The sequence below is a fragment of the Oryctolagus cuniculus genome, chromosome 7, assembly GCF_051225735.1.
Source record: "Oryctolagus cuniculus isolate XC-2025 breed Fujian yellow rabbit chromosome 7, ASM5122573v1, whole genome shotgun sequence".
In the NCBI taxonomy this organism is placed as follows: domain Eukaryota; kingdom Metazoa; phylum Chordata; class Mammalia; order Lagomorpha; family Leporidae; genus Oryctolagus; species Oryctolagus cuniculus.
Window position 1 is genome coordinate 71,064,047 of NC_142873.1, and position 144,179 is coordinate 71,208,225.

Consider the following 144,179-nt stretch of genomic DNA (forward strand, 5'->3'; position numbering starts at 1 on the left):
TTGCCCATTTCTTAACTGTACTGTTTGCTTTGTTGGTGTTGAATTTCTTGAGCTTTTTATAGATTCTGGATATTAACCCTTTATTAGTTGCATAGTTTGCAAATATTTTCTCTCATTCTCTTGGTTGTCTCTTTGCTTTGCTGAGTGTTTCTTTTGCAGTGCAGAAGTTTCTCAGGTTGATATAATCTCATTTGCCAATTTTGGTTTTGATTGCCTGTACTTCCAGTCTGAGTTTCAATGTTCTCAGACTCTAGCTCAGTTCATTGTCTTTGAGCTATCTGCATTCTTTGGAAATTACAGTAATTGATGGATTAGCAAATTCTGGTCTTCTCTAGTAGAGATTTAATTTACTTCCTCTCCCCATACCTTGTACCCTCCTCATGGAAAAACCAGTTTGAGCACCTAACTGGAATTTGGACTGGATCTTGTTACATTGCACAAGTAACACTGGCCAAATATTCAATCCGACCAGCTTCCTTCAATATCTGGCTACAACCATCTGAACTAAAATGTTTCAGATTTTCTCTCTCCTTCTGACTCAGGCCCACTGACTGCTCTTTCAGGCACCCCATTGGCCTTTGTCCTTAGGATCCGAAGAAGCCTGTGAGCTCAAGACCAATGACTTTCTACAAACCTTGCAGTACTCAGGACTGACTCATCACCATTGCGGATGGTTCATGGCTGGATTTCTCCCTGGACAAGCCACTGTCAGGGCCAGTAAGGAAGTTTAGCAAGATGCAAGGCCATGCACGCCTTTATATAAGACTCTGGACAGCATCACCCTCTTATACCAAGAAAGCCAATGAGTTCCATCAACATCTTTCAATCCGCTGAACTGGTTACTCTCCTGTTCAGCTCCTGAGGTTATTTACTTAACACAAACATTCATGTTAATATTTCTTTTTCTTTTCAGGCAACCATCTTTCAAAATATCTGATGTTCAGGACTATAGAACAACTGACCTCCACCCACCTCTCTGGAGATTTAATTGCTTTTGCAGGAGCACCGACAAGAGTCCTCAGGGACCATTTCTTAGACTCCATTGGCCCCAATCAGGAGAAGTGTTACTAGTTTTATGTCACTGGAACAAAGTACCTGAGGCAGCCCAACTTTGTGTAGGAGAGTTTTGGCTCGGGTTTCTGGGGGTTAGCCGAAGATCAGCTAGGCTCCACCAGGTGGGCATTTAGTGATATTGTTCTTGCTACCAGAGCCTTGAAGTGTGGCACAGAACGTCACATGGCAAGAAACAGGGAATGTGCTTGCTGTCTGTCTAAATGGTTTCTTATAAGCCACCAGGGTCTAATCATGGGGACTTTACCCTAACAGCCCAATGTAATCAGTCACCTCCCAAAGATTCCACCTCCTTCTACATACCATAATTTTGTCAGGTTTCCACTTTCTTTGTGCCATTAACAAAAGACTTTAGGCGTCTGTCTTTAATTCATGGGCTTTGGGGGAACTTCAACATCCTAACTAATATACAAACCATATCAAGAGGTTTATTCTCACCTCTCAATTGTTCAGCAAAAAATCATACTCTCTCATCTTGAACAAAAGGATGACAGTGTTGAGCTTCATCTGAGCCCCACACTCTTGGAAAACAGCAAAACTAAGAAATTGTCACAACCTTTGTGTTCCAGGAAAGGGCTTACTACTAAGAACTATCCTTTCCTCTGTGACTAAGATAAGCCTTTCCATTCTTTTCTTATGACTCCCCTAAGACTGTAGATGGGATCCTGAGGCTGTAGATGGGATTCTGGTAAAACTGACAGAGGCAGCAAAAGGTAAGAATTCTTGCTACAGTGTGGACATTTGGTGCAGTGGTTAAGAGGCCACAGAGGACACCCACATCCCATACCAGGGTGCCTAGGTTTGATTCGTGGCTCTGGCCCCCAATTCTAGCTTCTAGTTTCTGTGCACGCTGGGAAGCAGTCATGGTGGCTCAAATAGTTGGATCCCTGCCACCCATGTGGGAGACCTGCAGTGAGCTCCTGGCTCTTGGTTCCTCCTGGCCCAGTCCTGGCCATTTTAGGCATCTGGAGAGTGAACCAGTGGATGGGAGATCTATGTCTCTCCCTCTGTGGGTCTGTCTTCTTTTAAAATAAATAAAATCAGTTTAAAAAGAAAGGAAAGAATTTTAGCACAGTCAGCTCTCCTAGATTTTCATCTGTAGAGCCTAGTTGAGAGAGGAACAACAAAACTTCTCCTTGTCTTTCACTTTCCAAATTTATCAGGAAAATGACACTTAGAAAAGTTCTTTGTTTTGTGGCACTGGTTTTGGGATACCCATTTGATTTAAGTTTTTGGCTCCAAAGACAGCTATTGCCTTCCTGTTTATCTCGTTTGTATTCTCAGAAGTTGGCTTGGCTTTCTGCTGACTGGGGCATATAGACTACAAGGAACCTATAGACAACAGCCAGTCAAAAGTTTGGAGGCCAATAAGAATATGGTTCACAGAAACATGAGCCTCACCCCATTTGTTGGGTAGGATTCTACTGACTTGCCAGATCCCAGGGGTGTTGTCATAGTCTTTTTTTTTTTTTTTTGGATTGTCTTTAGGAGGAGCTCTGAATGTTGGAAGAGCTGTATCTTAGTACTCCTTCTGGAGTCATCTCTGGTAACAATGGTAAAGGCTTATTGGCTTGAAGTCCTTGAAGTCATAAAAATCTTATTGATTTTGGTTTTCAGTCACTTGATAATTATGCCTTTGGTTTAAAGCTTGTTTCTGGTGTTCTGAATCTTAGAGGAGCAACGTGTTCTTTAAGACCTCTCTATTCACTTCATTGGATCCATGGAACTTCTCAGACCGAAACCCCCTCCAGGAACACCTGTTCACTATATGTCCTACCATCTCTGTTAACCTCCTTTTTGTTGGCACAATATGGCTGAGGATAATTTGGAATTTCATGGGCTTGTTTAAGAGACACAAGATCTCAAACTGTCTCCTCTAAGACTTCTTCCTTCCCATTGTCTATGCTCATCCCTCCTGCATTTGCCACCTTTGACCTTCCATCAGTGCCCTTGACTCCTTCATATGTCTCCTTTAAGCCCTGAACTCCTCCATCCTTTTGGCCGTCTCACCAGATCTTTTTATTGTCCTCTCCAGCCACTCTCCTCACTCACCCAGGGACTCCTAGATCCCCAAAAGCAACTCTCTGAAGCTGAATGAGAAAATGGCTAATCGGAAACAAACTGAGTAGTTTACCCACTCAGAAGGGCTGTGGAGAAATTGAGCCAGTCACTAGGTGTTCCCTAGGCTCCTAAACTTTAGTCCAGAGTCTTCTAAGATTGATCTATGACAACAGGCTACTGTGCCACAGAGCTGGCCCCAAAACTCTTATATTCTTTCTCTGTACCTTGGAGATACAAATTTATTACTTTGTCTGCTATACAACCTGAAAGGTATCTTTCTGAAATACAAACATTGGAGAGGCGACCCTCATAAGGGTAGGGGAGAGGGACAGGGAGAGAGATCTCTATTTAGAAGCAAACTGGGGGAGGGCGGCTGGAGCAGCTGTTTGACCAACAGTCAAGCTGCAGCATGGAATGCCGGCTTCCCATGAGAAGGCACTTGGTTTTTTTTTTGTTGTTGTTGTTGACAGGCAGAGTGGACAGTGAGAGAGAGAGACAGAGAGAAAGGTCTTCCTTTGCCGTTGGTTCACCCTCCAATGGCCGCCACGGCCGGCGCATCACGCTGATCCGAGGCCAGGAGCCAGGTGCTTTTCCTGGTCTCCCATGGGGTGCAGGGCCCAAGCACTTGGGCCATCCTCCACTGCACTCCCTGGCCACAGCAGAGAGCTGGCCTGGAAGAGGGGCAACTGGGACAGACTCCGGCGCCTCGACCGGGACTAGAACCCGGTGTGCCGGCGCTGCAAGGCGGAGGATTAGCCTAGTGAGCCGCGGCGCCGGCCGGCACTTGGTTTTAAGTCCTGGTTTTTTTCTCTCAGTTCTGCCTCTTGCTGGTGTGCACCCTCTGAGGTAACACAGTCAAGTGTTCTCTCCTGGTGCCAGGAGTGAAACCTGTGTTGAGTTCTTGGCTCCTAGCCTAGGGCTGGCTTAGCCCTGGGTGTTGCAAGCATTTGAAGCATTTGGGGAATGAACCAGTGGATAGGAGCTCGCTCACTCGTGCGCTCTCTCTCTCTCTCTGTGTGGGTGTGTATTTTTGCCTTTCAAATAACAAAATTTCTACTTTTTTTAAAATTAAAAAAAAAAAAACTCAGCTGAGGCAAGCATTTGGCATTGCAGTTAAGAGGCATTTAGGATACCTATGTCCCTTATCAGAGCACCTGGGTTCAAGTCCTAGCTCTGCTCTCAATTCAGCTTCTTGTTAATGTGCATCCTAGGAGGCAGCAGGTGATGCCTCAAGTAGTTAGAGCTCTGCCACCTACAGGGGAGACCTGGGTTGAGTTTCAGCTCTAAGGTTTGGTCCAGTCCCAGCTGCTACAGGCATTTGGGGAGCGAACCAACAAATGAGACCTCTGTCTGCCTGTTTCACTTTCACTCTTTCTACCACTTGAATAAATAAAATAAACAAATAACAGTTTTTTAAGAAGAAACAAGGGGCCAGTACTGTGGCGTAGTGGGTAAAGCTGCCACCTGCAGTGCCAGCATCCCATATGGGCGCCAGTTCGAGTCCTGGCTGCTCCACTTCCAATCCAGCTCTCTGCTATGGCCTGGGAAAGCAGTAGAAGATGGCTTAAGTCTTTGGTCCCCCTGCACCCACTTGGGAGTCATGGAAGAAGGTCCTGGCTCCTGGCTTCGGATCAGCCCAGCTCTGGCCAGGTCTTCCACATGGGTGTAGGGGGCCAAAGGAATTGGGCCATCTGCCTCTGCTTTCCCAAAAGCATTAACTGGGAGCTGGATCAGAAGCACAGCAGCCAGGATTCCAATGGGTGCTTATATGGGATGCCAGCCTTGCAGGCAGCAGCTTAACTTGCTATGTAACAATGCTGGCCTAACAAATTTCCTTTTAAATCACATTATTATGAAGTCTCATCAGAGCTTTAACCATCATCATTTTAAATCTTTTGTGATCTGTACATAGTTAATTGGTTTTACTCATGCTTTCTTGATAGCTTTTGCAAGCAACTGTAATCTAAAATTGCTTCCTCTTCAAGGGATTCATGGAAAGCACTCTGACATGTTTTGGTTTCTGATAACCTCAAGATCATATCAGAGATGAGCGTTTAGTACAGAGGTTAAGTTGTCACTTGGGACACCTGCCCCCCATGCTGGAGTGCTTGGTTTGTATACCCTATCCACCCACTCACCCTGTCGCTGCCTTGATCTACCTTCCTGCTATTGAACACTTTGGGAGGCAGTGGATGATGGCTTAAGGACTTGGTCTCTGCCACCCACATGGGAGGCTGGGATGTTGTTCCTGGATCCTGGCTTCTGGCTTTGTCCTTACCTACCCCTAACTATTGTAGGCATTTGGAGAGTGAAACAATGAATGGAAGATCCATCTCTCACTCCATTTCAAATAAAATGAAAAAAAAATTATACCACTGGGCTATTTAAGGATTTTTCAAAACTCTAATAAATTGGTTGGTTCATAAAACTGCTAAACTAGGGGCCATCACTGCCAGTAAGTTGCTGCCTGGCATTGCATATGAGTGTTGGCTTGAGTCCAGGCTGATGTTCCCTATTCAGCTCCCTGTTAATGCACCTGGGAAAGCAGCAGAAGATGGCCCAAGTCCTTAGGCACCTGCACCCACGTGGGAGACCCCAAGGGAATTCTGGGCTCCTTGGTTTGGCTTGACACAGCCCTGTCATTGGGGAGTGAACTAGTGGATGGATGATGAGTCTTTGTCCCCCGCCTTTGTCACTCTTACAACTAACTAAATATTTTTTTCAAAAACTGTGAAACTAAAATTTCCCAATTATATTAGTTGGCAACTATCCCCAAATAGCTTGGATAGTTAAGAATTTAAATATATTTTGTCGTATTTCTATTTTGTTGCAGTCACCAAATAAAATATATGGGCAAATCTACAATTGTGTAATGTACTTGAAGGTACACACTTAGCTACCATTGAAACTCTTCTTCTTAAAAGTAAATAAATGCTATCATTGTGGCATAGTGGGCTAAGCCTCTGCCTCTGGCACAAGCATCCCATATGGGAACTGGTTTGTGTCCCAGCTGTTCTTCATCTAATCTAGCTCTCTGCTTATGGCCTGGGAAAGCAGTAGAAGATGGCCCAATTGCTTGGGCCCTTGTATTCACATGTGAGACCCACGGGGGATTCCTGGCTTCTGGCTTCAGATCAGCCCAGATCCTGCTGTTGCAGCCATTTGGGGAGTAAACTCTTAGACGGAAGACCTTTCTCTCTGTCTCTTCCTTTTTCTGTAACTCTGCCTCTCAAATAAATAAATAAAATGTTTTAAGCAAAGAGTAAATATTTTAATCTTATTTAACAACAACAAAAAGAAAAACCCCAAAACTGCTAAACTACGATCAAGCAAAACAAGAATGAATTACCTGGGACTAAAGAAACTGGTGAGGATGATTATAACACTTGTAGGTTTTTTGTTTAACACTGCTGGCTATTTGTTTTATTTTCTAGATTTAATGGGACCTGTTTCTTTTTTCCCTCTTCAGTTATCTATGTTTTAGCTAATTTTCTTCTTCCATAACAGCATAGCATGGATTTGGCTCATGGTTCCAGAGGCTGAGAAGTCCAAGCTCAAGGGCTGCACCCAGTGAGGGCCTGCGATAGTCAGGATTCTCTATAGAGAAACAGAACCTGCAGGAGCTGTGAGAGGGGATTTACTAGGGGAACTAGTACACATGATTACAGAGACTGAGAAGGTCTGCGATAGGCAGTCTGTGAGCTGGAGAACCACTGAAGTTAGTACAGTGGCTCAGTCTGGGTCTGGAAGCTTCAGAACCAGGTAAACTGATGGTACAGCTCCTAGTCTGAGTCAAAGGCTCCAGAGTCCCAGGGGCCACTGGGACAAGTACCAGCATGCCCACAGGCAGAAGAACTATCCCTAGTCTAACATAACAATTTTCTTCTTTAATTGTAATTGGTTTGTTTTTCCGTATGTCGGGCACAAGGTGATTTCCCAATCAAATGGAATTCCAGCATAAATGGGTTACTAGAGTGGGAAGAGTTTTCCTTAGCCCTGGCAACCAGTTTCTGACTAGTTGGCAGCAGTCAGCATATCCTCCTCTCATTACTTCAATATGTTTTTTTCTCCCTGATGTGTGCCACAGTATGTAAAAGTTCGGGAAACACTGGTTTAGGTAACTGTATTTTATAAAAAAAGGACATCTATTTATTTATTTATTTATTTATTTATTTATTTATTTATTGTTTGATAGGCAGAGTCGACAGTGAGAGAGAGAGACAGAGAGAAAGGTCTTCCTTTAGCACTGGTTCACCCCACAATGACCTCTGTGGCTGGTGCGCTGCGGCCAGCCGGCGCACTGCGTTGATCCGAAGGCAGGAGCCAGGTGGTTCTCCTGGTCTCCCATGCGGGTGCGGGGCCCAAGGACTTGGGCCATCCTCCACTGCACTCCCGGGCCACAGCAGAGAGCTGGACTGGAAGAGGAACAACCGGGACAGAATCCGGTGCCCGACCGGGACTAGAACTCGGTGTGCCAGTGCCGCAGGTGGAGGATTAGCCTATTGAGCCACGGCGCCGGTGACATAATTTTTTTTTTAAAATCTTTATTTATTTGAAATGCAGGGAGAAGCAGAAGGGGAGAGAGAGAAAAAAAAATAATTTCCATCCACTGGCTAATTCCCCAAATGGCCACAATATTCAGAACTGAGTCAGGCCAAAGCCAGGAGCCAGGAATTCCATCCTGGTCTCCCACATGGGTGGCAGGGGCCCAAGTATTTGGGCCATCATTGCTGCTTCCCCAGGCACATTAGTAGGGAGCTGGATTGGAAGCAGAGCAGCTGGGACTTGAATCAGCACTGGGATATGGGATACTGGTGTCACAGGCAAGTATAGCTTAGCTCTCTGTGCCACAGTGCTGGCCCCTTAAGTTTATATTTATTTATTGAAAGGCAGAGCAACATAAAAACCTCAAAGAAGTTTCTTATGTGCTTGGACTTACAGGAGGCATAAAAGCTAAAGAACGGTAAGTACAAGAGAGAAAGACTTGTGGTAGGAAGGTCAGGAACTGAGTCTCAGTCCAGCAGTCTGCCTTGGAGCAGGAGTCTTTATCAGTGTTGTCACTTACAGCTCAGGTGTAACACCCATGATGTACAATTGCTGATTACATAGTAGGGGTGGAATAAATGTGTGTTCAATATGAATTTCTCATTACAACTAACTGGATATCAAGGTGAATCAAATAGTTCACAGCAACCAAAAATATAAAAATTCGGAAGAATTCCAGCAAGATGAATAAAAAAATTAGAATATATGCAGACATATGTCTATGTTCTTAGGTAAGATTAACTACTATAAATATGTCAATTCTTAACAGATTAACTTACAGTGTGAATACAAGTTTAGTAAAAATGTTAAGGACATTTTTAGATTTGGAAAAACACTTAAGAACAAATAGGTGGGAATATATAACAAGAATCTGAAAAATGAGAGTAGGGGATGGGTGAGAGAAAGGTGGTGAGAAAAAGCTCTAACAAACATTAAAACAAAAAAACTAGAATAATTAAATGAGTGAATAGGCCCAGGTAACCTTAGCATTATACCTTACAAATAGTCCCTTACAAATATTAAAATACCTTATAAATATTAAAGAAAAATTCAATGAAAAAAGGGATAACCATAAGTAATATTCAACTCATTAGCCTGGGATATAGTAATTTGGGAAAAAACCTAAGTAATGTCTTACCTTATACCAGACGTAGCCTTTAGAGAAACAAAAACAAAAAGGAAGAAACTAGAAGTGAAAGTTAATAAAATTATTATGTGAGGCAGATTTAATCTTAAAATAGAAGCAAAAGTTAATGAAATTATTACATGAGGCAGATTTAATCTTGAAGGGGTAGATCAAAAAAGTAAACACTGAAAGTCTGATTAAAGAAACATTACAACTTTTTAATTTTTTAAAACCTCTAACCAAAATGTGAGGCAAACATGTTAAGGAAAAAAACTGTAGCCAAAATGTCTAAGTATCAGTACTACCATATAATTCAAGGCACCTATACATACAAAAAAGTAAAACAAAACAACTAAAACAAATTCCTTCAATCCAATATATTGGCCCATTAAAGTTCTATATAAATCAATCATATTGTTACAGGTTTGGATTTTTTAATCTGAAGATAAAGATATATTCACCTGTAGTAGAAATGAAGCAATAGTAACTAAAGCAAAGACTAAACGGGTTAACTTTGGCCATTTGATGGTATTCTGTATATATTTGTAAGTATTATTTAGTAACATTACAAGTGAAAAATGTCTTTGGCTGCTTGTCAGCATGTGTATACGTTATGTCTGTTCTGGTCTGCAGTGGTTGCCTCAAGTTGGTGAAAGGTGAATAAAGAGATCACGGCATTGGAGAGGTTTTAGAAATACCGGAGGAGCATCCGATGGCCAGCAGATCTATCTGCATATGGAAAGCTAACTTTGCTCCTAGTTTCAACGTTACTAATTCAGTAACCATGAGAGTCTCACATTCTTCTCTCTCTGCCCCTCCCCAAATCCTGCAAAAAAGGTAAGCACTTGAAACTAACAGGCACTGAATCACAGCAAATGGTAAAGGAGGTAACAAAAGCAAACCCCATCCTTTAAAAAACATTTTTATTTTCCAAGCACACAGACATAAAAATGACATTTGCTCACTATAGAGAGCAGCTTAAGACATATCAGAAATGGATTACAATGCACATATGTTACAATGGTCATTAATCTGACAGGTCTCATGTTTCTTCAGTTATATTTGAAAAATTATTAAAATGTTACAGCATACTGGTGAAACTGGCAAGTTTACTTCTCACGTTAAAAAGGAAGAATGATTTGGATAAGTGAAAAACCAAGGTACAGACCACTGTTGACATGTAATACAGTAACTTCCTATCCAGCATCAATCAGGAATGAAGCATTCTACCTAACTCTTCTTTAGACAAATGACTTTTTATCCTTCAAAGCCTAAAACTGTTATTTTCACTACCATGAATGGTATCGTGTTAACATGCCTTCTTAAAACTTTAAAATAAACCATGCAGAATATTCTAACATTCTTTTGTTAATATTCATCATCACGATTATGAACCACTTAGTTTATGGTGCAAATCAATATCCTAAAAATTTACCAAGGTGCCCTACTTTAGATAACCTAATATGGCTCTGTTTTAAAAATTGTCAAATCATTTAGTCAGATTTAACTGTCAGCAGTTTCTTCTTGTTTTCGTTTAATACCCTGGTTTTCTCCTACTTTCCTTATTTCCTTTAATACAAACATTAGGGTAGAGCAACACATAAGTCACACAAAACTTTGATGGATTATAATGGTTCTCTTAAAGGTCATTCCTTTTACCTGAACAGTTTAGAGGGTTATATACTGAACAAGAAAGGAATTGAAAAAAGAAAGGAAGTGTTTACACAGAGTGGTCAGATGATTATCACAACTGCTCTTAAATGTGTAAGATTCAATCTGCTTTAGGCTAGGAATCCAGGAAATGAAGTTAAGACCATTTCCAAAGTTGGGTGTGCTGGTTATCTTTCAAGCACAGGTATTTGACATCTGAAACATTTACATATTTTTGCCATCCAGAAGTTTAGTTTGCTTGTTTTTCTTCTTTATTTCTTAGTCACAGTTAAGGTTGTTGGGTATGTAACCTCTGAGAAAAGTGCTATTGAACCATTATTTTATTAACTGTAAATTAGCAATGAAATGATTTTTGCGACTACTCTCTTCCAGCTGAAAGTATAATGATCAAATTTTGACTCAAGTGTCTTGAGACAAAAACTGTAAAACAGTAAAAAAATTCCATCTAGGAAATTAGTAATTTCAAAAAATGTCAACTTGTATAAATGTTAAAAATATTTTCTTTTTATGACTTTTTTAGATTTAAGATGTTTTAAAATAACAAAATAAAAAAGGACTCAAATTATTTCATTGAATTTAAGATAACTACTTAATTCATATCTCTATTTTTATTATATCAAGATTGATCTTAATGCTAAACTTCTTAATGTAGGTTTTCATTAATAAAAAAACCAATATCGACTAAGATCTATCAATAGATTTTTGCACACGAACCACGGTTAAGTTTTAGAAAATAATATAACATTTTTTCTTTAAAGTTGTCATAAATACGCCCAACAATTTTCATTTTGAAAATGTAAATTCATCTCATTACAGCAGACTGGAACTCCAGACTAATTTCAGGAAATTTTTAGGAAATAAATTTCCTAATGCTTTGTCTTTTCATATATTCTATGCATCATTAGCATAAGTAAAATATGTTAAATATACTGCTGGCATTCATTACACTAAAAAACATATATCAGTGAAAAAAAAGAAAAGCACATTTTGAAATCTATGCTCCATTTATGAAAATATATTATTGTGGAAAATTCCATCATTCAACACTGACTAAATATTTATTGAATGCATTGTGCAAGGTATGAAAAATACTACAGTAAATGATAAGAATATTAATGACCTTGGCCTATGCATTATATATTGTTACTGTATATAACAGATATCACAACTTAAAGATATTTTCCATTTTCATATTTTATTTGTTTAAAACAAATGGAAGATTACATGATTTTTTTTCAAATTTGGGTTCATAATTCTTCAGATACCTAGGAATCCCAAAATAGTCCTTTGGTATTGATAATTTTTCTTTCTGATTCAAAATGAAAGTTACCTATCTTTGTACATTAATAAAAATCAATTCTTTTATAATTTTACCCAATTGGGCATCAATATTATATGAATGAGATTTTTAAAATAACTTGAGCTTATGCAGAGAAGGCATTTTGACTGTATTATGACCTTGCATTCCATAACATAAGTGATCACATGCTTATTAAATATACACAAATGAATTATAAATCATAAAGTGTTTCAAGAATAGTAGCAATTGACCAGGCTTGTGTTTCACAGCTGAAAGGACAGTACTGGCCATTCTCGTTGGTCAGTTCTGGGAGTCCTTTCCAAGGGGACCTGAAAGAAGGAAAAACATTTTATGAGAAGTAATCTAACACATATTAACAAAACAGGCAAAACCTTCTAATTTTTGTTTTCCAGAATAGAAAACAATCATTTATATAGTCATTTGCTACAAAGTAAAACAGAATTTCCTAAAAACAAACACACACGTAATTTAGATTGAAATTATGCTTTGATATTCCATCTTTGGAATTTCAGATTTTCAAATACAAATGAACCTCTATAATTATGAAAAACAGAGAAAACCCCACCATTCCAAGCAATAGATAAAGACAAAGAACTCTCTCAGGCATAATTTTATTATTTTAGAGTCGGTTTATAAGACTCTAATTATATAATTATTATATGTGTTCTTAATTCATACATATTATGTGTGATCTTGATTCTAGTATAAAAGTAAATGAAAGAATCAAACTATTTCCAAGTAATTTAATACCATTCCAAAAAAAACACAAGAATATTCATACAAACACAAAAAACCCCAGTATCCAACAAGGTAAAACTTATACACAGTATTGAGCAAAAAACTACCAGGAGAGAAAATAGGATGGTATGACCCATAATAAAGAGAATAATCATAAGTAAAACCAGCTAGAAATGAATTAGCAAAGACATTAGTTACTATAACTGTATTTCATATGTTCAAAACATATGAGCAGAAACACGTAAGACATGCAAAAAGGCCCACTTAAAACTTAAAGAAATGAAAACTACAGTGTGTAAAATGAGAAAAACACTGGAGGGAAGTCATGGCAGATTAGAAATAAGGATGACAGATTTCTTACCACAATGATACAATAATTTTAAAGCTCCAAAAGAAAAAAAAAAAAAAAACCCTGTTAATCTTGAATTGTATATGCAGTGAAAATACCTTTTAAAACTGAACTCAGGGGCCGGCGCCTTGGCTCACTAGGCTAATCCTCTGCCTTGCGGCGCCGGCACACCGGGTTCTAGTCCCGGTCGGGGCCCCGGATTCTGTCCCGGTTGCCCCTCTTCCAGGCCAGCTCTCTGCTGTGGCCAGGGAGTGCAGTGGAGGATGGCCCGAGTGCTTGGGCCCTGAACCCCATGGGAGACCAGGAGAAGCATGCTGGCTCCTGCCATCGGATCAGTGCGGTGTGCAGGCTGCAGCGCGCCGGCCGCAGCGGCCATTGGAGGGTGAACCAACGGCAAAGGAAGACCTTTCTCTCTGTTTCTCTCTCTCACTGTCCACTCTGCCTGTCAAAAAATAAAAAAACAAACAAAACAAAACAAAACAAAACAAAAAAAAACAAAACTGAACTCAGGCTGGCGCTGCGGCTCAATAGGCTAATCCTCCACCTTGTGGCGCTGGCACCCCAAGTTCTAGTCCCGGTTGGGGTGCTGGTTCTGTCCCGGTCGCTCCTCTTCCAGGCCAGCTCTCTGCTGTGGCCCGGGAGGGCAGTGGAGGATGGCCCACGTCCTTGGGCACCTGCACTCGCATGGGAGACCAGGAAGAAGCATCTGGCTCCTGGCTTAGGGTCAGTGTACCGCCAGCCCTAGTGGCCATTTGGGGGGTGAACCAATGGAAGGAAGACCTTTCTCTCTGTCTCTGTCTATAACTCTACCTGTAAAAAAAAAAAAAAACAAAAAAAAAAAACAAAAAAAACTGAACTCCAGGGGCAGGCACATGCCTTAGTGGTTAAGATGCCTGCATCACATAGAAGAGCGCCTGGGTTTGAGACCTGCCTCCAGTTTTCTGCTAATGCAGATCCTGGGAGGCAGCAGGGATGGCTCAGTGTTTGGGTTCCTGCCACCCATGTGGGAGATGTGGAATAAGTTCTTGGTTCTTAGCTTTGGCACTGGACTTGGGGCTGTTGTAGGCATTTAGGGGGTGAAATGGATGGATGGATAGATGGATGACAGTTCTTTTTGTCTCTCTCTCAAAAAAAAAATAAAGAATTGGAGGAAAAATACTTTGCTCACATACAAGAGCTGAAAGAATTCCTCTGAGAAGTCCCACACTGTAAGAAGTCAGTGAGGCAGAAGAAGAATGATACCAGATGGAACTACGGATAATCACAAAGACATGAAGAGCACAGGGCATGGCAACCATGTGAGTAATTATATCACACTTTTTGGTATTATTTAAATATTTTTAAAAGATAACTGCTTAGGGGCTGGCGCCATGGTGCAGTAAGTTAATCCTCTGCCTGCAGCGCCAGCATCCCGTATAGGCACCGGTTCTAGTCTCATCTTTTTCTCTTCCAATCCAGTTCTCTGCTATGGCCTGGGAAAGCAGTAGAAAATGGCCCATGTGCTTGGGCCCCTACACCTGCGTGGGAGACCAGGAAGAAGCTCCTGGCTCCTGGCTTTGGATCGGCACAGTTCTGGCTGTTGCGGCCCTCTGGGGAGTGAACCAACTGAAGGAAGACCTTTCTATCTCTTCCTCTCACTGTCTGTAACTCTAACTCTCAAATAAATAAATAAAGTCTTAAAAAAAAGATAACTGCTTAAACAAAATTAGTAATAATGCAACATGGGAGTTATAAGATGTAAAAGCAAAATGGATGACAGTAACAGCACAAAGTTCTGGAGAGAGAAATGGAACTCTGTTCTTTTAAGGCTTTTATACTACTGAAGTGATATATCACTTTTTTAAACTCCTAGTGGCGCCTTGTGCCTTGCACGGTCCCTGGACTGGCACAGTTGCCCGCCCCCTGGGGCCGCTGAGGGCTACTTTACCCCTCCGTTCTGGCCGCTGGGAGCAGAGCAGCTCCAGGCGGGCAAAGCTTAAGGGGATGAGAGGTGGTATGTCATCTGACCATGAGAACTTAAAGGTGTAAACTATAAAACAACAGCAATCATTAAAGGAAGGAAATAATTATAGCTAATTAAAAGTATTCAAAAGAAGAAGAAAAAGAAGAGGAAGCTAACGGTAAGATAAAGACAGGATAGGTAGAAAGCAAACAAATTTGACCATATTAATAATCACATTAAGTGTAAATGATCTAAACTTGAATGGCAGAGATTATGCAGCTGTTAAAGAATGTCAGACTCAAGTATATGCTGTTGTGTACAAGATACTCACATTAAACACAAAGAAACAATTAGGTTAAACATAAATTGGAAAATATACACTGTGGTAACTAAGCAAAAGAAATATGCAGCAGGGCCAGCATTGCAGCACAGTGGGTTAAGCCACCACCTGCAACACTGGCATCCCATATGTGCACTGGTTGGAGTCCCAGCTGCTCCACTTGTGATCCAGCTCCCTGTTAATGCACCTGGGAGAGCAGCAGAAGATGGCCCAAGTGCCTGGGCCCCCTGCACCCACTTGGGAGACCATTATGGCTATTTGGGGAGTGAACCAATATATGAAAGGTCTCTCTCTCTCTCTCTAAATCTACTTTTTAATAAAAAAATTTAGAAAAAGGAAATCTAGAGTGATTAAATTGATATTAAAGTAGACATTGGAGCAGAGTACTATTATCAGTGATAAAGAAGGTCATTTCATAATGATAAAGGGGTCAATACATCAAAAAAAAAAAAAACAAAAAACAAAAAACAAAACCAAAACAAAGCAAAAACAAAAAATAGCAAGACTCAGGGCTGGTGCTGTGGCATAGTTGGTCCTGTATGGGTGCCAGTTCAAGTCCTTGCTGCTCCACTTCTGATCTAGTAGAGAGCTTGGGCCAAAGTGCATCCACAAGGGAAACCTGGACAAAGCTTCTGGCTCCGGCCTGGCCCAGCCCTGCCTGTTGTGGCCATTTGGGGAGTGAACCAGCGATGGAAGACCTCTCTCTTTTAACTTTGACTTCAAAGAAATAAATCTTTTTTAAAAAGAAAAAAAAAAAAAACAAAACCAGTAAGCCTAGACATTTTAGGCAACTAATAAGGGAGTTTCAGAGTATATGAAGCAGAAACTAATACAATCACTTGGAAAAATAGACAATTAAGGTAGAAGATCTCAATATTCTCTGTCAGTAATTCATAGGACAACTAGGCAGAAACCACACAGGGAGTCTGAACAATACTATCAACACCATGATCTAATCGACATTTACAGAATTCTTCACTTGGGGGCAGGCATCTGCATTCTACATCAAAGTACCTGGGTTCCAGTCCTAGCTCTGCTCCTCCTCCAGTTTTCTGTTAAAGCACACCCTTGAAGGCAGCAGGTGGTGGACCAAGTAGCTGGATCCCTGCCACCTACTGAGAGGCTCAGACTAAGTACCTGGTTCCTAGCTTAAGCCTGGCCCAGCCATGGCTATTGTGGGTATCTGAGGAGTGAACTAGTGGATAGCAGCTCCCTTTCTCTTTCCCTCTGTTTCATTGCTTTTTTAAAAAAATTAAAATTAAAAAAAAAGTTAAAAAAATTCCACCAAAGAGAATTCCCCACCCAAGGACAACAGAATACACAATCTTTTCAACTACAAAAATATTAGTTACCTAGACAGAACATACTCCTTATTTATTTAAAAGTATTTACTTATTTATTTTGAAAGTCATAGTTACAGGGAGGGGGAGAGGGAGAGGGAGAAAGAGGAGTGGGGGAAGAGAGAAATGAATTTTCTATCCACTGGCTGGGGCTGGGCCAGGCTGAAGCCAGGAGCCAGGAGCTTCTTCTGGGTCTCCTACACAGGTGGCAGGAACCCAAGCACTTGAGCCACCTGCTGCTGCGTTTTCCAGGCCATCAGCAGGGAGCGGCACAAGAAGCAGAGCTTCTAGGACATGAACTGGTGCCCATATGGGATGCCAGCATCACAGGTACAATTTGACCTGCTTTGCCCTAATGCCAGCCCAACAAATTTTTTATTTAAGATATATTTACTTATTTGAAAGACAGAGCTACACAGAGAAGGGAAAATAGAGAGATAGATATAACAGAGAGGGAGATGGAAAGAGATCCTTTATCAGCAGGTTCAGTTCCAGCTGCAACAGCTGACCTGGACCAGGATGAAGCCAACAGCTCAGAACTCCATTTGGACTGCTTTCCCAGACACATCAGCAAGGAACTGGATTGGAAGTAGAGCAGCCGGGACTCAAACCAATGCCCATAAGTGATGCTAGCATCTCAGGCAGTGACTTAACCTGTCGTGCCATAATGCTGGCCCCCAGGGAGAACATATTCTGGTATAAAGAACTTTCACAAAGTTTAGAAGGATGAGTCATACAAAATAGATTCCTTAACTATAATGGAAAACATTTTGAAAATAATAGCAGAAACAACTCTGGAATATTTCTAAATATTTTAAAAATAAATAATGCCTTTCTAACTAAGTCATGGATCAAAGAAGAAATCAAAAAAGAAATCAGAAAGCATTTTGAATGAATGAAAATAAAACACTACATAACTTGTGTGATACTGCTAATTTAGTGCTTACTGGGAAACTTACAGCATTGAGCACCTACATTAGATGAAAGATCTTAAATCAATGACTTCAATTTCTACCTTAAGAAACTGGAAAATGAAGAACAAATAAGATATAAAATGAGAGGATATAGTTAAGAAGTGGAATAAAAATTAATGAATATAAAACAGAAAAGCAACAGAGAAAAATCAATAAAACCAAAAGCTGGTCATTAAGAAAACTAGTAAACTTAGTAAGATTAATAAAATTGATAAACCTTGGAGCTGGTGGTGTGGTATAGTGGGTTGAGCTGCTGCCTGTGTCACCAGCATTCCATGTGGGTGCTGGTTTGAGTCCCAGCTGCTCTACCTCTGATCCAGCTCCATGTTAATGAGCCTGGGAAAGCAGTGGAGGATGGTCCAAGTCTCTGGGTCCCTGCGACCATGTGGGAACCCCAGATGGGACTCCTGGTTTTGGCCCGGAGCAGCCATTTTGGGGATGAACCAGCAGATGGAGGATCTCTCTCTTTCTCTGTAACTCTGCCTTTCAAATAAAATAAATTAATCCTTTAAAAAAACTGATAAACTCTAGTCAGGCAAACCAGGACAAAAGAGGGAAAATACAACTTACTAACAGAAAAAATAAGAATGATGACACCACTACAGATTTGATGGATAAATAAAAAAGTACCATTTCTTGAACCGTGACAAGTAGCTCTGACCTATATTGTCATTTAATCTTGATAGCAACTGAGATATTCCATTTTATAGGTGAAAAAATTTATTTCATAGAGATTAAATAACTTTCTTAGAGTCATATACAAGCTAAACAGCAAGGACACAAAGTAATGTCCAATCCTAGCCTAGTACTCACACTTGAAACTACTATGCTTATCAAAGTAGCTATAAGAAACAGTAAGAAATAAAATGGAAAGGTAGTTTAATAAAATACTTAGAAAATCATGGAATCTGGAATCATTCTGTAGATAATAGGAACTTACTGATAGACTTTTTTAAAGTTATTTTAATTTTTTAAAAAAGATTTATTTATTTATTTGAAAGTGAGTTACACAGAAAGGAGAGGTAGAGAGAGAGAGAGGTCTTCCATCTGCTGGTTCACTCCCCAATTTCTGTAGCCAGGAGCTTCTTCCCAATCTCCCATGTTGGCACAGGGGCCCAAAGACTTGGGCCATCTTCCACTGCTTTCCCAGGCCACAGCAGAGAGCTGGATCAGAAGTGGAACAGCTGGATCAGAAGTGGAACAGCTGGATCAGAAGTGGAACAGCTGGAACTTGAACTGGTGCCAATATGGGATGCTGGCACTGCAGGCAGCGGCTTTACCCACTATGCCACAGTGCCGGCCCCACTGATAGACTTTTAAAATCTAAGGTTAAAATTCTAAGAGTCATATTTCAACAAAATTAATGGCTTGGAGTAATATGACAAAATCAAAGTGTGGTGGCTACTGCCTATGCCAGAGAAGAGGTTATGAGTTGCAAATTAAGAAGCAGCAACAGAGCAGTACAGAATACAATCAAGTGTCTACTATTTATTTGGTTGTTCTGAGGAGGTAATAAAGAAAAATCAGAGAATTTGGGATATTTGAGCTTGGAGAGCATGAATAATGGTGCCACTAAAACTAAAATGTTAACTATAAGAAAATAATCATGTGTGGGTGATGAAGGAGAGAAGGGCATCTTGAGTGTGAAGTTTATCAGGTAGCTGAAAAGCTTAGGAAAGAGTTTGGAATTATCTAATTAGATGAAGACATGAAAGCAGATGAACTATATAGCAAAAAACGTATAGAACAGAAAGGCCAAAGATATATTTTGAAATTATTTATTTTCATTTTATTTGAGAGAGAGATACGAATGATATGAAGCAGGCTGAAGCCAGGAGCCAGAAGCCATGAACTCCATCTGAGTTTCCCACATGAATGCCAGGGGCCCAAGCACTTTAGCCATTTCTGCTGCTTTCCCAGGCACATTAGTAAGGAGCTGAAGCAGAGGAACCAGGACTTGAACCACCACTCCAATATGAAATGCATGTGTCACAAGTGATGGCTCAGCTTGCTGTGTCACAATGTTAGTCCCATCCCAGAGCTCTAAAACAATAGCCAACATTAGACCAGGCCAAAGCCAGGGCCCTCAGGTTCAATCCAAATCCCCCATGTGGGCGGCCTGGACCCATGTAATTGTAAAATCATCTGTTACCTTCTAGGGTGTGCATTAGTAGGAAGCTGGATCAGCAGTGGAGCCAGGACTTGAGCCAGGCATGCTAACATGGGATGTGGGCATCCCAGATAGTACTGTAACTGCTGTGCCAAATGTTCATCCCCAAAGATAGATTTTGGGAGAATGAATGCATTAGAAAAACTAGAAAGAAAGTCAGCAAAGTTATAAGAAAAGCTAGGAAAAGAGTGGAAAGAACCAGTTATGTGGTTAACAGTTCAGCCTAGGGAGATAGAACAATGGGAACTTAATAAGAGTACTACCAGATTTACTTGCATTTGAATGGTGTAAGTTACTTAACCTTCTTATCTTCATTTATAAACTGGAGAAAACTAATTATTGCTCATATCTGAGTTAATATCTTGCCTATGTTACATGGATTAATTTTTTTAAAGATTTATTTGAAAGGCAGAGTTACAGAGAGAGAGAGATGGAGAGATATATATAGAGATCTTCTATTTGAGGGTTCACTCCCCAAATGGGCTGCAACAGCCAGGGCTGGGCCAGGACGAAGTTAGGAGCCAGGAGTTTCTTCCAGGTCTCCCACATAGGTTCAGGAGCCCAAGGACTTGGGCCATCTTTCACTGCTTTCCCAGACGCATTAGTAGAGAGCTAGACTGGAAGTGGGGCAGCTGGGACTCAACCAGGGCCCATAAAGGATTTCAGCATTGTAGGAGGCAGTTTAACCCATACCCATGTACCACAATACCAGTCTCTGGATTATATTAATTCTCAAAGAAATGCCAGTTCAACCATCTTACATATGAGGAAAATGAGACTTATCTTTTTTTTTTTCCCCCACAGGCAGAGTGGACAGTGAGAGAGAGACAGAGAGAAAGGTCTTCCTTTGCCGTTGGTTCACCCTCCAATGGCTGCCACGGCCGGCACACCGCAGCGGCGCACTGCGCTGATCCGAAGGCAGGAGCCAGCATGCTTCTCCTGGTCTCCCCTGGGGTGTAGGGCCCAAGAACTTGGGCCATCCTCCACTGCCCTCCCGGGCCACAGCAGAGAGCTGGCCTGGAAGAGGGGCAACTGGGACAGAATCCGGCGCCCCGACCGGGACTAGAACCCGGTGTGCCGGCGCCGCAAGGCGGAGGATTAGCCTATTGAGCCACGGTGCCGGCCTGAGGAAAATGAAACTTAAAGAAGCTAAGTAATTTCTCAGTGGTTACATAAGTAGGGAAACAGACACTAACAATGATAGGGTATTAATAATAATATAAGCTATTTCATATAGTTGTTTGGATTAAATAAGTAATTTTACATAAATATATTTTTGAACAATGATTGAAACATATTAAGTGTTCAGTATTATTTATTGTTATTGCTGTTGTCATTATTGTTGGGTAAATAAGTGAAAGCCAATGCTATGAATACATAAGGTATCTCGTGAAAAACAGGCAGCAACAAGGTCAGATATGATAGATAGTTGGTCAAAGAGGAGAACTGAAAGTAAGTCATGGGATCTGGGAACCAGAAGAGGCTTGTTGATTGGCTTAACCAGAATGGTGAGGACAAGAACCAGACTGCAGTGGGTAATGGCTACATGGATGGTCAGAAAGTAAAAGGAATAAGGTTACTCCCATAAGAAGTGTGCACTGAAAAGAGAATGACAAGACAAGGCTTGAAGAAGGAACCACTAAGGGACTTTATTTGAGGCTGGGGCAATGTATCCTTGTAGCTTGAGAAGGAAGATCATGTGGAACACAAAGGGAGGACAATTACTGGAGCAAGGTCACCGAACAGGTGTGAAGGAAAGAGACCAGAGGTAAAAGTACAGTGATCCCTGCAGTGCCAGATATTCTTAGTTCTCATGGACAAAAAGGAAATGAGAGAGACTAAATGCAAACAACAAGAAATACTACAGGGTATTTCTCCCAGCCTTGGACTCAATCTCTAGATGAGGTAGAAACATGGCCGTGTTGGGGGCTGGTGCAATGGGTTAAAGCCCTGGCCTGAAGTGCTGGCATCCCATATGGGTGCCTGTTCTAGTCCCAGCTGCTCCTCTTCTGATCCAGCTCTGTGCTATGGCTTGGGATAGCAGTAGAATATGGCCCAAGCCCTTGGGCCCCTGCACCCACGTGGGAGACCTGGAAGAAGCCCCTGGCTCCTGGCTTCAGATCTGCGCAGCTCCGGCCTTTGCGGCCATCTGGGGAGTGAACCAGTGGATGGAAGACCTATCTCTCTGTCGTTCTCTCTCTCTGTAACTCTTTCAAATCAATAAAATAAATCTTAAAAACAAAAAAAGTGGCAGTGTTGGATTTTTATGGCTACATTTAAGCTTATGAAAATGAACTTAGGTATACCACCATGGTGATAAATGAAAGTCCCTTCTGCTCTTGAACGAAAGGAAGTAATATTTATGATGTTTAGGCATAATTATCCTGAACACTAAGATACAGAAATAATTAGGTATAATTTAGAGTTTGAGAAATTAAGATAGTCTGGCAGAATTTGTAATTTTTTATAAGACACTTAACTCTGACACTGTTTATCTGCTTGTAATTAGGACAAAACATGAAAAATTATTTTGAAGTACCAGTCAAAAGATTAATATTTTAACTTTGGTATTTTGATATCAACTTTGATATTTTAACTATGGTTAAATCATTTCTGAAAATTATTTCTTGCTATATCTTTAAATTAAGTAACTTACAAAGGCTCAAACAAAGCATTTCAGTTTTTGTATTTATCTGGTACTAACCATCAGCTAACCACCAAAAACATCAGCTAAATTTTTTAAATCAAATACTATTCTTTTTTTTTTTTTTTGACAGGCAGAGTGGACAGTGAGAGAGAGAGACAGAGAGAAAGGTCTTCGCTGGTTCACTCCCCAATGGCCTGTGCACCGCGCTGATCTGAAGCCAGGAGCCAGGTGCTTCTCCTGGTCTCCCATGCGGGTACAGGGCCCAAGCACTTGGGCCATCCTCCACTGCACTCCTGGGCTGTGGCTCAATAGGCTAATCCTCCGCCTGTGGCACTGGCACCCCAGGTTCTAGTCCTGGTCGGGGCGCCAGATTCTGTCCCGGTTGCTCCTCTTCCAGTCAAATACTATTCTATATGTACAAGTCACACAATATCAATTCCTCAAAATTAAATTAGAAATTACCATCCAAAGCAATATATAGATTCAATGCAATTCATATCAAAATACCAATCATATTCTTCACAGAAGTAGAAAAATACGTCTAAAATTTTTATGGATCCTGAATACCCAAAGGTATCTTGAGCAAAAAGAACCAAGTTAGAGGCACCACAATATTTGACTTCAAAACATACTACAAGGCTATAATAAACAAACAGCATGGTACTGGCATAAAACAAGATACACAGACTATTGAAACAGAATAGAACACCCAGAAATAAATCCATAAATTCATAGCCAAGTCATTTTTTTTTTTGACTAAGGTCCTAAGAACATATATTGGAGGAAGGGCAATTTCTTCAATAAGTGGTGCTAGGAAAACTGGACATTCATATGCAGAAAAAAGAAATTGAACCCCCTATCTCTCATCCTATCAAAAATAAATGAAAATATATTAAAGCACTAAATGTAAATCTTGAAGCCATGAAATTACTCAAAAGAAACACAGGGGAGACGTTCCAGGACATTAGACTATGCAAAGATTTTTTGGTAAGATCCCAAAAGCATAGGCAACAAAAGTAAAAACTGTCAAATAGGATTGTATCAAACTAAAAAGATTCTGCATAGCAAAGGAAATAATCAACAGAGTGAGTTAAGAAACAATCTAGGGGCCAGCACTGTGGCACAGTGGGTAAGGCTGCCACCTGCAGTGCTGGCATCCCATATGGGTGCCAATTCAAGTCCCGGCTGCTCCACTTCCAATCCAGCTCTCTGCTATGGCCTAGGAAAGCAGTAGAAGATGGCCCAAGTCCTGTGTGGGAGATCTGAAAGAAGCTCCTGGCTCCTGGCTCCTGGCTTCAGATCAGTGCAGCTCTAGCCATTGTAGCCAACTGGGGAGTGAACCAGCGGATGGAAGACCTCTCTCTCTCTCTGTGTAACTCTTTCAAATAAATAAATAAATAAATAAATAAATAAATAAATAAATAAATAAATCTTTTTAAAAAAAGAGAGAGACAATCTAGAGAATGGGAGAAAATACCTGCAAACTGTTATCCTACAAGAGATTAATATCCAGAACATGTAAGGACCTTAATTCAAGAGTAAAAAATAATCAAATAGGCTGGCACCACGGCTCACTAGGCTAATCCTCCGCCTGCAGTGTGGGCACCCCGGGTTCTAGTCCCGGTTGGGGCCGGATTCTGTCTCAGTTGCTCCTCTTCCAGTCAAGCTCTCTGCTGTGGCCTGGGAAGGCAGTGGAAGATGGCCCAAGTGGTTGGGCCCTGCACCCACATGGGAGACCAGGAGGAAGCACCTGGCTCCTGGCTTTGGATCGGCGCAGCGCGCCGGCCGTAGCAGCCATTTGGGGAGTGAACCAACGGAAGGAAGACCCTTCTCTCTGTCTCTCTCACTGTCTAACTCTGCCTGTCCAAAAAAAAAAAAAAAAAAAAAAATCAAATAAAAAGGGCAAATGATCTGAACAGACATTTTTAGAAAGATACAAATGGACAATAAGTATATGAAAAAATGTTCAATATTACTAATTATCAGTGAATACAAGTCAAAAGTGTTATATATTAATGTTAGCCGTCACAAAACACACCGAACGCCGGAGTAATGGAAAGGGTTTATTGGGGAACACCCAACAGACCGGAGTGAAGGGGAGGAGAAGGAAAAAAAGAGAGAAAGAGAGTATAAGAGAAACAGAGAGGAGAGGAGCTAGCAAGGAGAGAAGAGAGATGAGAGGAGCCAAGAGAGAGGAGAAAGCAGAGAGGAGCCGAGAGAGAGAGAGCCAAGAGACCAGAGGAGGAGGCTAGAGAGAGGAGAGCGAGCAGGAGAGAAGAACCAAGAGAACGCAGGAGAGAAGAGCCTAGAGAGCACATTGTTCAGGAACAGGCCCTTTTAAAACTTTGCCGGAGGGCGGGCAGGGAAGCAGGAGCATTGAATCCCATTAGGATGGGGGCGGAGCTTGACCACAGAGGTTGGGCCATGTGGCCACCTGGCTTCCAGCAATGGCGGCGGGGGCTAGGGCCTAGGATGTAAATCAGGGTGTAGATTGTGCCATAGATAAAACTGTGCCAGTTTCCTAACAAAAAGCACAAAATATTATCTTGCCCCAGTGGCTGTTATCAAAAAAAAAAAAAATAAATAAAAAAAAAAAAATAAAAAACTGGTGAGGATGTAGAGAAAGGGAAACTTTCATATGCTATTGGTGGGAATGTAAATTAGAAGCCATTATGGAAAACAGTATGGTGGTTTCCAAAAAAATAAGAACTACTATAGAATTCAGCAATCCCACCATGAGGTATATATATTCACAGGATAGGAAATTGGCATGTCTGAGAGATATCTGTACTCCCATATTTACTGTAGCACCAGCCACAGCAGCCAAGATATGGAATCAACCTAGCTGCTCATCTACAGAATTATGGATAGAGAAAATATGGTACATATACATAAAGGAATACTATTCAGCCAGGAAAAGAATGAAATCTTGCCATCTGTGGCAACATGGAAGACCCTGTGTACATTACGGTAAGTGAAATAAGTCAGACACAGAAAGACAAATACCACATGTTCTCATTTATATTAGTATATGAAAGGTAAAACAGTTGATCTCATGAACATAGAAAATAGAATGCAGTCACCAGAGGCTGGGAAAAGTTGGAGAAAGGAGGAGGGAGAGAGGTTGGTGATCTGAGTACAGGAATTCAGTTGGGTAAGAATAACTTCTGCCGGCGCCGCGGCTCACTAGGCTAATCCTCCGCCTAGCGGCGCCAGCACACCGGGTTCTAGTCCCGGTCGGGGCGCCGGATTCTGTCCCGGTTGCCCCTCTTCCAGGCCAGCCCTCTGCTGTGGCCAGGGAGTGCAGTGGAGGATGGCCCAGGTGCTTGGGCCCTGCACCCCATGGGAGACCAGGAAAAGCACCTGGCTCCTGGCTCCTGCCATCGGATCAGCGCGGTGCGCCGGCCGCAGCGCGCTGGCCGCGGCGGCCATTGGAGGGTGAACCAACGGCAAAGGAAGACCTTTCTCTCTGTCTCTCTCTCTCACTGTCCACTCTGCCTGTCAAAAAAAAAAAAAAAAAAAAAAAAAGAATAACTTCTAATGTTGTATAGCATGGTAAAATAACCATGGTTGACAACAGTTAATTGTGCATTTTAAAATAACTAGTAGAGAGGCTTTTTAATATTCTTGACACAAAGAAATGATAACTATTTGAGGTGATGAATATATTAGCTACTCTGATTTGAACATATACTTTATGTACATGGATTGAAATATCACACTGTACCCCATAAATATATACCATTACTGTATCTCAATTTAACATGTGTGTATATACATATATACATAAAATTTTGTTTCTTTTAAAAATCCACCTGAAATGATTTAGGGAAGGTAAAAATTCTATCATGGACCTTGTTGGGTTAAAGAGTAAAGTTTCAAATTCCAGTGGGATATGCAGAGCCCACTGAGCCCAGAAATGGACTCTAAGGAAATGTTATTTACCTAATATCTAATAAAAAGATTAAATGCTTGTTACGGAAGTGACATGCCCTCAGTGACTTACCTCTCAAGATGAACATAATGCCGAGAAAGAACATTTTTAACCAAAAATATAGTCCTTGCATTAGTCTCCCGATCCATCAATTTGGAAAAATATAGTTTTGCACGAAGAAAATAACCAACAGGCCACAGCCACTCCTATGAAAAGATAATTGAAAAGAAAAAAAACTGAATATATAAAATTATTTGAATAAAAGAATTTAAATTGAAAAGTCAGAGAAGAGAAAGGAAATTCTTACAGGTCCTTGGTGATAATTGAAACCTTTAGCAAGATTATAGTTGTCATTGTCTAAGGCATTGTCGTAAATTCCACAGTAAACCATATCACTGCAAAATGATTGGAATTTAAGTTAAATAAAGGAAAATCAGACATTATAGTTGAAGCATGAGAAAGACTTAACATCAAAGATAAGAGAAATTATCAAATTATTTTGTCTTCCAATGTATAGAATAAGCTCAGCATTGATACATTAATCATTTTACCTTAAATTAGTATATACTGAGTTCAGAGGACTTTAATAATTTATTATGGAATGACTGACAAGTACGTACTGGCTAATATTAAAAAACATAAAATATTCAGTTATCTTGCCTTCAAAGATTTGTACTGACACTAAATACTGGTTAAAGTCAACTATTTTATCAGGCTTCTAATATGTATAAAAAAGTACATTTAGAATAATTTGAACCAGCAAACACTGACAGTTGAGTAATTATACATTGCAAAGGTTGTTTCTGAAACTTCTGAAAGTTATTGTAAAATTAAAGTTATAAATAGCAACTTTATATTTTTACAATATACAGAATTTATAACATACCTATAAACTAAACAAAATATGTCAGACTTAATGCAACACATAAAACAAGACAGTTATCTACACTTGGTTTAATTAAATTGCATTTTTTTTTTTTAGTGAGATAGAACTAGCTACAGGAATAAGCTTTAACTGTACATTTTAGTCTTGACCAGTGGTTCTTGAACATCTCTGGAACTGTAAATACCTCAGGATGCAGAGAAGAATATAGATATAAAATTTTGCTTCTTAAGACTGAAATAAGCACACAGTAAAGCAGAAAAAAATCTAAAAAGGTGGGTCTCTGTCATTTTTGATATAGAAAGCAAGTTGATGATGTCTATCAAGCTTTAAAGGAAAACAGTAGAAGAAAAAGTCACTAGAAACTCAAGGAAAAAAAGTTGGGAAAAAAAGGGGAATATAACATGGAATAAACACAAAATCATAAAATAAAAACAAAATTCTTTATTGATTTAAATAAAGGGAGTGGTATAATTAGATGGGAAGTATGGAGAGGATTAATGGTGAAGTGAGATTAGAATTAAATACTCATCTGTCATCACAGGAAGTAAACAAATAATACTTAATACTTAAAAATCATAAGAGTTATATAAACATATTTAGAAATACGAAAAGAACAACTAGAAGACACAAAAAGTTTGAGAAGAAAGATTAGGGGTGGAGAAATGGAGCAAGAGCTTGGAGGTTTTTTTCATGTTCTTATAGGTATGTGCATACAAGGTACAAATTTGTATAAAATGCACAGCAAAGACTGGGCAGTAGGCTAGATGATAGTGGTGTTTATTTCTAGATATCTTTAGAGGAAGAGATTATTGAAGAATTATTTTTTTCTATATACATTTGTAACTTTCCAATATTCACAATAATCGTGTTCATTTTATGATCAGAAAAAAAATAGCTATCAGAACATAGGAGTAATTATAATGTATTAGTTTTATAAACTGAAAACCAGTTGATTACTGAATAGAGGATAAGCTAAGGCATGGTGAAAACTCACACTTTATGAAAATAAAGAAGTTGTTTTCAAAAACAGTTTACAACTTAAGATGTGTTATTGGCAGTCAAATATACTATGGTTAATGTCAATGTATTTGGATTTAATGTAATATCAACAATATTCTTTTTAATACTTATATTCCTACTTACTCTGGATCTAAAGTTTTCATGCCCAGGGGACCAAGCAATTTTTTTTCTGCAATCTCCAAAGCTTTCCATGCTTTTTCTGCAGTAAAGAGTTCTGGGGCCTAATGAATGTCAAAAACAAATATGCAAACTTCTTTTTACGACCACAGAAGAGTTAGTTCTTATCCACCTAAATCATTCACAAACTCGGAAAAGAATAAAAATTCTTAAATTATTTAAAAATACTGGGTGGGTCAGAATTTGAAGAATTTGATCTTAACCAGATCTAATCCTATCTAATCCTATCAGGCAACCTAGAAGCACTGTCCTTGGCCTTAGAAGCCAGGAAAACTCATAGAGTTGATACTTCCTTATGCCACTTCAAGAACGTGTACCAGCCTGAAAAATGGTGCCTCCACAGCATAATGGAGACAGAAAACATTTAAACTCATCTCATTCACTCTTCAGAAGATTTACAAGAGATTCCTTTGAGCATATCGGGTACCCATTTTCTGCTTCTAGCATCACAATAAAATAACTTGTAGTGTAACAGCATGAGAATACTTCTTTTTGTATGGACAAAGAAGAGACAGAAAGCACTGTTGATCAATAATTTGCAATGGTTAAATGAAATCAAATGGACTCTGAAATGAAGCTATATTTATATACCTTTATGTTTTTCTTTGTACTGTAGTCAGGAATGCTACTTTTTAAGCTCTTACTCACTCCCATTATCTGCTTCGAATTATATGTAGGGATAGATTTTTTTTTAAGTAATTCATTTTTTATTCTCATAAAAAGAGTGACACGACAGGCAGGCAGGGACAGAGAAAAAAAAGGGATCTTCCATCCTCTGGTTTACTCCCCAAATGCCTATAGCATCTGAGGCTGGGCCAGGCTGAAGTGAAGCCAGGAGCCTGGAACTCAATCCAGGTCTCCTATGTGGGGCACAGGGATCCAAACTAGCTGAGCAAATTCCTGCTACCTCCTAGGGGTATGCATTAGCAAGAAGCTGGAATCAGAAGCAGAGACAGGACTTGAACCCAGGCACTCTGATTTGGAATGCAAGTGTCCCAAGCGGCATCTTAAATGCTGTGCCAAATGCCTATGCTGAGTTAACTATGCTTAGTAATCTTTTAAATAATATAGGAACAACTAGGCAGACATGGAAGAACACATATATTTTTCTATGTTATTGCCCTAGTAGATTATTTTTTTAAAACTTTTATTTAATGAATATAAATTTCCAAAGCACAGCTTATAGATTACAATGGCTTCCCCCCCATAACGTCCCTCGCACCCGCAACCCTCCCCTTTCCCACTCCCTCTCCCCTTCCATTCACATCAAGATTCATTTTCAATTCTCTTTATATACAGAAGATCAGTTGAGCATATATTAAGTAAAGATTTCAACAGTTTGCTCCCACACAGAAACATAAAGTGAAAAATACTGTTTGAGTACTAGTTATAGCATTAAATCTCAATGTACAGCACACTAAGGCCAAAGATCCTACATGAGGAGTAAGTTCACAGTGACTCCTGTTGTTGACTTAACAAATTGACACTCTTGTTTATGGCATCAGTAATCATCCTAGGCTCTTGTCATGAGCTGCCAAGGCTATGGAAGCCCCCTGAGTTCACCGACTCTGATCATATTTAGACAAGGTCATAGTCAAAGTGGAAGTTCTCTCCTCCCTTCAGAGAAAGGTACCTCCTTCTTTGATGACCCATTGTTTCCACTGGGATCTCACTCATGGAGATCTTTCATTTAAGTTTTTTTTTTTTTTTTTTTTTTTTTTTTTTTTTTTTTTTTGGCAGAGTGTCTTGGCTTTCCATGCCTGAAACACTCTCATGGGCTTTTCAGCCTGATTCACATGCCTTAAGGGCTGATTCTAAGGCCAGAGTGCTGTTTAGGACATCTGCCATTCTATGGGTCTGCTGTGTATCTCACTTCCCATGTTGGATCGTTCTCTCCCTTTTTTATTCTATCAGCTAGTATTTGCAGACACTATTCTTGTTTATGTGATCCCTTTGGTTCTTAGTCCTATCATTATGATCAATTGTGAACAGAAATTGATCTCTGGGACTAGTGAGATGGCATTGGTACATGCCACCTTGATGGGATTGAATTGGAATCCCCTGGTATGTTTCTAACTCTACCGTTTGAGGTAAGTCAGCTTGAGCATGTCCCGAATTGCACATCTCTTCCCTCTCTTATTCCCACTCTTATATTTAACAGCGATCACTTTTCAGTTAAGTTTCAGCACTTAAGAAGACTTGTGTATTGATTACAGTATTCAACCAAAAGTATTAAGTAGAACAAACAAAAAAAATACTAAGAGGGATAACATATTAAGTTGCTATGCCCTAGTAGATTATTTTTGATGGTAAGTAAAAGATCAGTAGAGTTAAGAAATGAGAGAGTCTAGAATTCTTAATTACAGCAATATAACAAATAAAACAGAATGTGAATTTAAGCTACTTGTTTTACTTCACTAGTTCAGAGCTTTCCAACCAGTGTGCTGCAACACAGGTTGTGACACAGGTGTGTTGAAATACAGATAACTTCAGTTTTTGGGGCAGGTAGGTGGGGCCTGGGGTTCACTGAGGCCATTAGATCTGGCATAAGCAGCTTAATACATTTATCCCAATGTGCTGCACAAATATTATCATTGTCTATGTGTGATATTATGTGAAAAATATGTTGGGAAGACTTTGTTAGTCTTCATCCATTATTTCCTACTTTTTGATACTGTATACTCTAGGGTAAAGGTAATCTGCATAATATATTATTAATTAGATTATATAAACAGGTAGTAAACAATTACAAATGTGAAGGAAGAACTAAGATCTTTCACAATACCTTTTGAAATTTAATAATAGCAAACACCTACCACAACCATTGCTATTGTAAAGTTGGGCCTGAGCTGGTAGTCACACCAAGGACTTGAAGCTCCGTAACTATCTTTGTAGATGCCACGCTTGTGAACCAGATTTGGATGTTCTTCATTGGATGCTGAAGGATCTTCTGAAACATGAAACCGCTTTTCAAAGTTGTCTTGTATTTTCCTGTTCCACTCCTCATATGAGACCGTTACCACCTTTCCTGCAAAATGATCACAGACAAGTTAGCTTTACATATCCAAAGCAATTCATACATCTAATTATAGCCAAAAAGTAATATTTACTTATTTTTATCTATGATAAGAAAGAAATTATTCACTTTGAAAATGAAGGCTAGTCTGAATTGAGATGTGCTATAAATGTAAAATATACATTGGCCTTTGAAAATCCAGTTACCTCTCAAAAAGAATATAAAATGGCTAATGAATAATCTTATATTGATTACATGTTGAATAATATTTTACATACACTGGGTTAAATACAAATACTTTATAATTTACTTCAACTGTTTTGTTTAAGTTTTAAATGTGGGCCTTAGAAAATTTTAAATTATGAATGTGGCTTAAGCTGTATTTCTATTGGACAGCACTATTCTAGAAAAAGAGAAGTAAAGACTTCAGAACTGAATTCACAAACTTGCTCACAGGCATGCTGAGGAAAAAGGGAAGCACAATAAGGCGGTAACTATGCTGATTTTCTTACCTCAATTCAGAGTTGCTATAAAACCACCACAACAACCAGGTCTGTTACAACTTTCAAAGTAAATTAATGATTTCTATTTCCTCTTAACCTTAAAGGTTTTCTAATATCAACAGACTGAACCAAATACAATTAAATACATTAATAATATAGACAATATATTAGAAATTTCTTTGCAAATAAAATGAACAGCTTACCATGTCTTTTTACTCTGACTTCATGATAAGGGAAAATATTTTTTTTGGATAACTCCAGCAACCAACGAACTGTAGATTTACATAGGCCCACAATTTCCACAGCAGACCCATCTCTAAAATTAAAAATAAAGTCTTTTCTTTATGTTTGAGTCATTTAATAAGCACTATTGAAAGGTCATTCAGAGGTGGGTGTTTGATGTAGCAACTAGGCAGCCACTTGAGATGCACACAGTCCTTCCTGGATTCCTGGCTCCTCTGCTTCTGATTCAGCTTCCTGCTAATGTGTATCTGGGGAAGCAACAGATGATGGCTCAAGTACTACAAGTCCCTGCAACCCACATAGGGGGCCCAGATGGAGTTCTAAGTTCTTGGCTTCTATTTGAAAGTGAACCAGCAGATGGAAGATCTCTCTCTATTTTTCAAATAAAATGAGAGTAGATATATGAAAAGCTTAAAAAAGGGTATTCATGTCCCATAATTTCTTTATCCAGGCTACTGTTGATGGGCATTTGGGTTGGTTCCAGGTCTTACCTATTGCGAATTGAGCTGCAATAAACATTAATGTGCAGACAGCTTTTTTGTTTGCCAATTTAATTTCCTTTGGGTAAATTCCAAGGAGTGGGATGGCTGGGTTGTATGGTAGGGTTATATTCAGGTTTCTAAGAAATCTCCAGACTGACTTCCATAGAGGCTTAACCAGTTCGCATTCCCACAGACCTAAATGAAAGATCTCTGCGATTGAGATCCCAGTGGAAAGAACGGGGCCATCAAAGAAGGAGGTATCTTTCTCTGAAGGGAGGAGAGAACTTCCAGTTTGACTAAGACCCTGTCTGAATAAGATCGAAGTCAGCGAACTCAAAAGGCTTCCATAGCCTTGGCAACTCATGACTAGAGCCTAGGGAGATTATTGACGCCATAAACAAGAGTGTCAAATTGTTAAGTCAACAACAGGAGTCACTGTGTACTTACTCCTCATGTGGGATCTGTCCTTATGTGTTGTCCAATGTGAAGTAATGCTATAACTAGTACTGAAACAGTATTTTACACTCTGTGTTTCTGTGTGGGTGCAAACTGATGAAATCTTTACTTAATATATACTAAATCGATCTTCTGTATATAAAGATAATTGAAAATGAATCTTGATGTGAATGGAATGGGAAAGGGAGTGGGAGATGGGAGGGGTGAGAGTGGGAGGGAAGTTATTGGGGGGGGAAGCCATTGTAATCCATAAACTGTACTTTGGAAATTTATATTTACTAAATAAAAGTTAAAAAAAGGATATTCAGTAATAAATTTTAATAATTACAAGCCATTAAGAATCCTTACTTTTTTTAAAAAAAGATTTATTTATCTGAAAGTCAGAGTTACACACAGAGAGAAGGAGAGGCACAGAGAGAATGGTCTTCTGTCTGCTGGTTCACTCCCCAGTTGGCTGCACCAATCTGAAGCCAGGAGCCAGGAGCTCCTTCAGGGTCTTTCATGTGGGTGCAGGGGCCCAAGGACCTGGGCCATCTTCCACTGCATTCCCAGGCCATATCCGAGAACTGGATTGGAAGTGGAGCAGTCGGGACTCAAACCCGCGCCCATAGGGGATGCCAGCACTGCAGGCAGCGGCCCTACCTGCTATGCCACAGCACTGGAGCCTAAAAATCCTTAGTTTAAAGGAGTATGTATTGCATTATGTAAAAAAAAAAAAATCTCCTCTTACTATTTTGCAATTGTTTATCTTCCTAATATACATTTTAAAAGCTTTTTTAAGATTTACTTGTTTATTTGAAAGACAGGGTTAGAGAGAGAGAGAGAGAGAAAGCGAGATCCTCCATCTGCTGATTCACGCTCCAAGTGGCCGTTATGACCAGGACTGAACCAGGCTGAAGCCTGGAGCTAGGAGCTGCATCTGGGTCTCCCAAGAGGGGAGCCCAAGCACTTGGGCCATCTTCTGCTGCTTTTCCCATGCCATTAGTAAGGAGCTAGATCAGAAGTGGAGCAGCTGGGTCATGAACCAGCACCTAAAAGGGATATGAAGTTGCAGGCAGTGGCTTCACCCCATGCCCCAGAGCTCCTTTCTGAGGAACAATAAAAAAGAAGTATAAGATCTAATAATGTAGCAAAACAGTTATTAAAGAAATTAAAAATCAAATAAACACAACAACTACTAAATGCTTTTTTGGATAATTCTTAGTGAAAATAAAATTTAGAATAAGAAAATAGCTTCTCAGCTTAATATAGTATTAGAAGCTATTTTCTGATAGCTTTTGAAATCATGGAAAGAAAAAAATTAAATGACAAATTCTGGGATGAAAGATTTAAAAAAAAAGGAGGAAAAAGGTTCAGGAAGTGAAAGTTTTTCATAAAAGAATAACTAGTGGTTTTCCATGTTTGCAAAAGATGGGCATAATGAAATGTTTACACTGAAAGAATGTCTTAATAGAAACAATGAATGATAAAATGTTTTTCGCAGGTGCTGGTAGACAATCTATGAGAACTTCCAAAAGAGAACAGATAGATTTATTTGATGACTTATACCAAGAGGATTGTGTGTATGTGTAATGGGGCAGAGGAAGGGATGAGTGGAACAGAAAGTGGTTGAGAGAAGGAGAAAGGCTGATTTTGATTGACTTAATATGAAGAGTTCATGGTTGATATAGTAAAAGATTCCACAAATATGTGCTTTTAAAAAAGGAAACAGTAAAATATGACAGTGTAAGCAGTATAAAATAAACACTACCTGGGAGTGGCTGGGATCCCTCTGTTTCTCGCTCTGTCACTTTCTCCCATTTTATCCATCCACGTACCACAATTGAAGCGATTTCCTCCATAAACAAATCCTGTTTCTTCATTAACCCCAGCAATTACAGTAAAACCTAAAAAAGCAAAATAAAACATTTATAATGAATTATGATATATTACATATAGCATGTAAAAATAAGAATTTTATTTGTAACATTTATACAGTTTTAAAGGAATATAATAAACCAATACAATCATTCTGAGATCAATTTGGTAATACCCTGCAAGTTCTAAGTGAGTGCATTCTGCCACTTGGTGACTTCATTTCCATATATACACACCCTAGAGAAACCCAACCCATATGCACACGGAGATGTGTACAAGAATATTCATTACAACTATGCTTGCATGACTATAAAAATGAACAACCAATCAGTAGAAGAAAGGAGAAACACTGTATTGTACTTATACACTAGAAAACTCTATTAGCATTTAAAATTAATAAATTGGATTTACATGTATCAACATGGATGAATCCTTAAAATAAAATGGGTGAGTAAAGATGATGCAAAAAGCTATGTACAAAAAGAAATATTTCAGTAAAAATTTAAAACATAAATAATACTAATATTTTATGTCTACAATATGTCTAATAATACATGCCTATGTGGCTGTATCTAATATAATATTTGTGTAGAATTTAAAAACATAAAATAGTTACATACAGTATATATCTATTACATTATAGAGCAGTGAATACTACTACATTATATCATATATAATTTGCACATACTCAAACACATAAACACATGAAGTTTAAAAACATGCATGGAAACAGTAAACTTTGATTATATGACAGCTGGAAAAGATCAAGATGAAGTTTATATGCATCTTACTTGGTCATTTCTTTTCAAAAGAAAGATCTGAAGAAAATATGACCAAATGCTAAAATCTTGGGCCAGTGTTGTGGTGGTGTGGGCTAAGCTGCCATCTGCAATGCTGAAATCCTACACTGGAGTGCTGGTTCAAGTCCTATCTACTCCACTTCCAACCCAGCTCCCTGCTGATACACTTGGCAAAGCAGCAGGAGAAGGCCCAAGTGCTTGTGCCCTTGTGACCCACGTGGGAGATCTATATAGAGTTCCAGACTCCTGGCTTTGGTTGAGGCCAGCCCCAACAATTGCGGCCATTTGGGGAGTGAATCAGAGGATGGAAGATCTGTTTATCTCTCTCTCTCCCTTTCTCTTTGCCAGTCTGTCTTTCAAATAAATAAAATACATCTTAAACAAATTGAATTCCTAGCTCTTTTTTTTTTTTTAAATAAAAGAGTTATTTATTTGAAAGTCTGAAAGTCAGAGTTACAAAGAGAGAGGAGAGAGGAGGGAGGAGAGAGGAGAGTGGAGAGTGGATGAGGTGGAGAGTGGATGTGAGAGAGAGAGAGAGAGAGAGAGAGAGAATGAATGAATGAATCTATCCGTTGGTGCACTCCCCAGATGGCCGCACCAGCCAAGGCTGGGCCAAGCTGAAGCTAAGAGCCAGGAGCTTCCTCTAGGTCTCCCACATATACAGGGGCCCAAGGACCAGAGCCGTCTTCCACTGCTTTCCCTGGCCATTAGCAGGGAGCTGGATTGGAAGCAGGGCATCCAGGACTCAAACAGTGTCCATATGGGATGCCAGCATGGCAAATGGTGGCTTAACCCACTGCACCACAGTGTTGGCCCTGAGTTCCCAGCTCTTGATTTTGATCTGGCCCTACAGGCATTCTGAGAGTGAACTAGTAGATGTGAGATCTCTCTCTCTCTCTTTCTCTCTCTCTCTCTCTCTGTGTGTGTGTGTGTGTGTGTATATATATATATATATACACTTTTCAAATAAATAAAAATAAATTTAATAAATTAAAGGCATTTTTCAAAGGGTTAAATACAAATAGCCAACAGACCACATGAAAAAGTACTCAGGATCACTAGCCATCAGGGAAATGTAAACCAAAACCACAATGAGACTTCACTTCACCAGTTAGAATGAATATCATCCAAAAATCAAAAAACAATAAAAGCTGGCAAGGATGTGGGAAAAAAGGTATTCTAATCACTGTTGATGGGAATGTAAACTAGTACAACCATTATGGAAGACAATGTAGAGATTCCTGAAAGATCTGAAAATAGACCAACCGTTTGCTCCAGCCATCCCACTCCTGGGAATTTACCCAAATTAAATTAAATCTGCATATGAAAGAGTTATTTGTATCCCCATGTTTATTGCAGCTCAATTTACAACAGCTAAGATATGGAATCAACCCAGATGTCCATCAACTGATGACTGGGACAAAGAAAATGTGATGTGTGTGTGTGTGTGTGTCCATGCATGTATAAATACACACACTACGGAACACTACTCAGTCATAAAAAGAATGAAATCCTGTCTTTTGCAACAAAATGGATGCAACTAGAAAACATTATGCTTAGTGAAATAAGCCAGTATCAAAAGACAAATATGTGGCACTTACTATAGAACTCAAAAAATGTTAAAAATGAAATGGACATTCTGGGATATGACTGTCATTTTAACCTTTGTATATACTCCTGTGGAACTGTTGTCTTCCTACTTTTTACTTGTTAAATGTTACGATTAGTGGCAAATTAAGCCTGTTAATATAGAGTGTATTAAAATTACATCTTTGCAAAAACTGATGTAGAGAGGGAGGGAGGAGAATTGTGGGGGAACAGGGAGTGAGGGAAGTGTGGTTGTCTTCTTGGAACTGTGCCTGCAGAATGCATGAAATCTTTATATTAATAAAAATCTTTATAATTAAATCTTTATATTAATAAAAATTAAATATTTATATTAATAAAAATTAAAAAAGAAAAACACACCCTAAAATTAATTTGGAATCTCTAGGAACCCCGAATAGCTAATATAATCTTAAAAAAGAACAAACTTGGAAGACAGACTTCCTGATTTTAAAACTTACTGCAAAGCTATAGTATCAAAATAGTATAATTTTAGCATAGTGACAGTCATATAGTCCAATGGAACAGAATAAAGACTGCAGAAATAAACCCCTGTTATTGTATGGTCAAATATTTTCTGACAAGGATGCCAAGACCATCTGATGGTAAAAGGACAGTCTTTGCAGCCAATATTGCTTGGAAAACTGAATACCCATTGAAAAAAAAATGAAGTTGAATCATATACAATATACGAATGTTAACTCAAAACTGCCCAAAGACCTAAGAATAAGAGTTAAAACTATAAAATTCTTAGACAAAAATGTAGTGTAAATGCTTCATGACATTGGTTTTGGTGAGGAATTACTGCACATGACACCAAAAACACGTGAATAAAATAGATAAATTTGACTTCATCAAAGGTCACTGCCAAGACTGAAAAGATAACCTACAGTATGGGAGAAGGTATTTGCAAATTATATATATATATATATATACATATATATATATATATTTTTTTTTTTGACAGGCAGAGTTAGACAGTGAGAGAGAGAGAGATGGAGATAAAGGTCTTCCTTTTCCATTGGTTCACTGCCCAAATGGCTGCTATGGCCGGCGCACTGCGCCGATCCAAAGCCAGGAGCCAGGTGCTTCCTCCTGGTCTCCCATGCAGGTGCAGGGCCCAAGCACTTGGGCCATCCTCCACTGCTTTCCCAGGCCACAACAGAGAGCTGGACTGGAAGAGGAGCAACCAGGACAGAATCCAGCGCCCCAATCGGGACTAGAACCCAGGGTGCTGGTGCTGTAGGCAGAGGATTAGCCAAGTGAGCTGCAGCGCTGGTCTGCAAACTATATTTGATATAAGTTTAACAGCCAAATTATACCAAGAGCCCTACAACTCTACAACAGATAGTCTCAACGACGCAATTCAATAATGGGCAAAGGACTTGAGCAATCACTTCTTTAAACAAGATATACATTTGGCCAAAAAGCACATGGAAAGGTTCAAGTTCAGTAATCATCACAGAAATGCAAATTAAAACCAAAATGAGATATCACTTCATAACCATCAGGATGACCACTACCAAAAGAACCAAAGTTGTAAGTTTCAGTGATGATTTGGAGAATTGGAAGCCCTGTGCACTGTTAATATGAATGTAAAAGGTGCCATCATTATGGAAAATATTATAGAGATTCCTCAAAAAATTAGAATTACCAAATGACCTATCAATTCCACTTCTAGGTATATATCCAAAATAACTGAACATGGGATCTTGAAGAGATACCTGCATATCCACATTCACTGCACTATGATACACAGAGGTAGAGGTACTCATGTCCACTGACAGAGGATAAATAAATGTGGTAGAAACATACAATCGAATGTAACGCAACCTTACAAAGAAGAAAATCCTAGTAGTGGGCATTTGGTGCATTGGTTAAGTTGTTCCTTAGGATACACAACACCCATATCGAATCCTGGATCTACTGCCAATTCCAGTGTCCCACTAACATGTGTAGCCTGGGAGGTAGCAACTAATGGCTTAAGTACTTGGATTCCTGACACCCATTGGTTTGAGACCTGGGTTGAGCTCTGGGTTCTTGGCTTCAGCCTGGCCTGGCCCTAGTTGTGGGCATTTATGGAGTGGACCAGTAGATGGAGGATTTCTCTCTGTCTCTGTCTCAGAAACATTTAAAAACAGAATGAAATCCTATCACGTACTACAAACATGAGTGGACCCTGACATTATGCTAAATAAAATGAAGCAGTCCCAAAAGGATAAATACTGTATGATTTCACTCATATCAAGTACCCAATATAGTAAAAATCATAGAAACAGAAAGTAGAAAGGTGATTTCCAAGGGCTGGGGCAGTAGAGAAGGAATTAATCTTTAATGGGTACAGTGGTTCAGTTTTGCAAGATGAAAAAGTTCTAGAGATCTGCTGTGCAACAATCCCTTACCTGAATGACCTAACATGACCGAACTATATACTTAAAAATGGTTAAGGTGGCATATTTGTACATCTATATTATGACAATAAACAAGATATAAAAATTATAAAAGGAGTGAAATTGACACATTACTCCAGGGTTCAAACTTAAAAACAGACTTTATGCATATTTTACCACCGCATACATGCATATGTAAAACTCTCTCAGTAATCAAAAAACTAGTAATCAAATTAGAAAATGGACAAAAGAGACGAATAGAAATTCCAGCAATGATGGAAGATGATGGAAAATAAGCACATGAAAAGATGTTCAACATTAGGGAAACTCAAAGTCATAATGTGCAGTGGTCTACAATCAGAATGGCTTTTCTTAAAAAAAAAAAAAAAGTGGTAACACTAAAAGCCGGTGAGATGCAGAGAAACCAGACATTTGCTGGTGGAAATGCAAAATGGAATAATGATCCTTAAAAATAGTTTGGCAGTTTCTTATAAAACAAAACATGGGAGCTGTCACTGTCTGCAACAATGGTATCAAATATGGGTGCCGGTTCAAGACCTGGCCGTTTCACTTTAGACCCAGCTCCCTGCTAATGCACCTGGGAAAGTAGCAGAAGACAGCTCAAGTCCTTGGGCTCTTTCTTCCACATGTGAGATCTGAATGAAGCTCCTAGCACTTGGCTTCAGACTGGCCCAGCCCTGGCCATTGTGGTCATTTGGGGAGTGAACTAGCAGATGGAAGATCTTTATCTCTCTCTCTCTCTCTCTCTCTCTCTCTCTCTCTCTCTCTCTAACTCTGCCTTTCAAATAAAATCTTTTTAAAAAATAAAACAAAACATGTATTTACTGTATGACTCAAACATATTCTTGATCTTTTATCCCAGAAAAGTGAAAAACCTGCTTCACACAAAAGCTTATCTATGAAATGTTTATGGTAGTTTTATTTCTATAACCCAAAAATGGAAACAACCCAAATGTTTTCCAGTGGGTTAATAATTAAATAAATTCTGGTACATCCATAAAAGAAAACAACATCCAGGAATAATGTAACAATTTGGAAAGATTTCAAGGGCATTAATCTTAGTGGAAAAAAAAATCTCAAAAGCTAATATACTCTACGAGTCAGTTTAAATAAATTCCCAAAATGACAAAATTATAGATCTGGAGAACATATTAGCAGATGTCAGAGAGAAACAGTGGGAGTGGGGTTGTAGGTGTGACTATAAAGGAGTACACAAAGATTTTTGTGGTAATAAACTAGTTCTGTATCTTGATTGTGGTGCTGGTTGCATGAAGCTACACAAAGCATTAAACCACACATATACACAATTAACAGTTATGTAAGATGTCCCTATTGAGGGAAGCTTGGTGAGGTTTATGGTATTTTGCTTATTATTTTTGCAATCTTCTATGAGTCTCTAATTCTTCATAAATTACAAAGTTAAAAATACACATAAAACAACACATGCTTTACAAGATTAAAAACAAATGTACAACAAACTTATTGGAATAATTCTCAAAGTGGAATGAGAAATAAAATCATATAAATTATGAGTCATGTATTGGCTGATGATGTTAGTATACAGCAAGATAAGGAATATGACGAAATCAAAAGTAGTTTTAGGTGGACTGCGTTGTGGCATAGCAGGTTAAGCTGCCACTTGGGACACTGGCACCCCATATGGGCCAACCCAGCTCCCTTCTAATGCCTGGGAAAAGCAGCAGATGATTGCCCCAGTGCTTGGGCCTCTGCCACCCACATGGGAGACCTGGATGAAGCTCCTGGCTCCTGGATTTGGCCTGTTCCAGCTCTGGCTGATACGGCCATCTGGGAGTGAACCAGTTGTCAGAATATCTTTCTCTGTGTCTCATCCTGTCTCTGTAACTCTTTCTTTCTTTCTTTCTTTCTTTCTTTTTTTTAAAGGTTTATTTATTTATTTGAAAGTCAAGAGTTACACAGAAAGAGGAAAGGCAGAGAGAGAGGTTCTCCATTCAATGGTTCACTCCCCAATTGGCCACAACGGCTGGAGCTGTGCCGATCTGAAGCCTGAAGCCAGGAGCCAGGAGCTTCTTCCCGGTCTCCCACGTAGCTATAGGGGCCCAAGGACTTAGGCCATCTTCTACTGCTTTCCCAGGCCATCGCAGAGAGCTGGACCAGAAGTGGAGCAGCCAGGTCTTGAACTGGCACCCATATGGGATACTGGTGCTTCAGGCCAGGGCGTTAACCTGCTGTGCCACAGTACTGACCCCTCTGATTTTCAAAATAAATAAATAAAAATATTTAAAACACGCAAAAAACACAATAGTAGTTTGAAAAGTACATCTATTTTAACTCCATAGACAAATATACCTTTTCACAAAAAGTATTATGTAGGAGGCTAGATGAAACAGATGAAATGTTACCTCTGCAACTTAGCTATGTGACTCTGATTCTGCTTCAGTCTTCTCATGTTATAAACATAATTTATTCTCCATATTCTTTGGAGTGTTACATGAGAATAACACAGATAAAGGAGTTAACAAAATGTCTAGCAAATAGCACTCAATGGCAATTATGATGATGACTATAAATGTAACCATCAAAATTACCTTTTAAATTAGTTGACAAAAGATATAAAAGTTTATATTTCCTGTAAAGCTAAAAACTTGGTGATATTGGGAACTAAATTAATCTTTTCCATTGTTGTATCCTGAGAATTTGCATTCAAATAAATATTCGCCAAGTATTTGAACAATTACAAGGTTTAATTTCACATCATCGGTTTATCTTTATGCTGTAGTTAAAGTTCTGTACCTTCATCCTTCATGTTTCGGTCTATTTGTGGACCAGCATTCCTTTCCCGAAACTGGATGCCCTGCATGTGTCTTTGCATAGCCTCCTGTATTACATCAAACAATGGCTGATCCTGTTTGAGACACAATGGATTTTACCTCTGTCAGAGATTACATTTTTCTTACCCCCCCCTCCAAGTCCCACCATTAGAGCAATGTGTAAATATATACTTTCCTTTGTAGGGAGAAATGGGAATCATGGTGGGCTGGGAAGGAGTTGTTTCTACCAAAATAACACCAAATAAGTTCGTCATATGAACATTTAATGTTAGTAGTTTTGTCTGCTCAGTCTTGTGATATGAAATAATCTGGAATTTTTCTAATACTGTGCATGAAAACAAACCTGGAACTTGTATAGTTTCTATCAGAGTGAACTGTTCAGCTACTAAATGAACCTAGCTGGTCATCCGGCAACTTGGCATTGCTGTTCTTACTCTTCTGCATATGCACATAGGAAATGGGGATAAACTGTGAAAAAGCAGAACCTCCAAATCTGGGGATCTATGATGACTATGAAAATGCCCCTGGAGAATGAAAGGCCCATACATCATTTCATTTACCCACATAAATAACAAATGTGGTGCTCAATTTGACATATGGGGAGACATATGATCAACCTTTTAAAAATAAGATAGAAAATGTTAGGAAAAATGTTTAAAGTCCTTATATGTTTAATTATTACTTCATTTAAAAGCCTTTGATAAGTACACAAAGTCTATCATGTAAAAATTTTGCTAGTAATTATAATTATGAAGCTTTTCTATAATGCTGTGGAAATTCTTTTCTTCAACAAATTGTGAAAAAGTAGTCGTGGGTCAGATCACACCTGCCTGATTCATGTAACTGAAATTAGTTAGCTAACAACAGAAGACAGGTATAAAAATCTGGGACAATGTTTTTTGAGTATTTCATGGCTGAAACATCATGGAGACACAAGCACACGCTAGCAGTGGGGTAGTCTAAAGCCTCACCCACTGTCAGATAAATTTCACTGGAAAACAGTTCAGATGTTATTAAAGTACAGGATCATTGTATACTCCTGATTAGGAAAAAAATCATTAAAAATTATTTATCCATTTTTAACTGCTACTAAGACAAATTTTGAACTTTTCCCAGATTGGTAGTCAAGGCCTCCGATAACTCAGTGCATCCTTTCCCCAATTTCTCACAACCCTGCAGGTGGCCCACACTGGACAGAGAGGTATGTCCTACGCCAGGCTTCAACCTACCACGTGCTTCATTACTCTTTTCATCTTTAATGTCTCCCTATAACATCTACTTTCTCTCCTGAAATCCTACACACACTTTATGGCTCAGTTTCAGTGAAATTTTAGCTACTTTCTGAAGTTCTCCCTGAGGCCCACTTACTGCATCTCTCTCCCATTTGTAAGACTACACAGCACTTCCTTTATACCTTTTGGCAATGACCACACTGATGTTCTGTCATGTTGCAAGCTCTTTAGTCTTATCTCTGCAGTCCCTTACAGGGCTAGTATGTGCTAAATAAATACTGATTTTTGAAAAATACTCAAGATTCAGATTCTTACTTGTATTTACTTTATATTTGAAACTGAGAGTCATTTTTCAGGAAAAAGTATTTTAAGAAATGATCTTTACCAGTGTGCCAGCAGGCAAAGGGGCAGAATCATCTGTAGGATACATTCTGGAGACTGGGCACTTGAGGATGTCTAGACCATTTGGAACCATTTTACAGTAATCCTGAATACACTGTAGCCACCACCACACAGCATCACGGCAATTGTATCTGGCATAAGTTCCTTCACCCAGGAGATTAGGAATGAGACCATGCCTCAGGGTACCAGCAAATGCTAAAATAATATTCCTAAAACAGAATTAAGTGGATCATTTGAAATGAAAACAAACACTTACAAAATCAAAGACAAAAAAACAGTCACTTTGGGTGACTATATTTTGGATATATTTTCTCATTTCTTTATATTTTTATATGGAATAAGTTAAAGGTCTGAAGCCTTAATTTTAGCCCTGGATTTTCTCTAACAATCTGACTTAACCTCTCTGGTTTAGCTTTTTCATACATGGCATTAAAGATCAGATGGGTGATTTTTAAGTTGTTCATAGCTCTAGATTCTACTTGAAATCTGCGGTATTTTGAAATCTAAATAACTATCAAACATGAACTTTATTATTTCAAATAAAAAAAAAGAAAAGAAAGATGTAGAAGCCAACCTTGGAAAGCATAATCACATTTAAAATTTGGTAGAAAACATGTTATCTTTCAAACTGCTATCCTACCATCACAATGTCAAGCAACAAATTCATTTCTATGATGGTATGGCATTCTAGAAAGCGACTGAAATAAGAAAGCTGAGGTCTTTAGCGGGAAATTCATTTAAAATGTTTAAGCTTTAGCATTTTTTGGCTAAAATCACTCAGAAATTTTGTTAATTCTATATCTCAGTTTAATACCTATCTCTTAAAGGGCAATAGGAATGTTTTTATTTTCTAAAGTACAGCAAAAGTGTTAGTATGGACAGTGACACTTCCAATTTATAAAGGATAAGCATGCTATCAATCTTTTAAGCATCAAGAGCAATGTTCTACACTGAAAGTTGAGTAAAAAGACCTCTGATCCATGAATATATATGTAGAAGGAGGAAGCAGAGCCACTTGTGAGAGATAAAGAGCCTTGTTTTACCAAGTGGGTTTGCTACATTTCCTAACCCAGTTAGTTGTGGCCAGATGACTGCATTCCAGGCAAGAAACTGAATGGAACTGATGTGTGTCTTCCTACCACATGTGTAATCAGTATTTTCCCAAGGTTCTCTCTTCCTCCTTGTTGGCTGACAACAGGGGTCAGGTTTTGGAAGATGGCAAATCATCAAGATGGAAGGAAACTGTGCCCCTGAATCACTATGTGGAAAGCTGCCTACTGAACATAAAAGTAAGACGATAAACAAGAAATAAATTTTGTTTGTGAAAAATCATTGAAATTTAAGAATCTATAATTTATAGCTGCTAGCACTACCATAAAAATACATTATCTTCTGGGAATCATGTAGATCAGGGGTGGTCAAATGTTTTCTGTAAAGAGTAAATATTTAAGGCTTTCTGTGCCATATATGGTCTCTCTCACACTTTTTTTTTTTTAATGACTATAAAAGGTAAAAGCTATTTGCTCAGAGGTCTACAAAACAGCTGACAAGCCACAGTTTCAGACCCATCATCTGTGTAGTCATTTTAAAGCTGAGAAGCAGAAACTTGTGGAAGTGCATACAATCAACAATTAATTAGGTGTTCAGCCAACAATAATTATGATTAAATGAGTAACATTTATGGAATGGTTAGCATGTGGCAGAAACTCTTCTAGACATGTGAACTGTGTTACGTACTAACTCATTAAAGCCTCATTAAAGTCCGTAAAGCAAATACTTTAATAATTTTACAGAGAGCACAAAGAGAGGAAATACTTGTCATTTGGTGTTTTGGAACCAGGATTAGAAGCTGGCAGTCTATCCCAAAGTCCAAGTTCTTAGCTACCATACTATGCTGAATCTTGGTGTTCTATTTCCTACTTCTGCATCAATCATTTAGGGACATTTAGGAAACAAGCAAATAGTCTCCCAAATTTCTATAGCGCCATAATAGTAACTTAGGTCAATAACAAAATTTATTTTATATATTAGGATATCAGGAAAGAGTGCAATTCATTTCAGAATTACCTAGAAATCTGAATTTTAAAATGACCAAAATGAAAGCTTTTTGCATGTGAAGAAACAAATTTCAGTTATTTTCCTGATGACATCAAAACAAATGCTATTTGGCTTAACATAAAATGTTCTAGAGCAGTGCTTTCAAACTTTAGACTCAGACTGCAGATAATTACACAGCTTCCTGCCTGTCAACCTCATGTTCCCCATCCCCAGATTTGGATTCAGGAGGTTTGGTATAGGGATCAAGAACCTGCAGTTCCAACAAGCTTTCAAATGATGGTACAATGCTGATTTGTGGAACACACTCTGAGTGGTATTCCCACAGAGCTTGCTTTTCAACCTCCTACAGATCCATTCATCTTATTCTGATGTACAAAAATATCACTTGAAGATACACAAACTGGAGGTTACAAGGCTTGACAATAAATACACGAACTCTTGGTATTTTCTACAAGATTCAAAGAGCCAGTAATGCATTCATTATAGAAGGCATAAATGATTATAATTTTTTATTGAAATAAATTTGCAAATGCTGAAAATAACCTGATCTGGAATATGAAGGACTATAACTTAGTAACTTCAAAGATTTTCACCTTCTTTGAACTTCTATGATCCTATTAAATGAATATATACATTTAAAAAAAACCTCTATGGAAAACTCACCTCCCAAATGTTGAGAATAGATGGCTATTAAGGAAAGATTGAAGAGTATGGAAAACACATTCAGACACAGATTTACATTAGCACTATGTAAGAGAATCTCATACCTGGCTTCTAAGTAGCGTCCAGTAATCAGCAGCAAACCTCTAAGTGCAATAAAAGTGTCTCTTCCCCAACAGCGAAAAATACCAGAAGAAAAATGAGGTAAGCCTAACAGAAAAATATAACAGAGTAATATGTTAGTCATAATAATACAAACAAACCCAGGAACTCCATTACTACAGAGGTTACTCAAAACCTAGGTTATAAGGATAAGCACAGAAGTCAGAAAATCCTCTAAAATTATTTGCAAAATATATGTGTATACTTAGTTGACTTTTGTAAAATGAGCTTCCACAGCCTTATCAGATTCTTAAAGGAATGTATGACCCAAAAGAGATTAAGAGGGGTCAACACTCGCATAGTGGGAAAAGCTGCCGTTTGCAGTATCAACATCCCATATGGGCGCCGGTTTGAGTCCTGGCTGGTCCACTTCATATCCAGCTCTCTGCTATGGCTGGGGAAAGCAGTACAAGATGGCACCCACTCGGGAAACCTTGAAGAAGCTCTTGCCTCCTGGCTCTGAATCTGTGCAACTCCAGCCATTGCGGCCATTTGGGGAGTGAAAACACTGGATGGAAGACCTCTCTCTCTCTCTGCCTCTCTGTAACTCTGCCTTTCAAATAAATAAATAAATCTTAAAATAAAATAAAATAATAAATCTTAAAAAAAAGACACAGCCATAATGTTTTTAAAAAAACAGATTAAGAACCAGTTCTAGCTAGTGAGGGATACTTATCTGAATCAATTCAATGTGTATATTTAAACACAGATAAACATTCTTCCAATAAATTTAACTTAAATATTAAAAGCAGAGATCAAATTAACACATAAACATTTAATATAACAGTAATTATGCATTTTTAAAAATTCTACTCTTGGGGCCAGCGCTGTGTCGCAGTGGTTTAAAGCCCTGGCCTGAAGTACCGGCATCCCATATGGGCGCCAGTTTGAAACCCAGTTGCTCCACTTCCAATCCAGCTCTCTGCTGTGGCCTGGGAAAGCAGTAGAAGATGGCCCAAGTCCTTGGGCCCCTGAACCCCTGAGACCGGGAAGAAGCTCCTGGCTCCTGGCTGCAGATCGGCACAGATCCGGCTAATTAGGGAGTGAACCATTGGATAGAAGACCTCTCTCTCTCTCTGCCTCTCCTCTCTCTGTGCAACTCTGATTTTCAAATAAATAAATAGATCTCTTAAAAAAATTCTACTCTGAATAAGGATAATAAATCTAAATATGAAATGATTAGTTTAATTGTAATTCTTATTTATTTGAAATGCAGAAAGTGGGGACAGAGAAAGAGAGAGAGCCCTCAACCACTGTTCACTTCCAAAATGCCTGCAATAGTTATGGCCGGGCCAGACCAAAACCAGGAGCCTAGAATCTGGTCTTCCACATGAGTGTCAGGGACCCAGGCATTCAGACCTATCCCCTGCCCCCTCCCACAGTGCACATTAGCAGGAAGCAGGAAATCAGAAGCAGAATTCGGATTTGAATCAGGCATTCCAGTATAGGTGTAGATCTCACAAGCAATGTTTTGCTTTTTTTTTTTTTTTAAAGATTTATTTATTAATTTGAAAGGAAGAGTTATAGAGAGGGAGAGGGAGAGGCAGAGGCAGGGAGAGAGAAGTCTTACATCCACTAGTCTACTCCCCAAAAGCCCAGGGATGGGCTAGACTGAAGCAAGGAGCCAGGAGCTTCATCTGGGTCTCTCACGTGGGTCATCTTCCACTGCCCACACAGGCCATAGCAGAGAGCTGGACTGGAAGTGGAACAGCCAGGACTTGAACCAGCACCCAGATGGGATGCCAGTGCTGCAAGCAGCAGCTTAATCCACTATGCCACAGTGCCAGTCCTATTTTTAAAGACTGATTTTATTTATTTGAAAGGTACAGTAACACAGAGAGATGGACACAAAGAGAGAGATCTTCCAGGAGCCACAAACTCCACGAGTTTCCCACATGGGTGGTAGGGGCCCAAGTACTTGGTCCATCTTTTGCTGTTTCCTCACTTGCATTAGCAGAGAGCTAGAATGGAAATGGATCAGTCAGAATCCGAACCAGTATGGGATGCTGGCAAAACAGTGGCTTAACCTGCTGCTTTGCGATGCTGGCTCCCATGTGGTATCTAACTGCTCCAGATAGCTACCTGTGGACTGTCTGTTAAGATGTTGGTTAAGACACTCATATCCCACACTGGAGTGGCTGGGTTCAGTTCCCAGTCTTGACTCCCGACTCCAGCTTCCTGCCAATTCACAACTTGGGAGCCAGTGGTGAATGGCTCAAATGATTGAAAATCGATTGCATAGGTTTTTTTCATGATGTACATGTTCCATGAACTTTTTGAAGTCTCATATCCTCTTAAATAGCAGCAGTACATAATAAAAAAGTATGAGCTCAATATTTTATGTATGGGCTTCTGAAAAGTAGAGTTTAAAACCAAATTTTTCACATTCATGTTTCTTCTACTATGGCCCAGTTCAGTTTCATGAGCATTTGTCTTTGGCCTGCCCTAGCTCCAGTTTTTTGGAGAGTTAACCAATAAGTGGCAGCTCTCTGTTTGGTGGTCTGCTTTTCAAATAAATAAAATAAATATATTAAAATTAGCCCCCTCCTTATATAAATGCTTGGTGTACAGTTATAATGAAATACTAAGTATAGTTATTTTTTATGAGTATGAAATTTTACCAAGCAGCATAAACTCTTGGATAAAATCATGGGTTTTTTTTTTTTAAATAATCATTTGCCCTTAGCTTTTCCTCTTTGAATACTACTTATACATTTTGATCTTACACATAATTTCTTACCTGCAGCCAGAGAAACACAACATTGCTCCTTTTCTTTTGTGATCTCATTTAGCCTATATGGGACATCCGTAAGTGAAGGTGAAAGAAGTGGCAGAGAAGGGAATTTTCCTACTCCACACATTTGGACTGAACCCAGAGAGAGGTGTTTGACAAAGGTTGAACCAGTCTGAACAAAACTGTAACAGAAGTAATGGGCATTTAATATTATTTGTGGAAATACAAAACTTTTTATAGTTTTTATCTTACTTGATTTCTTTATTTAAACAATATCTCCACACAAATATGTAACAATGGTAATATCAGGTGAAAAAATTTTAATTTGGTTAGATTTCAAAACCACTTTCACTTTACTCATGATTTTAGCTGGCTTTAGTTCCATGGCTGTTGTGAAACAAATAGTAGGGATGAAGTTATATTCTTCTTGAAATTATGCCAATCTGGTGGTTCTCACTGGTACATTTCAATATGTGGTTTCATTTTGGAAATTTCATCATTAATGGCAAATTTCACTCATAATAACAGAACATTTTTTCTCTTACTAAAAAACTATAAAAAGAACTGTATATGCATATTCTAGAAATGTATGAATTGTAGTTAATAAATAAATGAAGTGCAGCCAATGAATACATAGAAGCAAATAATATAAAACATTTTTCCCAGTAATATATTTTATTAGCTTTATAGAACAGATTTTAGTATCTTTAAGTTTGTTTTTAAATTTTCCAGATGAAAGAATGTTAATAAATTTACTATCAACTACAGAGTTTTTCAGCTTTATGGATCTGTGGTAATTCCTCATACTTTTAAGAGCATGCATAAAGTGACTTTCTATATATTTCTACACAAGCAAACCTATGTACTCAAGCTTTATTGGGTATACCTTGACATTTGCTTCCATGCTATATCCAGAAGAGTGGTGTATGCACCAATTAATATAGCATCAAAGTAACATGGTATAAGATAACGTGGGATCTGCTTCAGGTAGAAGAACATAGCCTGCAACCATTTACCAACCTGTTACAAAGATAATTTTAAAAGTTAATGTGGTATGTTTACAGGCTAGGTAGGTGTGTGTGTGTGTATATATATATATATATATATTTTTTTTTTTTTGACAGGCAGAGTTAGACAGTTGAGAGAGAGAGACAGAGAGAAAGGTCTTCCTTCCTTTGGTTCACCCCCCAAATGACTGCTATGGCTGGCACACTGTGCCAATCCAAAGCCAGGAGCCAGGCACTTCTTCCTGGTTTCCCATGTGGGTGCAGGGCCCAAGCACTTGGGCCATCCTCCACTGCCTTCCTGGGCCACAGCAGAGAGCTGCACTGGGGGAGGAGCAACCAGGACAGAACTGGTGCCCCAACCGGGACTAGAACCCGGAGTGCCGGCGCCGCAGGAGGAGGATTAGCCTAGTGAGCCATGGTGCTGGCCTAGGTAGGCATATTTTAAGAGCCAAATCTAAACATGCAACTTTACCATCTAGTAATTTATAAACCAGATTTTCCTTTATTAGAACTGAAAGATGATGAAGAGGGCAAAGTGGTTCATGTTAGAAAACAAGGTCAATATGGAAATATAATTCTTGTAGGGCTCTTGATTTTTTTTATTTGGAGTAGAATATAGCTCTACTTACTTCAGCAATAGTTCCTGATCGTGAAATAAGCCGGCCACTGACATAGTCAATCATCCAATCTCCAGACCGCAAATTATCACAGAAAGGGTGTCCCAAGTCATTCTTTGGTCGTATTTCTGCCAATACGGACATTAACCCTGAAATTTGGAGAAACATATTGTTGTGTTATTGGCAGAGTCAGTATGTTCCCACATTCTAGGCTGCTGCTAATCACTAAATGATTTGAGCATATACAAGGCAGATAAAAGAGCTGTGTCTTCCACAATGGCACTTTTGATGGCTGAAGAGAAGTGTGGCAGTACTGGTTTGAACCATATTGAAGGGGAGTACTGTCATATGAGTTATGCATACCTTTCCAAGATTCATAACTTCTGGGACCTGTCTTATTTTTTTGGATTTTAAGACAACTGGCATGGCTTTGCTGTTCTAAGGCATACAGGGAAAGAAAACTGATAAGCCTATATCTTTTCATGGGGAAAAGTGGTGGAATCATTAACATTCAGGCAATATTTAAAGAAATCAGAGAAGTGGTTCCAGACAGAATAAGAACATCTATGGTGATGATAAGAATAAAGGCTGTTTTGGAAGGAATCTTTTATAAATGATGAGCAGTACTTGGAAATAACCAAAGTATCAAAGTGGTAGCAGATTCTAATATTTTAGAATAACAGTAGTAATTTTATCACATAATAAGATAGTCACTTCCACTGTTAAAAAATCATATTGTGGGGCTGGTGCTGTGGCACAGTGGGTAAAGCCGCTGCCTATAGTGCCAGCATCCCATATGGGCACCAGTTCAAGTCCTGGCTACTCTACTTCCTATCCAGCTCCCTGCTAATGTGCCTGGGAAAGCAGTGGAAGATGGCCCAAATCCTTGGGCCCCTGGACCCATGTGGGAGACCCAAAAGAAGTTCCAAGCTCCAGCCATTGCAGCCATTTTGGGAGTGAACCAGCAGATGGAAGATCTCTCCTTCTCTCTCTCTCTGTCTCTGACTCTCTGTAACTGCCTTTCAAATAAAAAATAAATCTTAAAAAAAAAAAAAAGAGGTGACTACCTAAATGCATTTAAAAAATAAATAAAAATAAAAACCCATATTGCTTTCACTTACTTCATTTCTACTAAACTTATTTAGCTAGAATTTAATGAATTTTGCTGTGTATGTGGCATGTTATGAAAAATTAAAAATACATAAATTTAAGATATATTTTTTCCTTTAAGGGGCTAAGAGAATAAAGCTTAAAACACACAAAAATATATTTTAAAATAAAATAAAGCTTATTCTAGAAATAAAGCTTAAAGCACAAAAATGTTAGAAAAGAAGACATTGTAAAATAATGTTCGAGGCCTGGCACTGTGGCATAGCTGGTAAAGCTGCCACCTGCAGTGCCAGAATCCCATATGGGTGCTGATTCAAGCCCTGGCTGCTCCACTTCCAATCCAGCTCTCTGCTATAGCCTGGGAAAGCAGTAGAAGATAGACCAAGTCTCTGTGCCCCTGCACTCGCATGGGAGACCCAGAGGAAGCTCCTGGCTCCTGCCTTTGCACCAGCATAGCTTCAGATCAGCATAGCTCTGGCTGCTCCAGCTAACTGGGGATTGAACTAGCAGATGGAAGATCTCTCTCTGCTTCTCCTTCTCTCTCTGTGTAACTCTGACTTTCAAATAAATCCTTAAAAATAATAATAATGTTCTACATATGTCAGAATTCTCAGGGAAGGCAAAATACTGCTCAGTAAATGTTACCACTTTTGAAAAATGGAGTGACATGATGGAAACAGTGTTTTAGAGAACAGATCTAACATTGACTAATCCAATGTTTTGTGAGGTAAGAAGAGACTAGGAAAGTGGAAAAGGCATTTTGCCTAGCAGTTATTATACTGGTGAAGGTTCTGGTTAACAACAACAACAACAAAACAAACAAACAAGGAAAAGAAATTTTTTGAAAAGGTAAAAAAAAATAGATGTTGGTTGTTACCCACATCCCACACTGGAGTATCTGGGTTTAATACCCGGCTCTAGCTCAAGTAGACCCTAAGAGGCAGCAGTGATGACTCAACTGAATGAGTTCCTGACACCCAAAAGGGAGCCCTGGATTGAGTCCCCAGTTCCCAGCTTTGACCCTGGCCGGACCCTAGCTATTGTGGGCATTTGAGGGAGTGAACCACTATATGAGAACTTTCTCTCTTTCTCTCTGTCTCTCTCCTTTCAAACAAATAAATAGGTTTATAGAAAAAAAAAAAGAAAAAACAAAACAAAACAAAAATCCTCAAGATATTATTAGCAAACTGGTTAGCTGACTTGCAGACAGGACATAAGTCCTACAATAGAGTGATAACTATGCGAATAAAAAGGATATGATATACCAAGAAGAAAATGGATAAGAATCCACAAGTTATAATTACTGGTGGAATGCTGAAGATGAAAGGGGCAAATCCAAAAATGGACTCCTGGATTTCAACATAACCGAATGCATACTATTTTAAGAACTAGGGAAACAGGGAAGGGAATTTTGTTTAGATGAGAGAAAGGTCAATAAAGTTATTAAGTTTGATTAATCTGAGGCTGCTAGTAACAGCCTACTGGAAATACCCCAGTGGCTGCTGAAAATATTAAACTGTCAAAGGGAAAGGGACTGGCATGAAGTAAGAAATAATGAATCAGGCAGAATGATTATATTCAGAAAGAAGGAGCAGAATCGTTTCATGAGAACGCTGAAGTGAAACACAATGGCCAGAAAAGCAATCAGAAAACAGCAAATCCACATTCTTCTTTCTCTGGGTACAATTTACTTAATGGAGTTTTAGAGCTAACAATCTCTTAATAATGAACAGCATGCTGCATAAATGCTTTCCACATACCACTCAATTAATACTAATTGTAATCCCTTGGTCACATATTATTATTATTATTGTTATCTCCATTTTACAGACAAGAGAACAGTCATGGAGAGTTAACTCCAAAGTTGCACAGCTAGTTAGTGTAAGCTAAGGAGTCTGGTTTTAAGCCTGTTTCTTAACCTTGATGATAAAAATTCATTAAAATAATTATACTGATTACAAAAATAAAACAATATAATCTAAGGCCATGTTAGAGGTATAATAAATACGTGCAAAGGTTATCTAGAGGACAAAGAAATTACTGTATAAAACAATAGTTAAGAAAGGCTCAGGGTTGACTGTGGTGCAGCAGGTTAGGCAGCTGCCTGTGATGCTGGCATCGCATATGAATACTGGTTCAATCTCAGCTGTGCTACTTCTCATCCAGCTCCCTGCTAATGTGCTTGAAAGGACAGCAGAACATGGCCCAACTGCTTGGGCTCCTGCTACCCACTTGGGAGACAAAAATGGAGTTCCAGGCTCCTGGCTTTGGTCTGGCCCAGCCCCAGCCATTGTGACCATTTGGGAAGTGAACCAGTGTTTGAAATCTCTCTCTCTCTGCCTTTCAAAAAATTAAATAAGTATATCTTTAAAAGGGGGGAGCAGCACTGTGACATAGTAGGTAAGGCTGCCACTCATGGTGCCGGCATCCCATATGGGTGCTGATTTGGGTCCTGGCTGTTCCACTTGCAATCCAGATCCCTGCTGGTGTGCCTGGGAAGGCAGCAGAGGATGGCCCAAATCCTCGGGCCCCTGCACCCACATGGGAGACCTAGAGAAAGCTGCAGGCTCCTGGCTTTAGATCCACCCAGCTCTGGCTGTTGTGGCCATTTGTGGAGGAGTGAACCAGCAGATGGAGGACCTCTCTCTCTTTTTTCTCTCTGCCTCTCTGTAGCTTTGCCTTTCAAATAAATAAACAAATCTAAAAAAAGATTTAAGATGTAAGAGTTAAATTGGTCTTGGAAGAAGAGTTAGATGGACAGAGAAAAAAGAAGTTGAAATGGTAGCATGATAAATAGGAAACTATGATTTATGATCAAGGTGTGACAAAGCAAGCTTCTTAAAGAAAAATCTAAGAAAATATTAACAACAAGATGGATTACATTGAAAATTAACCATTTGGTTCTTTTTTTTTTTTTTGACAGGCAGAGTGGACAGTGAGAGAGAGAGACAGAGAGAAAGGTCTTCCTTTTGCCGTTGGTTCACCCTCCAATGGCCACCATGGCCGGCGCACTGTGACTGGCGCACCGCGCTGATCCGAAGGCAGGAGCCAGGTGCTTCTCCTGGTCTCCCTTGGGATGCAGGGCCCAAGCACTTGGGCCATCCTCCACTGCACTCCCGGGCCACAGCAGAGAGCTGGACTGGAAGAGGGGCAACCGGGACAGAATCCGGTGCCCCAATCAGGACTAGAACCCGGTGTGCTGGTGCCACAGGCGGAAGAATAGCCTATTGAGCCACGGTGCTGGCCGCCATTTGGTTTTTATAATTCTTTCAAATACTCACTACCTAATATTTTACTATAAGTTCTCTTTATAGGATAAAAAATGCCAAAAAGGTTAAAATTAGATAAAAAAAAAGGAATAATAATATATTATATTTACAACCTAGTCTTACTTGGGGCTCAGGCAAACATACCCTGTCAAGAAACAAGTCAAGAAACATTAAGAGCTATGACGTTAAGGAATAACACTGAACTGGTAATTCTAGGCAATATTTATTGAGTTATTTCTTTTTGCTACATCTTGCTTTTACTGTTTTACATGAATGATCTCACTTAATACTCACAGTAGCTTTCTGAATTAGACAATACTCTCCACATTTTATAGAGGCAGAAAATGGGAGATAGAAGTTAACCTTACTTGACAAAGGCTGGTCAGCAAGTACAAAGTTAGAGTCATTATATGAACCCAGGCTGTCACACTCTGAGTCCAGACTCTTGTTTCTATAAAAAAGACATTGTATCAACCTAAAAGAAAAACAAAAGCAGAACCATCCTTATGCCTGCTTACCTTGCAGACCTGCATATTTAAGGGAAGACCAGTTTGGTATGTCATAGCATCCTCCACCATCTTCTTGTTCTTCTGATTCACACCGGTAAAGTATCTGATTTATCTCAGCTAAAGTTAATTTGGAGGCAATACTGAGAATTGGAACATAAAGACAACCAGTTAAATACACTGAAATTCCACTTGCTGTCAATAGAAAAGAAAGGAGAAAAATCTGAATTATAAATGCTATATAATTATATTTTAAGAAATCAGCATTAAAATAAATACCCAAAACACATGTATAAGTAATTAGGTAAAAGGCAAACTATGGCTAAAATTCAATCAGAAGGGGTTGGCACTGTGGTGCAGCGGGTTAAGTGGCTGCCTGCCCCAGCATCCCATGGCTGCTCTACTTCCTATCTAGCTCCCTGCTAGTGTGCCTAGGAAAGCAGCAGAGGATGCCCCAAGTGCTTGGGCCACTACACCCATGTGCAGACCTGGATGAAGCTCCTGGCTCCTGGCTTCGGCCTGGTTTAGCCCTAGCTGTTGCAGTCATCTGGGGAGTAAATCAGTAGATGGAAAGTCTCTCTGTCTTTTCCTTTCTCTCTCTGTAACGTTGCCTTTCAAAATAAATAAAATAAATCTTTAAAAAATTCAGTCAGAAATAACAACTAAGGAAATAATGAAGTGCAAAATTTTTAATGAATAGAAATACAGGAAAGGTTTTCTTGGTTGCTATCTTTTTATCTTATACATTTTTTTATTCTTTCCAGTTCAGATTGAGCTTATATTCCTTTATATTCTCCTAAGTAAGACATCAGGATCATTTTATACTTGTTATGTTAAACTGAAAATACTTACCAAAGAATTAGTACAAGATTAACCAGAAGTCAAAGTTAGCCACCTAAGAAAGCATGTAATCTCTATCTTTGGTTTCTTGCCTTGTTCCTTCCTGCTTTTTCTAGGGTCACACTGCCCCTAAGGTTGGCTATTGGTTGGTCAGAGGGAAGTGTAACTATTATAGCCTTAACTTCTCTTTGTGCAGTTTAGTAGTGAGATTATACAGCTGACCACACCTTAATAAAATCAAAATTGTATCCTGTGCTTCTAGCTGCTTAGGAAATTTCATTTTACGTAACTGCTATTTATGTGAACCTGTGTCCTCATGAATAAGTGTCTTTCTTTCTGTTTTAATAGTCTCAAATTAAAAAAATTCTTTGTGCTCTCTGTCTCAGCCTCTTTCCTCATAGCTACACTTTGTGAGTTGAGTCTGAGTTAAACATTAGTAAACTAGCAACATCAGTAGCCACTCAATCCTAGGGCAAATTTTTTCAACATGTAATAAGTAGATTCATTGTATAAAAATTAATGGGAAACTTACTAAATCAGAATTCTTGCCCTTGGGGCTGGAGCCACGGTGGAGTAGGTTAAGACTCCACCTGCAGCACTGGCATCCCCTGTGGGCACTGGTTGGTTCTACTTCTGATTCAGTTCCCTGCTAATGGCCTGGGAAAGCAGTGGAAGATGGCTCAAGTGCTTGGACCCCTGAACCCACGTGGGGCACCCAAAAGAAGTTCCTGGCTCCTGGCTTCGGATCAGCTCAGTTCCAGCCCTTGCAGCCAATTGGTGAGTGAACGAACCAGTGGATAAAGACCTTTCTCTCTCTCTCCCTCTGTCTGTGACTCTGTCTCTTAAATCAACAAACTAATAATTTGAGTAGTTATGAGGAGGAATGTACATTTTTATAAGCGTTCTAAAGAAACATAAAGCTGGCCGGCGCCGTGGCTCACTAGGCTAATCCTCCACCTAGCGGTGCCGGCACACCGGGTTCTAGTCCCAGTCGGGGCGCCGGATTCTGTCCCAGTTGCCCCTCTTCCAGGCCAGCTCTCTGCTGTGGCCAGGGAGTGCAGTGGAGGATGGCCCAAGTGCTTGGGCCCTGCACCCACATGGGAGACCAGGAGAAGCACCTGGCTCCTGCCATCGGATCAGCGCGGTGCGCCGGCCGCAGCGCGCTGGCCGTGGCGGCCATTGGAGGGTGAACCAACGGCAAAAGAAGACCTTTCTCTCTGTCTCTCTCTCTCACTGTCCACTCTGCCTGCCAAAAAAAAAAAAAAAAAAAAAAAAAAAAAAGAAACATAAAGCTGCTTCATCACAGACTGCTTTTAGAATGCAACTACTTTATTGGCCGGCACCACGGCTCACTAGACTAATCCTCCACCTGCGGCGCTGGCACACCGGGTTCTAGTCCCAGTCGGGGTGCCGGATTCTGTTCTGGTTGCTCCTCTTCCAGTTCAGCTCTTTGCTGTGGCCAGGGAAGGCAGTGGAGGATGGCTCAAGTCCTTGGGCCCTGCACCCACATGGGAGACCAGGAGAAGCACCTGGCTCCTGGCTTCGAATCAACGCGGTGCACTGGCCGCAAGCCATTAGGGGGTGAACCAACTGAAAAGGAAGACCTTCCTCTCTGTCTCTCTCTCTCACTGTCCACTCTGCTTGTCAAAAAAAAAAAAAAAAAAAAAAAAAAAAAAAAAAAAGAATGCAACTACTTTATTAAGTGAAGTTTGAAGTTTGAATTACGAGCTAATATCTTCAGTGAAAAATGGCTCTTACAGAACAAAAAACACTGAACACAACAAAAAAATGGGCTTATACTGAAAATGACATTTCCCTGAATAAATTAAAATGGACCATGAACAAAATATTTTAGCTTAACTAATGTGCAAAGTAAATTAAAATGAGATGTTATTTTTAAGTATCTTATATTTATCAATTTGACTAGTATTGGCTAACATTTATCGATCACTAAGTGTTTTACAAAAATAATCCTTACAAATCTATGATAGGCACTATATGCCCAAGGTCTTACTTCTTATAGCTAGAGTCTGAAATAGAGCTCAAATCTGAGTAGTCTGATTCCATACTCTTCACTACTGCATTACAATCATGTATACTCAGTCTTGCTAAGGATGGTCACTTTTACATAGAGCTGAAAGTTTTAATTATATATAATCTTTCTGGAGAGAATTTGGCAATATGCATGAAAAGCCTCAGATGTATGAATATAGTCTAAACCAAAAATTCCATTTCTAGAAATTTATCCTAATATTAACAATAGTAAACATTTATTAAACACTATGTACCAGGCATTGTGTTAAGTGTTTTGCATGATATTTTTATTTGATCAACATCCAAGATATAGGTAGTGCTACTTTCCAGATGGGAAACCAATGAAGAAAGTTTTAAGTAACTTGTCCAAGATCATATTGACGTTGGAGAAGCTGACATTAAATCCAAGTTGAAACTGCAAAACCCATATTCTTTGGTATTATTAGGTACCACTTAGTAAGGGAATAAAGATTTATGAAATATAACTACACAGGGACCAGCGCTGTGGCGCAGTGGGTTAAAGCCCTGGCCTGAAGTGCTGGCATCCCATATGGCCGCCAGTTTGAGTCCCAGCTGCTCCTCTTCTGATCCAGCTCTCTGCTATAGCCTGGGATAGCAGTAAAAGATGGCCCAAGTCCTTGGGCCCTGGCACCCATGTGGGAGACCCAGAAGAAGCTCCTGGCTCCTGGCTTTGGATAAGCACAGCTCCGGCCACTGCAGCCAGTTGGGGAGTAAACCAGCGGATGGACGATCTCTCTCTCTGTCTCTATCTCTCTCTCTAACTCTCTCTTTCAAATAAAAAAAAAAATCTTAAAAAAAAAAAAAACCACATAACTACAAAAAGACATACTTAATAGGGAATAATTTAAGGCAATCTAGATGCCTAAAAAATGGAGACCAATTAAATAAATTACGGTATGGTCATGTAATAGGATATGTTAATATTTATTGGAAAAATGGGGTAATGGAGATGATAATGCAATTTTGTCTCAAATTCTTCAACAAATTGTGTGTGTGTGTGTGCCCGTGTATATGTTTATATGGAGGGCTGTCCATAAGCATGTAGGCATGTAGTTAAAGATAATGGCACAGATTAAAATGTTAATAACAGATGATGCTGCCACTGTAGGTACTTTGAATAGCAAGGATATAGGAGAACTTTAAAACTGCTTTTATCAGGCTAGTGGTAACTTATCAGTTATTCAAGCTGCAATCTCTAAAAAAATAAAACATACTTACGAAGCAAAAGGAATTTTTAATATTGGATCTGAGTTGTCAACAGCAAGGCTTCCTGCTTTAAAGTGAGCACTGAACTGTGTCAGATGATTTCGAAGAATTCCAACAGCAACTTGTGCATGTGGATCAAGACTAACTCTGAAAACATTAATAAAAAAATGGTTATATTTTAAGAGTAATTTACTTGGAGTTACCAGGATATGTAAGCCATTTTAAATATAAGTCAGCAGTTTGAACTCTAATTAACATACCTGAATATAATAACACTTCCTGGAGACAAGTTTTCAAATTCTATTTCTTGAATATATTCATTGGGACCTTTTGTAGTAACTCCAGCTTGTTTAACAATTCTACTTTCATTAAGCTTGAAAAAAATTACACAAAATATTCATTTAACAAATATTTCTAATGTACTTAAAATGCTAAACATATATGAGTCTCAAATACCTGAATATGTTCTCTAATTTCTACTGTGATATTTGGCATTCCATTTATCGAATTCTCATCCTTCCTGTAAGGACTTATATTTCTCTCAATAGTTCGAGCTTCAAGAACTACTTCTTCAATTTTACCTAAGAGTATGTGAAAATTTTAAGAAAATTTTATATTGAACCATCTGCAATTAGAAATTGCTAATGTGTTTTCAAATTATTTAACTTAAGAAGTTTAAAATGAAATACTGGTTAATTAAAAAATAAAATACAAAACATTTGAAAGCAGTTAACTCTACCCAATGTATTTTTCACACATGCTTCTAAAAAAAATTACAACTTAATTAACAAAGCTTTATTTGAAAAGGCATCTTATCAAATAATAATATCTTCCCTAATTTTGAGCCGAGAGAAGTACATTACTTGAAAGAGTTACATGTTAAATATTTACTTATTTGAGAGGCAGAGACAGAGAGCTTCTGACTGCTAGTTTACTCCCCAAAATCTGCCAACAGCTGGGTATCCAGGTCTCCTACATGAGTGGAGGTACCCAATTATTTGGTTGATTACTGCTGCCTCCCAGGCATTGGCAGAAAACTGGAGTCAGGAACCAGGGTCAAATGAACCCTGACACTCCAATGTGGAACATCGGTATCTTAATCAGTGTCTTCACTGCTAGGCTAAATGCCTGTCCTTACATATTAAAATCAGAAATACAAAAAGTAGAGAGAATTTTTTTTAAAAACCAGGTTCTACTAATTAAAATTTTCTATATAAATATAACTGAAGCTCTATATGTCTCTTTCATTCCCCATCAGAGGTAACTGCTACTTGCAGTATGGTGGTCAATACCTCCAGGATTTTTACTATATAAGTATGTGTCCCCTCAAAACATACACAATTATTTTTCTAAGTTTTATTAAAATGGTTTAGAGTATTATATAAGCAACTTGATTTCTATTGGCCAATACTGTATTTTTAAGATTCATTCACCTTGTTACATTAGCTTGAGCTAATTTATTTCAAATGCCAAAGAGAATTCCAATGAATATACCAAAATGCATTCATTCTGTTAAGAAAGTCTGTAATTTTTCTCTATTATAAATAATGTTACAATATTCTTGTGCATGTCTTCAAATGGGAATATTTGAGAATTTCTCAGCTATATACCTAGGAGTATAGTTGCAGGGTCAAAGGAAACTAATGAACACCTAACCCTACAAACTATTCAGGCCGATTAATTTTTAAAAACTGGAATTGTTCATATACACCAACTACTACCCAATATAAAATAGGATGTTTATGGAAATCTTCATTCATTCAATCAGTTTGGATAGTTAACTGCATGTACAGAAGCATGCTATCCTATAATATACTACATATGACAGTAAGTAAGAAAATAAAATGCATATACTTAACAAAAGTCAAATAATAACATGGACATGTCTTGGGGCATATAATCAAGGAGTGACACACAGAAACTATAACTGCTATTGTTCAGAGGAGAGAGAGATAACTGAGTACTTACTGAAAGCTTCTCAAAGGAGGTGGGAGTAATCAGTGCCAGGCACTGGGGAGCAGCAGACTGAGTAATGCTAAGCAGTAGGTTAAGCTTGGGATGCCCGTAGCAGCCCACATAGGAAGGCAGGTTCAAGTCCCAGTTCTCTGCTTCCAATCTAGTTTTCTGCTAATTCATCCTAAGAGGCAGTAGATAATGGCTCAAGTGTTTGGTCCCTCCATCAATGTTGAAGAGCAGGAGGGAATTCTAGGCTCCTGGCTTTGGCCTGGTCCAACCTTAATTATTTTGGGCACTTGGAGAGTGAACCCACAGATAGAAGCTCTGTCTCTCTATCCCGCTCTTTTGCTCTGTCCCTCCACCTTTCAAATATATGAAAATAAATAAGTAAATTATAAAAAAGAGAAATCCATAAATAATTCATATGTAAGTGGAAATAAGAAGTTGGGGAACAGTGAAAATGAAGGATGTACCAAAGTTCATGGAAAATGCCTAGTATGAAAAAACTATGCACAGTTTTCTTTTTTCTTTTTTTTTTTTTTTTTTGTATTGGAGCAGGTGCCGTGGTACAGTAGGTTAAGCTACTGACTGGGATGCTCGTATCTTATACTAGGGTGCCTAGTTTGAGTCCTACATCCACTTCCAACCTAGCATCCTGCCAATGCACATCTTGGGAGACAGGAGATAATAGGAGGTTCCTATTACCTATGTGGGAGACCCAGATGGAGTTCCTGGCTTCTGGTTTTGGCCTGGACTAGCCCTGGCTGTTGTAGGCATTTGGGAAGTAAACCAGCAGATGGAAAACTGATGTTTCAAATAAATGAAAAATAAACTTAAAATTTTTTTTTATCAAAATAAGCCTCTTTTAATTCCACTGTTCTATGATCCTTTGAAGTACCTTGTATCTGTTTGGCTGAAATAATGTAATGACTAAATATACACATGCACACATAGTACTGAGTATGAAAGAAAAACATGTCCAATTAATATAAATTAGGAAATGAGGGAATGTATTATGATACAAACAATATTTAAGAACTCAAAAAAATGGTGACATTTGAGAGTACTTAAGTCCAGGATTTTTTCTATGCAGTAAAAATATAATTTATGAAAGATTCTAATTCTCTTTCTGAACTGTGTCTATACTTGCACAATGCTCTGCATTATTTTATATAATTATAATTTAATAAAACATGGTAGTGTAATATAATTACAGTAATAACTTTTAGATTGTATTACCAGGGATGCACATTTGAGGCACATCCTTGCTGTAAAATGAAGTCTTGGGATTCCTGAAAGCAGTTCTAGATACGGCCACAACAGACTGATGGATACTTGGTGAGTGTCTTGTTACTGCCACTATATCTTCATCAACTTGATCCACATACACCTGAGAAGCCACAGACCAACTAACTTTAGCACTCAACCAGGAAACCAGGGCTCAAATTGGAAAGATACTCTGAAATTGAACCTCAAGAATGAAATTTTGAAAATTTAGCTTTTTACCTGAATAAAACCTTTGGCTCCAAGCTCTTGATGAAGTTTATTGATAGCACACCTGGCTGCAATAATTCCACTTTGGAAATTAACTTCACCAGCATTTGATGGCAAGGCTTCAGGGTTCCATTTAGTGTAAAAACGTTCTTCAGAAACCACTGAAATCTGAACAAAAGTAAAACTCAGCCATGCATTTATTTTAATTATAATGAGGCCTTTTGAGAAAATCTCAAAAGTTCTTAGCCATGTGCATTTTAAAAAACAGCACACAAACCTGATGTGGCACTAATTCATCATAGCCCCTTGTACTTCCACTAGCACAACAAGCCATAGAAACAATTGTGGTACTTGGAAGAGCATCGTACACTGATCTATGCTAGGAAACAAAAACAAAGAATAGTTTACTTTCTTTCAAATGCAAAATGCCATTCTAAAGCATAATGAGGTAAAAGGATAATTACAGATACATTCCATAAAGTAATTAATTTGTTTTAAAACAAGTAAAATATTCTAAAAACGATGTACTGCAATGATTTATAATTCTAAGAGGCCATTTTGAGGTATGTGGATATTACTCTCAGTAGGTATCACAGAACTTAATATTAAAACACTTAGAAAAATAAGCAAATACAAGAAACAGATTGGATGCTTACCACAATAGGGCACTCATTATCATGGGTAATATCCATAAACAGAGCGTGTGCGATGGCCGGCATTAAAGGCCTCAAACAGGGCTGAACAAAGGATCCAACAGGTTCTCCTCCATATCGGTAAACTAATCTGCCTTCTTCATGACTATTATATGCACTCATTGCCTCTGCAGAGCATTACCAAATATTTTATCAATCTCCAATATTTATGTTCAAGAGGTGGATAGATTCATTATGATTAATTTTCAAACTAAAGACCCCCATCAATATTACCAAAAATAAAACTGCTTCAAACATTTAAACAAATGTCCCTTAGCTTAGAACAAAAAAAAATTTCCTATAGCTTCTTTGGAGAAATGGCTCCTGTGTGAATGGAACATAAATGAACATAAGTGGTTTATTAGGTTGTTGGCTATACACAATTTATGGGGAAAAAAATCTAGAAATCACATCATAAATCCAGTTAAGGAGATGAAAAACAAATTTGGATATTTTCAAGAGCAATAAAAAGATGGCCTTGTTCATGAGTCATCAGTTCATTACACAGATATTTCAGTTTGAACTGAAGCATCTTACTCCAAAAGTAGAAATCTTTACTTATTAAAAAAAACTGTGTTACATTATAAAATTTTATATAGACTATTTAAATGAACATGAATTATGCTATAAATTATTAAACACTACATACAGAGCTATTAAATGCCTTTTAATCTACTTAAACAGAAGCTGAAGTTTTAGACGGCAAATACACTTCAACAAGCCTACCTCTTATTAAGGAACTAATGCCCAGTCTGGTAACAAAGATGTTGTCCAGATCTTCACTTCCTGTGAACAGTTCGGCTACTACATATAAATTGGGTTGCAATTTCCTAGCAGCATCCAACATGTACTGCAAAAAGCACAGTCACAAATGTAACAGAAAGAGAAAAGCAAGATGGGGGTGGAGGAGCAAGACTAGGCATGGATTTGATATAGGAAAATGTGTAGCAAAATGAAATGGAAATTCAAAAAGAATTTCCAAATAAATTTTGTTGCATGTAAGAAAATATCAAACAGATCAACACACATTAGGAAATGAGGATTTACACAGAGAATAAAACAGTTAAAAAGGAATATTAGGTTTCACAAAGATATGGGGACATAAGGGAGAAAAAAAAGAAGAAAAATATTAGTGACATGTTAAAAAACATAAACCTTAACACTGCAATTCTACTAGGATTTCCTGCTGGTTTTGATTTTTAACACCTCTAATCAGACTTAATTTCCAGGTGGTTGACTAAGGCATTGTTGACATATTTCCTGCTGGTGAATTACAAAGGAACTTCAAACAGATCTTGGAAAAGTGGAATTTAAAGAAAAGTATATTTTGGTGCAAAAAAATGTAATTCGTGCATAGTTCTTTCATAATATGCATTTTCCATGAACTTTTTGAAGACTTTTCATGTTTAGTGCAGTTTTATCAAATTGAAGCCAGCTTTTCCCACAGATGATAATCAACTCTTAAACTCCTACATCTTATAATTTCTACTTCTGTAATTTATGTTTAACATTGGTGTTTACTTTTAAGTTGAGAATAAGAAAATACTGGCACAATCAAAAATCAGATTGGTTACAAACTTTTTTTTAACTTTATTTTTATGTTTTCACAAAAGTTAATAAAATACTTGAAATTCTACCAGCCAGCAAGTAGAATCCCAGAGGATTTTGTAATTCACAATCAAGCAAAATAAAATCTCAATATTGTTTCTGCTGATGTTATAACAGTCTTACATGAATATATTTTTTGCTGATGCTAAAGGCATAGAAAATAAATACCCTGCCATTTTTGAAGTGAAACAATGTTCTGCCTGCTACACTAATGTACACTAACTCTCTCTGTGTCAAATTAAGCTTTCATCACAGGACTTAAAACATATATATGACACTTTTAAAATTACAACAATAGATTTTTTTCAGATAAGCACAAATTTCGAAAGAACACTAAATTGTCACTAGGAAGCTACCGAATATCTTAGAAGCAGGATGAAAATGTAAGTGCTTATTTATAAGACTGTATTAGGTAGAACAGAAAACCGTAAATACTGGCATTGTTCAAAACTCAGAGAGACAACATTTATGTTTACACTTTCATTTTTATAAATAACTAATAAAAATTCAAACAGTAAGGCTAAAGGTAGGCTTACTATACCATATAGTTAGTATTTTATAATTACCATTATGTGTATTAGGCTACTCCACAGTAGCTAATGTATATTGAAAGCAACCTAAAAATAACACAAATATTTAAATATTATCAGTATGCAATATGGTTGTAACATGTTATGAGAGAACATAATCAATTTCCCTAAGTTAAAATTTAAAAATTAACTCATAAATATTATATAGCACAGTATTCCATAGCAACTGCACCAAAAAATTGTTAGAATTGTGCCAATTATGCAAAAGTATTAAATTCTACCTAAACAATGCTGGTGTCCAACTAGCAAAGGAAACATGCATCTGCACAGTCTCTCTAAGGAAAGCTAAGAATGAATACTGAATTTCTTAAAGCAGATGAATTATCATTCTGTACCTCGGCTACATGAAGAGGTGTTGAATGGCAATTATCAAGACGTACTCCTTGGAAATAAGTTGCAATTATTTCAGTGTATTTTCTCATGTGTGCCCAGAGATAAGGACAGTCCTCTGGTTTAGTTCCATAGCGTAATTTAACACTGTCTCCCCAGCAAATAAGTTCTCTTCTTAAATAAACATCTGAACCTGTTAAGAAAGAAGCCTGCTTTCAATGGTTCAAGAAATAAAATGACAGGCTGGCACTATGGCGCAGTGGGTTAAAGCCCCAGCCTGTAGTGGTTGTATCCAATATGGGCACCAGTTCGAGTCCTGACTGCTCCACTTCTGATCCAGCTCCCTGCTAATGTGCCTGGGAATGCAGCAGAGGATGGTCCAAATCCTTGGTTCCCTGCACTCACATGGGAGACCTGGAAGAAGCTCCTGGCTGCTGGCTTTGGATTGGGTCAGCTACAGCCTTTGTGGCCATTTGGGGAATGAATGAGCAGACAGAAGATCTCTCTGTCTGTCTGTCTCTACCACACTCTGTAACTCTGTCTTTCAAATAAATTAAATCTTTAAAAGAATCGTCTTTAAAAGAAATAGAATGAAAACACTGCTGTTTTCAAGTCACGTTGGTTATTTCTACCACAAAGGACAAGCTAGTTAAAATTATATCTAAAGTGATATGGAACAAAGCTTTAAAAATTAATATTAGTTTTTATCTCATACCTATTTTATAAAAATTCTAGCTGATAGTCTCTTTGAAAAATATGTGCTCAGTTTCAAAAATCAAGTTATTTCTTCAGGGAAAATAGTGATACTGATATCATATAACCTTCACAGTTATAATTCCATCAAAAACATTATAAGCTCCATCTGTATCTTTCTTACATTTTTGACAATAGATTATATTAAATCCATGACATAGAAATGGCTTTTTTATTTAAACTGGCCAGAAAAGAAAGAGAAAATACATAAACCCAAAGTTACATTTTTTTAAACAGAAGATAAGACTTCTTAATTAACTATAATATTGCTAAAATGAATTCCAAGTTCTGAAATACTAAAAATAAATATATTATTTACAAAATTCTTCCTAGCAATAAAATAACTATATAAAATAGGTTGCTGGGCCAGTGCCATGGCTCAATAGGCTAATCCTTTGCCTGCAGCGCTGGCACTCTGGGTTCTAGTTCCGGTAGGGGCACCGGTTCTGTCCCAGTTGCTCTTCTTCCAGTCCAGCTCTCTTTTGTGGCCCGGGAAGGCAGTGGAGGATGGCCCAAGTACTTAGGCCCTGCACCCGCATGGGAGACCAGGAGAAGCACCTGGCTCCTGGCTTCAGATTGGTGCAGTTCTGGCCGTTGCGGCCATCTGGGGAGTGAACCAATGGAAGGAAGACGCTAAGAGTTAGGGGGAAATCTAAAACAATTATTTTCTAGTTTAACTACCAAACAAGTACCTTAATACTTTCCTTTTATGGAAATCTAATATCCCTGGTTTCAGACTTTTTTAAAAAATGCAATATACAGGGCTGGCGCAGTGGTACAGTAGGTTAATCCTCCGCCTACGGCGCCAGCATCCCATATAGATGCCGGTTCTAGTCTTGACTGCTCCACTTCCAATCCAGCTCTCTGCTATGGCCTGGAAGATGGCCTGAGTGCTTGGGCCCCCACACGCACGTGGGAGACCAGGAAGAAGCTCCTGGCTCCTGGCTTCGGATTGGTGCAGCTCCTCCCGTTGCAGCTATTTGGGGAATGAACCAAAGGAAGGAAGACCTTTCTCTCTGTCTCTCCCTCTCATTGTCTGTAACTCAACCTTTCAAATAAAATAAATACAATCTTTAAAAAAAATTTGTCTAAAAAATGCAACATAACAATATTTTACCTGAATAAAAGCTTATGTAGACCTATAATATATAAAGTAGATACATAAATGCTCATCTATTTGAGAAAGTGAGAGGTAGGAGGCACAGGAGAGGAAAGGAGATAAACCTCCCCAACTTTTTTGCCAACTCCTTCTGTTCTCTCCCAAAGTGATGCATCTCTGATACCTCTGGGTCAAACGGTTTAAAGACCACTAGCCTCATGGGGTAGGAAAAAAAATCAATAAAAGAAATTATATTTTCAGTTTACCACAAACTCTGTTTTCCCTATTCATACAGACATTAAAAGTAATGTACCTGGTTCAGCAAAGTTTCGAAGAGGATCATCTCCCATTACCCAACCATTATGTGCCATGAAGAAACAAGCTTTGTTTGGGAGGTGAATCATAGTTTCTTCTGTAGATACAGGCATTTCCTCAAATGGAAAAGTAAAGTACCTATGGAGAGAAAATCGAATATTACATCCAGACAGAGACACTACTTGGAGAGAATCTGAATTAGCAATATTAAAATTTTTTTCTAATGAACAGAAAAAATGAGTTTTGTGCCATTTATAGAAAATACACTTCCATATGGGTCAAAGATCTTCAGTGGATTTTTTGAGTAAATCTGGCAGCATTCAAGGAATGAAGAGTTAACAGTATACCATAACCAGCTAATACTTTAAGTAATTTTTAAAAGCTCATAAAATTACAAGATCATTGCGGTATTAATGTTACTCTGCAAAGGTTTTTACTACACTCAAACTGCCCAACTCATGCTGCATGTTAGGTATAAAGTAAGGAGCAAGATACTCATTCAACTTGATTAACAATCTTTTTTTTTTTTTTAATTTTACTAAGTGCTACGATTTGAGTGTGAATTCAAGGGGTGGAACCTTAATTCCTCTATGCAGCAGTACTGGAAGGAGGAACCTGATGGGAGCTATTTGGGTCCTGGGAGTGGAGCTCTTATAAATGAACTGACTTCCTCATCTGAGCTCTTGCTCTCAAAAGATTGGATTAGTTATCACAAGAGTGGACTGTTATAAAGTAAGGCTGCCTCTCTTATTTTGTCTCTTCTGCGCACCCTGACCTGCTCATCTGTTTTTCCCCAGGGGTTGAAGCAGCCTGAGACCCTCAACAGAAGTGGAACAGATGCCAGCATCATGCTCTTGGACTTCACAGCCTCTAGAACTGTGAGCCAAAATAAACTCCTTTATAAACTAAGCTTATTTTCCAAATCAAAACTTCTATTTCAATTTAAGTAATATACTGAGAGGCCAGTGTTGTGGTGCAGCAGGTTAAGCCACCATTTGCAATGCCAGTATCCTTTATGGGCACCAGTTTGAGGCTCAGCTGCTCCACTTCTGATCCAGCTCTCTGATAATGCACCTGGGAAAGAAGCAGAAGATGGCTCAAGTCTCTGGGTCTCTGCACCCAGGTGGGAGACGTGGAAGAAGCTCCTGGCTCCTGGCTTCAGTCTGGCCCAGCCCTAGTCATGCAGGGGAGTGAACCAGAGGGTAGAAGACCTCTATTTCTCCCTCTCTCTTTTTCTATAACTTTGTCCTTAAAATAAATAAAATAAATATTTTAAAAAGTACTGAAATTATACAGTAAAGGAAATACTTAGGTTAATCTGGAAAGTTAAATACAAGTCTAAAATTTTAATCATCAATGAGAAGAAAACAAAAATGGAATACCTGGTAACTAAAGGATATTTTCTAGTGACAGGTCCTAATTTAGGACCATGGCCAGCCAGTCGTTCATAAAACACATTTCCCAAAAGACAGTTAACTGCCTGGAAAATATTAAATTATGTTACATCATTATCATCAGCAGCAGCAACAAAATATTATTAAGACTCAAAGAAAAACAGCAATTCAAAAATAAGTAAGACCTGTTCCTGATGATAGTTCATGAGTTGATGCTTCTCTGAATTTAATTCCTCAATTCTCTTCCGGAACCAGTTACAGCATTCTTCAATTGCAGCTGGCCCATTGCTAGAGCAGATAGAGTATTACAAACTTAGTGTTTAATTGTTTTTGCAAAAATCTACACTTAAAAATTTCCTAACAAGATACACAAAAACCTTAATCATCACAATATTTTAAGTCTGGTAGAAGTATACAAATTGTAAAAGGGTTTACACACATTCAGGGGAACATGACTTTGACACCCAGAGAAAGTGGGAAGATGTCATGTGTTGAAGCAGAATTATGGTGTTTTACTTTACTTCATTTTTTACGAATGGTTTTAATAGGTAGAATAAAAATAATATTTGCTATAAAAGTTTATAAATAATATTATTCCTTATTTCCTAGGAAGAACACATAACATACTCGTGTGGTATGAAAGTTGCTAGTGCAATGTTCATATCTACAGTACAGCCAAACCGTCTGTATTCAGGATCCTGGATAATCTTGAGATGTTGTTTTGGATCTGACTTGATTACCCTCCAAGTTTCTGAAAGAAAAGATGATATCTTAAGTGCAAATATCCACACTGGATGAACACAGAGAACAGACAATGTGTATTTATTTTATAAATGACCATACACTATGAAGTATTATGGTGGTACTTTAAATGAGTATAAAAGAATGGATTATCAACTCAACATTGTTTTTTTGAAATACAACATTAAATGCCCTCTTTGTATAACACACAAAAACAAATTCCAGGTATATTAAATATTTAAATGTAAAAATATAAGATTCAGAAGAAAACAGAATGTTAATGAAAGGTCTTTTCTAAACATGTTATAGAATCAGAAGTCATAAAAAACTGACATTTTGAAAAGAGAACCCACCATAAACAAGAATTAAAAGATCAACAGCATACTAGGATGATATAATGGAGGCCTGTATAATAAGGAATCATCAATAATAATGAATCAATATGAAAAAATTTTAAAAACCAATAGAACAACAATCCAGTAGAAAATAACTCAAGAAATATTAACAATTAAGAGAAGAAATATGTCTAATTATGTGAAAATATACTTTATTAATAAGCAAAGATTAAAATAAAGTATGTTTTGCCTCATTGACAAAGAATATGAAGATTAATGGCACCTAATGTTGGTGAGGATATTGTCTGTGGTAATGTAGGTTGGTATAACTTAGAAAACGCCACTTGGCAATATCATATTTGAAATTTGTATACCCATTGACCTGGCAATTTTATTTCTAACAATTTACCCTATATTTAGTAATATAAGTAAACATAACATGTACAAGAATATATTGTTTGCACTGCTGCTTGTAAAGTGTAAGTTCCACTAGGGCCATGTTCACCACTTAGTCTCCACACCTAGGAAAATGTCCAGTGCACAGTAGGTGGTTCAATAAATACGAAGGTACTTCAAAATGTCCAGGAAAAATTTAAGATAAATTTATTTTAGTGCAAAAATTTTGGAAATCAATGCATAGTTTTTTTCATAATACATAATTTCCACTAACATTTTGAAGACCCTTTCTATGCACTGAATGAATTAGTGAACAATGAAAAAACCAGAAACAGCTAGCTAAACTTAAGTACTTTAAAACATAATGTATTGTCACTGTAGATTTAAAAAAACAAGGTTCAGTGCTGTGATATAGCGGGTAAGGCCGCTGCCTGAAGCAGCACTGGCATCCCATGTGGGTGCCAGTTCATGTCCTTGCTGCTCCACTTTTGATTCAATTCAATTCCCTGCCAATGCACCAAGTCCCTGGGCCCCTGCACACATGTGGGAGACCAAGAAGAAGCTCCTGGCGGCCAGCGCTGCGGCTCACTAGGCTAATCCTCTGCCTGCGGCGCTGGCACCCTGGGTTCTAGTCCTGGTTGGGGCGCCGGTTCTGTCCTGGTTGCTCTTCCTGGCTCCTGGCTTTGGACCTGCGCAGTGTGCAGGCAGTGGTGGCCATTTGGGGGTTGAACCAATGGAAGGAAGACCTTTCTCTGTCTCTCTCTCTCACTGTCTAACTCTGCCTGACAAAAAAAAAAAAAAAAAAAGAAGCTCCTGGCTTCAGATCAGCTGAGCTCCAGCCATTGGGGCCATTTGAAGTGTGAACCAGCAAATGGAAAATCTCTGTCTCTTCCTCTTTCTCTATAACTACCTTCCAAATAAAATAAATCTTAAAAAAAAAAGAAATAGAACTGTAGTAAACTCATATTGTCAACTAAAAGAATTAGCTGTTAGTATTTGCCCTAGTCTTATTTGAGTATATAAGTTATATATGTACAGAAATTATGTATATAATTTATATAGAGGTAATTACATAAAAAAACTACACTTAAAATTTAAATTTCTTTCAAAAGAGAGTCTAAAGGAGGCATAAATGATTAGTTCTCCCTAAAAAGGGAATTTGGGGAGAATGAAAGTCACATTGTATTATAATTTTTAATGATTTGTCTTTTTTTCTTTATAATGAGTATGTATCATTCCATATAAGTAATATAGCTCATAAATTTTAGAGGGAAAGGAAGATAGAGGTCCTTTGATAAAGTGAAATATGAAGAAGGCCAGTATCAAAAACTGTGGTACACAATTTTTTTTTTTTGGACAGGCAGAGTGGACAGTGAGAGATACAGAGAGAAAGGTCTTCCTTTTGCCGTTGGTTCACCCTCCAATAGCCGCCGCGGCCGGTGCACTGCGCTGATCCGATGGCAGGAGCCAGGTACTTATCCTGATCTCCCATGGGGTGCAGGGCCCAAGCACTTGGGCCATCCTCCACTGTACTCCCTGGCCACAGCAGAGAGCTGGCCTGGGAGAGAGGCAACCGGGACAGAATCCGGCACCCCGACCAGGACTAGAACCCGGTGTGCCAGCGCCGCAAGGCGGAGGATTAGCCTAGTGAACCGCGGCGCCGGCTGTGGTACACAATTGTAAAGTTGATACCTGAATCTGACTGAGCTTCCTGAATCTTAGATCATATTGACTTCTACTTTAAGGGTGTCATTTCTGAGGCCTCTTCTCATTGTGGTTTCTGGATGAGAAAGATAAGTCATTATGTTAAGAACTCCCCCAAATCCTCATTGATAAATTATCCTACACTAACTGCAGATATATTTTTTAAGATTATTTAAAAAATTTATTTGAAAGGCAAAATGACAGAGAAAGAAGGAGAGAGGGAGAGGGAGAGGGAGAGGGAGAGGGGGAGAGAGAGAGAGAGAGAGAGAGAGAGAGAGAGAGAAAATCCTTCATCTGCTGGTTTACTTCCCAAATGGTCCCATCTGCCGGGCTGAAGTCAGGAGCCAGGAACTCCTTCCTGGTCTCCTGGGTGGAAGGCAGGGGCTTAAGCTCTTGGGCCATCTTTCACTGCCTTCCCAGGTACATTCGTAGGAAGCAAGATGGGAAGCAGAGTAGTCTGGATTCGAACCAGCACTCCAATATGGATGCTGGTATCCCAGGCAGCAGCTTAACCTGCTGTGCCACAAAGCCAGCCCCTTCAGATACACTTTTTAGAACTCTTTTAAATTATTTCCTAGAAACCTAATTTCACGTTTTTGTGTGGTTTCTCCTATCTTTTGTTGGAGGCTCTTTTATTAACTTTTTGATTAGTTATGTCCTTAACTGAAGATTTCTTTACCTCTTGAAACTCACTAATACATGGCTTCAATATCACTAATGGTTAAGAGGCCTCCTAAATGGTGTGCACCATCAGTCTGGAAGCCCTCTATGTCAGCTAAGGTTCTTGCTGTAGACTGCAGACTAGCACATCTCTCAGTCTTTCTCAGGTGAAGTAAACTGCTCCACCTACCTTCCACTCACAGTTTTAACAAAGATACACTAAATTCCATATTCTGAGATTTTTTTTTTTTTGACAGGCAGAGTGGACAGTGAGAGAGAGAGTCAGAGAAAGGTCTTCCTTTGCCGTTGGTTCACCCTCCAATGGCCACCACGGCGGGCGCACCGCGCTGATCCGAAGGCAGGAGCCAGGTGCCTATCCTGATCTCCCATGGGGTGCAGGGCCCAAGCACTTGGGCCATCCTCCACTGCACTCCCTGGCCACAGCAGAGAGCTGGCCTGGAAGAGGGGCAACCGGGACAGAATCCGGCACCCCGACCAGGACTAGAACCCGGTGTGCCGGCGCCGCAAGGCGGAGGATTAGCCTATTGAGCCACGGTGCCAGCCCGTATTCTAAGAATTTTAACAAACCAATTATAAGATACCGTCCCCAAAGGAAAAAAAATGTTATGTACTATTATGACATGTCTTTTAGATGTCACTCCTCAGCTTCCAAAATCATAGTTTTATAACATTAAATATGACGTTTATAGTAACAGATCTAATAACAATGTTAATCAGAGAAAAGAAAAGTTACCCCTTTAAGAGTAGTATTACCTTTCTTAAAATTGACAGGGACAGTCTAGCGTATGCCCTTTACCTTGTGTTAGAAGTCCTCTAAATTTCTCAACTGCTTTGTAAACGTCTACTTGGAAAAATTCCCAGAGATGAAGCTTTGGAAAAATATCCTCCCAAATTACTTTTCGAATGCACTGAAAAAGGTCAATGGTTAAAAAAATGTATAAATTTTCACCAAATACTGTTTATATATTAATAGAGTCTAAATAATTTTCAACCGTGTATTTAATTTGTACTTTAGAAATTTTGTTATTCTGTTTTTGTGTGGTACTTCTTCATACATACTTACATTCAAATGATGATCATTCTCAATCAAAGCAGGTACTCCTCTGTTTTTGTATTTTCCTTCCGCAACATCACAGGAGAAATGCCACAGTGCTCTGTCTAAGACCCAGGCAGGTTTTAAGTGTGGTGAGTTCACAAGATTATATGCACATTCTGGATGTTCCTGAATCCATTTACTATTAGCAGCTTAAAAAAGGAACACAAAAGAATATCTCATAACTGAATTTGTCAATATCCATTTTGTTTAAAGGTAAAATAAGATATCAATTACTCATTTCCTGCTATATGGGACATAAGTATTTTATAATGACCAAGTCATATGAAAAAAATTTTCTTTGGTTATGGTATCCTATAATTCACTTCACCATACTTTTATTTTTTTAAAAGATTTGTTGGGGCCACCAGTGTGGGGTAGTAGGTTAAGTCTCCGCTTGCAGTGCTAGCATCCCATCTGAGCACCGTTGAAGTCCCGGATGCTCCACTTCCTATCCAGTTCCCTGCTAATGGCCTGGGAAAGCAGCAGAAATCAGCCCAAGTGCTTGAGACCCTGCACCCACAGGGGAGACCCAGAAGACGCTCCTGGCTCCTGGCTTCAGATCAACCCAGCTCCAGCCATTGTGGCCATTTGGGGAGTGAACTAGCGGATGGAAGATCTCTCTATTTCTCCCTCTCTCTCTAACTCTGCCTCTCAAATAAAAAAAAAATCTTTTTTTTAAAGTTTGTTTTATTTGAAATAACAAGTTACAGAGAGAGACAGGCAGAGACAGAGAACTTCCATCTGCTGGTTCATCCCCCAAATGGCTGCAATGGCTGGAACTGGGCCAGTCCAAAGCCAGGAGCCAGGAGCTTCCTCCAGATCTCCCACATGGGTGCAGGGGCCCACGCACCTGGGCCATCTTCTGCTGCTCTCCTAGGCATAGCAGCAGGGAGCTGGGTCGGAAGTGGATCATCTAGGACTCAAAAACCGGCCCATAAAGGATACCAGAACCACGGGCAGTGGCTTTCCCTGCTATGTCACAGCGCTGGCCCCTTTATCATACATTTTTTTAAAGATTTTATTTATTTATTTGAGAGGTATAGTTACAGACAGAGAGAGGGAAGACTGAGAGAAAGGTCTTCCATCCTCTGGTTCACTCACCAAATGGCTACAACGGCCAGAGGTGAGCCAATCCAAAGCTGGGAGTTAGGAGCCTCCTCCAGGTCTCCTTGGGGCATCTTCCACTGCTTTCCCAGGCCATAAGCAGAGACCTGGATGGGAAGTGGAGCAGCTGCAACAGGAACCAGTATCCATATGGGATGCAGGATTAGCCTACTATAAGCCACAGCACCAGCTCCCCACCATACATTTTTTAAAACTTTTTTTCTGCTTAGAAAACTTTGAGGGAAGAAAAATTATTATCTTTTTCAGAGATAACATACATTTGGATAGTTAATCCTAATGGGTGAATAAGATACATTGCTTTGATAAGACCAAAAAAAGGCTGAGAAAGCACTGAAAGGAACACTTAGGAGCTGGTGCTGTGGCTCAGTGGGAAATGCCACTGCCTGTGATGCAGTCTTGAGTACCAATGAGTGCCTGCTGTTCCACTTCTGGGCCAGCTCTCTGCTAGTGCACCTGAGAAAGCAGCAAAGATGGCCCAAGTGATTGGGTGCTTGCCACCCACATGGGAGATCTGAAAGAAGTTCCTGGCAACTGGCTTTAGCGTGGCCCTGTCCCAATCATTGAGGCCATTTGGGGAGTGAACCAGCAGATGGAAGGTAACTCTCTCTCTGCCACTTCTCTCTGTAACTCTGCCTTTCAAATAAATTAAATAAATCTTTTTAAAAAAGAAATAAAGAATAACAGTTGTATCTTATATGTATCCATCTTCATCAGCCAGTTCAGAATCAGAATCAGAAGTTTGGTAAAGTATTCCAAGTACTTACAACATTAAAGATAATTATATCAATTGATTGATTTTCATTTTATTTGAAGGGCACAAAAACATAGAGATCCTCCATTCACTGGCTCACCATCCAAATGTCTGCAATGGCTGGAGCAGGGCCAGGCCGAAGCCAGGAGTCCAGACATAATCCAGTTCTCCCAAATGGGTGGTGGGGACCCAAGGACTTGAGCCATCACCTCTGCTTCCTAGGGTGTGCATTACCAGGAAGCTGGGATAGGAAATAGAGCCAAGACTAGCCTAGGCACTCCAATATGAGATAGGCATGCCTGCCCTGCTTTAATTTTTAAAATAAATATAATTTATATACAATTTGATCTTTAAAATGTATTAATGCCCCTGTTGTGCAGGAAATAAAAGTGGTAATAATTACTGAATATCTACTTCATATCACAAATTGTTGTAAGCAGTTAAAGGCGTGAATTTACTTAAAATATTTCTGTATTTGTTTATTGGAAAGGCAGAGTGACAGAGTGGGAAAGAGACAGACACACATAGAGATTTTCCATTTGCTGGTTTACTCCCTGAATGGCTGCAACACTTAGGTCTGTGCCAGACTGAAGCCAGGAGCCTTGAATTCCCCCTGCATCTCCCATGTGAGTGGCAGAGGCCAAATACTAGACCATCATCTGCTGCATTCTCAGGCTCACTAGCAGGGACCTGGATCCAAAGTGGAGCACCCAGGACTCGAACTGGTGCTCTGATATGGGATGCCGATGACTCAAGTGGTGGCTTTAACTCACTGTGCCGCAGCGCTGGTCCTGCACCAATTCATTGTTTCTCATTTTCTGCCACCCAATGTAAGGCATACTGGTTTGTTCCTTTAACAGTTAATGGACTGAGGCACAGAGAGATAAGCAACTCAGTTGAAGTCTTACAGCCAGAAATTAATGTGGGCAAGTCTCTCTTCAGAATCTGCAATTTACAATCTGCCTGCTGCTGAGATGAATGTACTCATGCCTCATTTACTCAGTTGCTCACCTTTTGAGAGTTTTAGAATCATTATTCTTAGTTTTGTTCATTTATTTGGTAAATCACTTATTTATTTATACTCATAATAAATGTTTGGATGAAGACAGGATACAGAGGGGCAGAGATACTGTTAATAAAAGTTAAATTGATAAATCCCCAAATTTGCATCTAGATAGTTTCCCCTACATTCATCATCATATTCACTAAAAATCAAGACGTTTGCTGAAAAGATACAGTACAGCAATGACTACATCCAATTAGGATTTTCACGTACTGTGGGGAGCAACTGGGAGCAACTCGGACTAGACTAAGTTACTGGAATTAAGACTTATTCTATGCATCTGCTTTCCCACAATATGGCGCTGAGAAGGGAAACAGCTTCTACACAGCTGCCTCCAGTTCAACCAATAAACTGTGGGACCTGCTCCTGATTGGAGGAGAGCAGCGTACTCGGCGTGTGGGTAGCAGAGTTGGGATTGGTGGAAGAGGACTATAAAGGAGGAGAGAGACGGCATGCACCAGGAACATCTAAGGGGAACACCTGTGCAGCCCCCGAGAGAGCCGGCCGGCGGTGTGCCGCTCCCCCGCGGAAGTGGGGAATGTGGCAGGGGGAACCGCCCTTCCACGGAGGTGGAAGGGCCGGTAGCCAACCCGGGAAGAACCAGCAGCAAACCCGGGGAGGGCCGAGCAGACGAAAGAACAGCGCAGGGTCCTGTGTCGGTCCTCCACGAAGACGGGGAGCGACATAATGGTGCCGTGACTCGGATGTGAAGCCTAGGCAGGGTTTGGTGTCGTTCCTCCATGAAGAGGGGGAGCGACAACGTACTAAGAATAAATACTGGGTGTTTGGTGCTAAGGCTTAAGTTAATATTTGGGATGCTTTCATTCTGTACTGGAGTGCCTGTTTGAGTTCTGGCTACTCTGTTTCTGATCTAACTTCCTGGTGATGCCCATCGTGGGAAGGAATAAATGATGATTCAAGAACTTGAGTCTTTGCCATCCTTATCGGAGATCCAAATTGAGGTCCAGGCTCCTGGTTTTCAGCCTGGTCCAGCTCTGGCTGTTGCAGGCATTTGGGGAATGAACCACCTGATGGAAGAACTCTCTGTGTCTCTTTGTTTCTTTGCCTTTCCAATAAAATTAGTTTATTTAAAAAAAAAAAAAACAGAATAATACTAAGGTTATCTTAAATTTTTAAAGATAAAATCCTTAAATTCTTCCTTTTCTTAATATTTTGAAAGAAAATCAAGTGTAAAATTAAAGAATTCTAAACAGGTGCTGGTGCTGTGGCACAGTAGGCTAAGCTTCCACCTGTGGCACTGGCATCCCATTTGGATGCCGGTTTGTGCCCTGGCTGCTCCTCTTCAATCTACGTTTCTGCTATGGCCTGGCAAAGCAGTAGAGGTTGGCCCAAGCACTTGGGTTCCTGCACCTGCATGGGAGACCTAGGAGAAGCGCCTGACTCCAGGCTTCAGATCGGCCCAGCTCCAGCCATTGTGACCTTCTGGGGAGTAAAACCTGCAGATGGAACGCTTTTTTGTCTGTCTCTCCCTCTCTGTCTATAACTCTAGCTCTCAAATAAAGAAAATCTTTAAAAAAAAATCTAAACATTATGCAGTAAAAGTGTTTTTTCTAATTCTATATGAAAGAGGAGTTAAACTCCAAACTATGTTTCAACGCACAAAATTAAAAAGTAAACATGGACTAGAGTGGCACAGTACTCACTTTTCACAACAAAACAATTTAACTTGTGATAATTATAAAGAGCAATAGTTTAATATCTCTGGAAATTGCCTGGAATATACAGAGAAACATTTATTCAAGATAAGAATAGCAAGAGTCAATGGCATTTGAACAAAGACTTGTTTGAATTTGATTGGGCCTGCCAACGTAGGGCAGGATGTCCACTACGGCTGTGAGTTGGTGAAAGAAAGAAGCTGTGATACTTCTCTGCCTGCTTACCTGGAGCAAAGCTTCTGTGCCATGGCGCTGCAGGGAATGAAAAACTTATATGCTGGTTGCCTCTCCCAGAGGGAAACTATAATCCTGGCCTGGGAGAGGCGGGCAGAGGGAGTCTCCATCTTGGCCACACTTGCCAGGAGTAGAGTGCTTGGGTATGTGGGCAATGGAGCAGGTCTTGGTTCAGATGCCACAGACTCTTGCCTGCATCCCAAAGCCAGGTCTCCCAAGTGGGTGTTAGGGACCCAAGGACTTCAGCCTGGTTTCTAGGTGCATGCACATACACCAGATTTCTTTCACTTTCTTTCTAATCAATTTTTTTTTTTTTTTGACAGGCAGAGTGGACAGTGAGAGAGAGAGAGACAGAGAGAAAGGTCTTCCTTTGCCGTTGGTTCACACTCCAATGGCCGCCGCGGCTGGCGCGCTGCGGCCAGCGCACCGCGCTGATCCGAAGGCAGAAGCCAGGTACTTATCCTGGTCTCCCATGGGGTGCAGGGCCCAAGCACTTGGGCCATCCTCCACTGCACTCCTTGACCACAGCAGAGAGCTGGCCTGGAAGAGGGGCAACCGGGACAGAATCCGGTGCCCCGATCGGGACTAGAACCTGGTGTGCCGGCGCCGCAAGGTGGAGGATTAGCCTAGTGAGCCGCAGCGCCGGCCACGGAACTCTGAACATTTTAAAATATTTTTCAATTTTTTTGTGATCTCTTCCTTCCTTGCCATCTTCAAGCGTGTCATCTACTCTAACTAATCAAGTCTTACAAAATCTAATGCCAACTCAAGTGAATGCCTCCATGAAGCTGTCTCTCATAATTTTTCTCAACATTGAACTCATCTAATCAATCTTATTATTGCCATTATTACTGGAGAATATTATCTGTATTGATGGACCAGATCTATAAGTTTTGAAATATCTCCATAATTCCCAGAGTAAACTGAAAAACTGCTTTATTAAACAGCATAGATTTCTTCTAAAAATCTCTGCACCATCCAGAATTCCTCCTCTTTATATAGGCACATCAATGGTATCAAGAATTTTCTATATCATGGAACACATAATAGTTATTTTTAAAGAACATAGGCTTAAACTGCCAGCTGCTTTCTCAGGCCTGTAGCTCTCTGTCAGAAGCTGTAGCTTCATCAGGCCAGGCCAGCTGCTCTAACAGGTGAGGAGGGATCATCTCCTAACAGGTCACCAGTTGGGAAATTGGATATATTTTATAGAACTTTGTATTGCAAAGGAAATTTCAGAACCAAAACAGGCCAACTTTACTCTAATAATCCTTTTTAACACAATATAATTTTCAGAGTAATTTCTGAGAGTTTACCAATAATTTTCTCTCTGAATACTAGAAATGCTTACTTTTTTTCATAGAGGCTACAGTACCACAGCTCCTGCTTTAGAGGGTTCTTTTGTTAGTCTGGGAAGTAGTAATACTCTAAGTTGAAATATGTGATCAATTATGCCCATTCTATGATCACTGAACTCCTGTTTTTGAAAGCCCCACATGCAAAGTACTTACATACTGCCCATATCTTCAACTAACACTGTTTTCTTTGCAAGAAAAATTATTTCATATAAAATCATTTTTTATATTGAAGGACACCTCATTTGTGTTTTAAAAATATATGTCATATAAAATTTCAAGGAATATCAAGGAATAATATAACCAGAATATAATATTCTCATCATAACTAATGAAGCTCATACCGGTATGATTGTAGACAACATCTGTAATGCAAAGAACATTCCATTCCCTTTTCAGTTTTTCCACTAACTGTCCCACATCACTCCACGTGTATTTTTTATGAGGCCTTGAGAAGTCGGGATTTAATTCTAATTGGTCAGCAAGGGAGTAGCACGACCTAGACAGTCCAAGAGTCTGCAGTGGGGTAAAATGGATCATGTTGTAACCTGCAACATGAGAAAACAAAGACTATTATAAGAAAGAACAGATATCATCAATCTAGAACTAAGCAAAATATAAATTTAAACTTTCTTAATCATAAATAGTAAGGCAATCATACTTCTGGAAAAGACTCAGAGTCAAACCTTGGCTATAGCATAAAAGGCATTAAGAAAATCCACTTAAGTCTTCCAGGATACCAGTGTCCTCAGATACAAGATGGGGATGAGAGAACGTATTCAGAAAAAAAACCATACATGGTGCCTAGTTATTATTAGGAGTTGAATGGATATATTAATATATACAAAAATATATTCTTCACAAGTATATCAAAATATCTTCATTCTATATTAAAAATTAATTTATTTGAGAGGCAGACACACACACACCCATGGCGGGGTGGGGAGAGTGGAAAAGGGGAGGAGTGAAGGACAGTGAGTAAGTGCTCCCACCTGCTGGTTCACTGCACAAATGCCTGCAATAGCCAGAGCAGCAGAGCCAAAGTTGGGGGCAGGCAACTCATCTCAGGTCTCTCACATGTATGGCAGGAACCCAATCATGTAAGCTATTACAGCTACCTTGCAGGGTCTGCACAAGGAGGAAACAGGAATCAAGAGCCAGAGCCAGGTGTTGAACCAGAGTACTCTGATATGAGATATGGGCATCCCAACTGGCATCTTAACTGCTAGGTTATTTGCCTGCCACTCTTTCTCTTACTTTTAATGTTCCAAAGTACTTCTATTCTGCCTTAGTTATATCAATGAGCTTCTTATTCCTTGTTTCATACTATATTCAACTTGAAAGTAGGAAATTAGAGGCTAGTGTTGGGGCACAGCAGATTAAGCCATTGCTTGCAATGCTGGCATCCCATATTGGAACACCAGCTGCTCTGCTTCCCATCTAGCTTCCTGCTACTGTGGTGCCTGGAAAGGCAGTGGGAGAGAGCCCAAGTGCTTAGGCTTCTGCCACCCATATGGAAGACGCAGATGAAATTCCTGGCTCCTGGCTTCATCCTGGCCCAGACCTGGCAATTGCAGCCATTTGGAGAGTGAATCAGTGGGTGGAAGATCTCTCTCTCTGTCTCTTCCTCTCTCTCTGTTGCCCTGCCTTGCAAAGGGAGAAATAAGAGAGGTAGAAAGGAAAGAAGAAAAGGAGACAGAAAGGGATAGAGGGAGGAAAGTATGAAAAAGGAAAAGTTAATATTACTCTTTAATTGAAAGACAATTTAAGTTTATGTTATTGTTGGTATGTCTGGCAGGACATGCTTTTCATATGGATGGGTTAATTAAGGTTTTTTAAATTATATATAACAACACAACTTTTCTAAACATTTAATAGCTTACTACTAGTTTTATAAGAGTCAAGACTGAAATGACCTCATTTTATTGTCGAGTTCCTTCCTTATTGAGTTGAACCATGTAATTTGGTGAATGGTCAAATATAAAAAATTTTGTATAGTTGTAATTATATTATTAAATATGTTAAGGACAAATTAAGAGTAGAAGTGAAGCCTTTAACACCTGTATCACAAAATTATATCTTTTTAAGGCAAGGAAAAGAAAAAAAGCTTACATTACCTGATTCTTTTGCAACCCTAAGTCTGCTTTCCCATTCATCAAAGGGTCCCAAACACTTGGCTAAAAATGTCTGGAGAGTGACACAGTCCAAGTGTAACATGTGATTATCAGCACCAACACGTAAAATAGGATCCACAACTATGTAACCTCCACCACTTTTCTCATTTCTAGGGGGAAAAACAAGACAAAAACTTTTCTATTAATGGCAGGAAGAAAAATTCTCTTCTAATAGTCTGATTCTAACTGAAAGGTTAATTGCCTCTTTAAAAATAGACTGATTTCCAAGCACATAAAATTATTTACAAAGTTGTACCAAAAATTAATGGAAAAGTCACTGGATACCCTTTCCTTGTCTCTACAAAATTACATAATACAATGTTCATAATATCTAATAATATTGGTTTAATGAAAGGTAAGTATATTAAAGTCTGTTATAACCACAATGGCACCCAGATAAATAGCATACTATAATCAAGTTGCATAAAAAGACTAGAATTTTTGAAAAGACATATTCTTAATTCCTTGAATCTGCAATGGGTCACACATTACCTCCTAGTAACTGAAGAACCATATTCTGTTTTCATTTCAAGAAAGCACTGTAGCACTGTAAAAATTTCACTATCATGGTTTATACAGTAACTTTTTAGAAATCTGGTAACTCCAGATTGTACAATAAAGTAACTTTTTCCACATAGAGAACACGTGACTTACCCTTGAAGGAAGTAATACTGAAATGAACCAGACTGTTGCAGATTGAGTTTGCAGTATTTATCAGAATCATCTTCTCTTTCTGTTGGATTTTCCCACTCCAGGGACCGGAATTTTTCTCGATTAAATGTTTCTCCAGGAAATGGATAATTTGTAAATACAGTAACTGGTTTTCCCTGTAAAGTTGGGCCTAATCGAAATTGTAGCTCAAATCCTAAACAAATAGCACATTTTAATAAACTCACTGTAGAACTTAAATTGCCACATTAAAAAAGGCATATTATTTAAGGTATTACAAAAACTATTACTTCTCAATTATATTTAAAACAACTGTAATACCTAATGCTGTTTTGGAAGTGCTTTGTATTCCAATTTAGCCACATTTAAAATTTTAATTACTAAACATTGTAGAATTGTCTTCTTTGTAATTCCTTCTTCCCTTGGAAACTGATTGCTATTCACACGGCTAGGTTGGGATGTACAAATTCTTACACGAGCCCATTTACCACAGCCCCCTCAACTCTCCCTTGCCCCTTATTTCACCCCAGATTTAAATGCTCAGAGGTAGGCATCTGAGCAGAGACCTTTTCTAGTACTTTCCAAACTGCAACAGAGAAAGGGAATTTCTCTGCAGTGTTAAGAGTGTGTGATAGTACATAAGACTTGATGGGTACCATGGGATAACTATCTCACCACACAGAGAAAGCCAGTCTTGGGTGAGGAAGTTAACTTCTAGAGAGGGAGAACTGACTTCTCACAGGGGTTCTGGAGGCATCTGAGCCTCTGACTGATGTAGCTGAAATCCAAGAGTTTGCTTATACAAGTTTTAACAAATGACTGGGGTGATGGGAAGTCCTGATTGGTAGTTGTCTGCTGACTTCTTGATGGAAACAATCCCACAATGGACAACCTTAGTCTATGAACATGATTACCAGTGAATGTGAAATTGGGAAGGGTTGTGCACAATCAGTTCTTGTAAGCAAGCACAGTGCCTCCAACACACTGCTGCCCCTCTATCCCTACTCTTCACAGTGCAGTTATCAAAGCCTTTATTAGAATCCTTAAGCTAATACATTCCCATTTTTGCCTAAGTTAGGTTATTTCTATTAAAATATATCTGAGATTTATATACTGTTATAAGTATTTTACCATAATAATATAAAAACTATAATATTTATACCTTTATAATTATTAAGATGTAAAAACTGACTATAGTAAAGTCTACTTAGATATACGGAGCATGTATATTTTAAGCATACATGTAACTTTTCAATGAACAGTAATAACTGAAGGCATGAAAATTTGGTTCTGCTGAGTATAATCTTAAATGTTTAAGGAACTTTTCTGAGAAGAAAGAAATATACTAATATCCATAATGCTCAATCAAACATTCAACAAAATAATAAAAAATTACATACTGGGTGCCTACCACGTAATTGGTAACAAAACAGACAATGTTTCCTACCCTTGCAGATTTTGGGTTCTAAAGAGGGAAGGTGGCCATTAAACAACAGACCTAACAAATGGGACAAATGCTAAGGGGAAAAAGAAAAATCACAACAGCATAAGGAACAAGAGGGGAGGGCACGATGACAAGGAGGTGGTGGAAATTTTAAATAGGATGGTAATGGAGAAGCTGAGGGCTTAACAGAAGTGAGGTAGTTAGCTACATGACTATCGTGGCCATCTAGGGAAAACACCACTATGCAAAGGAAATGGAGAAGACAAAGTTCCAGATATAATAAGAAGTTTAGTACAGCTCAGTTGGAATAAGCTGAGGGGAGACCAGGAGGAAAGACAGGTAACAGGGACCAGATCATGTACAGCCTTGCAGGCCACTGTAAGTATGTTGGTTTCTCTGACTGAAATGAGGAGTCAGTAAACAGTTCCAAGTAGAAGAGTAACACGACCTGGTTTATGTATTAAAAATATCACTCTGAAAGAAAAAGAAAAAAAAAATCATTCAAGATATATAACAGGTACTAAATTTGCCCTTTGCAGAAAAACAAATTCTCAAACTTCCAGAGTCAGGCAACATCGTGGACTGTGGCAGGCAGAGCAAGAATGGAGGTCTCAGTGCACTAGGAGACAGATTAGAGTTTGGGGATGTTCAAGAGACCACAGTTTTCAAGGCAGAGTATTGCAGAGAAGAGAGCAATGCAAAGAGCGAGCTCCAGAATTCTACTGAAGGGCACCTGAATACTAAGCTTTACATGAGTAGGGCTTGACTTCATGAGGCTGGGAAATATAAACTGAACAATTCCCAGAACTCACATAGGCTTGGGAACCATTTGATTTTTGACCACGGTGAAAAATCCTTGTGAATCCCTGGATTATTCAGTAGAGAAACCTAGAAGGGCCTACAATAAGTAAATAGTACAAACCTCTCAAGGCTTAGAAGCAGCCTCAAAAGGGATGAACTGATCACACATAATATAAATGGCTGCTAAAACCCACCACTCCATTGAAGCAAGACCACACAACCCAGAGATACTATGACAGAATATTCATAATGTGTAGTATCCAAGAAAAACTAAACATACAGAGGTGAGGCAGTTGATCACACAGATATAAGAGGAAGAGCACTGCATATGGAATAAACAGAAAACACAGAGGTTCTGAGATTTTTGCTCCTGGCAAAGACAGAATAAAAAGGATTGGATTTACCCTCCTCCTTAAAACAATGAAAACAACAAAACCAGACAAAATATATGAAATGATGGTTTTCAATACCCTGGACAACAGACAACAAAAGACAGTGGTCCCTACAGTTGCCCCTGTCTATTATCTTGAGGGACTTCGGCCTGGCTCAGCTCTACTGTTGAGGGAATTAAGGGAGAGAATCAGCAAATGGGAGCCCTCTCTTTATTTGTCTCTCTCACTTACTCTGTCTTTCCACATCTCAAAAACAAATACAAAACAAAAAGTAGAGACATAAACAATAAATATCCAAATCAAACTTCTAATTCAAGAGGCTTAATAAATGAATATAGCTAATTAAAGTGCTAAACAAGAAGAGAGAAATGAGAACATAAAAATTATATGAATAATAGGTGAAAATATTAAAATTGGGTGGAAAAAACAAGAAGTCAAGAAGTTCAGTGGATCCCCAAAACAAGAAAATTGAATAAAATTACATTAGGGTCCATAAAAACCAAATGGCTCAAAACCAGTTACAAAGAGTATCTTACAGGTAGCCAGAGTTTTCCTGTAAGTACAGAGAAACAAAGATAAATCTGACAGGCCGGTGCTGCGGCTCACTAGGCTAATCCTCTGCCTGCGGCGCCGGTACCCAGGGTTCTAGTCCCGGTTAGGGCACCGAATTCTGTCCCAGTTGCTCCTCTTCCAGGCCAGCTCTCTGCTTTGGCCTGGGAAGGCAGTGGAGGATGGCCCTCGTGCTTGGGCCCTGCACCCGTGTGGGAGACCAGGAGGAAGCACCTGGCTCCTGGCTTCGGATCGGCGCTGCGTGCTGACCGTAGGGGCCATTTTGGGGGGTGAACCAATGGAAGGAAGACCTTTCTCTCTCTCTCCCACTAACTCTGCCTGTCAAAAAAAAAAAAAAAAAAAAAAAAAGATAAATCTGACATCAGATTTCTCATAAGGAACAATGCAAGTAAGAAAACAATAGAGCAACATCTTTAAAAGTAGTGGAAGATTAAAACTGTCTATCTAGAATTCCGTGCCTGATGCAAGTATTTTTCAAAAACAAAGGTTATAAGATTTTTTTTTTCACTATCAGAGAACAATGTTACAAATAAACAAGGGGGGCAGGGAGACACAGTGACCCTTGTTTTGCTGGATATGAATCAGAGACACCAGTATGAACTGTTGTTTATGGATACATAAAATATATCAGTTTGGCTCAGGGAAAATCCTGAAACTGAGAACATGTAGTTATGTTCCATTATACTGAAACTGATTTTTGGTAGAAGTAAATCCCTGATAGAAATGTTGATAGGGTCGGCGCTGTGGCCTCCACCTGCAGTGCTGGCATCCCATACATGGCTATCGGGCGCTGGTTCGGGTCCCAGATGCTCCACTTCTGATCCAGCTCTCTGCTATGGCCTGGGAAAGCAGTGGAGGATGGCCCAGATCCTTGGGCCCCTGCACCCACATGGGAGACTCGGAGGAAGCTCCTGGCTCCTGGCTTCAGATCAGCCCAGCTCCAGCCGTTGCAGCTATTTGGGGAGTGAACCAGTGGATGGAAGACCTCTCCTTCTCTCTATGCCTCTGCCTCTCTGTAACACTTCTTTTCAAATAAATAAAAAATAAATCTTAAAATAAAAGAAATGTTTAACAGGTGATAAATGGTTCCACACAACAATATTAAGTATTGAGTAAGATACTCTCTGTAAACAAAAGATTTCAGTAAAAGACATGGAGAGGATGTTGAACCCTTCCAAGTTACTCTAATCCAATTAAATACTCCTATTATTCCAAAAGAAATATATAGTCAGCATTGCATTCTGCAATATGGAAAATATGAGGGAATGGAAGTTCTAAGCATTCTTGGAAAAAGTTATTACCTAGAGATAAGTACTGTTAACCGTATTTTTGGATTAATCCAAATTTTTGGATTAGAATATGGATAGAAATTTATTCCCAATAAATGGCTTAGCAAACAAAACTATATCATCCAAGTAGAGCTACTATGCAAAAATCCAGAGATTCACTTTTTACTTCTTACATTGTTCATTGAAATGAATAATTTTTTTTCTTTTTTTGGTCTTCCTTCCATTGCTTTACCCCCCCCAAAATGGCCACCACGGCCGGCCCGCTGCGGCCAGAGCGCTGCACCGATCCGAAGCCAGGAGGCAGGTGCTTCCTCCTGGTCTCCCATGCAGGTGCAGGGCCCAAGCACTTGGGCCATCCTCCACTGCTTTCCCAGGCCACAGCAGAGAGCTGGACTGGAAGAGGAGCAACCGGGACAGAATCCAGCACCCCAACTGGGACGAGAACCCGGGGTGCCTGTGCCACAGGTGGAGGATTGGCTAGTGAGCTGTGGCGCTGGCCAAAAATGAATAATTTCCTTTTCTATTTCTTGTACCAATTTTTCTATAAAACTTGGTATTAACATATTGAGAGTTTATATTTCTTGACTAATTATTTTAAACAGGTATATTTAAAAATTCAGTGATATAAATATAATGTATAAGGATGTTCATCATAGCCTCTTTATTAAAATTAAATAGACTAACAATAATCTACATAAATATCTAATGACTAGTAATATAAGTTGTTAAACACATAATAAATGCATTATGGGGGCCAGCGCCTGGCTCACTTAGTTAATCCTCCGCCTCCGGTGCCAACATCCATATGCGCACCAGGTTCTAGTCCCGGTTGCTCCTCTTCTAGCCCAGCTCTCTGCTGTGGCCCAGGAGGGCAGGGGAGGATGGCCCAAGGGCTTGGTCCCTGCATCCGCATGGGAGACCAGGAGAAGCACCTGGCTCCCGGCTTTGGATCGGTGTAGTTCTGGCCATGGCAGCCATCTGGGGAGTGAACCAATGGAAGGAAGATCTTTCTCTCTGTCTCTCTCTCTCACTGTCTAACTCAATCTGTCAAATAAAAAAAAAATTTTAAATGCATTATAATAAAGCCATTATAAATCATGTTATCAGGGTGTTTTATAACATTTAATAAGCATTTTTAACTTATCCTATTATGTTACATTTATGCATCTATGTATATCTTTGACATCCTTTCTAAAAAGAAGATACAGCTCAAACATGGCAGTAAGTGGGGAAATAGAATACAAATGTCATAATACTACTACAAATAGAGGAAAAAGAGGCCAGTGTTGTGGCACAATGGGTTAAGCCTCCACCTATAACACTGGTATTCCATCACTCATAAGCAAGTCATGGGTTCAAGTCCCAGCTGCTCTGCTTCCAATCCAGCTCCCCACTAATGTGCCTGGAAAAGTAGCCAAAGATGCTCAAGTGCTTGGGCCCTTGCCACCCATGTGGGAGACCTGAATGCAGACCTGACTGCTAGCTTCTGCAGCTGTTTTGGGAGTGAACCAGTAGATAGAAGATTTCTCTTTCTCCCTTCTTCTCTCCCTCTCTGTGACTCTGCCTTTCAAGTAAATAAATAAACAAATATTCTTAAAAAGTGGAAGTAAAGGGAAAAACAAGTCACAAAACTGTTTAGATAGCATAACCCCATTTTTTTTTGGAAAAAAAGCATGGAAAAAAGGGTTTTCTATATATTTTTATAATTAGGGAAATATTTTAAAATTAGAGCTACAATTATAAGAGGGCTGATCAAGAAATAATTGTATAAATGGTTAAAATATAAAACACTTAGAGACTATGAGAATCATAAATATCTGTATCTGTATCAAGAATGATTAAATTAGTCATTAAGAGAAATGGTCTCGGCCGGCGCTGCAGCTCAATAGACTAATCCTCCGCCTTGCGGCGCCAGCACACGGGGTTCTAGTCCCAGTCAGGGCGCCGGATTCTGTCCCGGTTGCCCCTCTTCCAGGCCAGCTCTCTGCTATGGCCCAGGAGTATAGTGGAGGATGGCCCAAGTCCTTGGGCCCTGCACCTGCATAGGAGACCAGGAGAAGCACCTGGCTCCTGGCTTTGGATCAGCGCGGTGCGCCAGCCGCAACGCGCTGGCCGCAGCGGCCATTGGAGGGTAAACCAAGAGCAAAAGGAAGACCTTTCTCTCTGTCTCTCTCTCTCTCACTATCCACTCTGCCTGTCAAAAAAAAAAAAAAAAAAAAGAGAGAGAGAAATGGTCTCATTTTGAACATGTACTACAATCAGAGATCTGCTGTCTAGGCATATTTAAACAACCTTTCTCCTGTTAGGTTTATACAAATATTGTTTTTCTAATTACACAAGGACTCAAAGAACTTGTAGTACAAAGGTTAAAACTCACTCAAAATCTCTGACAGGGTGTTTGGATCAGTGGTATACCTTCGGAAAAAAAAAAAGACAATTATTCCCAAAACATGAATGTTTATTTATGCAACATGCATGTATGATGCTCTACTACATTATGTAAATTATGAAACACGAAAATAAACTTGAAGGGATAAAATATAAAGAAGATAAAACTATTTTAAATAATGAATTTGACTTATTTAATGGATGGAAAAATACTTTTGCACTCACTAAAAATTAATATTGCTAGTCTATGTCATTGACAGAAATATAGTATTTGTAAAAGACTTATTCCAATATATTTTTATAAAGTGAATAAAAATAAGTTCTATTTATTTTTATACTGGTGTTTTTTAAAAAAAGATTTTATTTTATTTTGAAGGAATTACAGAGAGAGAGAAGAAGACAGAGAGAAAGAGAGAGATCTTCCATTTGTTGATTCTGTCCTGAGACAACTGCAATAGTCAGCTCTAGGCCTGGCAGAAGCCAGGAGCCAGGAGCTTCTTCCGAGTCTTCCAGGTGGATGGCAGGGGACAAGCACTTGGACCATCTTCCACTGCCTTTCCCAGGCTATTAGCAGCGTTGGAAGTAGAGCAGCCAGAACCCTAATCAGCACCCACTTGGCCATCACAGGTAGTAATGACCTTCTATATAACACAGGCCCCTATACTAGGTTGTAACAGTCTCAAAGTTCTAAAAATTCTACATAAAGATACCCAAATCCAAGTAAAAGAAATTATTTGTGGCTATATTTACTATACCATGATATTAATTTTCAATCCCATTCACCAATTAAGTAAAGATTTTGGTTGAAATGCACTTACTTAAACTTATATTTTCATTGATATCCAGCAACTGCTTCATAAAGGCTCATTAGAAGATACTTCATATATTAAACAGATGATATGACAAACAACTGAAACCCTTTATTTGGAAGAGTCCAGACAGATCAGAAAATTCTGTTACTAATTTTCATAGTGAGCAGATACTCATTCATATGTGTAAAATCATATAATGATGAGAGTGTTTCTAAAATATATATATTCAAAATGCTTTTGCTATACAGTAAGGGATGGTAACTATATCCAGCCCAACAACTATTCCTGTAAATAAAATAATACTGACAAAGCAATACCCATTCATTTGCGTTGCACGTGGTTGCTTTTGTGCACAGCTCGGTAGCTGTAGCAGTGTGTATGGTTTGCAAAGCTGCGAAGATTTGCTGATTGAATGCTTACAAGGAGAAGTATGCCAAACTCTGTTCCACATTATCAATTTCCACCAAAAAAACCAGTTAACTTTCTCACTCATGTTTATCTCAAAGAGTCCAACTAAGTGTTTTTTTTATTTTTCTGAATACTTTTTAAGTATTAGACTATTAAAACCCACTTGTCGGGGCCGGCACTGTGGCGCAACAAGTTAATGCCCTGGTCTGAAGCGCCAGCATCCCATATGGGCTCTGGTTTGAGTCTTGGCTGTTCTTCTTCCGATCCAGCTCTCTGCTATGGCCTGGGAAAGCAGTAGAAGATGGCCCAAGTCCTTGGGCCCCTGCACCCGTGTGGGAGACCTGGAAGAAGCTCCTGGCTCCTGGCTTTGGATCAGGGCAGCTACGGCTGTTGCGGCCAATTGGGGAGTGAACCATCACATGGAAGACCTCTCTCTCTCTCTCTCTCTCTCTCTCTCTCTCTCTCTGCCTCTCCTCTCTCTGTTTAACTCTAACTTGCAAGTAAATAAATAAATCTTTAAAAAAACAAAAAAGCCCATTTGTCATTACTGAAGAGGGAAAAATCTTAAAGAACAAATCTGAAATACTGCTAATTCATCTTTAACAACTTCAACGTAAGACAAAGGAGATGGTTGTTGTTATTCTACCTCTCATAACAAAATATGTAAAGATTCTATTATTTAAGATAATGTAATCTATTTATTTACTTAACCAGGCTTAGGTAAAAGTGTCACCCGTGGCAACAAGCTACTGTCAAGAAACAAATAAGGATGTGATTGCAAACCCCTTCTAGACCTACAAAACCTCCACTATTCTTCAGAGTGTATATTTTTGTGTTTATAATTCATCTGACATACAAACTGAGAGTAACAATGTCAATTCATTTATTGGCAACATGGAATTACTTAAAAAAATATTCTGTATTCAACAGCCAGATCAGTGCATAGTTCCCAAGGGGGTACACATAAATTTTGTAGGATGCTAATCCAAATCATCAAAACTAAAGTTTTTATATACAATAAATAAAATATCAGAATATCTACAGTATGTCAGTTCTAGAGTTAATCACTGAGTTTGCTAAAATTAGCTTAGGTCATAGCAGTACATGGTATGACTATCTTATTCCTCAGACTAACACTAGAAAGACTTTATTTGGATCAACCATATCCCTCTTGTAGGCAACTAACAAGGTAAGTGATTAAACTGTTATTGTGAACTAAAATTTTCCTTCTTCTCCCTCCACTCAATTTATAAAAACTCAAGTTCATAGTCAAGGAACATTTATATAGAAACATTTTCTTTAAAAATATTTAAAATGGTAAACTCAACCAACCTAAATTAAAGAAGCAAGAATTCCAGGTTTGGAGAATATTTATTTTCTTCATTATTCTGTCATTAAATCATAGAGAATACAGGAAAAGGCAAAGATTGAGCTAGAGAAGATATTTATTTATTTATTCTTGTTCTAGCTGAATTATAAGAATCTACAGAGATAGTTGTCTTGAAAATGAAAGGGAATCCTTTTTTAGGGAAAAGAGAAAAGCATAGAAAAATGAAAAAGGGTTTGGTAATCAATTAAATATTAAAAAACCAAAAACTTTTCAGTTTTTCTTCACATTTAATTGGTTACCAAGCCCTATGAATTTTAGAATGCCTTTTATCTGTCCCTTCGTTTTCAACTCTGATGTTGTTAAAGCCTTATAAGAAACCAGATGTGCGTGTGTGTGTGTGTGTGTGTTTTTGTTTGTTTTTAGAGGCAGAGTGGACAGTGAGAGAGAGAGAGACAGAGAGAAAAGTCTTCCTTTTGCCGCTGGTACACCCCAATGGCCGCTGTGGCCGGCACGCTGTTCCAAAGCCAGGAGCCAGGTGCTTCTCCTGGTCTCCCATGGGGTACAGGGCCCAAGGACCTGGGCCATCCTTCACTGCACTCCCGGGCCACAGCAGAGAGCTGGCCTGGAAGAGGAGCGACCGGGACAGAATTCGGCACCCTGACCGGGACTAGAACCTGGGGTGCCGGCGCCGCAGGCGGAGGATTAGCCCATTGAGCCTCGGCACCGGCCCCAGATGTGTTTTTAAGCAGTCTCATCTCAATGATTTTCTCCCTTCCTTCCTCTTTTTTTTTTTTTTTTTTTTTTGTTTTAAACCTAGATAGGGACAAGAACCCTGTCTTCAATGTCCCTTCTCTTTCATATTACAAATTATCTTCTAAAATACTATGATCATATCATTACTGTAAAAAGATGTGTGATACATTCCCATTTACAGCATTAGATGAATTTACTGGTTTTAATTAGTTGCAGTCAATTACTACCTTTCTTCAGAAAAGCCTTCATAGCTCCTTCTTTAGATAGCATAGCTAAATTTAGTCTTTTTTTAGTTTTAACTGGAGTTTCAGCAATCATTCACACTAGGTGCATAATACTATGGCTGTTCCAAACAACTTAAATTCTAGTTTGACACTGCAGAACTAATAAGGCTTCAGACACTATTTTATTGTTTAGCACTTAGTTAGTGCTAATTGTGTAATAAGAAATCAGAGATAGTGAAAAATTAAGGAAAGACTGCACAGACTGGAGACTGGATGAAATTTCAGCTAAAAGTTGCAACGTAGCCACCAGACAGAATGACAGTTAAAGGGCTTTAATACAGAAGACATTGATAGGGATAGGAGTATAAGGACAGGCATGAGAAAATACGCTGGGGAGAAAATGAACAGGAACAAATGAGGCAACTATAAAGATGTCAGACACTAACGATAGGGAACAATGGTATATAAATTCCCATTACAGAATGTCTTAGAGGCCAGGGAATGTTTAAATTTGACTTTACAGATGCCAATTAATAAACAAGGAAGAAGGCCTGGGGTTGTGACACAGCAGATTAAGCCAATGCTTGTAAAGCCAGCACCTCACATGCGTGCCAGCTCCAGTTCCGCCTGCTCCACTTCCCATCCAGCTCCCTGCTAATGAGCTTGGGAATGTAGCAGAAGATGACCCAAATACCTGGTCCCCTGACACCCACGTGGGAGACCAGGATGAAGTTACAGGCTTCTGGATTTGCCTGACCCCGCCTGGCTGCTGCATCCATTTGGAGAGTGAATAGCGAATGAAAGATCTCTCCCAATCTCTCTTAAATTCTGTTTTTCAATGAAATAACTAATAAATCCTCAAAAAATAAAAATGAAAAGGGAAGAGAGTGCATAAGGTTCTGGTATCTATATTTGAGCATCTGGAAGAGACAGAGAGGTAGGCAAGCAGGTCTATTTGTAAAGAAATTATGGGACTGAGAGAGAGACAGCCATTGAAGAGAAGAAGTAATTAAAGAAAAGTATAATGATTCTAGCCTAGAAACTATGAAAATGGAGATACCACTAACAAAAACAAGGTTTGAGAATGGATGGGGGATGGTTTTAGACATGTTAGATTCCAGCACATCCAAGTATAGCTCTCCCGAGGCTATTTTACAGCACAATATCAGGATGAAACCAAGATACAGGATAGAAATAGACAGGTAATCTATCAAGGTCTTGTATCTACTCCTTGAAGTTCAAAACCCAGAAAGGTAGAAGAGTAGTGTTGCTACCTTCATTTCACTCAAAAGAACTAATGTTCAGAATGAATGTAACTTTACCAAAGTCAAATAGTTTATTAGCAGCAAAGCCAGGAAAATTCTGGTTCACGACTCTAGTCCTTATACTGTAACCAAGTGCTTCCAAGAAGAAAGCAAAGCTCAAGGCTCCTCTTTCTAAAGGCGTCATCAACATAGAGGCAACAGCTGAGGCCGTTAGAATGAATAATTATTTGAGGGCAGGAGAACAAAAGGGAGAAAAGATTCTTGGCGGATACTAGCAATTAATTAAAATGTAGAAGGAACAGAGCCACTGGGACACAAGCACTCATCAAGAGGGCAGGGGCAAAAACAAAATCAAAACCAGAAGTGCAAAGTCAGGTTAGCCAAAAATGGAATAAGTGCTCAGTGATCTTAAATGCCAAACAAAGTTGGAAGAATCAGCATGCAGGATTTGGTATGGAGGTTACACACCTAATGGCTGAAAGTGTTTCAAGAATCTAACTCTTAAAATACTAGGGAAGTAAAAACATTCCTTCAAAAATGTTTTTGACAGACAATGTCCATTTGGTACAATAAAAAAGCCTCTATTAGTCTTGTGGAATTGTAATTTGATCTTTTAAATCATAGTTCAAATATATGTCAGCATAACCTGATCCATCATTTCACTTTATTTGGAAAGAAAATATTTTCAGGCTTTTTATCTTTATATTTGAGAAAATCTGATAAGCATATAGTTTGTTTTTTGTTGTAAGCAGTTTTACTAATTTAAAGCCTCAGTAATGGAAAACAGTGAAAGGTATAAAAAAGGAAGACTACAGATATACGCAAAGCAAAATTACACATAAAGTAATTTACCAAGTTTTGACAATGAATGCCATTAGAAATAATAAGGTCAATGTTCTGATCAGATATGTAACTTCTGTTTTAAGTAGGAGTTAGTATGCAAAGAAAAGCAAACTATTTTATCCTTGTCCTAAAATGATGGATATAAAACATTTTTAACTAAAATCAACTTTCAGCAGGAATGAACTGTAGCACCATCTTTGCACAAACCAAGTTTCAGAAAGATCCTAGAGAACTATATCTAACAAAATTTTAAAAAAATTTTATATGACCATCAGTGATTTAAAAACATAGATACACACAAGATAATCAAACAACCTGCTACTGACCTTGTTCAAGTCTGAAGAGGGTCTTTTCCAGCTTTTCCATTTCGTTCAGTAGTAAAATTCGAATCTGTTTACTGTGTCCCATTTTGGCTTCTAGAAGACTTGAAATATTTCAGAAGAATTAAAAGAACTCCAAAGTCGAATGAGTTACCCCTATGAAACAAAAAGGAATTAAGATCAAGGAAATAACCATTACCTGAAACTGTCCAGAGCTGACAGCTGCACTTACATGTTCTAAATATGTTTTAACATTAGCAGAGCAATAACAAAGAATGGATCTTATAAATAAGATATGAGAAGGCGAATTAATAGCTGTTTTCCTCCCTTCGAGCACAATGAGTGAGATCGAAGCAGATATTGTAGCACAGATTCTTGCAATTAAAAAAAACAAAAAAACCTAAAGCATTCTCTAAGAAAAGCAATGTATTTAGGAAAGACTAGCGTTGAGGGGAAAAAATTCCCAGCCCCAAGCCATTTGGCTGTGAAGACTCCAAATGGCACAGCAGCTTACAGGAGATTAGTCTGCTCAAAGATAACAGGTGGGAGATCGCCCCATTCCCAAATTCGGGGCGGAGGCCACCAATGGGGAGATGACAGCCGAGGGAAGCAGTTGTTGCCCCTGGAATAGACGCCGCGGACGCAGGATGTACAGAAGGCGCTATAGATAGAAAGAATGCACTTTCCCGAGAGGCCAGCGGCATTCCGAGCACTTACGCCGAGCAAGTTAGGACGTGCGGCTCGGGGACACTGCGGGAGCCGCCGCTCTGGTGCCGGAGGAGGGCACGGGACGTGAGGAATGCGAAAGGGAAAAGGCTCAGCCACAAACACTAGCCGCAGCCCAAAAAGGGCCGGGCGCCGTGAAGGGCAAAGGGAGGGGCGGCGGCGGTGGCGGCGCCCGGGACAGGGCCGCGGACGGGTGTGACAGGCTGGCAGCGCCCCCGCGACTCCGCCTCGCGCAGCTCCGGGACCAGACCCCTCGACCCGCCCCGGCCGTGCGCGCACCCGCCGCCCAGGTGCGAGCCGACTCCTTCCCTCGCCCACTTCCGGGAGCGTCCGGACCCACGCGCCCGGACCGCTAGTCTCGCGAGAGTGTGGGTCCCGCAGTCGTCCGCGACTGGGGGCAGATGTGTTGGGGTTGATGCAGCAGCCAAAGCTGGGTCCCCCTAGCTTTCTTCTCGTCACAAGGTAGTGTGGCGGCCGGGATGCGCCCGTCTTTGAACGGCCCGCGACCTCCTGGTTCACGTTTAAAATCCTGCGGTACCAGGCTGGGTCCTTAGCTGCACAGCAAGACCTTTTTGTGGGTAGAGCTGAATGGTTGGGGGCAAGTGACTTGACGTTCTGTCTCTTTCTTCCGCGATGAGTTTTGTTTAATTTTTGTTTGTAACTTGGCCTAAGCGTCCTGGGCGTTCCGTTTTCCCTTATCTACGGTAACGGGCCTGGCCACAGCCCCTGACATCCTGTCCGCCACGTGTCTACCCTTTCTAGTTCCGGCCCGCGGGGCTCCTCTTCTTGCAGGCAGACGCAGAAGGACTAGGTAGAGTAAGAGTAGCCGCTCCAAAAACAACCATTGATTACGCCTTGTTGTATCTAATGGACGCTGGATTTGTGCGTTTATTCTGACGATTGGCCGCGAGGAGGTCAGAAGTTCCAGGCTCAGAGCAGATGCCTTGAGAAAGGTTATGCCCGAGGGTAAAAGTAAAAGCCATCTTCCAAGGATTTTAACGTACTAGTGTAGGTCCAAAAAGGATAATGAGTTAATAGGAAGGGGCTGGGGTTGTGGTGTAGTGGTTATAACTGCCTCCTGGGGCGACAGTGCCAGTATCCCATATGGACAACGGTGGAGGTCCCCATTGTGCCACTTCCCATCCAGCTCCCTGCTAATGTACTTGGGAGAAGCAACAGAAGATGGCCCAAGAGCTTGGGCCCCTGCCACCCACGTGGGAGACCTATAAGAAGCTCCTGGCTCCTGATTCAATATGGCCCAAACCCAGGGCTGTTGCAGCCATCTGGGGAGTGAACCAGGGGATGGAAGCTCGCTCACCCACTCTCTGACTCTCCCTTTCTTAGTGTAACTCCATTTTTCAAATAAATAAAGATTTTAAAATATATGAAAGGTTAGTTTCAGGAGGCTTATTAGAGGAGACCAGGGATGAGTTTACTTGAGGTGTTTCCAAATAACCTCAAGCAGCACTTTCTCAGAGGCCAGGTACTGCTGCCATGTGGAAACGGTGCTGGCCAAGCTGCTCCTCTAGGAGGAATGCCAGCTGCACAGGCTAGGTGGAGTGTTCTCCTTCATGCTATTTTTTGTTTCCATTAAGGGACTTAGAGAAAGACTACATTTCTTTTCTTTCTTTTTTTTTTTTTTTTTACAGGCAGAGTGGACAGTGAGAGAGACAGAGAGAAAGGTCGTCCTTTGCCGTTGTTGGTTCACCCTCCAATGGCCACTGCAGCCGGCGCACCGTGCTGATCCGAAGGCAGGAGCCAGGTGCCTATCCTGGTCTCCCATGGGGTGCAGGGCCCAAGCACTTGGGCCATCCTTCACTGCACTCCCGGGCCACAGCAGAGAGCTGGCCTGGAAGAGGGGCAACCAGGACAGAATCCAGTGCCCTGACCAGGACTAGAACCCGGTGTGCCGGCGCGGCAAGGCGGAGGATTAGCCTATTGAGCCGCGGCGCCGGCCGAGAAAGACTACATTTTCATTTATTTATTTTTATTTTTCTCTTCATCCTGGGCCATATGAAAAACCAGATGATGAGGGCACAGAAAACCACATGTCCCATGGATATGATGACAGTACTTCCCACTTCCTGCCCCCAGAAAGTTCATCAAAACCCAGCAATGGTGCCTTAGTTTACATCATGGAAAAAAAATTTTATCCCAACTGGCCAGGCATAGAAAATGGGCAAAGCTAGCAAACCATTAGAGATTCCATGAACAAGGGAAAATAAGATTCTAGACAATATACCTGAAAGTAGTAGAAAGAAAAGCCAAAGAAATCACAATTTTTATCAGTTATGAAACATGGAATTCATTATTGTTCTCTACCTGTTCCCGATAGAGGGTTCTATACCTGAATAAAATAGTACAACTTTTGTGGAACAGGGAAGGACAACCTCAAGGAACCCAGAAACCCAGCCTGGGGTTTCTTGGGCTGCTCCTTTTGTGATCCCCAGTCTCCCAGAACAAAAAAGGCTACCCCTTCCAAGTCACTAATTCTGTCCTGAGAACATACTTCCTGTGCTGGCTCTCACTTTTAGCGACTCTTAGACCCTTGCTAGAATGGCAATCCCAAATCGCTCTCTCCTTGATTCCATGGGGTGCTAGACAGAAAGGGGTCCAGGTGGCCATCTCACCTCTTGGCACTCTGAGTCAGCAACTCAGGATTGCTAGGCACCAAGTGAAATCGGCCATGATTACTGACAGAGCTACCACTCCCCAAGAACAACCAAGCCCTGAATGAGCTGCCCCTGACAACTGCTTTGCTCCCACTTCCTGGTCATCCTGAGCTCAGGCTAGGAACAGTTCCATCTGAGTTAGCTAACTTTGTTAGCTAATTCAAGGGTTACATTCACTTGGGGTGTCACCATATAATCAGTTTCTTTTCTTTTTTTTTTTTTTTTTTTTTTTTTTTGACAGGCAGAGTGGACAGTGAGAGAGAGAGACAGAGAGAAAGGTCTTCCTTTTGCCATTGGTTCACCCTCCAATGGCCGCTGCAGCCGGCGCGCTGCGGCCGGCGCACCGCGCTGATCTGATGGCAGGAGTCAGGTGCCTATCCTGGTCTCCCATGGGGTGCAGGGCCCAAGCACTTGGGCCATCCTCCACTGCACTCCCAGGCCACAGCAGAGAGCTGGCCTGGAAGAGGGGCAACCAGGACAGAATCTGGTGCCCCGACCGGGACTAGAACCCCGTGTGCTGGCGCCGCAAGGCGGAGGATTAGCCTACTGAGCCGCGGCGCCGGCTATAATCAGTTTCAATTGGGAGTGGCTCAGATGAAAGCTCTGTTTGTGGCAAGTAAAGAAGACAGTGGGAAAGTATAGTTCCCTAAAGAAACTGCCTCCCTGAAGAGGAATTTGCCAGGACATTCACATTTTACACCAAAAGGCATGTCCAGGATGTAGAAAAGAGGGAGTGGAGGACCCTTTCTGTTTGTAATATACATTGGTCTATTCAAAGACCTGACTTAAGCTAGTTATTTTTAAAAAATATTTTAAAAATTTATTTATTTACTTGAAAGGCAGGGGCAGACTGAGAGGGAGAGAGTTCCCATTGCATATTCATTTCCCAAATGTCCACAATAGCTGGGACTGGGCTAGGCTGGAGCCAGGAGCTAGGAACTCAATCCAGGTAATACCTGGATTAAGTACTTCAATGTAGGCAGTAGGTGACTAGTAGGCATCTTAACCACTAGGCCACATGCCCATCCCCAGAGACTGTTTGTTTTGTTTTCCTTATTTGTGGTAGTCTAGCTTCCTCTGAGTGCAACATTGCAAGAGAAGCTTTCCTTGCAACATCCTTTGAAAAACTAGCAACAGAAAGTAACTGTTTCAGATTCTCTGCCCATGTTCCAGTGCTTCATTTTGTCCTAAATTCTATTCTGCAGTTACAGACTGAGAATGGATAGTTGCAAATGGCCACCAACCAAATTTGGGAATCTATAGCTTATTTACCAGTACCTACTATTTGCTAGACACATTGGAATGCACAATAAAAACAGTTATTGCCCTCATGGAATGGTAAGAAACAGATCAACAAATAAGTAAACTATATGGGATAATAAAAGGTGTCAAGAAATAAAGCAGAGAAGGGAAAAGTGTGGAACAGTGGAGGAGGTCTGCAGTTCTAAATACAGCGACAAGACAAGTGATGCCAAACCAAAAGAAAGAAGGAAGAGGACATCCGAGGTGGAGGATTACACACAGAGGGACAGAAAGTACAAAGGCCATGCGGTTGGAGCACACTTAGTGAATTGAAAAAGGTCTCTCTAGCTGAGTGAAGAGTGATAAGAGACTGGGACAGATAGATGGGGGGGAGGGGATGACCAGATCTTGTAAGGATATATAGGACCTGTGTTTTTATTCTAGGAAAAAGAGCTGTTGGAGAAATTTTGAACAGTATTATAATCAGCTCTTTTTTTTTTTTAAAGGTCATGCTGCAAACTGTAGGTGTAGCATGGAAAGAAGCAACAAGACCAGTTAGGAAGCAGTTATCCAAGCAAGAGAAAGTGATGTACGTGTGCATGTGTGTTTGTGTATGTGTGTATGCTTATTACATGGATTGAGGAAAAGTTACAGCTGTGAACATGTTGAGAAATTGTTGAATTCTGGACATATTCTTTAATTAAAATTTTTTTTTAATTTACTTGAAAGGCAGAGCAGCAAGTAGAGAGAGACATATCCCTCATGTGCTGGTTCTCTCAGTTCCCACAACAGCTGGGGCTAGGCATGCTGAAGCCAGGAGCCAGGAATTCCATCTGGGTCTCCCATATGGATGGAAGGGGCCCAACTACTTGAGCCTTCATCAGCTGCCTGCCAGAATTCATTAGCAGGCAACTGGATCAGAAGAAAAGGATCTGTGATTCAAACTGACATTCCAGTATGGGATGTGGGCTTCCCAAGTGGTAACTTGATCTGCTGTACCATAATGCCCACCCCAAATCCTAGCTTTGTGTTGAAGGTAGAGCCTACAGGATTTCCTGGTGAGAAGAAAGGAGTCAAGGATGATTCCAAAGTTTTAATCATCAGCAACCAAAACAGCACTGCCCAATAGAAATGTTAAATGCCACATATGTGATTTAAATTTACAAATTGCCATGTTAAAAAAGTAAAAGGAAGATAACAAGTAAAATCATTTTAGCAGTATATTTCATTTAACTCAATATATCTCATATTTCAACATATAATCTATATGAAGCTATTCATGAGCTATTTTACATTTTTTTAATATTGAGAATCTAATGTACATGTTAAACTTACAGCATGTCTCAATGTCAACAGCTACATTAGCTTTATGTGGCAGAGGCTACTATCTGGACAGTGCAGACACTGACAGTTACTTATAGAAGAAGAAAAAGGGAAGGAATAGGACTGGAATGTGAAAATTAGGAGTTTGTAGACAGGCTACATTTGAGATGACTGTTAAAATCCTAGTGGAGATAGCTAGTTAGCATGTGTAGCCCTGGTCTCCAAAGCAGTGTTTTTCAAATGATAGTTTGCAATCAATTTATTAGTTATAACCAGCACTTTTTTAAAAGTAAATTCGAAAAGATTTAAATACATCATATCTGTATTATTTCACAAAACTTCTCTTACTGATGTTTTGATGTGCTGAGTCATGTATTCCTACTGGAGGTCACCATTAGCAACAAGAGTGAAGGTGATTGCTCAAGGATGCATGCCGAGTAAAAACGTAGTTCATGATTACGAGCAGCTGCTCTGCCATGATCTAGCTGTGAAGCTTCTGCTCAACCTCTGTATGCTTTTTTTATTTTTATTTTTTGGTTCTTTTTAATGTATCAGTTACTTAAAAACTGTAGAACATCAATTTGTGAAGATAAGTTATATTTGTTAGAGCAAAAACATATCACAGGTAGCCATGGAGCTGGAAAATAGCTTTCTTTGATCTTTGATAAAATTTGTGAGTCCACAGTTTTCTGATCAGCTAGCATTGCTCTGTGATCTCATATTTCTCTTCCTTTGGGCTGAAGATCTCACCTTCCTTGTATCTGGGCCTCTGCAACTTCTTCCTGAAGTAAGCATCATCAAAGTGTTTTGGGTTTTTTTTTTCAAGTTGCTAGTATCAATTTTTGTGGAGGTAGCAAAGACAAATATCTGGTGTGTTCTATGCAAAGGAATTAATTCCACTGAGGGAAGGGGGTCCTGTCACAAGTTTCAAGCCACTGCTCAGCTGCTTCAGGAAGGCCACCCTCTTTTCTGATGTGGCCCCCATGAAGACGATCAGAGTCTTCCAGGAGTGATGCTGGCTCACAATTTCTCACATGCTGATGGAACAATTTTTGCTGTGGTTCAACAGCTTTTAAGGCCTATCTTCGGTAGGCTAATATCTAGCTATTTTGTGAAACTTAACCACTCTGATACCACCATTCTTGTCACCACCACTGGGTTAGTTAGGGTAGCCAGAAGCTCCTCCTTGGTCTTTTCAGTCCTGGATTTGGTGGCTGAGCACCTCCTCTTGTGCGTGGCCTGACCCAGCCCTGGCCATTGTGGACATCTGGAAAGTGAACCAGTGGATGGAATCACTCTCTCACTCTCTCTCTCCCTTCTCTCTCTTTTTCCTCTCTGTTTCTCCCTTTCTCTCTGTAACTCTGACTTTCAAATAAATAAGTAAATATTTTTTAAAAAAAGAGTTGGAGTTGGGAATCGAGTTCAGGCACTCTGCTATGGGATGCTGGAGTTTTAACTTGTAAACTAAATGTCCACTCCCATGTATCTTATTCTTTTTGATACCATGATTAATGTTACTGCTTTCTCAAGTATTTTCAGATTGTTCATTTGTATGTGTGTATAGAAATGCAGCTGATTTTTGTGCTTTGACTTTGTATCCTGGTAATTTTCTGTTTGTTTGTTAGTTCTGCTCTTTTGGGAAATGTGTGTGGAATCTTCAGAATTTTCTATGTTTAATATCATACCATCTGTAAGTAGAGAAAATTTTAGTACTTTCTCTCCAATTTGTATGCCTTTTATTTCTTCTTGTGCAATTGCTCTGGTTATGGTTGCTCTCAAGTTTAGTGTTAATAGATGTGGTGAAAGTGGGCATCCTTGCCTTGTTTCTGATCTTAGATGAGCACTTAGATGAATATGATGTTTGCTGTAGGATTTTCATAAACAGCTTTTGCTATATTGAGGTTGTTTCCTTCTATTTCTAGTTTTGGGGCATTTTTATCATGAAAGGGTGTTGAATTTTGTCAAGTGCTGTTTCTGCAACAATTGAGGTGTTCCTTTATTTAAAAACACTTATTTCCTTTTTCTTTCTGAAAGGGTGGCTAAGGAGCTTGAATTTGTTATTTCTCTTGGCAATATGGCAATCCAATGGTCAGCATTGTGCCACCCATGTTGTATTTTTTTTTTCAAAAGTAACACTCTTCTCATTAACTTTGGTTAGCTTTAAAAAAAAAAATTCTGTGTTATGGACAGGAATTAATTCAATAGCTGATTTTGTGCTTCCGATGCTCAACTCAGAAAAGTATAAAACAAACCTCTCAAAAAAGCTTTTTTTTTTTTTTTTTTGAGAGAGAGAGAGAGACCTTCATCCCCTGATTCACACTCCAAGTTCTTGCAAGAGTTGGAGTGGAAGGACCCAAGCTGGGAGCTGAGAACCCAATGCAAGCCTCACATGTGGGTGGCAGGAATCCAGACCCTTGAACCATCACTGCTGCCTCCTAGGATCGACATCAGCTACAATCAGGAGCCAAAGCTGGTCACTGAACCAAAGTATTCTGATATGGGCTGTGGGCCTCCCAACCAGTGGCTTAACTGCTAGGCCAAGCACCCATCTCCACAATGCTTTCAGAATGGAAGAATTTGTAACAATGCATCAGATATCCTGACATAACAGTTATATGTCTGTCTTTTCTAACAGAGAGAGAACTTCTTGAGAGGAGAAAATACCTTTTCTTTTGAGTCTCCAGTAGCTAGGAGTGCATGCTGTATAGCCAACATTTAATAATTATCATCTTGAGGAGGAAGTGAATCCCTTGGCACTCTCCTTTCTCCAAAAGAGAGTTCATCAAATCCAATAACTTCTGGAGAGTCAACTTACTGTGAAGTATAAATCTGAAAGTATCCAGTTCCACAAATAGTATAAAAGCGATTAGTTGTGCCATTTAACTCAATATTGTTGGAAAATTTAGAATTTGTTATTCAGAGAGAACTATACTCTTTTAGCATGTTATTATTTATCACCTTCTCTTTTCAAAGTGACATAGATTCATGCGTTATTCAGATCTCAATAGTTAGTTGAAGATTGCCTGAAGTTAGATGTCCAAACAGTAATATGAAGCCAGAACTAGAAATGACAGTACTTTAACCCTCAAAATACTTCTCTTTTTATGCAAATCATCACTCAGTCCACTCCATAAAATAAAGTTAGATGAAGTATCATCTATTAGATACCTGCTTTATAGATTCTCAGTTTGATGACCTACACAACCTGATCTATTAGAGCACTTGTCAGAGTTATTTCACTGTTGTTCAAGTAAACTCAGAGGAAAGGTCAATGGTATAACTACAAAGGTCAATCTATTTTAATTGCCTAAGGTTTAAAAAAAGCCCTCTTCTCAATTTACAGTGACTGTAGGAGTCATTTTCCTGCTTACACAGTGGTAAAGGGTTTATATATCTTGAATGCAACATACTGGAAAATCAGCAAACCTTTAAGGTTAGAATTAAGTTAATCAGCACTTTGGAAAGTTTATTCTATGAACATAGATTATATGTCCTGTCAAGGAAAATGATTAGTTCTTTGGTTACGTAGAAAAATACTAATAAAGTTTCATATTTTTAAATAAAATCTATTGCTAGCAAATATTCATTTAGGCATCCAATTATACAGCTACATTTATAAAACATGTGAGGTATAGGTTTCATAATAATGATATTTTGAAGTACAAGTGTGTGAAATATACATTAAGTTCAGAACTAAATCAGTAGTTGGTCTTTGAATTGATTTTTCTTTATTTTTTTAATTTTTATTTTATTTATTTGAAAGACAGAGTTATAGAGAGAGGTAGAGACCGAGAGAGGTCTTCCATCCACTGGTTCACTCCCCAGATGGCTGCAATGGCCGGAGCTGTGCTGATCTGAAGCCAGGAGCCAGGAGCTTCTTCCTGGTCTCCAAGGTGGGTGCAGGGGCCCAAGGATTTGGGCCATCCTCTTCTGCTATCCCAGTCCATAGCAGAGAGCTGGATTGGAAGAGGAGCAGCTGGGACTAGAACCAGTGCCCATATGGGATGCTGGCGCTTCAGGCCAGGGCTTCAACCTGCTGTACCACAGCACTGGCCCAAATTTTTCTTTATTTTTAAGCAATTTTCCAAGATTTATTCAACTGAAAGGCAGTTACAGGGAAAGAGAAGGAAGGACAGAGAGAGAAGAGAGAGAGAGAGAGAGAAAGAAAGAGAGAGAGATTGAAATTGAAGTCGCTGTCCCCTAGTACAATCCCTGAGTGGCCAAAATGGCCAGGGCTGGATCCGGCCAAAACCAGGTACCCAGAGCTCCATCCAGATTTCCCATATGGGTGTCAGGAGCCCAAGAACAGGGACCATCTTCCTCTGCCTTCCCAGGCACATTAGCAAGGAGCTGGACTGGAAGTGGAGCAGTCAGGACTTGATTTCATACTCATATGGGATGCCTGTGTCACAGACAATGGTTTTAACTCACTGCACCATAATGATGGCTCCTTGAATTGATTTTTCAAATCATGTCATATTAATTTAATATATTTTTAGAAGTCATCTTACTTCTCACTGTCCTTTTTAGGCTTATGGATTCTTTAATATCTTAAAAAGAAATTTAAAAATGTAATGAACATTTGAGGTACTTTTTAGTTCCTTCATGATATAGCTTAATAGTAAGATTAAAGTTAAGTTGTCAAACAGTATTCCTGTGTTCATAATTCTGTACTGTTTAGAAGGCAGAGTGACAGAAAAATAACACTACAGCACATGCCAGGTAAGATGAGTATAGACCCTGCTGAGCTCCTGTCTAATTCTGTAGACAAGTTATTAATTTTGTTTCAACACAGTGATCTTTAATACTGAATGCAGAAATAGGGAAAAATCTATATCAGCAGTAGCTTGCAAAGCAAGGTCTATCTATAATTCAGAACTGAGAGGAATTTCTGATAGACACGGTAATGATGCTGCTGCATTTCAGGAAGCTTGGGAGGGCTTTTGGGTAACCTAACTCATGAGATGGCTGATTTCTGGGCAGTAAATTCTGGCATATCCTTGCAGAGGGAAGCTGCAAGGCAGGGAGGCATGGGATGAAAACTGCTATTGGAAATGCCAGGACTCCCATCTTTCACAGGATTTCCAGAATCCTAGGTGACTTAGGTGGGGCCCAACATTGTAGGAGAGAATTCTGACCTTTAGTTTGTTGTTGGCATTCTACTTTCTGCTACGTGACGTGGATGCTCCTTGACTTATGATGGGGCCTATGTCCATTATAAGTTGAACATCTTGTAAATCAAAATTCATTTAATACATTCAACCTACTGAACACTATAGCTTTGCCACATAGCAAACTGGAGAATCTAATCTTTATCCTTGTGATCATGTGACTGACTAGGAGCTGTGGCTCACTGCCATTGCCCAGCAAGCTTGCTAGTCCTAGAAAAGCTCAAAATGCAAAGTATGGCTTCCACCAAATTCATATTGCTTTCACACTATTGTTGGGGACTATCTGCACTCCATTACTGGTCCTTCATTGTCGGTCAGGCAGTGCTCCAGGTAAGCTCAGAATGGCCTTCACAGCTGTCCTCTCCCATGGACTCTTGCCACCCTGTTGAAAGCTATAATAACACTTAGCCCTACTCTCCCAGCTATCTTATATCTGTCTCTTCATTTGAGGTATCATGATTAGATGATAATGGAAATTCTCAGAAAATTTATTTAAGTAATATAATGTTTTTCTTTATGAATATTGTGTGATTAATTTATACTTTTATATGTATATTCCAATTTTTCTATAATTAAACTGTTATATTATCAGATTTATCATAGGTTGTATAATCTTTGGGTTGCCACAGTTCTTTTACATTTTAATTATTTAGTATATGTATTGGGTACCTACTCAAAGCAAAAATATATTGCTTATCTTATATCTTATAATGATCCAAATGGCTTAAAATATCAAAACTAGAGAAAATCTAAATCATAGAAGCTCAGAATTAGTTTTCCTGCAAGGAACAAATGAAGCACATTTCGAGTCATGCTTTATTAGCCATATCTTCAGATAAAATATCAAAAATAAGAAAAATTGAAATGATGGTAGTACAAAATTAGTTTTTCTTCAGGGAACAAATGAAATACAATGTGTTGTGGCATCTACAAGTCATGCTTTGCTAGCCAGTACTTACAGGAGTGCTTAAATCTTTGCAAGCTTACTGTATTTTATTTGGTGGCATTACTCCAGATCAAGTTTCCCCTTAATCCTTGGGGTTCAAGAGGTAGAACATATTGTTAACTACTACTATTTTATTCTAGCCTTGGAGATGTTATTTTAAAAAGTAGTTTATTCATCTGCTAGAGTAAACTTGCAATATTAGAGACATTGTTTGATATATAGTACATTGTAGATAATCATATACAGATAATAGGTAGGGAATGTCACTTGTGTATAAAGCATAGGGAAAAGACGCTAATTTTAGATTTCTTAATGTATTCCTGGCATGGTTCTCAAAGCCAGAGATTAACCTGATGATCAATTTTCATTAGCTGTCCCTCCCAGACAGAGCACAAGTGGGAAGAGGGTGAAATAGAGTGCTCTATTGTTACTTGAGCACATGGCTCAATTTATAAAGCATGTACTTTACTTGAGACTTAAATCTGCTCAAGTAAGTTCCCAGATTTACAACTGTGAAGCATCCACTTGCTCCCTATGCAAAATGTATGCCACTGCATTTTATAATAATCTCCATGTGTCTTTTTATGGAATGATGCTAGGAGAGAAATACAAGCGGCTTCAAAAAGTTAATGGAAAATACATAATAAAAACTGCATGGATTTAAAAATGTTTTGCACAACCCACTTAAGAGATGGGCCAAGGACCTCAATAGACATTTTCAAAAGAGGAAATCCAAATGGCCAACAGACACATGAAAAAATGTTCAAGATCACTAGCAATCAGGGAAATGCAAATCAAAACCACAATGAGGTTTCACCTCACCCCGGTTAGAATGGCTCACATTCAGAAATCTTCCAACAATAGATGCTGGAGAGGATGTGGGGAAAAAGGGACACTAACCCACTGTTGGTGGGAATGCAAACTGGTTAAGCCACTATGGAAGTCAGTCTGGAGATTCCTCAGAAACCTGAATATAACCCTACCATTCAACCCAGCCATCCCACTCCTTGGAATTTACCCAAAGGAAATGAAATTGGCAAACAAATAAGCTGTCTGCACTTTAATGTTTACTGCAGCTCAATTCACAATAGCTAAGACCTGGAACCAACCCAAATGCCCATCAACAGTAGACTGGATAAAGAAATTATGGGACATGTACTCTATAGAATACTATACAGCAGTCAAAAACAATGAAACCCAGTCATTTGCAACAAGATGGAGGAGTCTGGAAAACATCATGCTGACTGAACTAAGCCAGTCCCAAAGGGACAAATATCATATGTTCTCCCTGATTGGTGACAACTAACTGAGCACCAAAGGGGAAACCTGTTGAAGTGAAATGGACACTATGAGAAACAGTGACTTGATCAGCTCTTGTCCTGACTGTTGATGTACAATGTAATACTTTATCCATGTTAGTATTTTTTTGTTCTAGTACTATTGGTTGAACTCTGTAATTAACACACAATTATTCTTAGGTGTTTAAATTTTAACTGAAAAGTGATCCCTGTTAGGAATTTGGAAAACATTATGCTGAGTGAAATAAGCCAGTCCCAAAGGGACAAATATCATATGTTCTCCCTGATTGGTGACAACTAACCGAGCACCAAAAAGGAAACCTGTTAAAGTGAAATGAACACTATGAGAAACGGTGACTTGATCAGCCCTCACCCTGACTGTTGATGAACAACTTAATACATTATCCCTCTTAGTATTTTTTATGTTTGTTCTACTTAATACTTTTGGTTGAATACTGTAATCAATACACAATTATTCTTAAGTGCTGAAACTTAACTGAAAAGTGCTTGCTGGTAAATATAAGAGTGGGAATAAGAGAGGGAAGAGATGTGCAATTCGGGACATGCTCAAACTGACTTGCCCCAAACGGTAGAGTTAGAAACATACCAGGGGATTCCAATTCAGTCCCATCAAGGTGGCATGTACCAATGCCATCTCACTAGTCCAAGTGATCAATTTCTGTTCACAGTTGATCATAATGATAGGACTAAGAGCCAAAGGGATCACATAAACAAGACTAGTGTCTGCAAATATTAACTGATAGAATAAAAAAGGGAGAGAATGATCCAACATGGAAAGCGGGATACACAGCAGACCCATAGAATAGCGGATGTCCTAAACAGCACTCTGGCCTCAGAATCAGCCCTTAAGGCATGCGGATCCAGCTGAAAAGCCATGAGAGTATTTCAGGCATGGAAAGCCAAGACACTCTGGCAAAAAAAAAAACAAAAACAAAAACAAACAAACAAACAAAAAACAAACAAAAAAGACCTAAATGAAAGATCTCTGCTAGTGAGGTCCCAGTGGAAAGAACAGGTCATCAAAGAAGGAGGTACCTTTCTCTGAAGGAAGGAGAGAACTTCCATTCTGACTACGACCTTGCCTAAATATGATCAGAGTCAGTGAACTCAAAAGGCTTCCATAGCCTTGGCAGCTCATGACAAGAGCCTAGGGTGATTACTGATGCCATAAACAAGAGTGTCAATTTGTTAAGTCAACAACAGGAGTCACTGTGCACTTACTCCTCATGTAGGATCTCTGTTCTTAATGTGCTGTACAGTGTGATTTAATGCTGTAACTAGTACTCAAACAGTATTTTTCACTTTGTGTTTCTATGTGGGTGCAAACTGTTGAAATCTTTACTTAATGTATGCTAAACTGATCTTCTGTATATAAAGAGAATTGAAAATGAATTTTGATGTGAATGGAAGGGGATAGGGAGCAGGAAAGGGGAGGGTTGTGGGTGGGAGGGAAGGTATGGGGGGGAAGCCATTGTACTCCATAAGCTGTACTTTGGAAATTTATATTCATTAAATAGAAGTTAAAAAATGTTTTGCACCAAAATAAACCTATCTATTAAAAATTTTTTAAAAAAATATTTGTTATTATTTACTTGAGAGAGAGTTACAGAGAAGAAGAGACAGCAAGAAAGGCCTACCATCTGCTGGTACACTCCCCAGATGGCCACAACAGGCGGAGCTGGGCTGATCTGAAGCCAGGAGCCAGGAGCTTCCTCTGGGTCTCCCACGCAGATGCAGGGGCCCGGCACCCAGGTCATCTTCCACTGCCTCCCTAGGCCATAGCAGAGAGCTGGTTTGGAAGAGGGGCATCCAGGACATGAACTGGCGCCCATATGGGTTGCTGGCACCACAGGCAGAGGCCTAGCCCACTATACCACAGTGCCAGCCCCTAAACTTATCCTTTTGTTGTTGTTTTTAATGTATTTATGGAGGAGAAAGAAAGAGCAAGTGCTTGCTGGTTTACTCCTCAAATGCCAGGAATACCAACAGTGTTATAGTTTGTTTCATAAGAACTCTCTTCTCTGTGAAACCATACCCCTTGTTTCCTCATTTTATTTAAAAACCACACAATGTGATGGAGAAGTAAAGTGTGCAAAGTCTGCTCAAAGTAACTATAACAAGGTATTCTGAATGTCATCTGTTGAATGATATATAGAATGTTATAACATAAGGAGTGACATTGTTTGAAAGTGACCCTAGGAGCTCACTCTTGGTTATCTGAACAATGGATCATCAGGAAAGAGGAATGATCCTTCAGACAATAGATGAAGCCACCTTTGAATGTAACTTCTGCTAAGACTGGTGCAGGAACTTACAGCTTTCTATTGTTTCCACTGTCCTCAACTGCTGGATGCTAGGTTTTAATCATCTCTAACTAGCTAGCATGCAAATCCAAATTTTCTACTGTTCAAGTTGTTGGATTATCTTTTTTGATGAAGTTGCTATCATGCTTGCCCTGTAGGAAAGCAACAGTAGAGTGGCATCTCTTCCATGGAATATTAGACTGAGGGTTCATCACATAGTCCTAGCCTCCGAAACCTCTTCATGGAAACAATGGATGAATCAAAGGACCCTTGACTTTTCTTATTGCTAGCACCCTTGAGTTTGCCTATTTCTTGACTCTTACAGTTTGATAATGTAGAATTTGCCCTGAGCTCTGAGGAATCTTAGGTTGCTACCAAAAAGAGACTCATCTTGCACAAAACACTTGAAAAGCTTTGTTTTTCACACCATGAGTTCTCTTACCATTAATTAGCTTTGGAACAGTTCATTTAACTGCCTCATATCTAAGTTTGCATGCTTATTTCATGGATTGAAGTCCCTGGCTCTATTCATATTTTGCCTTAAATGTTCTGTATCCATTTAACTGTCCTATTTCCAACACACAACTCTAACTGCATCTTTATCTGTATTATTCTGTTTCCCTTCTGTTAACAGAATGTGACTACTTCTCCTAATGCCAAATCTTCTAGTGCTTTTATTTTACCCCTTTCTATATTCTCAGGGACATAAAGTTATGGATTATATTTTCTCTAACTTGAGTATTAAAACATTCTCTTAGGGCAGGCACTGTGGTGTAGTAGGTTAAGCATCTGCTTGTGGCACTGGCATTTCATATGGGCACAACTTCCTATCCAGCTCCCTGCTGATGGCCTGAGAAAGCAGCAGAAGATGGCCCAGGTGCTTGGGCCCTTTCATCCACATGACAGACCCGGAAGAAGCTCCTGGCTCCTGGCTTCAGATCAGCCCAGCTCTGGCCATTGCAGCCGTTTGGGGGAGTGAACCAGCAGACGGAAGACCTCTCTCTCTCTCTCTCTCTGTCTCTCTCTCTGTCTCTCCCTCTGTTTGCAACTCTGCTTCTCAAACAAATAAATAAATCTTTTCTTTAAAAACTTTCTCTCAATTTGAGTGTTTGAAAAACAGGCTCAATTTCCTCCCAATTAGGGAGGGAGGGAGGGAGGGAGGGAGGGAGGGAGGAAGGAAGGAAGGAAGGAAGGAAGGAAGGAAGGAAGGAAGGAAAGAAGGAAAGAAGACCGGAAGAAAGGAAGACTCTTACTTGATTTCTTCATCCCCTTCTATCTTCTGCCCAACTTCTTCATAAATTTTTCAAAAGTTGTCTATTTGGCTGTTTCTAATTTTCCCCCTATGCATTTAAAACCCTCTTCAATTTTATTCTGCCTACAATGCTCTAAGATTTCTTAGCCTTAGCAATATTAGTATTTAAATCTGCTGATTCTTTTTCATGTGGTGTACTGTCATGTGCATTTGAGGATGTTGAGCAGTATCCTTGGCCTTTATCTACTAGATGCTGGTGGCAACACTCTCTCCTATAATGTGACGACCGAAAATATCTTTGGACTTTGCCAAATGACTCCTGTGGGACAGAATCACTCCTGGTTGAGTACAATCGCTCTATATCCATAGCTTCTGCTCAGGTAACAAATGACTTTCATGATGTTAAAGCTCGTTTCTTATCTTACTTGATATCTTTTTGCCACCTAAAATTGTTAACCTCTGCCTTCTTGAAACATTTTTTATTACCATCAGTGACAACATTCTCTTGATATTCCTTCACCTTACCTATTGGATTGTTCTTTCTCTCTTAAAAAAAAAAAATCCTTTGGGCATGGGCATGGACATTTGGCCCTGTGGTTAAGACACTGGTTAGGATGGTTGCATCTCAAATCAGAGTGCATAGATGTGATCCCCAGATCTGGCTCCTGATTCCAGCTTCCTGCCAATTCAGACCCTGGGAGGGGGCAGGTGATGGTAAAAGTGACGGAGCTGCCACCCATGTGGGAAACCTGGATTGAGTTTTGAGATTCTGGCTTTGGCCCAACACAGGCCTAGCTGTTGTGGGCATTGGGAAAGTGAACCAATAGATGGGAGGTCTTTCTGTCTCTGTCTCTTTCAAATAAATGTTAAAAAAAAAAAAAAGCTTAAAAAGATCTATTCTTTGCAAGTTCAATCCCTGCCAGTTAACAATGAAATCCTGGTGTTCTCTTCTTCTTCCGTCTATCTTTCTGGGAAATCTCATCCACAGCCAAGACTTTAATTTCTATCTTTACACTTCTACTTTCAGCTATGAAGAACTGGCTCTAGTATGGAGATCAAACCTACTCCTTCCATTGTTATCAACAACAACAAATACTGAATACAGTAGTTTATCCGTTTTGTGTGAGTACATCTCTATTTGATATGAGGTAGAAGAAAACAAATCTGTCCCTTCACCTTTTGAAGTAGGAAAGTGGTTCTTTTTTTTTTTTTTTAAGATTTACTTATTTATTTGAGAGGCAGAGGCAGAGAGAGAGAGAGAGAGAGACAAAGAAAGGTCTTCTGTCAGCTGGTTCACTCCCCAGATGGTTGCAATGGCCAGAGCTGGGCCAATCTGAAGCCAGGAATCAGGAGCTTCTTCTGGGTCTCCCATGCAGGTGCAGTGGCCCAAGGACTTGGGCCATCTTCTGTTTTCCCATGCCATAGCAGAGAGCTGGATCAGAAGTGGAGCAGCCGGGACTCGAACCAGTGCCCATATGGGATGCTGGCACTGCAGGCGGTGGCTTTATCTGATACACCACAGCGCTGGCCCCAGGGAATTGGTTCTTAATTAGAATAGCACAGATAAGATGAAAACAATGTCCATTAAATTGACCTAGAAGGTCTTAAATAGATCTATGTCCACTTCACCTCTCACAACTCATTCCAGCCTCATCTTGCTTTTTTGTCTCTCTTATATGAGGATATTTCAAAAGTTTTGCTCTCTGAGTCTCTCTGCTCATCAAACAAATATCAATCAATCAATAAGTAAATAAACTTTTAGAAAGGGAGGGAGCAGGTGTGTGGCTCAGAGACTTTAGTTGCCACTTGGGACACGTGCTTATCATATCAGGAATGCCTGGAATAGTCTTGACTAATCTGCTTCAGATCCAGCTTCCTAGATGCACATCCTGGGAGGCAGCAAGCGATGGCTCAAGTACTTGAGCCTCTGTTACCCACATTAAGAGACCCAGATGTAGTTTCTGATCCCTGGCTTTGGCCTGGCCAAGCCCTGGCTATTGCAGGCATTTGGGGGGTAAACCAACAGATAAAAAAATTTTTTTAATCTAGCCAAAATCTGTAGAAAAAATATTATACAAATAACAGTCAAGGCTGGCATCCCATATGAATATCAGTTCAAATCCTCCATTTCCTATCCTGCTCCCTACTAATGTACCTGGGAAAGCAGCAGAAAATGACACAATATTTGGGCCCCTGTCACTCCTGTGAGAAACCCAGAAGGAGTTCCAGGCTCCTGGCTTTGGCCTGGCCTAGCCATGGCTATTGCAGTCATTTGGAGAGGGAACTAGCAGATAGAAGATTCTTATCTCTGAATCTCTTTCTTTCTGTATTTCTGCTTTCAAATAAATAAATAAATCTATTTTTTAAAAAAGAAACAATGGTCAAAAATATTGTTATATTACTTTTTTAGGTTAGATGATGTTTATGGCTATTATTATCCTCTAAAATTTGTAATTTTTAGTGATTGTGCTGTTATTAAATATTTACTTTTACATCTAATTTTTATTCACAGTTTTATGTTTGCTTTAGGAAATCTGCACCTCAAATTATGTAAAACTCAGGCTGATTCCATCTCTGGGCCTGATAACTTTTCTCTTTTTCTCTTTGTCTCTGTTTTTCTTACTTATTGCTTACTGATACTAATATATATAGGATGTACAACAAAATATTTTTACAGAGCAATTTATGATATCATGCCTTCAACTTTATAAAATCATTCTATTAAGATTAACTCCTCCCTTCCAGATGTCATTATAATTATTGCTATAATTATATATATAGTAAATATATTGTTTAGATCATGAAAGGAAAATTCAAATTTATTCACATAGCATAATTCTTAGTGGTTTGTTCTGTTCATCTTGTCCATTCCTCTTTTTTTTTTTGAAAAAGATTTATTTATTTTATTTGAAAGGCAGAGTTACAGAGAGGCAGAGGCAGAGGCAGGCAGAGAGAAGTCTTCCATTCGCTGATTTATTCCTCAAATGGCTGCAATGGCTGGAGCAGGGCTGATCTGAAGCCAGGAGCCAGGAGCTTCTTCTGGGTCTCCCATGCAGGTGCAGGGGCCCAAGGGCTTTACCCGCTATACCACAATGCCATCTCCTGTCTGTTCCTGTTTAGAACATTTAATTATAGCCTAAGATCGACATTTTCTCTTTGTTCACACTCAGTAGGAAACATTTCTAATTCAAGAGATTGTTTTTACACCTTTTACCTGATTTAACTGCTATAACAAGGTGTTTCTCAGTAAAAGAGAAACAATCAAATTCTTAGTCATCTGGTAAGTCTAGATGAAACCTTTCTTGTGAGAACAGACATGTAGCCCAGTGGTTAAGATGCCTGCATCACATGGAGTACCTGGGTTCAATTCCCAGCTCTGGCTCCTGATTCCAGTTTCCTGCCAATGCAGATCCTGGGAAGTAGTTGTGATGGCTCAAGTGGTTAGGTTCCTGTCACCCATGTGGGAGATACGTGTTTCACTCCTGGTTCCTGGCTCTGACCCAGATGGGGTACCAGGCTCCTGCCTTTGGCCATGCCCAGCCCCAGCTGTGGCAGGCATTTGGTGAGTGAATCAGCAGATGGGAGGAATCTCTCTCTCTCTCTCTGTCAATCTGCCTCTCAAATAAATAAATATTTTTAAAAACTTGTACATTTCCCATAAATTCTTAAAATGAGCAATTTGTTGCTCTTTCAAATAGATGAAATAAATAAATATTTTAAAAGAAGTTTTGACAAATGAATATTAATGTGATCTTTGGTGTTTAACTTAGAAGTTTTTCTTTGCAGATTTATTTATTTATTTGAAAGGCAGAGTGACAGAGACAGAGTCAGAGACAGACACAGAGAGCTCTTCCATCTGCTGGCTCACTCACCAAATGCCCACAACATCAGGGCTAGGCAAGGACAAAGTCAGGAACCTGGAACTCCATGTGTGTCTCTCACATGGGTGGCAGGGACCCAAGTACTTGAGTCATCATCTGCTGCCTTCCAGGACGCATTAGCAGGAATCTTGTTGGGAAGTGAAATGCAGGGACTGAAAGCAACACTCAGATATAGGATGCAGGCATCCCAAGTGGGGCTTAACCTGCCATAGCTTAACCTGCTGGGTCACTTAGAAGGATTTTAAAAGAACTGAGTGATACTGCTTCCAAAAAATCTATTCCCATCTATTTAAATATGTATAAGAACAAAGTATTTTAGTACTAATAAATATAAATGAAAAATAAGAATAGTTATATCCTGACTCAAAATAACAATAAAGTAGATTAACTCCTGGATAAATTAACTTTTAAATTACCTGAATATATGAACAAAAAAATTAAGTGGTAATGCTGAAAATTTCTTTTAGGGGAACATAAACAAAAAAACTCTGGAGACAACTAAATGTCTCCAAATAAATGTGAAGACTACATAAATCAATCATGTGACACCCTTGCGGGAGACTGGCTCCCTATTTTTAACTGTCCTGTTGGCAGCCTGCAGTGGACAGCTGTATCAGATGGATGGAGGCCGCCCCAGAGTGTGGAAGAACACTATGTTGGCTCAGTTATTTTTAGCTGTGAAACCCTCTTTTCAAACCCTAATGTTTATGAAAACATACTTGATGTGGACATTTTTACAGCTTGAGGTGGAAATAGCTCCCATTTGTGCTACAGAACACAGAGTAATGCAATCTATGAGATCTACAAGCCTAAATTGGGCATTCTGGTCCATTTCCCTTGAAGTCCCCTCTTGGTTTATCCAGGCCTCCTGTGCTCTTATTATCAGTACTTAGGAGCGAGAGAGAGTACCTTAACACTATCTGGTTGCCAAGTCTTCACTGGAGGTGCCCTGTCCCCAATTTGGAGTATTTTCCCCATAGAATGAATTAAGTCCCTTTCTTCAGAGCTGCCATGGTTACTGGAACACCAGCAACAGCTGATATTAAAAAAAAATTATTTGTTTGAGAGGCAGAGAGGAAGAAAAAGACACACAGAGGCCGGCGCCATGGCTCACTAGGCTAATCCTCCGCCTTGCAGCGCCGGCACACCGGGTTCTAGTCCCGGTCGGGGCGCCGGATTCTGTCCCGGTTGCCCCTCTTCCAGGCCAGCCCTCTGCTGTGGCCAGGGAGTGCAGTGGAGGATGGCCCAGGTGCTTGGGCCCTGCACCCCATGGGGAGACCAGGAAAAGCACCTGGCTCCTGGCTCCTGCCATCGGATCAGCGCGGTGCGCCGGCCGCAGCGCGCCGGCCGCGGCGGCCATTGGAGGGTGAACCAACGGCAAAAGGAAGACCTTTCTCTCTGTCTCTCTCTCTCTCTCACTATCCACTCTGCCTGTCAAAAAAAAAAAAAAAAAAAAAAAAAAAAAGACACACAGAAAGAGAGAGAGTCTATCTTATGGTTTACTCCCCAAATGCCCACAAGGGTTGAGACTGGGCCAGGCTGAAGCTGGGAGACAGAAATTCAATGCAGATCTTCCATGTGGGTGGCAGGGACCCAAGCACTTGAGCCATCACTCACTGCCTCCCAGGGTGCAGATTAGCAGGAAGCTCGAGTCAGGAGCAGAAGCCAGTATTGAACCCAGGTACTCCTAGGGCTTTCATAGCCCTGTGTGTTCTGGTCCTAGCTATCCCTCTAACCTCATTACACACACTTCTTTCTCTTTCTCATTGCACTCCAAACAACTGCCCATCTTGCTACTTTTTGAAAATGACAAGCAGGCCCTTGCTGGTTATTTTATTTTCATTCTGAAATAATATCTTTGCATATTTATGAATGGCTCACTTTTTTTGGCTAATTCAGATGATTACATAATTATGGTTTATATGGGTATATGGTTGGTGAAGAATGGTAATGTTAGAATTTGTCATCCCTCTAAGACTAGTCAACTGTTTGACTATTGCTGTCTTTATAAAATCAACAATGACTCTTTTTTTTTTTTTTTTTTTTTTTTACAGGCAGAGTGGACAGTGAGAGAGAGAGACAGAGAGAAAGGTCTTCCTTTGCCGTTGGTTCACCCTCCAATGGCCTCCACAGCCGGCGCGCTGCAGCCGGCGCACCGCGCTGATCCGAAGGCAGGAGCCAGGTGCTTCTCCTGGTCTCCCATGTGGGAGCAGGACCCAAGCACTTGGGCCACTGCATTCCCGGGCCACAGCAGATAGCTGGCCTGGAAGCGGGGCAAGCGGGACAGAATCCGGCACCCTGACCGGGACTAGAACCTGGTGTGCCGGAGCCACTAGGCGGAGGATTAGCCTATTGAGCCGCGGCACCAGCTCAAACATGACTCTTTAGATTTAATAATAAACTTATAATTTTTGTCCATTTAAAAATAAAAGGCAATGTACACTACCTAGAAGAAGAACTTAAAGATATGAAGTGTTTTCATTTTCAAAAAACCAGACTGACTGTGTCGGATTTCTTAAGATAAATACCAGCTTTGCCAAGTATCAACTTCTCTGGATCTGGATTAAGAAGATATGGGACAATCAGAAAGAGTCTTATCAAGATTTCTGAGTTTATACTTAAACTTGGATAACAAAAGTCTCGGTTATTAAAACTTCTTCATGTCATTTAGTTCTATAGAGTTATCTCTTGCTTTATCAATGCTAGATCTAACCATTCTGGCTGGTAGAGCTGTGAATTTCTGCACAGAATGTGTGATGTGTGTGTGTGTGTGTGTGTGTGTGTGTGTGTGTTGGGTAGGTAGTTGGGGGGTGTTTCTCCTTGATGGCTCTCATTTGTAGACATAATATTTCCCCTTTTATTGGACATTTCTTTGCCTTGGCTTTCCCCAATAGTGTCACTCTGAACTACACTGGCTTTACTCCAGATCAAGTAAGATACTGTTTTAATCAGTGTAGCTTTGCAACATGTGGCCATTAGTACCTGTTAGGAGAAGTCTGCTTGAAGTCCTACCTATTTTATAAAGCCTTGTTTTCCCTCCCAAAGACCTTTACTGCTGATCTAGGAGCCGTGGGAGGAATTTGGGGAACGATCTGGGTCCTGACTTGTTAGTGGTAGTGCTTTATGTGTAGTGCATTGAGGGTGAGAGGGTAGAAAGATACTGGTTTCCTGATCTCTTCCTCCTGTGATCAGATGGAAAGGGAAAGAAAGGTTGCCACATAGGAAGCTAAACCTGCTTTTCTCTTGCTGTCAGTTGGGCCTAATGCATAGAATTTCCTGTCATCTACTGCCCCTGTGTGGATATTAATTTTTATTAAGTTCAAACTTGGGTTTCCCTTTTAACGCTAGTTCTAAGGCAGAATCGAAAGAATTTTAAGTTTGTTTTGGTGTCCTTGAGCCTCAGATTGTCCCCTAAATCCTTGGTTTCCTGTGCTCCCAGACTTGTAACAATTCCACTATTACATGCTTTTCTCTTCTTTTACATTATACTCTGCTGAAGCAGTACAAAAGCCATGCTGCTGATACCCCAGTGAGTTAGAGTTTTCTGATAAACCAATTTGAGACAGAGAAACACTAATGTGGTCCACAATTAAACCTATCACCTGGTATGCATGCCTGTGTAATCTCTTCACCTTGAGTGTGAGAGGGACTGAGACTGGCCTCTGGCCAACAGTCTGTGACAGGGCCTATGGGGAGTCCCTTCCACAACTGCGTTGCAGATTTGTGGTAGTGTAACTTCCATGTTGCCAGTACTTGTGCTCAGTTACCTACTGGGCTTGCATGAGGGAAGCAGTTAGTCTTGGGAGGCCCAGTGATAAAGAACTGAGGGCTGTCAACCAGCAAGGAATTGAGGCCACTGTCCAACAAGACATAGGGAGCTGTGTCCTGCTAACAGCCACCTGGCCTTGGAAGCAGAGCACTGTCCAGCTGAGCTTTCCCACGAGGTCCAGGCCCTTGCCAACACGTTGATTGCAGCCTCATGAGAACTTCAAAGTAGAAGACCCAGTGGAGCCATGCTCTGATTCTGTGAGATCATAAATGTGTGTTGTTTTCACTAAGTGTGTGGTATTTTGTTATACAGCAAGGGTAACTCAGACACAGATCTTAGATTTTGCTTACATCACTTCCGTCTTTGTAGCACTGCAGGACAAGTTCTTGGAGGCTGTTCCTGGAAATAAATACAGTTGGCAAGCCTGATTCTGTTCAGAATTGTCCCTCCCCTCTCACAGGACCCTGATACTAAATTAGTTTACTGCCCCTGATTCCTTGAGGTAATTGCTCTCTCTTGGGAAGTACCTTAGCTCCTCATTCAGAGAGTTCTGTGAGGCCTGCAAATGTGATTCCCCAAAGTAGCTTGGTCAGGCTCAAACCCAGCTGTGGGCAATACTGAGTTCAAACCTGAGACTTCAGACTTTGCCAGATGATTCATCAACTTCCAGATGCACTACACCATTGCAGCTACAGTTTTAACTAGTGTTAACTTTATTAATTCAAAAAAAATGCTTCATTCCTGTGGAAGACTTGGCTGAGGACATCAATGTGGTGCTAAAAGGCAAAGGTGGACAGGGAGTGACTCTTGGTATCACAGACCATCAGCTTGATTCCCAAATATAACCAAATGTATTTTTAAACTGCGTACAATTTAATATATGCTATTAGAGAGCAGCTGTGCCATGTCAGTGGTGTGCTTCTGATAAAACAGTCTGACAAATAGAAAGGAAGTCAACCTAGAGTGCTAGTTCCTGATGAACTATGCGGCTCCAAGTGATCAACATTTGCTTTCTGTATAAAACACTTTTTAGTTCAACCATTCTCAAGTTTTTCAGTGTGTTGCCATCAAGCTCTATAGTTCTTAGAATTTAATTTACTCCTCTTCTTTTTTTTTACTCCTCGAAGCAGCATTTATTCAATTCTAGTTCAGAAGCTTAAATATACCTAAGCCTGAGAAGTCCTCAAATATTATCTTTTGGCTTGATTTAAGCAAGTTTGGCTGTGAAGCATGTTCAAAGTCAACCAAAAGGGCAAGGGGTAAGGGGAGAATGGTCATCCATGAAGTTCTACTTGTAATTAATCTGTTTCTAGAAATAACCCTCTTGATGGATAACATGCTATTCAAAGTGCAGTATTTTTAATATACAAATATTAAACCTTGAATAGTAAGCAGATCTATTCCTTTTTTAAAAAATTATTTATTTATTTACTAAAAGGAAGAGGGACAGAGAGAGAGAGGGAGAGAGAGAAAAGCAAAGGACAGAAAGAGGCAAAGAGATCTTCCATCTACTGGTTTACTCCCCATCTGGCTGCAACAACAAGGACTGGGCCAGCCTGAAGCCAGGATTCAGGGTGGCAGGAACCCAAGTACTTGAGCCATCACATGCTGCCCCCAGGTTCAATAGCAGGAAGCTGGATCCAAAGTGCAGAATACCCAGGGCTCTAACCAGGAACTCTAATGTGGGGTACAGATGTCCAAATTTGGCAGCTTAACCTGCTACACCAAAATGCCCAATGCAAATTCAACCAGTCTATTCCTGAACATGAACTTGTCCATGCTGCAACTTCTCGTGCTTTGGTCTTTATTCCCTACTCCTCCCCCACTCTTGGTTTTGACATCTGAGCTCAAGGCAATCTCCAATCTTTTGGCTAGAACTGCCAACTTCCAGTAAGTCTCCGAGATGACGAACATAAAAGGAAAGAGAAGAAGCACCTGATACATGTGTTCCAAGCCTTTTAGAAAATGTGGTGGTGTGGAGGTTGGTGCTGAGGTGTAGTAGGCTAGGCCTCTGCCTGTGGTGCTGGCATCCTATTTAGGCACAGGTTCATGTCCTGCCTGCTCCTCTTTTGAGCCAGCTCTCTGCTTGCAGCCTGGGAAAGCAGTGGAGGATGACCCAAATACTTGGATTCCTGTACCCACGTGGGAGACCTGAAAGAAGCTCCTGGCTCCTGGCTTTGGCCTGGCCCAGCCTTGGCTGTTGCAGCCATTTGGGGAGTGAACCAGTAGATGGAAGACCTTTCTCTTTGTCTCTCCTTCTCTCTGTACCTCCACCTCTCAAATAAATGAATAAAATCTTAAAAAAAAAAGAAAAGAAAACATGGAGTTGTTCCTTTGGCCACATGCACATTTAGGGAATGGTTACTTTTTGAAAAGGAACGCTCCATAAGTGGTACCATGGCAAAACTGGAAGACTTTCCAATGTTACCCAGCATACTGTTGGCATTGATGTAAACAAACAAGTTAAGGGCAAGAGAAAGTATGAAGGAAAATGATCAGAAAAAGAAGAAAGCCAAAGAGAAAGGTACCTGGGTTCAACTGAAGCTCCAGCTTGCTCTTAACCAGAGAAGCCCACTTTATCAGAACCAATGGAAAGAAGTCTGAACTGCTCAAACCCATTCTCTAAATTCATGGCATAATAAGTGGACTTTCATATAATACACACACACACACACACACACACAATCTCCTTAACCAAGGAACTGTAAAAAGCTTAGACTAGAGGCAATATTTTAATTCAGATGAGGTACCACGATGGCTCCAAAAAATTATTTTGTTCATGAGAACCCCAGCCAATAACTGAAGGTATGAGAAATAAGATCCAATATCCCAGAGAAGGAGCTTGGCACAAGTTACACAATTTATCCTGTAGATCTCTAATATTTTTGTGGGATAATAGGAAGGGAGGGAGGCCCAGACTAAAGCTCACATGCACAAAATGGGCCAACAAAATAGGGTCAGAGGCAGGCACAGGAGTGGGCAGATGATTTATGATAAGACAAACCCAAGGCACAATGGATGTTAAATCTACAGAGGTGTAGTTCCCAATATATTCCTGATGTCTTTTATTAGCCTTGCAGCAAGGTGGGGCTTGGGTAAATCCTTAGAGCACTAAGGACAGACACCTGAAGCAAAAATTGTGGGGAGTGGGTAAGGAGGGACAGGGTCTGAACTGTCACTAAACCCAGTGTTTATAAGTTCATGTGGAGGAGCAGTTGTGTTTAAAGTTAGAGATTGGAGGAAGTGTGCATTTGTTCTACTTAAAAAAAAAAAAAAAAAAAAAAAAAGGAGGAAAAGAACCTATCCCTGAAAGGAAAAGGGAAGAATGAATCTGGGAATAAGATTAGTAATCTGTGCCACAGATATGTCTTCCTCTTTTTCAGTGAGTTATGCTTTATGACTTCAGAGTCTGGCTTTTGGGAATCTCCCAACTTACATTTACAAAGCTCCTGCTGTGTGTCAGGGGCTGTTACTTGAGCTGAGAATACCACAGAGAACATGATGACAAAACCCCAAGGGATGAGCTGTTGCTGTTGTTCCTGAAGGGCCACTCCATGTGCCGGAGGCCTTTATTCCTTAGCTGTCTATCTGAGGGTCCTGCTGACTACCCCTCAGCTCCTGGCATGGGGTAGTAGTAGCTCTAGGTTCCTGATGGCAGTGGCAGCACCTCTTCTGAGCCTGGTTGTCACTGGGACTCAGCTGTAGCTTGGGGTTCAGCCAGAGCTCCCTATTTTCTGCTCACTTTCTTCAACTTGGCCTACAGGCTGCACTTCAAACTTCTCCATATATACTTGTATCCTCTGTGATAGACAGAGTTACCTGCAGGTTCATGTTTAGGCTTATGATCAGCTTTTTGGAATTTGGGAGCCAGCAGGTAGGCTGGGCTGATTCTCCAACTAACCATCCTCTGTAAAGACAAGCCTTTCACCCAGAGGCCCTGTCCTATTTTCTACTGCTTCATTCTTAGGTTGCAATAGGCTGTGAAATCCCTCCATTTCAACTTTTTTTCTGTAAAGAAATGATTTTAATCATTTTAGTCTCACATAGTTATTAAAAATTTCATACCTTGAAATTTGTAAGACAAATGTAGCTCAGTATGATTTTGTCAGAATTACATTTGCTCATAGAATCTTCTGTTCTTTACTGTCATTTTATTTATCTATCACAAAAAAAGAAAATTAATTTCGATTGAGGAGATGTTAAGAGCCATGGGCTTTTACTTATTTATCCTCCTGACCATACAGGGATAGGGAACATCAGGCCTCCAGGCCATATAAAGCCCATGAAATCATATGTGATGTTAAGGTGACTAGAGGCAAGACTCAAAATCAAATAAATCTACAGTAGGCTAATTTTTAAGTTGATAATTTTGTATGGCCCATGAATGATGTTATAAATATTCAAATGGCCCTTGAGAGAAAAAAAAACATTGCCCACCCTATTAAAACTAACCTATCCAACTTCCTTAACCTTTCAAATTTCTTAGAGCCCAAAGTTGTAAGTGATGGACACGTCATCCTGAAACCCAGACATTTGGAGCCAGGGCCAAGACTTTCTGTTTTATTCTAAACATTTTCTCAATCATTAATGCCATTTATTTACAGTGTATTATCTTCCCCAGATTATCTGCTTATCTGACAACAGGATGTAAGCTGAGATACCTTAAGTCCTTAAAACAGCCTATCTCAAAATGTGGCTCATGGACCACTTGTCTCAGATTCCACTAAAATAACTGTTGGACAGGGGGATACTTAGATCCAATGATGTAGCTGTTAAATGAGGAGCTGTGGATGGATTCCTGGAAATTCCTTTTTAAATAACACCCTGGGCAATTCTGGTGACATGAAAATTGAAAACCACTATGTCTCATTCTTTGAAAATCTTGACTATTGTTACTTTAACTTTCATATTTTTTTAAAAATTACATTTTCTCCTTCAGGGTCATCTTTGGATTCTTACAATTCTAAACATAGTCTCAGGGAACAAACAAAGCAGGCAAACATCATATACTAGCTGAACTGGGAAATTTTTTACTATATGCCTACTCTTACAATTTCAACTTTGAGGGCAATTTATAGGCAAAACAAGGAAGATCTAGTTATCCAGAACCCAGTATAAGTGTTATCTTTGTTGTTTGAGAATTACTGATAGAATATGGGAAAAAGCAATGTAAATGGGATGTTAGAGATCCTATTATGCCCTGATCTCATTTATTTATTTATTTATTTTTTTGACAGGCAGAGTGGACAGTGAGAGAGAGAGAGAGACAGAGAGAAAGGTCTTCCTTTGCCGTTGGTTCACCCTCCAATGGCCTCCGCGGCCAGTGCGCTGCGGCCGGCGCACCGCGCTGATCCGATGGCAGGAGCCAGGAGCCAGGTGCTTTTCCTGGTCTCCCATGAGGGTGCAGGGCCCAAGCACTTGGGCCATCCTCCACTGCACTCCCTGGCCACAGCAGAGAGCTGGCCTGGAAGAGGGGCAATCGGGACAGAATCCGGCGCCCCAACCGGGACTAGAACCCGGTGTGCCGGCCCTGCTCAGCGGAGGATTAGCCTAGTGAGCTGCGGCGCCGGCTGCCCTGATCTCATTTAGAAAAATTCAAAGTATAATATCTATTTTTTTTTTTAAAGATTTTTGTTTATTTATTTGCCTCAGTATCTCATTCCTACCATTCTCCTAGACTCGGACATTGCCTTCTCTGGTGGTAACAGAGTGATGCTCTGGCAGCTACTAGCCTGCTAGTTACAAAGGATAATCATGTCATGTTCCCTAACATTCTTTGGTTCAGTTTTACCTGAGTGGAATCCTAAGGGCCAATCAGTGCTCTATGTTAAAGGGAAAGACGACATTATTTTCTTAAATTTTCTTTCTAAGAAAACAAATTTTGTCCAAAACAAGAACCAGAGAACTGATTGGGCTGTTATGTTCATTTAAAAGGAAAACTGAAGCTCTAAATCATTGATTTTTAGCTTAAAAAAAGTTAAAAACTTCAAAGTGCTCTGAATGTTTCATAAATGAAGAAAGCCAAGTGACCTAGTAGAGGTGCACAGGACAAGACAGTCCCTCAGCCTGGGCCCAGGGGAGATTCAAGTTATTTTTTGCAACCCGGTGGCAAAGATTCTCTTACTTAGGTTGCTAAAGGGAGGATGTCAACAGATTGACATCACTCCCTTCTTCAAAGCAATAAGGCATCTTGAAAGCTCAGCTTCCTGGTGGAGCTCCCTGGTTGGTGGCAGGACTTAGTTTATCCAGGTTAGAGAGCTGAGTGTGGGATGAAAACTCTTTAAAGGAAACCTCCCCTCAGTAGTCCCAAGGAGCATCTTGGGACTTGCACTTCTGGGAGATGTCTTTCTCACCATTTTGCAGCAGGAAGAGAGGCAGGTATAGTTATGCAGCCCACAGCCAATGCTACCGCCTGGCTCCTTGTCTGATCAAATCGCAGTTTGAAGAGTAGCTTGTTGGGACAAGCGCTGTGACGTAGCGGGTTACCCATTGCCTGCAATACCGGTATCCCATCTGGGTGCCGATTCGAGTCCCAGCTGCTCCGTTTCTGATCCAGCTCTCTGTTATGGCCTGGGAAAGCAGTAGAAGATGGTCCAAGTCCTTGGGCCCCTGCACGCACATGGGAAACCCAGAAGAAGCTCCTGACTCCTGGCTTTGGATCGGCGCAGCTCCGGCCTTTGCAGCCATCTGGGGGTGAACCAGTGGATGGAAGAGCTCTCTCTCTCTCTGCCTCTGCTTCTCGTAACTCTGCCTTTCAAATAGATTAATTAATTAATTAATTAAAATAATGAATAGAAAAATAGTCAACAATAACAAGGAGTGAAGTTCCTGTACAAGCAACATGGATGAGTCTCAAATTCACTGAAATAAAATCAACTAGTTGTGAAATGCCTTATAAGCTTTGATTCCATTCATGTGATATTCTGGAAAAGGCAAATCTCTAAGGAGAGAAGATAGATCAGTGGTGTTATGGCTTGAATTGTGTTGTCCCTAAATTCCTTTGTTGAAATTCTCACTCACAGTACCTCAGAATGTGACCTTATTTAGACAGTTTTTAAGAAGCAAACAAGTTAAAATGAACCATTAAGGGGCCAGTGCAGTGGTGCAGTGGGTTAAACTGCCACATGCAGTACTGGTATTTCATATGTGCTCCACTTCCAATCTAATTCCCTGCAGCCATCTGGGAAAGGGACCAGCAGATGGAAGGTCCCTCTGTCTCTGTCCTTCTCTCTCTGTAACTAACTCTGCCTTTCAAATAAATAAGTAAACCTAAATAAAAGGAGCCATTAAAGTGGGCCCTAATTTAACATGACTGATATCCTTACAAAAAGGGGAATTTGGGCAGGGAACTGGAAAAGAAAAAAAATATGGTCCCTTGAATATGTACAATTACTATATGTCAATTTTTCAAAAGAGAAAATGTGGATGTTTTCTTGGCTGAAAAGCTTCAGCATGACATGGTCTAGAGAGAAATTCCATCTTTTTCTCTGAAGTTTTCTGTCTCTGGATTCATCAACTTTTCTTGTTGGTCAGGGTTAAGAGAAATAGTTCTGGTTGTTACTTCTTCTGTACTCTGGGGGGTAAAGTTACCAGTTACTTAGGTCAAGAATGTATCCAGTGTTCTGCGTTTAGAATGTTAATGTCAACATGTTATAGAAAGTATCTCATTCTAACAGCAAATTTGGTCCACTGGGGACATCAGAGACTAATTAATTCTGTAGATCCATCCAGAGCAGGCAACTGAGATCACTGGTTGTTGACTGAGCAACTTTCCTAGGCACCCAAATAACTGCTGTGGTGTGTATTCAGTTTCACTCTTGGCTGATGTGGAGTAAAAGACTGAAGCAGGAATATCAGGAGAGTGATGACAGAAGAGGAGACAAGATTGGGCCACAACTGAAGCATGAAAAAAAGCTCTTGATTTTTCGCATGCTAGAAGCCCAGCTAGATTGTTCAACCCATAGGAAAATCAGATCATTAGAAGTCCAAGGCTAAATTAGGCAAAACAAAACAGTGAGTTTAAATTCTTATGTTCCTAAGGAAGCATTCAACCAATACCTTACATGAGTTATGTGTGCTGAAGTGGCCAGATGCTGCTTCATAGTCTTGAGCCATTTTTGTGATCTCTGTTAGGAAAATACCATCCAAGTCCTCTAACCAAAGGGCTGTTCAGATTCCCACAGTAGTACTCACTCTTGTGTATACTTCTTATTCTTCACTCAAGTGCTCTTCATCATGCTTCCAAACTTGGGGCCCAGTGGGTGGTGATGGAAAACATAAGACTCATACAGATCAATGCTATTATTTGACCCTATTTTATCATCTATGTATTTTTTTCTTAACTTTTTTTTTAAACTTTTATTTAATTTTTCTTAACTTTTTAATTTTTTTTTTTTACTTATTTGAAAGACAGAGTTACAGAGAAGCAGAGAGAGAAAGAGAAGTCTTCCATCCACAGGTTCACTCCTCAAAATGGCTACAACAGCTAGAGCTGGGCATAATCTGAAGCCAGGAGCAAGGAGCTGGATCAGAAGTGGAGCAGCAGCCGGCGCTGTGGCGTAGCAGGTAAAGCTGCTCCCTGCAGTGCTGACATCCCATATGGGCATCAGGTAGAGTCCGGCTACTCCACTTCTCTGATCCATCTCTCTGCTATGGCCTGGGAAAGCAGTAGAAGATGGCCGGCCCCTGCACTCATGTGGGAGACCTGGAGGAACCTCCTGGCTCCTAGCTTCAGATCGGCTCAGCTCCGGCTGTTGTGGCCATCTAGGGAGTGAACCAGAAGATAGATTTTCTCTCTCTTTCTGCCTCTCTACAACTCTGCCTTCCAAATAAATAAATAAATCTTAAAAAAAAAAAAAAAAAGTGAAGCAGCCAGGACTCCAACTGTCGCCTATATGGGATGCTGCCACTGTAGGCAGCAGCTTTATTACCTATGCCACAGTGCTGGCCCCTTCTATGTATTGTTTTGATAAAGAATATCCATATGTTTTGACATTCATATGTTCAGTCAACAAGTATTTAAATGTTTACTCTATGTGGGGACATTGTTGCCCATACAAATGTAAATAAAGACAAAGTAAAAGTCTTGAAAGTTTTAGGGAATAATTAGGTGGTGGAAGAGAGATGTAAAATAATAAATGTGGTAAAGAGTCACAGGTGAGAGGATAATGGGTACACAGAATATAGTGGGAAACAAAGGAGGAAATGACTGATTCTACTGGGAATTTCATGGAATGTGTCATAGAGGAGATGATCTTGTTTCCTGAACTGGATTCTGACTCATGGGTACAGCAGCATTCAGTGTGGGAGCCGTGCTATTGAAGGAAGCAGGAACAGTGTGGACAAAGGTATCAGGCATGATAGAGCTTGTGCAGTTGGAGAATTGCAAGTAGTTTTATTTAATTCATATTAGGTTGTGCCAGGGTGGAGAGAAAAGGTAGGTGAGACAATGAAAGGATCGAGGCAAGAAGATAGATGCAAAAGCTGGCCTCATACAGCAGTAGGGACATTCTCTCTTTTGCAACTAGTAGTAGATGTAACTACCTTTGTGGGGTGGAGGTAGATGGTTGATGGAATTGTCTGCTGTGACACAAGTTTTATCTAATTTGCAGCAAAAAGGAGATCTGGTGTGAGCCTGTGAATACGTGTTTGTGTGTGTCTGATTGTATATGTGAATTCAGGGAAGAGATGGTAAGGTAGATGAAGTAAGCTCCAGATATTCATAAAATACACACATGAGACATAGTTTCCAGCTTTTGTCAGTTTGATTACCTTTGACTTCAGAATTGTTAATTTTTGAATTCTTATAATGAGCTTTACAGGATTTGAAAAAGAAAAGGAAAAAGAAATGAGTTCAACCCAAGTGCCAAAAGTGCAAGAGGAATGGAATAAATGAGTGATGAGTAGAAGAAGGAAATGGAAAGGCTGTGCCTGAGAGCCTGGCTAACTGGTCCTTTGTGCATCAAAGGAGGCAAAACAGAATCAGATAGCATCTCACAGTCGGCAGAAGAGGACACAAATGGGTGCAAAGTCTACACATATCACTGGCTATGCAAGGGGGCAGTATATGTAAAATTAAAGTTAAGGGCGCAAGAGAATAGTTGACTTTGCTGCCAAGATACCATGTGGGCACTTTGATGGATTGGATCTATGAGAATAGAGATATGTAAACCTGTGAATGTTCTTCAATATCTGGAAGGGTTGCAAGTCTTATTGCTAAAAAGAAAAATTTTTATACTTGCTAAGGTTGAGGCCACTCGTATATTCCAGAGAACAAAATTTCTCTCTTCAGGTTGCCTTCCAGTCTTTGCAGAGTTAGCCTCAGATTGGCATCTTGGATTCCCACTTTCTCTGGTCCCCTCTCCTCCCTCTACTACCTCCTCCAGCCCCATCCCCATGCTCCCACCCTGGGCTAGCTGATGCCATCCTAATGATGCTCATAGGAATGAGCCTGAGAAAACTTTTCATGATACTGAGTCCTTCCAGTTCTCCTGGCTAAGAACTGAGATCTTTCAGATTATTCCAATATTATCAGTATTTATAGGGTTTCATAGCACAATGTCTCTGCTTTATTATGAGGAAAGATTCCTTCCAGGAAAAAGAAGACCAGAAGGATTGAGGGGTCAGAAAATCCTATACAGACATACAAATTTCTGAAAAGACCTTAGTAAAAGTTGATGACTGTTTTGACAAGTCACTTGGACTCTTTTACTCCAGGAAAGGATAGGGGGAGTTTGTGAAGCTCAGGCAAAGAACATGACAGTGAGAGAGGCTTGGACCTAAGAAACAACATAGGATGTGCTAGGGATTCTGAGAGGTTGCATGTTGCTGGAACACCAAGTGAGAGTCAGGAACCTGGGAAAATGAGATTGGAGAGGTAGATGAGACCAGTGCTTGGAGGAATTTGCCATTTCAATAAATTTTAATTTGCTCAGTAAGCCATTGGAAGCTATTAGGTATTTTTACCTAAAGAATGACATATCTTATTTGAATTCCTAAGTAAGTATACATGACAGCTGGATAAAGGATAGATTTGAAGGAAAAGAAATTTGGGGACAGAAAAATTAATTAGGACACTGTTATAATTGTTTAGGCAAGAGATAATGAAAACCCAATTAAGAGGAAATATTAGAGAAATGTTTAAGAGAAAAGTAGGCATGAAGATATTTAAGCTAATAGGGCTGTCTTTGTTTGGGCTACTATAACATGGACTGGGTGGCTTAAATAAATGTTTATTTCTTGGAGTTCTTGAGGCTAGGAACTCCAAGCTTAAGATGCTAGTAAGTTCAGTGCCCAGTGAAGGCCTGCTTCCTGCTTGCAGACAGCTGTCTTCTCATTATACTCTCAAAGGGCCTAGAGTGCACTCTAGAATGTTTCTCTACTTATAAAGGCACAAATCCCATCGTGGGACTCCAGCCTCTCAAGATCTTATCTAAAACTAATGACCTTTCAAAAGATCTACCTCCTAATTCTATTCCACTGGAGGCCCAGGGTTTCAACATATGAATTTTGGAAGGGCATAAATAAACATTCCACAATGAGCAGTGTAGAGGCAGGAACCAAGCACACTGCCAGGCTTTCTGACTGGAGTGGCCCAAGGTATCAGGAGAGAATAAGGAATTCTAATGCAAGAAACAGTGCAGAAGTGACTATCTGAGTGGGTGCCAGAAACCAGCATGGGGGGATAATGGATGCATGAGGCAGCCCTTGCACAGAAATAGCTACTCCTGTATGTTGCACAAAGATTTCTTAAGGTTGTTTGAAGAACTCATAAACCATTGAAATTATTTTCTGTGTTGACCCAGCCATCCTGCACAAAGGCAGATTGTCCCGACCAGCCCATTATCCAGGTGCCAGTGAAGTTGCTTACACCAAAAACGGACAAAAAGGTTCACTATTCTCATACTCCCTACAGTTTTTTTCCCTCCCCTTTCTTTTATAAGTCCTGTTTTTGCCTTTTTCCTTTCATAGGCTAATGTCTGTATTTCTCATGGAAGAAATAAGCAGCATGGAAAATAACTAGAAAGCTTTCTGAGTTCTTCTTTGATAATACTATACATTACTGAAACATTTTTGAATAGATGGAGAATACTGTTTATGTTACAAAACTAAAGCCATATATTTTTCAAGTACAAAAAATTGTACTAGAATACTTAGAAGGAAACTTGTTGAACTGATAACAATGAACACTTTTTGGGAAGAAAGTGAGATTGAGTGGTATGAAATTGAATTTTAGTTTTCTCTTTATAGTTTCAACTTTTACAATGAACATATGTACAGTGCCTCTGTAATAAAAAGTAATTAAAAAGGAGCCAGAGCTCCCCTCTGTCCTTCCCCACCACTAGCACCGAAGAGAAAGAGAGAGAGAGAGAGAGAGAGAGAGAGAGAGAGAGAGAGAGAAATGTACTGAATGCTCTGGCCCATTATCTAGGGGAATCTGTAAAACCTAAGGAGTGGGTGCTATTCATTCCATTTCATCCCCTTGTTCACTCATGTCAATCCACTCCTGCCTAAAAGCTCCCTGAAGGCTTCTCTGCTTCTTTCCAGAATTTATCTAGGACCACCACTTCTAGTCCATTCCATTCCATTACCGCTCGCTCCTGCTCTTCTTGGTTCTCATTTCAGCGTGCATTTTCCAGCTAGTTCCTTTGAGTAATGACCAAGTTTGGATTTGCTCTCCTTGTTGCAATATTGTTAACTTGTCAGAGTGCTACATTTGGTACCTGCTGTTAGGTTGCATGTAACTGAGGGCTCTCCTGAAAAGGCTTTTGCTCCTGTATTCAACTTTGGGGCACGACAGGACAGATGAACCCCTCCTTCCTCTAGTGGGGTTGAAGAGTACAAATCATATTTCTCATGATTCATTTGTGTTCTAGGAATACTTTCTACTCACTTAAGTGACACAGATGGTGCTTTTTGTCTCATTGCTTCTGTCTGGAATGTTCTGCTCCTTCCTATCTGCTGGGTTACACTCATGTTACACTTTCTTTTCTGCAAAGACTCATGCAAATAGTTAGGAGTGCTTTTTAGCTTCTACACTTTATAATCTCCCGCAGCAAGTAGCACACTGTTCACATTGATATAGCTTTCTATCTATTCCAGTAACTTGGAAGTCTCTGAGGGCTAGAACCTTGTCTTATTCATCTTTATGCTTCATGTTTGTTGAATTTAAAATTCTACAGCTTTGGGAGTGAGCATTTAGCCTAGTGGTTAAGATGTACACATCCCACATTGGAATGCTGCTTTATGTTCAATATCCAGCTGAAGCTCCTGACTCCAGCTTCCGGCTAATGCAGACCCTGGGAGACAACACTGATAGTTCAAATAGTTGTATCTCTGTAGGAAACCTAAATTGTGTTCTTGGCTTCTGGCTTCAGCCTCAGTCCAGCTCTGGCCATGGTGGACATTTGGGAGTGAACCAATGGGTAGGAGCTCTCTGTCTTACTCTCTCTGTCAACCTAAAAATAACAGTTAAAAATAATGAAGTTCTACAACTTTGAAGCTTTATTCAATAGAGAGAAGGGGTTTTAGTAGGATAGTCTGGCGACCTGCCTGCTTTCATTATAAATGTTACTGTGACTATATGAAAAGTTTTGTGCGTAACAGAAACCAATGTGTTTTTACTTGGTCAATAAGTCTATTACTTCTCATTCTGACTGTGGAGAGTAGAATTCTTTTCTTCAGTACTGAGACTACTTTACATTAATATGATTAAAGGCTCTCATTTAACAGAATGAGACCTCAGCCATCTTGTAAATAAATGACATTTTTCAAAGTCACATGAGTTAATAACTACAAAAGCAAGATTTTTCAATAACTTATACTATTCTTTCACTGTTATAACTTGGCAAATAAAAATTAGGTTATTACTCTGTAGATCTAAATGCTATCTAACTCTTTTTAGTCTTTAAAAATTTTTAAAATTTGCTTTAACAGATTTAATAACAGGTGTGGTAGAAATCTGAATGAAGCATAAACCTAATTGATAGGAAACAGTGGAAGCCACTGATAGTAATCATCAGGATGTTTGAATTTATGTCATGTCTGTAGGTAATTGACAAAGCTTTCACATTGCTATTTATTTGGTAAAGCTTAGGCAGCATTTTAACATTTTATTTGATCAGGTGCCATCTTTGTGGTACATAATTATAAAGAATTAATATTGTCTTGCACTAAATTAAGATGCCACAAAAGAAAAATACATAATTTTAAAGAGCTTTTTTTAAAAAAGGTTTATTTATTTATTTGTAAGGCAGAGTTACAGAGAGGCAGAGGCAGAGGCAGAGAGTGAAATCTTCCATTTGCTTGTTCACTCCCCAGATGGTTACAACAGCTGGAGCTAGACCATCTGAAGCCAGGAGCCAGAAGTTTCTTCTGGGTCTTCCATGAGTACAGGACTTGGGCCATCTTCTACTGCTTTTCCAGGCCATGGCAGAAAGCTGGATTGGAAATGGAGCAGCTGTAACCGGCATCCATTTGGGATGCTGGCACTGTTGGTGGCGGCTTTACCCACTATGCCACAGTGCTGGCCCCAGAAATATTCATAATTAAAGAGGATTAAAAATGTTTCCCATGCTTTCATTATGGTCAATACATCTGGCCTTATAATGAACTGAAATTTCAATAGAATTTGGGAAGAGGTAAAACAAAGGAAAGGAATTATTAAGGTAAGAGCTTTTATTTCAGACCTATTTTTTGAGTTTTTAAAAGGGGAATCAAAAGCAATGACAGAGTCTCTACTCTGAGACGGCTTTCAGTGTGAATTTCATCTGCTGTGATTGACTACTTGGTATAATGCAGTGAGAAACTTTTCCAGACCTTGTCTGGATTTAGTAGAAGAGTTTTGTAGGTTATTAATGATGGCTGCTAGATGTGGGCATGCAAAGTATGGAGTGTACATTTTCTCACTTGAGTATTAGACATTAAAGCCAGTACCATATGCAACTTTTCAAGATCATTCTGGTTCTGTTTTAATAAAATATTATCTCATGAAATAATATTCAGAGCAACCCCACTTATGTTTTATTATCTTCTTTAGACAAATGAAGAAAGCGGGATTAGGAAGTTATGTAACTAGCCCAAAGTCAATCAACTACTATCGAGCACAGCTGAGATGTCAACGGAAGTGGGTCTGAATTCAGAAAGTATGATCTTTTTACTCGACCATGAAGTCATTTTTAAATGGAGGAACTAATTTTAGTTCCAATTACCAGAAGTTTCATGAATGGATTGTGTTTTGCTAAACCCTGAAGAATGTCTGTAATCAACAGGTGGAAAGAAAGGAGATAAGCACACAGCATGAACAAATGTGGGAAGACAGGGCTCAGTATTTGTCTAGTGGATTGAGTAAGTCAGCAGGACCTTCTGAGGAAGTCATGAGAATGCTGTCAGTGTGGGCAGATGGTGGGATGCTGTAACTGTCAGAAATAGTGTGGATTTTACTCTGTAAGCACAGTATATTACTAATAAAAATGATACTACATAAAAATTAATCTGACGTTGAACCATTGTGGCCAGGATTGATGGGAGTGTTGAGAGATGAAGTTAGATTGGTTAGAAGGCTACTGCTATAGGCCCAAGATCTAGAGACATATAACAGTAGTGCATACTGTTTCTTGAACAATTTTTATGTTTAGCCTTTTATATCATATCAGATAATCATAGCAACAGCATTATGAGGAGAGTATTATGATCTTCATTTCATGATGAAAATGAGGTTCAGATCACAAAGTTAGTGATGACTCTGACCTTCAAATTGGAAGAGATCTGATTCCCAAGCACCAGGTTCTCCTTAGAATCAATAAGTGAGGAGAAGCTCTGCACGTGTGCCTTGAGAAAGGGGGAACTGTTAATTGACTTGATGAGATCTTGAAAGCAATTTGTGGGGTTGGCATTATGGTGTAATGAGTATCCCATATGGGCACCAATTCGTGTCCCAGTTGGTTTACTTCCGGCCCAGTTTCCTGCTAATGTGCCTGGGAAAGCAGTGGAAGATGGCCCTATGTGGGAGATCGGGAAGAAGTCCTGGCTCCTGGCTTCAGTCTGGCCCAGCTCTGGCCGTTGCGGCCATTTGGGGAGTGAACAAGCAGATGGAAGATCTCTCTCTCTCTCTCTCTCTGTCTCTCTCTCTGTAGCTCTACCTTTCAAATAAATAAATAAATAAATATTTTTTTTTAAAAAAAGAAATCACAATATATTAGATAGTGGGTGTTGAGCAAACTATTTGTGGAATGATTATGATAATTCTATTTTGAAAATGTTTTCCATCTTCGAAAGTCTGTCTTTTTCTGGCTTACTGTCTGTCTCTTCTTACATATTATAAACCTGAAATCAGAATTTGGCATAAAGACTTAGAGAATGTACAGTTCTGATTGTAACCCATCATCCTTACCTCTGAGGTATCAAAAATATAGAAGATAAGTGATTTGTCAGGAAGATCTAACACTCTTCTCACTATACTCCTTTGTCCTTTGCTCTCATTTTAAGCCAAGCTCCTCTTGAGTTTACCTGTCAACTTGAAGAAGCAGTACTATTCTTTACCAGAAAGAGTTAGTACCCTAGGTCTTTCCCTTCTGGGTAGCTGTTTTCTTCAAAAGCAAAATGCCACATTCCATTGAGACCCAGAGTCATCTGTTTAATCACCACCTTACACAATGGATTGAGGCATTTTTTCTGCTTCCTGTCACAACTTGGGAAATGTATGGTGGTATTTATTTTTTTTCATTATCATTGTTGGGGAAAGAGGGCTTTCCATGTTTCCCAGCAAGGTTTAGGAATGCTTATATACTCATGTTCTGCAATGCACAGGCTTGTCTGTCATTATAAAGAAATACTCCATGGAAAAGAATTGATAGAAGGCAATGCCCTATCCTACCAAAGACTTAACTTCTATGCATTTACACTAGAGTGGATTTTTATGGCTTCAGATCATCTCTAAGTGGCTTTCTATAAAAAATAGTGAAAATAAATTTTGAAAATTATTTTATATGAATTTTATCTAGATAATTCAAAACTGGATTTTGATAATAATGTTAATTACCTTTTTCAGAACATAGGCAGCTCTAGGCAGGGCTGGAGTGAACTGGCGCATGTTTTACAGGATCTGATATCATAGGGAATTCACATGTTGAGGAATTAAAGGATTAGGCTGTGTCTAATAGGAAGATAATGCAAAGTGAACTTTAACTCAGAGGGAACTCACATTATTTGAGGAACTGAAGGATCAAACATGTCTAAGAGGAACATAACAAAGTGACCTTTAACTGGTGGGTAAGAAAAATATGAAGATGAACATTGTGTTGGCAGAGGATATATACAACGTGGATGTTCTGAACAAAGTTGGCCAGAAGTCCATGAGAAATTGTGGAAAATTTTATTATTATTATTATTTTTAAAAGATTTATTTATCTGGGGCCGGTGCTCTGGCTTAGTAGGTTGTCTCCACCTGTAGCACTGACATCCCATATGGGTACCAATTTGAGTCCCAGCTGCTCCACTTCTGATCTATAACCCTGCTGATGGCCTGGGAAAGCAGTGGAAGATGGCCCAAGTGTTTGGGGCCCTGCATCCATGTGGGAGACCTGGAAGAAGCTTCTGGCTCCTGGCTTTAGATTGGCTCAGCTCCATCCAGCCTTCGTGGTCATTTGGTGAGTGAACCAGTGGAAGGAAGGCCTCTCTGTCATTTCATTTACAAAGTCACCATACTGTTTTTTTTTTTCCTGCTTTTAACTACAATTGGTTAAATTTTTATTTTTGTGCCGAACAATGTTCTTAACAGAGATTGTTAAGAACAACTAAGATTGTTTCATGCTTTTTCTATCTATGGAATCTGGACATTCATTCACTCAGTGATAAGCAGTAAGTAGAGAAGGAGAGTTGTTTTTGTTTTTGGAGCAGGGGAACCTAAGTTGTATTTTAGGAAGATTAACATGATAATACGTGGTAGGTTTTAGGATTTAGGGTGTGAAGAAGGAGAAGAGGTAGCTAGTTAAAGTAGGGAACAATTTATTTTAGCGGGGACAGAATAAGGTGGGTAAAGAGAGAGTGGGGGTTGAACCTGTGGCAGGGGTTTGAAATCAAGCTTCATTCTGTTTGAGCAGTAGGCAGAGTTTTTGTTTTGTTTTGTTTTGACAGGCAGAGTGGATAGTGAGAGAGAGACAGAGAGAAAGGTCTTCCTTTTGTCGTTGGTTCACCCTCCAATGGCCGCCACGGCGGGGCGCGCAGCGGCCGGTGCACTGTGCCCATCTGTAGGCAGGAGCCAGGTGCTTCTCCTGGTCTCCCACGGGGTGCAGGGCCCAAGCACTTGGGCCATCCTCCACTGCACTCCCGGGCCACAGCAGAGAGCTGGCCTGGAAGAGGGGCAACGGGGAAAAAATCCAGCGCCCCGACTGGGACTAGAACCCTGTGTGCCGGCGCCGCTAGGCGGAGGATTAGCCTATTGAGCCGCGGCGCCAGCTTTTTTTTTTTTTTTTTTTTTTTTTAAGATTTATTTATTTATTTTGAAGGCAGAGTTACAGAGGTAGGAGGGAGGGGGAGGGAAGGAGAAGGGGAGAGAGCTCTTCCATCCATTGGTTCTCTCTCCAAATGGAAGCAATGGGCCAGAGTTGGGCTAATCCAAAGCCAAAAGCCAGGAGCTTCTTCTGGGTCTCCCACGTGGACATAGGGGCCCAAGCACTTGGTCCATTTTCCACTGCTTTCCCAGACCATTAGCAGAGAGTGGATCGGAACTGGAGCAGCTGGGACTCAAAAAGGCACCTATATGGGATACCAGTGCTGTAGGTGATGCCTTTACCTGCTTTGCCACAGTTCTGGCCCCCAGAGTCCCTTCTTGAGCTGCTTGTTGGTAGAAGTGCAGAGTGCCACATGGATCCTGACAAGATGTGTGGGAGACATGCAGACAGGCTCCTACAGTGCATTGTCTTAGCAGTTTGCAATGTCACCAGGTATGAGGCTTTCTGGAACAATAAACATTCCGCTAGCCTTTACAGTATCTACCTGCACACAGTTTCACAAGGCCTGGGGGTTCAGGCTCACTGTTCTCACAAATACAGTTTCAGTTAAAAAGCTCAGATCTCTGTCCTTAATGTGTTGTACTATGCGAATTAATGGTAAAACTACTACTCACACAGTACTCTATACTTTGTGTGTCTGTGTGAGTGCAGTCTGTTGAAATCTTTACTTAGTATATACTAAGTTGATCTTCTGTATATAAAGATAATTGAAAATGAATCTTGATGAAGAATGGGATGGGAGAGGGAGTGGGAGATGGGATGGTTGTGGGTGGGAGAGAGGTTATGGGGGGAAAAGCCGTTATAATCCAAAAGTTGTACTTTGGAAATTTATATTTATTAAATAAAAGTTGAAATAAAAACCTCAGATCTTTTACTTTGACCAAATTGTTTAAACCTCTGACAATTCTTTGACATCTGAAAGCTGAGTCTTTGACCTTGATTCTAGTAGTTGAATCCCTGGAACTCTCAAATGATAAGGCTCTCAACTGGGAGAGATAACTGTCTAAGTTAATTTAAACTGTGTAAAATACATTGTGTTTTATAAAATGATGACAAACTTATGCTGTGCTTTTATAAAGTTCTTGTGTTTTACACCCTGGGGTTAATCGTGGTTAATGGGACACAGTTACAGAGCAGACCCGTCCACCATGGCTTTATACCAGAATTGGGTCACTTTCACTATCACAGCTGCTAAACTTTCACGCTTTCCCACCCAGATTCATTTCTCCAGGTCAAAACTCGCCCTGACCCAGGAAGATAACTGGGGTGAGGCCCTGAAGAGGTGCGATTACAAACCTTGACATCCATGTCTTCATTTCATCACTGTTCCAGAAGATTCTGAGGAGAGACTGCTCACAAAACCATGGCACCCTCACATGTCTGATCTTGGACAGTTCCATGATCTTGTCCTAACCACTCTCAAAGCTGCCACCCCCACTTTTCCCCACCCCCGATTATGTCCCCCCTAAAGTAAAGTCTTCTCTAACTGCCTCCTCTCCTCCTTCGAACCCTAAAAATCTTAAAACCTAACAGTATGTGGGATGGCTAATGAGGGAGAGGAGAAGCTGGAAGCACTTGGTCGATAATAGCTATGGTCTAGTTCAGAAGTAATGAGGACATAACTCAGAATGATGGCTGTGGAGACTGAGAAAAGAGGATGAATACAGCTGTTTGAATGAGACGGACATAATTACAGGCTAAGGGAGGAGTCCATTTCAGATGGTTATTTTGGGTTTATTGAGTTGAGGCAGGGTCTGAGCAATTGAACACATTCTTCTTGAATGTAATCTTTTATGAGATGTTGAATATAATCAGAAGGAGAGTTTATAAATCTGGTCCATTTGACCCCATTCAGACTTGACAGAGTAGAGAGAGTTCTGCCTTACAACCCTGTCTGCCACTTTTCTCTAATTGTGGGCAATTTTACTTGGCTATGTGAATTCCTTAATATTCTTGACTAACTGTAGAAGATCCACAATAACCTTTCACCTGCAGTCATTTTGCAGTTTAGGATAATATATATGTCTTTGGCAAATGGGCACTCAAGGTAGTTATTGTTCTTGCTATAATTTACTTACCTTATTCATTCTCATTCTCCCATGAATATACAGTGGAGCTTTCTATTGGCTACCTGATATGTTGTATGGTCTCACAACAGATTGAATGCAGATGTAGACATCAGAATCCAGCTGTCTTCTACAAAGTTAGGCACTAAAGAGATGTGCAAAAATCTATCAATGGTACTGCTAGATAAAAATTATAGGAGACCATTGTCTTGGACTAAGTTCCCGCACAGGCCAGGCCAAAAGATAAAATGGAGTCATTCATGCTCAAGTTTCAGTCACTATGTCAAAATCAAGCTATTTATCTTACTTTCTGAGAAATCAGGGTTAGAGAGGAAACAAATATTCTAAATGGATCAGTTTCTTTTTTTCCTTTTAAGATTTATTTATTTGAAAGGCAGAGTCACAGGGAGAGACAGAGAGAAAGAAATCTTCTATTGGCTGGTTCACTCTGCAAATTGCTGCAATGGCCAGGGCTAGGCCAGACTGCAGCCAGGAGCCTGGAGCTTCATCTAGTTGTCTCACAAGGGTTCAGAGACTAGAGCACTTGGGCCATTTGCTGCTTCTTTCCCAGGTGCATTAGCAGGGAGCTGGATTGGAAGCTGAGCAGCCAGGACTTGAACTGATTGTGATGCTGGCATTATAGGCTGTGGCTTCACACCTGAAAACAGGCTAGTTTCAGTTGGCATGACAATAAGGCTAATTCTTGAACAAAAGTTACCTGAAACAACCTGATGTTAACTAATCCGTTCTTTTCTTTTCTTTTTTTTTTTTTTAAGATTCAGTTATTGGGGGGGCCAGTGCTGTGGCTTAGTGGGTTTAAGCCCTGGCCTGAAGCACTGGCATCCCATATGGGTGCTGGGTCTAATCCCTCTTCCGATCCAGCTCTCTGTTATGGTCTGGAAAAGCAGTAGAAGATGGCCCAAGTGCTTGGGCCCCTGTACCTGCATGGGAGACTGAGAATAAGCACTTAGCTCCTGGCTTTGGATCGGCGCAGCTTCAGCCATTGTGGCTACCTGGGGAGTGACCCAACGGATAGAAGACCTCTCTCTCTGTCTCTACCTCTCTCTGTAACTCTGTCTTTCAAATAATAAAATAAATCTTTTTTTTTTTTTTTTTTTTTTGACAGGACGAGTGGACAGTGAGAGAGAGAGAGACAGAGAGAAAGGTCTTCCTTTTGTCGTTGGTTCACCCTCCAATGGCCGCTGTGGCCGGCACGCTGTGGCCGGCGCACTGCGCTGATCCGAAGGCAGGAGCCAGGTGCTTCTCCTGGTCTCCCTTGGGGTGCAGGGCCCAAGCACTTGGGCCATCCTCCACTGCACTCCCGGGCCACAGCAGAGAGCTGGCCTGGAAGAGGGGCAACCGGGACAGAATCCGGCACCCCGACCGGGACTAGAACCCAGTGTGCCCGCGCTGCAAGGCAGAGGATTAGCCTATTGAGCCTCGGCACCAGCTTAAAATAAATCTTTTAAAAAATTCATGTATTTATTTGAAAGGCAGAGGCAGAGAGAGAATTCTTCCATCCGCTGGTTCACTCCCCAAATGGCTGCAACGACCGGAGTTAGGCCCATCCGAGGCCA

At 39.9% G+C, this 144,179-nt stretch overlaps 1 protein-coding gene and 1 long non-coding RNA gene across 5 annotated transcripts; one reads left to right on the forward strand and one right to left on the reverse strand.

The window, feature by feature from the left end:
- Nucleotides 1-9,709: 9,709 nt before the first annotated feature.
- AGL (amylo-alpha-1,6-glucosidase and 4-alpha-glucanotransferase) lies at nt 9,710-98,489 on the reverse strand. 4 transcript variants are annotated; one of them, NM_001082247.1, is given in 35 exon segments: nt 11,936-12,103; nt 26,302-26,435; nt 26,537-26,624; nt 28,259-28,356; nt 31,129-31,340; nt 32,035-32,147; nt 34,763-34,898; nt 42,458-42,569; nt 44,113-44,338; nt 46,955-47,057; nt 49,750-49,925; nt 50,630-50,763; nt 51,380-51,516; nt 56,265-56,395; nt 60,366-60,500; nt 60,614-60,726; nt 60,810-60,934; nt 63,549-63,699; nt 63,816-63,971; nt 64,081-64,182; nt 64,460-64,623; nt 65,222-65,345; nt 67,029-67,216; nt 69,189-69,328; nt 70,573-70,670; nt 70,770-70,872; nt 71,212-71,335; nt 75,238-75,349; nt 75,505-75,686; nt 82,086-82,289; nt 83,859-84,025; nt 84,570-84,780; nt 97,430-97,508; nt 97,510-97,579; nt 97,656-97,893. In NM_001082247.1, coding segments are annotated over 35 exon segments (4,668 nt in total). In that variant the 5' UTR covers nt 97,658-97,893; the 3' UTR covers nt 11,936-11,985.
- Nucleotides 98,434-115,503, forward strand: LOC149125608 (uncharacterized). The gene is made up of 3 exons (XR_016210871.1): nt 98,434-98,611; nt 114,628-114,757; nt 115,405-115,503. It is a non-coding gene; the product is annotated as an uncharacterized LOC149125608 (long non-coding RNA).
- Nucleotides 115,504-144,179: the final 28,676 nt, after the last annotated feature.

Bases quoted from the DNA above. Each gene is read 5' to 3' on its own strand.
- AGL (XM_008263966.5), bottom strand. From the start codon at position 97,511: ATGGGACACAGTAAACAGATTCGAATTTTACTACTGAACGAAATGGAA. The intron at 84,781-97,429 runs GTCAGTAGCAGG...CTATTTGTTTAG, and splicing joins CCTCTTCAGACTTGAACAAG to GATTTGAGCTACAATTTCGA. The intron at 71,336-75,237 runs GTAAAGGGCATA...CTTTTCTTTCAG, and splicing joins TAGAGGACTTCTAACACAAG to AAACTTGGAGGGTAATCAAG.